Source organism: Dreissena polymorpha, chromosome 7 (genome assembly GCF_020536995.1).
Source record: "Dreissena polymorpha isolate Duluth1 chromosome 7, UMN_Dpol_1.0, whole genome shotgun sequence".
NCBI classification, from domain to species: domain Eukaryota; kingdom Metazoa; phylum Mollusca; class Bivalvia; order Myida; family Dreissenidae; genus Dreissena; species Dreissena polymorpha.
The window spans coordinates 991,183-1,097,028 of NC_068361.1; the positions used below are offsets into that span (position 1 = coordinate 991,183).

The 105,846-nt window shown below is 35.9% G+C and overlaps 4 protein-coding genes across 12 annotated transcripts in view; 1 reads left to right on the top strand and 3 right to left on the bottom strand.

The window, feature by feature from the left end:
• Positions 1 to 9,550: 9,550 nt before the first annotated feature.
• LOC127840164 (uncharacterized) lies at positions 9,551 to 46,643 on the bottom strand. 3 transcript variants are annotated; one of them, XM_052368661.1, is made up of 8 exons: positions 46,507 to 46,643; positions 37,136 to 37,759; positions 36,754 to 36,854; positions 35,983 to 36,157; positions 35,006 to 35,088; positions 32,867 to 34,712; positions 15,355 to 18,349; positions 9,551 to 12,366 (listed from the first exon to the last, which is right to left on the bottom strand). In XM_052368661.1, exons 1-6 carry the CDS (start codon positions 46,551 to 46,553, stop codon positions 34,342 to 34,344), a joined length of 1,401 nt encoding a protein of 466 aa, XP_052224621.1. In that variant the 5' UTR covers positions 46,554 to 46,643; the 3' UTR covers positions 9,551 to 12,366; positions 15,355 to 18,349; positions 32,867 to 34,341. The 3 variants fall into 3 exon arrangements, with proteins under 3 accessions (XP_052224621.1, XP_052224619.1, XP_052224620.1); XM_052368659.1 differs by having other exon boundaries at positions 9,551 to 18,349; XM_052368660.1 differs by lacking the exon at positions 46,507 to 46,643 and adding an exon at positions 44,780 to 44,914 and having other exon boundaries at positions 9,551 to 18,349.
• A 5,318-nt stretch (positions 46,644 to 51,961) lies between these two features.
• LOC127840161 (FAD-dependent oxidoreductase domain-containing protein 1-like) lies at positions 51,962 to 70,383 on the top strand. Of its 2 annotated transcripts, none has more exons than XM_052368651.1 (11): positions 51,962 to 52,011; positions 54,927 to 55,052; positions 56,233 to 56,425; positions 57,111 to 57,240; positions 59,789 to 59,888; positions 61,841 to 61,935; positions 63,030 to 63,205; positions 65,825 to 65,961; positions 67,024 to 67,159; positions 67,348 to 67,452; positions 68,622 to 70,383. In XM_052368651.1, exons 2-11 carry the CDS (start codon positions 54,928 to 54,930, stop codon positions 68,874 to 68,876), a joined length of 1,452 nt encoding a protein of 483 aa, XP_052224611.1. In that variant the 5' UTR covers positions 51,962 to 52,011; position 54,927; the 3' UTR covers positions 68,877 to 70,383. The 2 variants fall into 2 exon arrangements, with proteins under 2 accessions (XP_052224611.1, XP_052224610.1); XM_052368650.1 differs by having other exon boundaries at positions 51,968 to 52,002.
• Positions 70,384 to 86,436: 16,053 nt separating this feature from the next.
• Positions 86,437 to 94,044, bottom strand: LOC127840166 (uncharacterized). The gene is made up of 3 exons (XM_052368663.1): positions 93,763 to 94,044; positions 91,460 to 92,466; positions 86,437 to 90,133 (listed from the first exon to the last, which is right to left on the bottom strand). The coding sequence occupies exons 2-3, from the start codon at positions 92,088 to 92,090 to the stop codon at positions 89,715 to 89,717; spliced, it is 1,050 nt and encodes a 349-aa protein (XP_052224623.1). The 5' UTR covers positions 92,091 to 92,466; positions 93,763 to 94,044; the 3' UTR covers positions 86,437 to 89,714.
• A 10,227-nt stretch (positions 94,045 to 104,271) lies between these two features.
• Positions 104,272 to 105,846, bottom strand: part of LOC127840162 (interferon-induced protein 44-like) — a 9,116-nt gene continuing 7,541 nt past the window's right edge. For all 6 annotated transcript variants that reach the window (XM_052368652.1, XM_052368653.1, XM_052368656.1 and 3 more), the window contains one exon: positions 104,272 to 105,846. This exon is cut by the window's right edge and continues 836 nt beyond it. The gene's annotated coding sequence lies outside the window, so the exon portion shown is untranslated.

Here is a 105,846-nt window from a genome sequence, read left to right on the forward strand (position 1 = left end):
GATATATCGCCTTTTGGCTACCTACACAAGGGCGATATATCGTGTTAAATATATCGTGCGTCGCCTCGACTGTCAAGAAAAAGATCAAATATCGCCGCGACTGTCAAGAAAAATTTCGTGCGTCGCCGCGACTGATGAAAGAGATCAAGTATCGCTTCGTGTGTATATGGTCGCCCTTGCTGAAAAAAGTGAGAGATTAAAGATGGCACTATCCGGATTCCGTAACTTCTTGCGGTTGAACCCATCAATTAATCGTATCGGTATCGGCTGCAGGCTAACAGTAGTTTGTTCGTTATGAATTTTCGTTAAAGGGATCAAGAATTGATTTGTGAAGTCATTAGCAAAAATTTAATATTATCTCCATTACTGGGCTCCCCCTTCTAAGTGTTGGAAGTGATTTAATCAACCAGACCGAATAATTCGGATACAAATATGATGATTAAATGCATTTATAAATGGCTAAACAAGGAAAAGGTAAATATTATTAGTATCAAAGATTATGATATATTATAAGAAGTTTCAATTGAGTATTTTCAAGAGTTATGCGCGTATTTTACGCTTAGCAGTTGCTAAATTGTACAGATTCTAACCGGGAATATACATTGCATGAGTATGTTAACAGAAAAAATTGGGTATTATACAAAGCATTTCTATGTAAACTAAATTGACGATGAATTTACATCATTTACGTAAGTGACAAATTCATGTCTGTATTGTAGCGTGATATGTACGAATTGACACACGGTTGCTATGGATTCCGCGTAACTCGCTTTAAGTTCGATTTTCTAGAAACAAATACAATTGAATATTATTACAAAATTGGCAGATTCAAAGCAATGATATACCATATGCATTCTTGAGCGATTTATTGAGTTCAATTCCACGTCGCTCTCGCATTAAATTACAAATGTAGATAAAAGGTACTATAGGGCACCTTACACACTTGCGAGTTATAACATAAAGATCTATAATTATGTGTCAAAGATAGTTTTTACATAGGGTATCATAAATCAAGTGACGGATTCGAGTCAAATTACCGTGATACCTTTACTTTTATGAATCAACGCGTTTTCCAGTGAATTCCACGTCGCTTTCGCATACAGCTATTCTACTGTGGAAACTAATAAAATGGTATTCTATCACACCTGACCGATTCAAGTCATAGTTATGACGATCATAACATAAGTAATAAGCTCTATGAAAATGCTTTTATTTCCTGTTATTGGCTAAAACTATCCCCAGTGTAAGTTTATTTGGTAAACTGTAAATATGTACACTGTATAGAAATTAATTCCATCACGATTAATTAAATACAAACCGTTGAAGGCACTGCAGTTGCTCGCTATTGTATAATCAGAGAGCACCGTTGATTCGCACTTTGTTGGAAACCCAATCTCGGTATTCAAAACCAAAGTTTGACGCTCGTGAACACATGGGAGCAAATTTGTATGGCAATATCGAGGCGTTGATAATTCGAATCATCATAGAGCTACTATTATTGTTATTTATTGTGATATGTGATTAATGTGTTCAGATGTGATGTGTATGTTAAAATGTACACGCTAATGTGGTGATAATTTCTAATACGATTGCTTTGTTGAATGTCATTGCTTAAGTATGTTTAAATGTGATTGGTATGCTCAAATATTAATACCTATGTTCAAATGTGATTGGTACGCTCAAATCTGAATACTTATGTTTAGGGATGGGAACGAATATCCGAATATTCAAATATTCGAAAATCGGCCGAATATTCGAATCCAAAATTCATATTCGATTATTCAATTTCTATGCAATGATACTTCCAAAAAATTTATAAGTACATGTACAAAGTCGCAGTTTTGGTTTCGATTATAAGTCATTGCTTTGATTACAGCTTCCATAAATAAACGAGATGATAATTGGAACACGGGATGGCATAAGGAGAGGGACCAGTCGTCGATTTACTACCAATTCATAGTAATGCAATATGTTCAAACTATTATCTGAAAATCAGTCGAAAATGAAAGTAAATTTATGTAAAACAATAACGTATATTGATATTAGAATGAGAACCTAGGTTCTCGCTTGAAGATTGCACATGGCTTCAAAGACCCAAGTTTTCAAATAAAAACCTAGGTTTTCATGAGAACCTAGGTTCTCATTTGAAAACCAAGGATCTCATGAGAACCTAGGTTCTCGCTTGAAGATTGCACATGGCTATAAGAACCCAATTTTTCAAATGAGAACCTATGTTCTCATGAGGAACCTTGTGCCTTGCGGTTTGACGCATAATCCCAAGAAACTAGGTTTCTCATGAGAATATAGGTTCACAGAATGAGAACCTAGGTTCTCATGAGAACCTAGGTATTCAAATGAGAACTTAGGTTCTCGTGAAAACCTAGGTTCTCATTTGAAAACTTGGGTTCTTGAAGCCATGTGCAATCTTCAAGCGAGGACCTAGGTTCTCATTTTAAGAACATAGGTTCTCATGAGAAACCTAGCTTCTTGCGGTTCGACGCATAATCCCAAGAAACAAGGTTTCTTATTAGAACCTAGGTTCTCAGAATGAGAACCTAGGTTCTCATGAGAACCTAGGTTTTCAAATGAGAACTTAGGTTCTCATGAAAACCTAGGTTATCATTTGAAAACTTGGGTTCTTGAAGCCATTTGCAATCTTCAAGCGAGAACCTAGGTTCTCATTTTGAGAACCTAGGTTCTCATGAGAAACCTAGTTTCTTGCTGTTCGACGCATAATCCCAAGAAAAAAGGTTTCTCATTAGAACCTAGGTTTTCAGAATGAGAACCTAGGTTCTCGCTTGAAGATTGCACATGGCTTCAAGAACCCAAATTTTCAAATAAAAACCTAGGTTTTCATGAGAACCTAGGTTCTGTTTTGAAAATCCTGGTTCTCGCTTGAAGATTGCACATGGCTTCAAGAACCCAAGTTTTCAAATGAGAACCTAGGTTTTCATGAGAACCTAGGTTCTCATTTGAAAACCTAGGTTAACATTAGAAACCTTGTTTCTTGCCGTTCGATGCATAATCCCAAGAAACTATGTTTCTCATGAGAACCTAGGTTCTCGCTTGAAGATTGCACATGGCTTCAAGAACCCAAGTTTTCAAATGAGGACCTAGGTTTTCATGAGAACCTAGTTCTCATTTGAAAACCAAGGTTCTCATGAGAAACCTAGTTTCTCATGAGAAACCTAGTTTCTTTGGATTATGCGTCGAACCGCAAGAAACTAGGTTCATCATGAGAACCTAGGTTCTCATTCTGAGAAACTAGGTCCTTATGAGAACCTAGGTTTTCAAATTAGAACCTAGGTTCTCATGAAAACTTGGGTTCTTGAAGATTCTCATTCTGAGAATCTAGGTTCTCATGTGAAACCTAGTTTCTTGGGATTATGTGTCGAACCGCTTGGCATAGCTGTCTACTCCTAACATACCGGTAATGTTGCACTCGAGAAGTAAAAGTTGGTGGTCAATAGGGGGCAATTAAGGGATAAGCGATGGGAACTTTTATCCAGACAGAGCTTGAATGGCGAATCTTATTGTGAATTTATAGCACGTATTAACGAATATCCGGACAAATTGTCTCATATCGGGACGCCGTAACATTCACCAAACTGGCGGGACTGTCCCGTCGAGATCAGGCATGTATGCTTTTATTCCGTTATCCATACATGTATATCAAATCAATGATTGTCTAATCAGAATTTAGTTTCTCAAATCTAAACCAATTAAATCGTTCTTAAATGGTTCTTTATTCCAGAAAAAATAGCGAAACCAAAATATTATCGATGGAAAGTAATCTAGATCAATTATAAGTATTGAAATAAATTAGAATTACGGTAATGTGTTTTCCTGAAATATCTTACATCTTATGAAACTATTCAGTATTTATTTAAAAAAGAGCATAAATATCAATGATCTTAAACAAATATATTATTCTATCATGTTTTTCGAAACCGCACATAAGATACGATTTATAGTGGCATTTGTGGCAATCAGGAATAGTAATTTGCTCCGGACGGTCATAAATTCGGACATTTAAATATAAGGTTTAAAAGTCGAATATTCGAATATATTCAAATAATAAACGGATATTCGAATATCGTTTCCAGTATTCGTTCCCATCCCTACTTATGTTCAAATGTGATTGATTTGTTCCAATATGAATACTTATATTCAAATGTGATTGATATGCTCAAATACGGATACTTATGATTAAATGTGATTGTTTTGTTGAAATATGAATGGTATCTTCATGTTAACCTCGCTCTGGGAAAACGGGGTTTAAAGCAAAAGCCTAAAGTGTTACCCCAGAGAAGCAAGTGCAGCCTGTTACTCTTTCCGCCTCAAACGGATATTTGCTAAGAAGAGACATTCTTTAAACACACAATACCATACAGGCGAAATTGTTCATCCCTGCTTAGCATGTGCGGACTGCAAAAACTAATCTGGGATGGCACTTACTGCATATTCATTTAACCCCGTTTTCCCAGTGCGTGACTAATACGTGATTTTGTGTTCCAGATTCGCCGTCGTCGGGGCTTGATACTGCGCTGGTTGGGGATTCTTGTCGGACTGGTGTTCGTCGGACATATGCTGTCTGGATACATTTTCCATTGTACGTTTAATGTCAATTTATAACTTATATTTATTTATCTTAACTGGTGTTCTTACTACGATCTAACGGCGACTCAGGATTGCGGGGTCGTCGTTAGAACACGCATGCAGATGGCGTCACAACGCCAAGAAAGTTAAAGGTTGCAAGCGAATGTCGACATTTTTAAACACGGTAAAAGTAAATTCCGAGTCTGTCGTTATCACGTCATATTGCCTAGTGCCATATTTAGCCACGGGGTCGTCGTTAAAACACGCATTCAGATGGCGTCAGAACGCCAAGAAAGTTAAAGGTTGCAACCGAATGTCGAAAATTTTGAACATGGTCAAAGTAGATGCCGGGTTTTTTCGTTCTCTAGAACGCCAATAGGATCGCCCTGAAGCCGCCACAAACACATCAACAATGAGAAGAATGTCAGAGGGACCTACGTCTCTCAGATCCTTTGGAATAAGAAACTGGGAACGCAATATAGAGGCGCAAGAGTATTTCAGGGTTTCTATGAATTAACTGTCTGTTTTTTTCTCAGAGACTATTGTTCTGCAGAAGCAGTCTTCAGTAATAAAAACCTACTAGAGTTATCACGGGAAAGCATAGAATTGGTTCAAAGAAACCTCTTAACCCTGGGGTTTTCATATTGCGTTTTCAGTATCGTATTCCCAATGATCGAATCATGTTTCTGTCGCGTTTCGGTCGCTGTACAGTTGTAGTGCAAATCACAAGGTCGCATGAGTGTTGTGTAAGACACGCCTTACACGTAGTGTAGACGCTATGGCGTCGCCGTTGATCGCCGCGTTAACGCGAAGAGATCGAAGTTTACACGAAGTTAAAACATTATGGCCGCGGTTATATTGCCGAGTTCATGCAAAAAAAACAACAACAAAAAGCATGACCATGACACGATGGTTAACGGTCGGAGATAGCCGATGTATCACGATTGAGGCGGAGACACATCCGCGTTCTTTTACAACTATCGGAATTTTCCGAGGACAAACACCGTAATGATGTGGTCGTGCTAAGTGCGATAGGGTTTCATAGTATAAGTTTATTGTAGGATGTTCTATGTTACAAATTTCGACAGATATCTTCACTTATAAATCTGTATTAACAATGAGTTAATACGTCTTTTTAGGAGTGTTGAAATCGAACTGCAGACGTTAACACGGTATAATCGTGCAACAAAACAAAGTGCAGGCTATGTGGATTTATCGACACATTTGACTCTATGAACTGTTTGAGGAACAGTTAGCTTTTTTATGACGTTTTGTTTTTTAGATATTTTGTTAAAATTAAGTGCTCGTCTTAAAATGTCGTAGACATTCACACGCGTCCTACATCTTAAAACGTCAACGTCGTCAATCGGACAGATATTGGCATAATTTATTTGATGCCAATAATGTAGTTTTTTCTCGTTCTTATTCCAGTCACTTTACCTAGCGACATAAACGATGACGATTTCCTCAGTTTTCAACCGAAAGTGACGGAGGATTTCCCCACAGTTGCCGGATAGCGCCCGCGTATCCCCCACATCCTCCACCAGACGTACCGCACCGAGTACGTTCCGGCGAAGTATGCGAGCAACATCCGGTCGTTCATGGACCACAATCCGACCTGGGAGTACTTCCAGTGGACTGATGAGAAGCTCATTAAAGAGCGCCACCCTAACCTGCTGAAGACGTGGGACAGTTACCGTGACAATATCAACCGTGCGGACGCCCTGCGCTACATCGTACTCTACGAGTTCGGCGGCGTTTACGCTGATCTCGACGTTAACTTCTTCCGGTCGTTAGACAGAGCCATGGTCAAATACGCGTGTATACTACCCACAGAGCCGTTTGAACAGAGCGCATTTAAAAACAAGATGCCGTATTTCATGAACAACGCCATCATGATGTGCCGCCCGAAGCATCCGTTCATGAAACAGACGCTAGCCAACCTGCATTTATCACGCGCCATGTATACCAACGTCGACGTGGCCGGCCCTATGTTCGTGACGTCAGAGTTTTTAAAGTACGCGAACATCACTGCTGGTCATCTGTACAAAACTCTTAAAGTGACCGGAAGTTTATCCCCTTATTTTTTCAAGGGAAACATCAAAGAAGAAGAAGACGACGGAATATATATTCCGAATACTGTATATTTTCTAAATACATTGAACAATCATTTTGAAGCTAGTCATATCGCGTATGTTTCTATTTGTAAACGGTTTAAGCAAATGTCGAATATAGAACAACGCGCATGCGTAGATCTCAAACGTAGAGGCTTTTACCGGAAACGTAGCCCTTTTACATTCACGGAACATTTGTGGGATCAGTCGTATGGGCCCCTTCAAAAGTTGTGGAATCCCTTTTGTGTGTCCCTAAAGCATATTGAGCGTGTTGTACCTCCATACAAACAGTATTAGCGTTTAAGCATATTGAGCAAACTATGTTCTTATTGTGTTATTTAATGGACACTAAAGCAGTTTTAAAATACTGCGATTTTTTTCGAAATCTATTTTGATATTGATATAATGTTTTTATTTGATATCTTTTAAATGCTCGATTTTAACAAATAAAACCATGACTTACATGCATTGTTATTTTATAGTGTGTGTGTGTGGGGGGGGGGGGGGGGGGTGCATGCGTGTGTGCGTGCATGTTTACGAGGTCCTTAAGCGGTGTGTGTCCACGCAATCCTACCTTTTTTATTATATCGTCTCACGAAAGTACGGCCAATTGTTCATTATCTCAGGTATAACGGCTATTCTAACTAGTTTTTACAAAAAAATATATTCCATTTGTCTATCGGTTTGTGCTGTATGTGTGTGGGTGGGGGGGGGGGGGGGGGGGGCGGATTACCCGGAGGAAACCATATCTTTCCGGTATGGTTACCAACAGTCAAACTCATATTCGCCGGAATCGGATATTGAAACCGCGGTGAGAAGCGCGTGTACCATTCTCTGCATTAACCGGATAAACTGGCATTACTACTAAGTGTGAGATTCAACGCTTTAAGTCATTATGAGAAAAAAAAATCAGAATTCATCTGGCGTGTTAATGATTCGTTAATGCTTTATAAAGTTGTTATACCTCTACATAGGTATATGGACGCGGGCTTGCTGTATTATAAGCCAACTTTTCCGTCAGTATGTTCGTCTGTATGCCTGTCTCAATACTCGTCCGAACCGTACCTTCCCCGTTAATTAAATGATTTAAAATAAAAGTTGTCAAACACGTTTGCCTATAAGAGACGGTGTGTCGCGCGTAAGAATCGCGTTGCAAACATCAAGGTTGATGTTAAACTTTCATTTTGAAGTCCAGCATGAAGTACTTTTTTATACAAATAGGGCTTGTCCGGTCAATAACTTTAACCTTCGTCGACATCCACGTTTACACAAATACGCCATGTTTCTTGGTTTATCGTGCGGTGCGAGTAGTAGGTTAGACAGACTTGATTTTCATTATGATTAATGCAACTGAAAATAAAACCTGGTTTAAATATCTTAATTATCACACAAACCTTCTAAACAATGAATCTTGCATAATTTCCGGAAAGCTATTCCACCAAATACCCATGAAGTCTGGCAGGCAGAGGTAAAAGCAATGAACCTCGCACAAGGTAGCCGGGGCTTAATGTATGTGCGTCAAGTATCGGCACATATTACTCCGCATAGGCTAATCAATGCCACTTTCAGTTTTAATAGTTTTTTTCATTCTTATGAAGACTTAATATGCAAGGGCTATTCTGGGACGACACTTCATATGAGCCTTGTTCTGAGAAAACTGGGCTTAATTCATGTGCGTAAAGTGGCGTCCCAGATTATCCTGTGTAGTTCGCACAGGCTAATCAGGGACGACACTTTCCGCCTAAACTTGATTTTCGGTAAGGAGGGACTTCCTTGAAACTAAAAATACCATGAAAGCGGAAAGTGTCGTCCCTGATTAGCCTGTGCGGACTGCACAGCTAATCTGGGACGACACTTTACGCACATGAATTAAGCCCAGTTTTCTCAGAACAAGACACATATGCATGCATTTAGAATATTTTCCCACACTGAGGCTCAGCAATCATTGCAAAAACTGTCATATACATTAAACACTAACAACTTTAGCCCACACAGAATAAGTGTATGTGTATGCCAATTATGCACATCTGAAGAACAAACTATAGACTATTTCTTGTTAAAGTACCACGATTAACAACAACAGAAAATTGCCTTAAAGGACTCTATATGAGCCTGAACCTCTCGCAACTACTCACATACGGGTTCGGCACAAACACCCAGAAAATTGCCGTAAAGGACTCTATATCATCGTGAACCTCTCGCAAAGTACTCACATACGTGTTCGACACAAAACCCCAGAAAATCGCCGTTAAGGACTCCATATGATCCTGATCCATTATACGGGTTCGGCACAAAATGATGCTCGCTTACGTTATCAGGTTTTAATGCGTGTGTGTAAAGTGTCGTCTTAGGTAAACCTATCCAATCCGCATATGCTAATCAGGGACGGCACTTTACGTTGTATTATTTTTCGTATAAAGGAAGTATCTCCTTAGCTAAAAACCAGTTTGGGCATAAAGAGTTGTCCTTGATTAGCGTCTGCGGCATAAAGAGTTGTCCTTGATTAGCGTCTGCGGCATAAAGAGTTGTCCTTGATTAGCGTCTGCGGCTAATGTGAACGGCACTCTACGTCAATGCATTAAGCCCCATTTTCACAAGGAGAGGCGGAACTTTTTGGTACCAATAAAATAGCGATAACAACACAAACTTTAAACCACTTTTAGGTAAAACTTAATTTGTTATAATTTGTATACGAGAAAAGTTGCGTTTATTCCCGCTGCAATAGGGATTTAATATCATCGGATTTAATAGAATTACAAGAGTCCACATATAGCAAACCGATATTGTGTTAATCTTGGAGAAATGCATTTTGAATTACGAAAAGAAGAAATCATTAAAAGCGTTTATATTTTATTATTATTATCTCAATTTCAGAACAAAACTTTAAAATTTTATATCTTTAAATGGCACACAACATAATAAACAAAGATTCTCAAAGACTTCCAATTATTAATTAAATTTTAAGAATTTATTAATCATTTGTTAAATCTTTAAACAAATAAAGGGATGCGATGCCTAAAGCTTAAAATTAACGACACTGTTACAAATGCTGTCGGGTGAATCCATAATTCTCTACCGGAATATTTTCTTTTATCCTGTCACATGCCATTAAATCAGCCCGATAACCAGGTAACCTAATATCCCAAAAGATATTAGGCTAGATGACCACGTGACCTCGAATATCCGTCAGATGCTCTCCACGCATGCGCACGCCTGTACTATTTTCTATTAATAAAATATACCTGTTTTCAATTAAAAAAAACAAACATGTAAAGCACTGTTTGTTTAAACATTATTATTTTAACAGCATAATTTTGTCTTTGTGTATTGAATTAATAACGATTGACTCGATTTCTGTGTTGTTTAACAAGATGGAAGCTAGCCCAAGCGTTTTGCATGACGTGACGTAACAATGTTTTTGTTCGCGCGTGTTTTTCCCCATATTAAATACTTAAACACAAAATACTCGAAAACTAGATACTTTAGAAGCATTTCAACGAATGTGACAGGATAAATAGAATAATAGGTTGGTGACGTGGATGAAGAATGGTTATCTGGCTCGTCGGAGGATCTTATCGGGTGAGCCGAACTTCCTCCGACTTGCCAGATAACCATTCTCCTTCCACGTCACCAACCTATTAATCTCTATATTTACCCGAAAACGCTTATACATTCCTGTGATTGTAATCAACTTAAAAATGACAAATATGGTGTACCGAATATTTTGTCCATGTGGTGCGAAAAGTAGTTAAATAGACGCACATTAAGTTTATTATCGTTAAATTGCTGTACTTTGTACAACGCATACACATAGATTTGACCGTTTGTTAAAGGTTGAACTCGTATAAAAGCCGTCCGAGGTGGTATTTCTCACAACAATTCGGTTATCTCAACTGACCGGAATTTATCAGTAGTCGTCAGATACATTCTTAAGCTTAACTCTTTCATACAGATTTTCGCAAAACAAATGCCAAAAGCATAAAAAATTCTAAACCTAATCATGTTCAATATAACGGAATCCTCAAGACTATTTTTAACCTGTGACGTGTGCACGCTTTGGGTCACGTGAGCGCCAATTTCACGTGATTTCCACCTCCGCGCATTTTAAAACAAAGAAGAACTACTAAATAACACAAGCAATTTACAAAAGAACTATGTCTACGGACAGAACTAGCAAAGTGATTATAAAACATATTTTGTCTTAATGGATAAACGAGGATCATTATGTATTGAATATAATGTTCGTAAAAAGACAGAATGCAAGCTGATTGCATAAAAACGATTTCTCAGATCAGAGCGAATTCAATAAGGCCGATTTGTGGATTGAAAAAAAGGAGTTTTTATCAAGCGTGATGAAAGTTTATTGAAATTTGTCGAGTAATATGCATAGATATTTCCAAAAAAAAAATCACGCTGCAAAATCATGACGCTGCTATGTACTGTCTCTTTGCTTTTCGCTTTGTAAACGGGTAATGCAAATGGCGTTGTAAACATATATGCGATGGTCACGTGGTTTAACATGTGACCCGCGCGTGTTTAAAATTAAGATTATTTCTGTTCATGCACAGAAATTGAAAAGCCCTATCTTTGTACTGACTTTGGGCATTTCTTGACCGCTTTTCACCATTTTTTTGCACATCTGTCATAAATACAAACACATTTGGACTCATAATGACTTTTGTGCGACACATAACAAAAATGGGAAAATATACCAACATCAAATCGGGCGGCTTTGAAATCGAAACATTGATTCACAAAATCATACTTTGACTGTTTTCTTCTTATTTTTTGCTAAATTGTCTGCTTTCAAGTTTTACAGTCATTTTCATCCATTGTTTGAATACCTTATACGAAATATCGTGCATGTACATTTTTACAGTTGTCTGTCTCTGTGCAATGTTGTGTGTTTTTATAATTTAATCACGTTTGTTAACCGTAATTACTCTAAGTTTTCGGATACCCTTTTTTATAGCAATAATATTTTTTTTCGTGACTCTTTATTCCGGACGTACGAGTTTTCTTCCATAATTAATGCCTCTAAATTATCGGGGAGTATATTTTACCGCGCTATTCTTCAGACTTCGACCCTATTTTCGCCTATCTTGTGACTTTGATGATGGATTTTCACATCCGGATTAAGGTCATAAAACCTGGCAGATGCATGCATAAGAGAACTAGACCATTACATAATGTTCTAGAGCGCATATGACGTCATAACGGTGACGTCATCATAGTTTCTTTTGGTCCGCTCCCACCATCAATCCTACCAGGCAACCTACGTTCATAAAGATTGTCACCGCTAGAAATACGACAAACACGAATCTGTCTAGGACAATGGCTACCTCCTTCCAGATCATATCGGCCTCTCCATCAAAGCTATCGGTGACTGGCTGGTTACCGCGACTGGCGGACCGGTTCCCTTGTGTTGGTGAAACCTGGACCGTTGAGGCCGACCCTCTCCGTCGTAGAACGGTATAAATAACGCGACGTTTGGACGAGCAGATGAAGCAAGCGGCGAACTTCAGAAAGCGCAGATCGCAACTTTCGGAGACGGACTGATTGACGTCCCCTTCCGTATTGAAGACCATCAAAAGCATAATGGTCATCAGTATACCCACCGCAGCCAGGACAGTGACCATGCCCAGGTACATACCTGCAAAAAAACGGCTTAGTAGGACACGGACCTGACGACTTCTATAATTTGCACATTCAGAAACAGTAACAGATAAAATAATTTGAGCCTTACTCTTGGAAAACGCGGCTAAATGCATGTGTGTAATGTGTTGTATCAGAATATCCTGTAAAGTCCGGAACGACATGTTCCGCACATGGAATTAGCCCCGTTCTTTTGTATCACTTTTTTAACATTGCCCATTAACATGGCTCCTTACATTTGAACTTTGATTCATACTAATTTATACTGGTTTTGGATTTAAACCGTGATTGAGTCTTAATTGTTGGCATTCTATTTTTGTAATGATATATTTTTCCTGACATTTTTCTACTCTGATTACCTCACCAACACATTATCTGTGGATTTCATCCAGTTACATCGCAAACGGTGTCAGATCCTGTTTTATTTTATGCTTTCCGGTGGTTTATAGAGAAATATCAGTTAAATAAAACTGGTATTCCACTGTTTTAAACAGTGAAAAATGACAGTGAAAAATATCGATATTCGTCACTGTTTTACTGTGAAATGACGTCATTTTTTCAAAGAAATGACGTCATAACTCCAGCAAAAGTATCCAGATTAACTCATTAACAATGTAAATAAACGGTGAATAAACATAAAATAAAAAGAAAATATGTTGAATTCGATGGAATATCGATTTGATTTCACTCGAGATCATAGAAAATATATATTTTCACTCGTGGCTGCGCCACTCGTGAAAATAGTGTTTTCTATGATCACTCGTCAAATAAAATCGATATTCCACCGAATCCAACAAATATCATCTATGTATGTTATTGGACGGCAAAATTATCTCTTTTAACACTTAACATGATTTTCCTTTTGATAAACTAAAACGACGTAATGACGCTTTTATAACTGAAACCAAAAGTCAGTTATATGTACATTATATCTTGAATTCAGATAAAAACATATTACATTACGAAACTCGCAACGATCAAGATGGCGACGTCCATGCCAAAACAGGAAATTTTCGCCGTTTTATACTATTTATTATTGTTTTTAATTGTTTAATGCTGCTCACTCCAGCCATATCAGTAAGTGAGAAGTGTTTAACTCGTATCAATATTCGCGCTATAACTCGAGTTTACTCGCTACGAATTTTCTTAACGGAACCTTAAATTTTGTAATCCCGCTAAAAAATTTCGTTTCGAGTACAGTCGAGATATTAATGATTGAACAAACCATTTAATTGTTCAACTGAAGACTTTATCAACTAAATAAATTGCTTATTGTTCTTGAATAAGTCTGAAAGCGGTCCGTGTGTACTGCCACAAGAGAAAAGATGCGCAGCTGCCTCTTCAACTAATAACACAGTGACTTTTGGACACCAGAATTTTATTCGATGCAGAACAGGTCAAGGATATTATCATATGTTCATGTACCGGTAATACTTTTTAAAGGCATTTTTATGCATTTATTTTTTTTATTAATTTTAGAGGCATCTTATTTTGTGCGTTTCATAAATCAATGTCTCTGATCACCAAAAGTTGTACATGTTATATGAATCAGGCCATACAAATTTGATTCTATGTTTAGCGCCCACATGACTTTTCGAAAAGAAGAATAAAGCAGGAATAAACAAACTACAAGTCTATAAAAAATGGTCTTCTGTAAAAAATGATTTCATGATTGTGGTTAATATTTTAGTTTTTGATTAATCTATCTTACAAAAAACATTGTTCTTATCATATTGCTTTGTTGCTTTCATGAAGTCATAAAATTGTAATACATGAGTAGCAACACACTGCTTTAAAGAAAACCATCACCTACAATAATTTTACATCAGTCTTAATTCAATATTATGTGGATATGGGATTTAAATTTTAAAAACATACATTTTACATCATTGAATATTTAAGATCTACAATTACTGGGGTATATATTTTTAAAGTTCTAAAAGGGCAATAAAAACAAGATAAAAAGGTAGTATTAAAGACAAAACAACCACTTCATAATGTTTAAATCTATGCATTTATTTATAATCAGAGGAAACTCACCATTCTGAAGGAAGAATATTAGAAGCGTTTATATCTTAATCAAAACAAAATACTTCTTCAGCTTTTTAAGTACATACTAACTCCAAAATAAACTAGTTTTGTTAAACCTACGTATCGGTTGGTACAAAGCTAATTTATTTAAAATCAATTCAAAATCACATACCGTATAAACAATTCTTATTAAACGTTTATTCAATCAGTCAGCTTTATTTATGCCTATGGTGTAAATAAATTTTTCCAAAGTGGTGAAGACCAGGATAACACATATTCACCGAACATGAATACAAGTTTTTAATGGAATAGCGCAGGTGTTGTCGTTATATAGGTCACTGTAGGTTGCTTTTCATACACTTGAAAACACAATATTCCACTTGATCAAAGAAAGTTTAGGCACCCCTTAGACGATAAACATAAATTCAAATTGTATGACCTTGTTTATAATGAGGCAATAGTCAATTGATATACTGTAAATCTGCCATAATTTCTTTCTCACTGAGATGCAAAGTTAAAATGCCTATGGTATGTGCAAACAAATGTAATTACATTAAACTTTCTGAGTTTTGACATGCCTGAAAATACATGTCTAAGTGGTAAAGGGTTAAACAACTCTTAAAGAAAAGAGGTTATATTTTATTTTTGTCTGCAAAATTTATCAATAATGTAACACGTAATGTCACCATCATAAATTTAAAGCTTTTAATTCTTATAAATATGTAATACTGTCTAATTTCAGGAAATAACCTGGAGATTGAGGCAAAACAACATTTCACAGTAAAGAGAAATGGCATTTGTTCACCAGTCACATTATATTTAGTTAAGTGTCAAAAACAGTAAACAATTTTAATCCACACTGTAAAATGTTCCAGAGTTCAAATGTGAAGAAGTGAATGCATGAACATTCTTCAGAAAAAGTTAAGTCGTTGCATTTTTACACTGATCTGCTTACCAATACTCAGGACATTAAACAATGGCTTTTCAACAATATGGGATTCCAGTTCAAAGTAACATACTGCATGACTTCAGTTGGAAGATATCCAGGAGTCAGTTGTAATCCCAGTAAATTGTTTTTGCTTCTTATGTTTTATTCAGTTCATAAGTACACACACGAAATTCTTCCCCCCCCCCCCCCTCTCCACAATTTCAAAGCTTAAATTCACAAATGTGGTCATATATAAAAATTATGAAATTTAGGCAATTTCATCAATGGTTTAATGGTTGTATGAGTGATAGTATGACATTTGTAAAGTGTGTGTAAATTACATGTATTTAAATACTGGAACATGACTGTCACCAGTTATTATTGATTCTTGCTTATAGTTCCCTTTTTAGAACTACCATCTTTTTAAACTTAAGGATTTATTTTTCACAATTTCACATAAATAAGGTATAGTCAGAAATCGCAAAAAAGAAGCAGTGCGCCCAGTTAATAATTTATTTAAACTGTTATAAATGAGAAATTGCTATATAATTATTGAGTTTATTCTAACCAATTTTTTTTCATCATACCTTGTACTGTATGCAGTCCATTGACACCACTAATGTTATTCTTTTGCATTTTAATGTTGCTTGAAAGTGTATAGTTAAAGTGACTAAAAAGAAGTAAAATGATGTTATGCATTAATGTTTTTTCATGTATGTAGAAAGAGAGTTATTTTCAATACATTTTCATGTTGAATTGGTTGAGTTTAAGGATAAAGTAAAGCAAATACAACCATTGGTCCCAAAATGCATCTCCTCTGGAGCCCCCGCTGGGATTTGAACTCAGACCTCTTTCCTCTGGCATGGAAAGTATTCTATCTTGAAATACAAGGGCATGTTAGAGGAAAATGAGCAATTCTAAGATTATAGTCCTTAAAAATATTTTATCTGTGATTTTATTTAAAAACTTCCTTTAAGATATTTTTTTACAGGAATTTTCTTTCATAACAAACATCTTTGAATCTGCAAAATATGACAGCTTAAGTTTATTTTTTATTATTCTGAATTGTTCATGTTTTTTCAAGTATTGTATTTATCCTTATTTAATGGTTCCGCCTTTACACATGAGTTAAGTAGCTGGTATTAAAATCAACAAGATAGTATGGTTGTGTTTTCCTCTGTTAATATCCTCAGAAATATGCCACCATTTTAAGGGACTTATTCTCATGTGCTGTTTTTTAATAATATCAATTTTGCTTGAAGTCAAAAATTGAAATTTCAAAATACTGAAACAGCAATAAAATTTCAGGAATATATTGTTAAAAAATATTTGTTTGATCTCAGTCTGTGAACAGTTCTGATTAAAAAATACCCATTGGCTAATATCGAACCTGTTTAGTACAAGTACAACCTAATAAAATAATTGAAGAGAGGAATTTCCTGTTCCTGTAGATCAGATGACTATCAATGAAGGAATCACAGGTTTGTTACAATCACAGGTGGCGGTAATGTTTCTACTCATTTCTAATTTCTGAAATGCTCTCCTGAAACTGAAATGTTGAGAAAGACTGTAATCACTAATGCTCATTTGGTGATTGTCAGCTCAGATACTACATATAAGGACCCTTGGAACTCTTAAGTATACTACAAAGTACCTTGGTCCCAGGTTATGGAGAATATGCTAAGAAGTACCCAAGAGTATGGCTGGTTGCCTTTAAGCGTATATTCCCTACCCGGGATATATTGTAGTATACTTAAAGAGTACTCTTAAGTAGTATCTGAGACAACAAAGACCAACTGAGACAACCAAGATTGGTCATTGTCGGCTGGAAAATATACTAAAAAGTACCATAGAGTATGGCCGGTTGCCTTAAGCATATTTTCCTTACCCGAGTACATTTTAGTATACTAAAGAGTACCCAGGGTAGTACCTGAACCAACAACAATCAAAGTAACAAAAGTATACATTTGTAATACAGCTCAGTGTGTAGATCACCGTGCTAGTGTTTCAACTATCATTGGTTCAAGCCCTCTAATGCCAAATGGGTGAACTTTTCCTCCAAGGTACTTCAGGTATATTTATTCCTGTACTTATTTGAGCCAATTTTGCAGTCATGATCTAGAGAAGAATAATTATCAAGTCTACATGCTGAAATATTTTGACTTTAACAGATGCCAAGTGGTCTTTATGAACATTGTTCAAACAATGCTCTTCCCATATACAACTGGCAAAATGAGAATAAGGGCCCCTTATTTGTTTGATTTTGCCAGTTGTATATGGGAAGAGCATTGTTAACCATTTCACAACTTTAATTTCATTGTTAGAATGTGGTCGAACTACGAAATTTTAGTATGGTCTAAATAATATGATTGGTACATTGAAGCTGGTGTCCTTGTCAAGCTTGGACGCATAAGGAGGCTCTAAAGGATGGCCTGGATGGAAGTTACTCAGCACATGTGAAAAACTGAAAAAGATCTGGACTGGGGAAATAATATGTGCCTTTCATTAAAATGTTGTATTGTTTTTTTAATACACAAGCATTTTTAGAATTGTAAAGCCTCATTGCCCAAAATCAAAATATTGGCCATCTCTCTGAGTCAATTTGACTAGCATTGGTTATTTGAAGAATATAACAGTAATAGAAACTGTGATCTTCAGCATGTTCTTCATGATTAATAAGCATTAAAAAAAACTTATTTCATAAGCATACTTAAAATAAGAAAATATGACATTTTTGCTTTTTTATTTCAAAGTCCCACACAGGATACTGTTATTTCATGTTAAGAGTTTTAATTAAATTTAAACTTGTCAACACCTCTTCACACAAACTTTAAAGTATTATTTGCTTAATAGTATTATTATTTCAGTGTAAAAACAATACATTCCTGCATGGGGTTGGAGACCTGTTGTCATGTCTGCATCAGAACGAGTCCTGTTGTGATGACTGCATGGTGATGAAGTTCTGATGAGATGACTGCATGTTGATGGAGTCCAGTCGTGATAACTTCATGGTGATAGAGTTCTATTGTAATGAAAACATAGTGATAGACAAAAATTGTGATAACTACATGGTGATGAATACCTGTTGTGATTGTGCATGGTGATTGAGTCCTTTTGTAATGACTGCATAGTGATGGAGTCCTGTTGTGTTGTGATGACTGTGGTGATGAAGAACTGTTGTGATGACTGCATGGTAATGGAGTCCTTTTGTGACGACTGCATATTGATGGAGTCCTGGTAAGGTGACTGCATGGTGATGATGTCCTGTTGTGGTGACTACATGATTATGAAGTCCAGATGTGATCACTGCATAGTGATGTATTCCAATTGTCATGGCTGCATGGTGATAAAGTCCTGTTGTGTAAACTGCATGGTAATGAAGTCCTTCAATGATAACTTAATGGTGATGGAGTCCTGTAATGATGACTTCAATGTAAGTTGAATGGGAGTCCTGATGTGATGATAGCATGATGGTGGAGTCCTATTGTAATGACTGCATGGTGATGGATTCCATTAGTGATGACTGCATTGTGATGGGGTCCAGTTCAGATGACAGCATGGTAATGAAATCCAGTTGATGATGATGGAGTCCTATTGTGATGACTGCATGGTGATGAAGTCCATTAGTGATGACTGCATTGTGATGGGGTCCAGTTCAGATGATAGCATGGTAATGAAATCCAGTTGTTATGAGTGCATGTTGATGGAGTTCTGTTGTGATGGCTGCATAGTGATGAAGTCATTTTGTCATGACTGCATGGTGATGGAGTTCTGTTGTGATGACTGCATGGTGTTTGAGTCATATTTTGATGACTGCATGGTGATGGAGTCCTGTTTTAATGACTGATTGGTGATAGTGTTCCATTGTGGTAACTGAATGGTGATGAAGCCATTTCGAACTGACTTTATATTGATGGAGTCTTTTTGTCATGATTGCATCTTCATAGTCCTGTTGTGAGGAGTGCATGGTGATGAAGTCCTGCTGTGAAGATAGCAAGGTTATGAGGTTCTTTTAATCTTAAAAGTACAGTGATGAAGACCTAATGTAATGACTGCAATGTGATATAGTCCTGTTGTGATGACTGCATGGCAATGGAGGCCCATTATGATGACTGCATGCTGATGCAGTCCTGTTATGAGCATTGCATGATACTGAAGTACTGTTCAGATGACTGCATGGTGATGGAGTCCAGTTTTGATGACAGAGTTGTTATGGACTTCTGTTGTGATGGCTGCATGGTCATGGAGTTCTGTTGTGATAACTGTATGTTGTTGGAGTCCTTGTTGTGATGACAGAATGGTAATGTTGTCCTGTTGTGATGATTGTATGGTTATGTAGTCCTGTTGATATGACTGCATGGTGATGAAGACATAGTATGATTACTGCATGTTGATAGAGTCCTGTTTTGATGACTGATTGGTGATGGAGCCCATTGTGATAATTGCATGGGGACGAAGCCATGTCCAGATGACTTCATGGTGATGAAGTCCTTTTGTGATTACAGCATGGTAATGGAGTCCTGAAGTGATTGCTGCATGGAATGGAAATCCAATTGTGATGACTGAATGGTGATGGAGTCCTTTTGTTATTACTGCATAGCTATGGAGTTCTTTTGTGACAAATACATGGTGATGAAGTTCTGCAGTGATGAATGCATGGTGATGAATTCCTGTTGTGATGACAGTATGGTAATAGAGTTCTGTTGTGGTGACTTAATGGTCAAAGTGTCCAGTTGAGATGACAACATGGTGAAGGAGTTCTTTTGTGCTTACAGAAGGGCAATGAAGTCTTATTGTGATGACTGCATGGCGATGGGGTCCTGTAATAATGACTGCATAGTGATGGAGTCTTTTTGTGAAGACTGCCTGGTGATGGAGTCTTGTTGTGAGCATTGAATGATAATGAAGACCTGTGAAGATGACTGCATGGTGATTGGAGTCCAGTTGTTATTGATGCATGGTGATGGCATTCTGTTGTGATGACTGCATGGTGATGGAGACGTTTTTTGACCACTGCATGGTGATGGAGTCTTGTTGTGATTACTGCATGGTAATTAAAACCTGTTGTGATGACTGCATGGTGATGAAGTCCTGTTGTGATGACTGCATGATAATGGAGTCCTATTGTGATGAATGCATTGTGATTTAGTCTTATTTTGATGACTACATGGTGATGGAGTCGTGTTGTCATGACAGCATGGTGATGGAGTCCAGTTTAGATGACTGCATGGTGATGGAGTCCTGTTGTAATGACCAAATAATGATGAAGTTCTATTTTGATCGCTGCATAGTGATGGGGTCCTATTGTGATGAATGCAATGTGATGGAGTCCTGTTGTGATGACTGCATGGTGAGTGAGTAATATTGTAATGAACAAATGGTGATGGTGTCCGGTTGTGATGACTGCAATGTGATGGAGTCCTGTTGTGATGACTTCATGGTGATGTAGTCCTATAATGAGGACTGAATGCATATGAAGTCTTGCTCTGATGACTGCATGGTGATATCATCAAGTTCTGTTGACTGCATGGTAATGGAGTCCTATTGTGATTAGTGCATGGCAATGGAGTCCTATTGTGATGACTGCATGGTGATAGTGTCCAGTTCTGTTGATTGCATGGTAATGAAGACCTATTGTAATAACAGCATGATCAAGATCTAGTGTCATGGCTGATGGAGTTATATTGTGATGACTGAAGGGTGATGGAGTTCTTTCGTGATTTCTTGATAGTCATGGGGACCTATTGTGATGCCTGCATGGTGATGGAGTCCTGTTGAAATGAATATATGGTGAGGAAGTCCAGTTGTGCTGACTGCATGGTGATGAAGTCCTGTTGTCATCAAAAAAATGTTGATGGAGTCCTGTTGTGATGACTGCATAGTGATGAAGTCATGTTGTGATGACTGCATGGTGATGGAGTCTTGTTTTCATAACTGCATGGTGATGGAGTCCTATTATGATGACTGCATGGTGATGAAGTCCTGTTGTGATGACTGCATAGAAATGGGTCCTATTGTGATGAATGCATTGTGATGGAGTCCTATTTTGATGACTGCATGCTGATGGAGTCATGTTGTTATGACTGCATGAAGATTGAGTCCTCTTCTGATGACTGGTGATATACTCTTATTGTGATGACTGCATGGTAATAGAGTCCTGTTGTGATGGGAGTCCTTTTTAATGATGATTGCATGGTGATGGAGTCCTGTTGTGATCACTGAATGGTGATGAAGTCCTATTTTAATTACTGCATAGTGATGGATTACTATTGTTATGACTGCACTTTGGTGGAGTCCTGTTGCGATGACTGCATGGTGATGGAGTCCTATTGTGATGACTGCATGAAAATGAAGTCCTGTTCTGATGACTGCCTGGTAATAGCATGAAGTCCTGTTCTGTTGGCTGCATTGTAATGGAGACCTATTGTGATAACTGCATTATGATGAAGTCCTATTATCATGGCAGTATGGTGATGGAGGTCTATTGTGCTGAATGCATGGTGATGGAGACCTATTGTGATGACTGCATTTTGATGGAGTCCTATTGTGATGACTGCATGGTGATGAAGTCCTATTTTGATGACTGCATGATGATGGAGTCCTTTTGTAATGACTGCATGGTAATGGAGTCTTGTTGTGATAACTGCGTGGTGATGGAGTGTAGTTGTGAAAACTGAATGGTGATGGAGTCCTATTGTAATTACTGCATTTTGATGGAGTCCTTGTGTGATGAATGCATGTTGATGGAGTCCTGTTGTGATGACTGCATGGTGATGAAATTCTGTTAGGATGATTGAATGATGATGGGAGTCCTATTGTAATGACTTCATAGTGATTGAGTCCTATTCGGATGACTTCATGGTGATGAAGTCCTATTTTGATGACTGCATGATGATGGAGTCCTGTTGTAATGACTGCATAGTAATAAAGTCTTGTTGTGATGACTGCGTGAAGATAAGAATCCTTTTGTGATAACTGCATGATGATGGAGTTCTATATTGTGTTTACATGTACTCTTTGATGATAAAGTGATGTTTTAATGACTGCATGGTGAGGAAGTCTTGTTGTGATGACTGCATGGTGATGGAGTTCTATTATAAGAATGTATGGTGATGGAGTCCTGTTGTGATGACGGCATCGTGTGATGGAGTCCATTTGAAATGACTGCACAGTGATGGAGTCAAGTTGTTATGACTGCATGGTGATGGAGTTCTGTTATGAGGAATGTGTGGTAATTGAGTACAGTTGTGATGACTGCATGGTGATGGGGTCCTTTTATGATGACTGCATGGTGATGGGAGTCCTGTTGTGATGACTGCATGATAATGGATTCCAGTTCTGTTGACTACATTTCAATGGAAACCTATTGTGATAACGTCATAAAGATGAAGTCCTATTGTCATGGTTGTATGGTGATGGAGTTCTAAAGTGCTTCCAGCATGGTAATGGAGTCCAGTGTTCACTGCATGGTGATGGAGTTCTGATCTGATGACTGCATGGTGATGGAGTCTTATTGTGATGACGACATGGTAATTGAGTCCTATTATGATGACTCCATGGCGATGTAGTCCTATTGCGATGGCTGCATAGTGATGGAGTCCTATTTTGATGACTGCATGGTGATGCAGTCCTGTTGGGATGTCTGCATGGGGATGGAATCATATTGTGATGACTGCATGATGATGATGTCCTGCTCTGATGACTGCATGGTGATAGCGCCCAGTTCCGCTGATTGCATGGAAATGAAGACCTAATGTAGCAACTGCATGATGATAAAGCCGTATTGTCATGGCTGTATGGTGATGGAAAATAGTGCTGACTGCAGGGTGATAGAGTCCTGATTTGATGACTGAATGGTGATGGAGTCTTGTTCAGATGACTGCATGATGATTAAATCCTATTGTAAATACTGAATGGTGATGGAGCCCTATTGTGATGACTGCATGGTGATGGAGTCCTATTGTGATGACTGCATGGTGATGTAATCCTCTTGTGATGACTGCATGAGGATGAAGTCCTGTTCTGAAGACTGCATGGTGATATCGTCTAGTTCTGTTAAATGCATGGTAAAGGAATACAGTGAGGAATGCATGGTTATGGAGTCCTTTTATTATGACTGCATGGTAATGGTGGCCTATTGTGATGAATGCAAGGTGATGGAGTCCTATTGTGATCACTGCATGATGATTGAGCCATATTGTAATGACTACATGGTGATGGAGTCCTTTGTGATGACTGCATGGTGATGGTGTCCTATAATGATTGCTGAACGGTAAGGGAGTCCAATTGTGATAACTGCATGGTGATGGAGTCCTGTAGTGATTGCTGCATGGTACAGGAGTCTATTGTGATAACTGCATGGTGATGGAGTCCTGTAGTGATTGCTGCTTGGTAAGGGAGTCTTATTGTGATAACTGCATGTTGACAGAGATTGTGTTTTATGCGTTGTGCTGAAATTCTATTGCAAGGACTGCATAGTGATGGAGTCTTGTTGGGATTACTGCATGATGATAGAGTACTATTCTGATTACTGCATGGTGATGGAGTTCTGTTGTGAGGAGTTCATAGTGACAAACTTTTCATGGTGATTGAGTCATGTTGTGATGACTTCATGCTGATGGATTCCCATTGTGATGACTGCATGGTGATGTTGTCCTGTTATAATTTACTGCATTGCGACAAAGTCCTATTGAGATGACTGCATGGGGACAAAGTCCTTTTGAGATGACTGCATAGCGATGGAGTCCTATTGTGGGGACTGCATGGTATCTAAGGCTGTAACAAATACACTAGGTAACGAATACGATACGTATCACGAATACAGGATGGCGAATACTAATATTTATTCACGAATGTGCATTTCAATGAACAAAAGTAATACTGACAACTTGACATGACATTATATAGTATGAAACTATGAGTATCTGTCCATTTGATTAATTGAGTATCATTGCATACTGAAAATATGAAATATAACACTTTGAAATAACAAAACACTAGACTAGAACTGATTAAACTTTGAACACAGTTTTCAAACTTTTGAGAAAACATGACTAGTACCAATAAAATCCTTGAGTAGAACAATTTAGAGTCAACAGTTGACACATTAGTTACAGTACCCATTCACATTTTTAATGAGCAATGCCAGATGGGTGATGTAGATGATATTTGCAAAATCATTGTCGTAAAGATAAACAAAAAAGAAATTCCATCTGCTAATCCGTTGTGTGTATGTTTGAGCATCAAACCACTCGTATTTACCGAAATAAACATTAAACAACCAGCGAAAGATTTTTCAATTCAATGTCATAAATATTCAACCGGTGGCCGCCATTTCTGTTGATAATCTCACTGTGTAACAAAGTGGGTGGGGTTTACATGATGAAAAATGCCGGAATAAGGAGAAGAACATTTAAATATAGGGGTTTATTGTATGATCCTTTATTTGTAAGGTAAGATAACATGATTAAACTTTCAAACTCGAAACCACGTTGCTTGTATTCGTCAAATATTCGGTTCGGGAGGTGGCGAATAACGAATACGATTCGTCCACAGCCGTATTCGAGTAATTCGAATATTTGAATGTATCGTTACAGCCCTACTGGTATCAAGCCCTGTTGTGTTGACTGTCTGGTAATGGAGTGGTTTTGTGATTATTGCATAGTGATTATGTCCTTTTGTGTTGACTACAAGGTAATGGAGTCCTATTAGATGACTGCATGGTGAAGAAGTTCTAGATTGCAATGACTGCATGGTGATGAAATAATGTTACGAAATGGTGATGTAGTACGATTGTGTTGACTGCAAGTCGATGGGAACCTATTGGGATGACAGCAAGTTGATAATAGATTGCGTCCTATTGTTATGACTGCATGGTGATGTGACCGTGTTGTGCTGACTGCAAGTTGATGTGAACCTATTGTGATGACAGCAAGGTGATGGGGTCCTATTTTTATGACTGCATGGTAATGGAGTCCTGTAGTGATTGCTGCATGATAAGGGAGTCCTATTGTGATAACTGCATGGTGATTGAGTCCTGTTGTGTTGACTGCCAGGAAATGGAGTGCTTTTGTGATTATTGCAAGGTGATATCACCCAGTTGTGTTGACTGCATGGTTACTGAGTCCTATCAGATGACTGCATGGTGATGGAGTCCTGTAGTGATTGCTGCATGGTAAGGGAGTCCTATTGTGATAACTGCATGGTGATTGAGTCCTGTAGTGATTGCTGCATGGTAAGGGAGTCCTGTTGTGATTACTGCATGGTAAGGGAGTCCTGTTGTGATTACTGCATGGTGACAAAGTCCTGTTGTGTTGACTGCCAGAAAATGAAGTGCTTTTGTGATTATTGCAAGGTGATTGCGCCCAGTTGTGTTGACTGCATGGTAACTGAGTCCTATCGGATGACTGCATGGTGATGGAGTCCTATTGCAATGACTGCATGGTGATAAAGTCCTATTGTGATCACTGCATGGTGATTGAGTCATGTCCTGTTGGGATGTCTGCATGGGGATGGAATCATATTGTGATGACTGCATGATGATGATGTCCTGCTCTGATGACTGCATGGTGATAGCGTCCATTTCCGCTGATTGCATGGAAATGAAGACCTATTGTAGCAACGGCATGATGATAAAGCCATAATGTCATGGCTGTATGGTGATGGAGATCTATTGTGCTGACTACAGGGTGATAGAGTCCTGTTTTGATGACTGAATGGTGATGGAGTCTTGTTGAGATGACTGCATAGTGATTAAGTCCTATTGTGAATACTGAATAGTGATGGAGACCTATTGTGAAGACTGCATGGTGATGGAGTCCTATTGTGATGACTGCATGGTGATGTAATCCTCTTGTGATGACTGCATGAGGATGAAGTCCTGTTCTGAAGACTGCATGGTGATATCGTCCAGTTCTGTTAACTGCATGGTAAAGGAATATTGTGATGAATGCATGGTTATGGAGTCCTTTTCTTATGACTGCATGGTAATGGTGACCTATTGTGATGAATGCATGGTGATGGAGTCCTATTGTGATCAATGCATGGTGATTGAGCCATATTGTAATGACTACATGGTGATGGAGTCCTTTGTGATGACTGCATGGTGATGGTGTCCTATAATGATTGCTGAACGGTAAGGGAGTCCAATTGTGATAACTGCATGGTGATGGATTCCTGTAGTGATTGCTGCATGGTACAGGAGTCTATTGTGATAACTGCATGGTGATGGAGTCCTGTAGTGATTGCTGCATGGTAAGGGAGTCCTATTGTGATAACTGCATGTTGACAGAGATTGTGTTTTATGCGATGTGATGGAATCCTATTGCAAGAACTGCATAGTGATGGAGTCTTGTTGGAATTACTGCATGATGATGGAGTACTATTCTGATTACTGCATGGTGATGGAGTTCTGTTGTGAGAAGTCCATAGTGACACAGTTTTCATGGTGATTGAGTCATGTTGTGATGACTTCATGCTGATGGATTCCGATTGTGATGACTGCATGGTGATGTTGTCCTGTTATAGTTGACTGCATTGCGACAAAGTCCTATTGAGATGACTGCATGGGGACAAAGCCCTTTTGAGATGACTGCATAGTGATGGAGTCCTATTGTGATGACTGCATGGTGATGGAGTCCTGTTGTGATTACTGCATGGTGATGGAGTCTCTTGTGGGGACTGCATTGTATCAAGCCCTGTTGTGCTGACTGCCAGGAAATGGAGTGCTTTTGTGATTATTGCATGGTGATTTAGTCCTTTTGTGTTGACTACAAGGTAATGGAGTCCTATTAGATGACTGCATGGTGAAGGAGTCCTAGATTGCAATGACTGCATGGTGATAAAATAATGTTACAAATGGTGATGTAGTACCATTGTGTCGACTGCAAGTCGATGGGAACCTATTGGGATGACAGCAAGGTGATAATAGATTGAGTCCTATTGTTATGACTGCATGGTGATGTGACCCTATTGTGCTGACTGCAAGCTGATGGGAACCTATTGTGATGACAGCAAGGTGATGGGGTCCTATTTTTATGACTGCATGGTAAAGGAGTCCTGTAGTGATTGCTGCATGGTAAGGGAGTCCTATTGTGATAACTGCATGGTGATTGAGTCCTTTAGTGATTACTGCATGGTAAGGGAGTCCTGTTGTGATTACTGCATGGTGACAAAGTCCTGTTGTGTTGACTGCCAGAAAATGGAGTGCTTTTGTGATTATTGCAAGGTGATTGCACCCAGTTGTGTTGACTGCATGGTTACTGAGTCCTATCGGATGACTGCATGGTGATGGAGTCCTATTGCAATGACTGCATGGTGATAAAGTCCTATTGTGATCACTGCATGGTGATTGAGTCATGTCCTGTTGGGATGTCTGCATGGGGATGGAATCATATTGTGATGACTGCATGATGATTAAGTCCTATTGTGATCACTGTATGGTGATTGAGTCATGTCCTGATGGGATGTCAGCATGGGGATGGAATCATATTGTGATGACTGCATGATGATGATGTCCTGCTCTGATGACTGCATGGTGATAGCGTCCATTTCCGCTGATTGCATGGAAATGAAGACCTATTGTAGCAACTGCATGATGATAAAGCCATATTGTCATGGCTTAATGGTGATGGAGATCTATTGTACAACTGGTGTCCAGTTGTAATGACTGCATGGTAATGGAGTCCTGTTGTGGGGACTGCGTGGTGATGGAGTCCCATTGTGCTGACTGCAGTGTGATAGAGTCCTGTTTTGATGACTGAATGGTGATGGAGTCTTGTTGAGATGACTGCATGGTGATTAAGTCCTATTGTGAATACTGAATAGTGATGAAGACCTATTGTGATGACTGCATGGTGATGGAGTCCTATTGTGATGACTGCATGGTGATGTAATCCTCTTGTGATGACTGCATGAGGATGAAGTCCTGTTCTGAAGACTGCATGTTGATATCGTCCAGTTCTGTTGACTGCATGGTAAAGGAATATTGTGATGAATGCATGGTTATGGAGTCATTTTCTTATGACTGCATGGTGATTGAGCCATATTGTAATGGTTACATGGTGATGGAGTCCTTTTGTGATGACTGCATGGTGATGGAGTCCTATAGTGATAGCTGAACAGTAAGGGAGTCCTGTTGTGATAACTGCATGGTGATGAATGTCCTGTAGTGATTGCTGCATGGTACAGGAGTCTATTGTGATTACTGCATGGTGATGGAGTCCTGTAGTGTTTGCTGCATGGTAAGGGAGTCCTATTGTGATAACTGCATGTTGACAGAGATTGTGTTTTATGCGTTGTGATGGAATCCTATTGCAAGTACTGCATAGTGATGGAGTCTTGTTGGGATTACTGCATGGTGATGGAGTACTATTCTGATTACTGCATAGTGATGGAGTTCTGTTGTGAGGAGTTCATAGTGACAAAGTGTTCATGGTGATTGAGTCATGTAGTGATGACTTCATGCTGATGTATTCCCATTGTGATGACTGCATGGTGATGTTGTCCTGTTATAAATGACTGCATTGCGAAAAAGTCCTATTGAGATGACTGCATGGGGACTAAGTCCTTTTGAGATGACTGCATAGTGATGGAGTCCTATTGTGATGACTTCATGGTGATGGAGTCCTGTTGTGATTACTGCATGGTGATGGAGTCTCTTGTGGGGACTGCATGTTATCAAGCCATGTTGTGTTTACTGCCAGGAAATGGAGTGCTTTTGTGATTATTGCATGGTGATTTAGTCCTTTTGTGTTGACTACAAGGTAATGGTGATGAAATAATGTTACGAAAAGGTGATGTAGTACCATTGTGTCGACTGCAAGTCGATGGAAACCTATTGGGATGACAGCAAGGTGATAATAGATTGAGTCCTATTGTTATGACTGCATGGTGTTGACTGTAAGTTGATGGGAACATATTGTGATGACAGCAAGGTGATTGGGTCCTATTTTCATGACTACATAGTGATGGAGTCCTGTAATGATTGCTGCATGGTAAGGGAGTCCTATTGTGATAACTGCATGGTGATTGAGTCCTGTAGTGATTGCTGCATGGTAAAGGAGTCCTGTTGTGATTACTGCATGGTGACAAAGTCCTGTTGTGTTGACTGCCAGGAAATGGAGTGCTTTTGTGATTATTGCAAGGTGATTGCGCCCAGTTGTGTTGACTGCATGATTACTGAGTCCTATCGGATGACTGCATGGTGATAAAGTCCTATTGTGATCACTGCATGGTGATTGAGTCATGTTGTGATGACTGCATGGTAATGGAGTCCTACTAGATGACTGAAGGATGATGGAGTCCTGTTATGATGACTGCATGGTGATGGAGTACTATTGTAATGACTTCATGGTGAATGAGTCCTGTTGTCATGACTGCATGGTTATGGTGTCCAGTTGTAATGACTGCATGGTAATGGAGTCCTGTTGTGAGGACTGCGTGGTGATGGAGTCCCATTGTGATGACTGAATGGTGATGGAGTCCTGTTGTGATGACTGCATGGCAACAAAGTCCTATTGAGATGACTGCATGGCGACAAAGTCTTATTGAGAAAACTGCATGGTGATGGAGTCCTATAGAGATGACTGAATGTTGATGGAGTCCTGTTGTGATTACTGCATGGTGATTGAGTTCTTTTGTGGGGACTCCATGACTACATAGTCCTGTTGTGTAGACAGCCAAGAAATGGAGTGCTTTTGTGATTATTGCATGGTGATTGAGTCCTGTTGTGTTGACTAGAAGGTAATGGAGTCTTATTCAAAGAATGCATGGTGAAGGAGTCCTATTGTATTGACTGCATGGTAATGAAGTTATGTTGAGATGATTGGATGGTGATGTAGTACCATTGTGTTGACGTCAAAGTGATGGGAACCTATTGGGATGACAGGTGATGGAGTCCTTTTTTGATGACAGAAAGGTGATGGAGTCATATTGTTATTACTGCATGGTGTTGGACTCCTTTTATGAATACTGCATGGTAATGGAGTCCTGGTTTCATAACAGCATTGGGTAAACGTCCTGTGATGGAGGGCAGTTGTGATGACTGCATGGTAATAAAGTCCTGTTATGGTGACTGCATGGTGATGGAGTCCTATTGTGGGACTGTGTGGTGATGAAGTCCTTTAATGATGACTGCATGATGTAGGAATTCTGTTGTGATGACTGCATGGTGATGGACCTCTGTTGTGATGACTGCATGGTAATGAAGTTGGACTGTCCTAATGTAATGACTGTAGAGTGATGAAGTCCTATTTTGCTGACTGTATGGTAATGGAGTCCTGTTGTGATGACTGCATTGTTATGGAGTCCCATCATGATGACTGTATGGTAATGGATGCCCATTTTGATGACTGCATGGTAAAGGAGTCCTATTGTGATGACTGCATTGTCATGGCTTCCTGTTGTGATGAATGCATGGTAATGGAGTCCTATTGTGATGACTGTTTTCTGATGGAGTCCTTCTGTGATGACTGCATGGTGATGGAGTACTGTTGTGATGACTGCACAGTGATCAAGTTTTTTGTTTTGACTGCATGGCGATGAAATCATGTTGTGATAACTGCATGGTGATGAAGTCCTGGTGTGATGACTGCATGCTGATGAGTTCCTATTCTAATGACTGCATTGTGATGGAGTCATATTGTGATGACTTCCTTGTGATGGAGTCCTTTTGTGATAAATGCATGGTGATGGAGTCAAACTGTGATAACTGCATGGTAATTGAGACCTTTTGTGATAATTATTTTTGTTAACAATGACAATATTAACCAAGTGACCCACAGGCACGGCAAGTTTTAATAGCAAGGGCACAATCTGAAAACACTTTGTACATTTCCATTACAGGATCCAATAAAACAAGGGCGGTTTGTAAAACATGCATGCCTTCCATATGGGCTGTCAGTTGTAGTGGCAGCCATTGTGTGAATGCGTTTTTTGTCACTGTGACCTTGTTCTTTGACTAGGTGACCTGAAAATCAATAGGGGTTATCTGCCAGTCATGATCGATGTACCTATTAAGTTTCATGATCCTAGGCCTAATTATTCTTGAGTTATCATCAGGAAACCATCTTACTGTTTCATGTCACTGTGAACTTGACCTTTGACCTACATGTAGTGACCTGAAAATTAATAGGGGTTATCTGCCAGTCATGATCAATGTACTTATGAAGTTTCATGATCCTAGCCATAAGCATTCATGAGTTATCATCCGGAAACCATTTTACTGTTTCGAGTCACTGTGACCTTGACCTTTGACCTAGTGACCTGATAATCAAAAGGGGTCATCTGCCAGTCATGATCAATGTTCCTATGAAGTTTCATGATGCTAGGCGTAATCATTCTTGAGTTATCATCCGGAAACCATTTTTCCGTTTCGAGTCACTGTGACCTTGACCTTTGACCTAGTGACCTGAAAATCGATAGGGGTCATCTTCCGGTCATGATCAATGTACCTATAAAGTTTCATGATCCTAGGCGTAAGCATTCTTAAGTTATCATCCGGAAACCATTTTACTATTTCCAGTCACTGTGACCTTGACCTTTGACCTAGTGACCTGTAAATCAATAGGGGTCATCTGCCAGTCATGATCAATCATCGTCGGATACCCACGTTCGACCCATTCCGTTACTCTCCATTTATCTACCGTGGGACATTATGAGCTCTTTTCACCGTTTAAGGGTGTGTCAAATCCAGTAATTTCATTGGATCCCTCACGGTTTCATGAGGATATTTTTTACCAATGATACAACTCGTACTATAGAGACTTCGGGTTTGTTGTCGAATGGCGTCGTCCATAGAAATGGAATTTTGTCGTGCATGTGTATACTTTAAAATTGAGAATTTAAACAACTTTCAGAGTAAAAGTACCTCTAGTCTCTCACATGTCTTTTTAAGCACTTGGACAGGTGGATGGAATGGCTTGGTGTATCAAATCGCAATTATCCAGGCGAAGCATGGACACCTCCAAAGCGAAATTCTTTTTGTAAACTGCGATTTCGTTGGTCTACTGAAAGGTTACAGTTAAGGTCAAAAAGGCGTGTATTGCTTATATTGTCCCATGGCTAATGCTGGAGAGTAACGGAATGAATTAGTCGTGGGTATCCGACGATGATGATCAATGTACCTATGAAGATTCATGATCCTAGGCCTAAGCGTTCTTGAGTTATCATCCGGAAACCATCTAGTGGACGGACGGACCGACCGACCCACATGTGCAAAACAATATACCCCCTCTTCTTCGAAGGGGGGCATAATAAATATAAATTATTTAAATATGAATTAGTTGACCCAAACGTTTGAAAAAACTTTGTATATGGAACCCATTTTGAAGAAGTGTAATATAACATACAATGTTGTTTGAATGAAAAGTTTAAGCACACTTCAAGATGGACAAAAACATCACCACAAAACTCAGCCTGATGATGGTATGAACATACGATTTTTAACCAAGTTAGCGATGTGTTGGAATTTCTAACTGGCAAAACATGTTAATCACAAGCTTAGGGGAAAAATCTTCACATCTACAAACATGCAACATACTTAACATAGTTCCATTGTGGATGTCATCTAAAAGCATATGTCCTCCCCCTCTGCTTTTCCAAGGGCTTGGGACCTTCAAGCTTGTCTTGCTACTCACTGCTACTGGAGCTGGTGTCCTTGTCAAGCTTGGAAGCATTAGGAGGCTTTACTGGATGGCCTGGATGGAAATTTCTCAGCGCATATAAAAACTGAAATAGATCTCGGCTTGGGAAGAAAATGTCTTCTTTTCATTTTTTATGTTGTAATTTTTTAAATAAAACATCTTATAGAATTGTAAAGCCTCATTGCCAAATATCAAAATAGTGGCCATCACTCTGACTTACATTCGTTATTGTAAAAATATTACAGAAATAGAAACTGTGATCTCCAGAATGATCTCAATGAATAATGGCAAACAAAAACACATTGCATCAGCATACATAAAATAAGAACATGTGAATTGATTGCCTTTTTACATCTAAATCCCAAAGAGGATACTGTTATTTCAAATTTATAATTTTAGGTGAGTATTATATTTCAAAAACACTTCAAACAAACTTAAGTTATTTAGCGGGAAACAGTTGTTTTTATTTTAATAAACAGTGACCTTGACCTTAATCCAAATTGTCCCAAATGCAATCCTTAGCCAGGTCTACATGTAACAGACTAACAAACAACATACAAAATATCGGAACAATATTTCCATAAAAATCAAGCTATTGAGCAGAAACAGAATTTATTTTCAGACCTTGAGCTATACCTTATAGGTCACAGGTGAAATAGGAAGCTAGGTATACATGTAAACTGCCTGCACCAAAATTTGAGCACAATTACTATCAAATTTAAGTCATTGAGCAGAAACAATACTTTTTTGAGTAACAATGGTTCATTTTTACCCCAAGCTAATGCTTCAAAAAACTTCATTAATAACCAAAGTACAATATAACAAACATATTATCAAACCTCTAAACCTTGTAGTTAAAGGGGAGATTTGTTTCCTTGAAAATCTATTGTAGCTCTTGTGACCATTATATGAAGTTTATTGAAACCCTTTTAACAATTGTCACTGGAGCAACTTCCTTCTAAATTTATATCAAATTTGGTAGTTTATGATAAAAAGACAGAAAACAAAAGACAGCCACATTGATGCAACAACAAACAGAAATCACGGTATCCCAATAGCTAACCATGAACATTTTGTGCATAGTTAAACAAAGAAGGAACATAAAAAAAACAGTAAACAAATCTCTAATACAGATTTAATAGGATAACTACACTACAAAACCTAGGCTACATCTTGTGTTAATAGTATAACTACACTACAAAACCTACGTTACATCTTTTTTTGGTATTTTTGTGTTGTTGTTTTTTTTTGTACTTTTTTTGGCGAAGCCTTGCTTCATTTTTATTTTTTTACTTTTTTTGGTGAAGCATATGCTTCATTTTTCTTTTTTTGTAAATAATAAAAACCATACTTATCCTCCACCCGTGCTTATTTACTGGAACAAGTGTCTGAACCTTGGGTGGTTCTTGTTAATGTGAATCTTGGCTGAGGGAGCAGCCTCATTCTCATACTCCTCCAGTGGCCGTTTCCTAGCAACTGAACAACTCACAGAGGATTGTGAGTAAGAGCTGGGACCCCATCTAGCAGCCGGTGCAGGGCCAGGTATGATCCTCTGGACAGGGGTAGCCCAGACAACCACAGCTGACTGCAGTACAGGCTGAGTTGGCATGACAACTGGCCTAGCAACCACACTAGACTGGAGGCAGTGTTTGGGAGCACACCAATTGACTTGCTGCTTAGCAGCCACACTGGACTGCAGCAATGGATTAGATGCAGACCCAGGTTTTCGAAAAGGACTCTGACCTAAAACATGCAATTTTCATTTTAATACAGATCCATATTTTAGTTAAGGTTGATAAAAAAGTAAAATATATGCCTGGCAAAAATTAAATATTTAATAAAGATAAATAGTTTTTTTAGTATTTTAAAGAATAAGTTGTGGACATCTCCCTTTAAAAATATTTTGCTTGCACACTTGTGTGTTTTTTTGCTTCAGAAACTTTGGTCATTGTTTAATTCACACAGATTTCACAATAAAAGTTATTTTTGATTGTTGTACCAACCATGTAATGGAATGATTTACTATGAATTCTTACTAATGCTGGATGGAGTCTTGATGTTCAGGCTACTAGCCTCTCTCTCCCACTGGTCCATCTGCCTCTGCATTGCAGCACTCACACTGAAGGGGGAGGCAATGATTGGATACACATCATATATATATGGAAGATAATAATTAAAATATTGAAAAGGGAGGGAATAATTTGATTTATAGCACATTTACAAGGAAGAAATTATGAACGTATAGGACCCCAAAAACGAAAAGAAGGCAATACTTGGATTTTAATCATATATGTAAGGGAGATAATCATCAAATATTAAAGAGCAGATACACATAGAGGGAAGAAATATTATTTGATTTATTTGATATATAGAAGGGAGATAATCATGAATAATACAGCAGCAGACACAATGAAAGGGGGGGGGGGTCATTTGATTCATATCACATATACCTGGGGGTTAATTCTGTAAATTATATAAGAACTCACACTGAAAGGGTAGGTTATCATTTGATCTACAACCATAAACCCGTGATTATATTGCAGATGCATTTTACAGGGCCCTCAATCTATCAAATCTGCAGCCGAATTTTGGCCGCAGTCCTCCACCTTAAAAGTATACTTTTTTCCCCTTTTTGGGGAAAAATTCCCTCTGAAATCTTTCTATAAAAAAATATATTTTTTTTTTATAGATAGATGTGTCTCATGATTATTAAATCTCAATTCTATTTCAATTTAATCTTGTCAAACATACTAAATTATGAAAAAAGAAATGAATATAGTGCAAACATGTACAAATGTAATAATGAGAGAGTAAGTAAAAAATCCCCCAAAAAGGGAAACGCCACAAAAATTCCCCAGCAACCCGCTTCCCCTTATATGGATTGAGGGCCCTGATTTTAACCTGTATCCTGGAATTTATCACAGTAAAACAAGAAGCATATCTAATTGGAGTAAATTATATGATTCTGATAATGGTAGCCTTCATAAAATAAGTAACCGTAAAGACCACTTACTAGCATCCCCAAAGCTCTGGCAGTTCAGCTGGGACATGGTTCTCCAACTGTGCAAGTTTCACTTGACCACTGAAACTTGGTTTGGGAGTGACCACTGGAGTGGACAGTATGTCAGCTGTAACCATGGAAACAGGCTGGGGCTTCTTGATTAGGCTCAGGGTGACCTGTCCAAGACCTGGAAAAGAATAACAAAATATGAGGCTTAACCTGAAAAGTTGTATATCTCTGGAGAAAAAGTTAAACTTAAGTAAAGTTATTTTTTAATGTACATAAAAACATTCTGAAATAAAGTCCCTGAATAATCAGTGTTACATATGAGTTCACAACATTAGAAATATTGAGATGGCCTGGCATGAAAGGCAGTTATGGAGTGTATCTTGTTTCAAATAAATACTCAAGTTCAAGCCTGTAAATGTCTTGTATGGATGACTAAATGTAAGTATTCAGTGTGAAGTTAACTCTTTCAGTGTTGGAACCGAATTTTGAAGGCCTTTGCTATTCTAATAGTATTCTTTTATAAAAATTGCAGAAATTGCAAATTTTAGAAAATTTTAGCCAAATTTTCCAGCATGCAAAGGGTTAACAATGGGATTACCAAAGACAGTTTAGCGCAGTCAAGGTAGTTCTAATAATTGAAATGAATCGATGTATGCTAACGTGGAACTTGAAAGATAAACACTGCCTGGATGACTTTTGTATTTTTACGAAAAGGACTTAACACCATTACAAGCCAATTACATCATGAACAACTTATATCACAGTGACAGCTACCTTTGTCACTGTTTCCCCTGAGTTTTGGGGTCACAGGAACAAAGTCTTCAGGTTTCTCTGAAGCCCAGGACTCAAGCTGTCTTTCCATATCATCACTCAGACTAAGAAGGGAAGACAGGGGATACAGAGAGTGAATAAAAGAATGTTAAATGAATAGAAATGTTAGTCGCAGATAATGAAATGTTAAGTGAAAAGACATGGTACATCTGACAATGGTAGTGAACATAGCTATCAAAACAACCAGACATCATAACAGAGTTTGAAGCCCAAATAATGTATTCTGCAAGTGCTAAATGTTTCTTAAAAACAGGCAAAAATTGTATAGAGTGAATATGTACTTTGAATGACTGAAAGAGTTCTCAATATAAAAACAGAAACTTACTAAGTTCCCCACAGCTCTGGTGTCTCTTTGGGCTCATGGCCCCCTGCCTCCAAAACTGGTTCAGCCACAGTGCAATCACTTTCATCATCTAGGGATGATTCACTGCCAGTGCTGTACAGGACAGTGCTACTGCTTGAGGAAATCTCACTCGGTGATGTGTTACTCCCAGAGCCACAGCTGCTTGCTAGAGAAGATCCACTGCCAGAGCTGGTTGCCAGGGAGGTATCACTTTCACTGCTGTACTCATCCAGCACAATGAAGTCTCCCCTGAATCTCTTGGGAGGAGGAGATCGGTCCTTAGACCTTGAGGCCTTTGATGTCTCTCTGTATCTAAGAGACTCACTTAACCTCTCAGGTATGTCAGCCTGCTGAAGGCATGCTGGGGCTGCAGACCTGGATGTCTCCATATTACTGGCTCTATCTGCAGGCCTACCACTATAAGTGGCAGAATAACTAGGCCCTGGTTTTGGCTCAGACCTGACAGGCTGAAGGTCAGCCTTGTACTGGTCAGAGCGGGACCTCAGACTAGGGTTGACCCACTTATAGGGGTTAGGTCTGTAGCTAGAGGGAGCAGTCCAGTTTGAGACAGGTCTCCAGACAGGCTGGCTTGGCCGGTGCGGGTAACTGAAACAATTTAATACCAATTGAAATAGGTCAACAAAAGCAAAAAACCTATGTATTTTTATAAATACTTATAATAAACATATAAACATGTACAACATCTGCAGACACATGTTTCTTTATCAAATTAAATGCATTTTTTTACTAGCAAAAATATTGTATAACCCATTTGTTTATTTAGTTATTGGTCTCTTAACGTTACAACAAAATAATAATAATAATTATAATTATTATTGTAATAATTATTATAAATTCTATTTTAATAAGGCTCAGATGGAGACATATCCTTTATCATTACAAACTATCTCATAAAATATATTTAAAACATACATTTCTAATTAATAATATGGTCTCCAAATTTAAAAAAAAAGACAAACAAAGAAAGAAACAAACAAACAACATTTTTATAAAATTCTGCTTTTGGAACTACACCAGTATACAGCTTTATGTGTATGTACATTAGTGTACAAAAAATAAATATCTTTTTGAAAAAAGTGTTGGCACAAACAGCCTCAAAATGAGTCCTACTTTATAAGATAAATACAAAAAGTCAATTGACTAAAATAAAAGTAAGCCTTCAAGTTAAGTAAGCATTCCTTTATTTTCAATAGAAGAAGATTGCAAACTAGAAATATCCTTAATACAGTAAAGTAAAAAAAAGCAATAAAAAACTTTCAGTCTTATTAACACTACATGTTCAATAATGACACTAATTAAGTTTTACTCTTTCTATTTCCTATACTCTTTGCAGTATTCTAACTGCTCAGCTATGATTGTGGTATTCATGTATGCCCTTTTGCTTTTGTTTATAAACAAATCAGCTATTGGTACATGCGCTGCTCAGTGCTCACCTCGGCGACCCGAGTTCAATACACATTCGTGGCAGCATATGAGTTTGGATGGTGGTCAACATTGGGACAGGAGGGGTTTCCTCCAGGTACTCCGGATACCCTCCATAGCACAAGACCACACCAACATTGCAACATTTAAAAAACTAATAGCTACACTGCAACTCCCAATATATCGCGGTTGAAGGGATCCAAAGATCGCGACCATGATATATCCGGCGCGCGATATAAATTGTCAAGTTATTCATGCATGTATATGGATGCATTAGCATAATTTGGCAATCTCAAAACACACTATTTACTTACCATATTGAATTATGTGTTAAATCCATATGTCATTCATTGGTTTAACACAAAACATTATTCCATGACCATTGCCAAGCATTATTGTTCAAGAAAGCATGCACAAATTAGACCCATGTACAAAATGACGTCATTCACCTTATGGAAAGCATGGGCTTTAATAGTAGTGCAGTTTGACATACTGAGGGACATGATTAACCTCTCAATTAAAAGCAAGAAATTTACACTGTATCTAACGCGCAAAGATTGTTGAGATAGGTCAGTATTGACTTCTGACATTTACAGTTATAATTGTATACGCCTTCATGTGTTTACTGATGCGTTTTGGCAGTTCAAAGCAAATTCAATAGAGAATGGTAACACCCAAAATGACCTGTGATGTTTGACAAGTTGGTTTATTGTTTATCGCAGTAGACAGGTGCTATAGTGGTGTACAATACGAGCAAACAATCTGGTTAAAACTTGATTATGAATGTGGGATTCAAAAGAAAATAAATTGGGTGAAAAAAGGGTAAAATACAACTTTGAAACAGATATTATCTCAGCAAATTCTCCGATTTTAAAACATTGTTATTTAGGGATTATGCTCGTCAGATTTTTGGGAGCCATAGCCGATTCGCGATATATTGGACAACGCGATATAACAGACCGTGATATATTGGAGTTGCAGTGTATCCATTGCTGCTATAATTCAAAATTGGTCCCCTCACATACTTATAAACTTGGGATGAAAGAGGTAACAAAAAACATTCACGGGTTAACCTTTTGCCATAACCTGTTATTAAGTGGTGAACAGACAAATCTTTAGTAATACAAATGTTTAAGAATGCATTCAATGTGTCATACTGCTCGTACATGTACTCTAAAAGACTATACAAACGGACATAATTTGAGATTGCTTGCGTTGATAACATATCAGTTTGTGATTAAAATGTATTATAACATTTATTTTTATAATTTTGTTGATGTATGCTATATTTTGTATTTATTTTTCCTGCGTAAAAGGATATAAGTCTATTTAGTTATAAGAACTATACAAAGTTTTATTTTCACATGTAATTAATTTATTTTTGGTCAGGCTGCAGTATCGCTCACAATAATGTTGTTTAATTGTTCATTCTGTTTTATTTTTTCAACTAAAATTAACTTAATATAAAAATGTTTTTTAATAATTGTAAAATGATTGAAACACTATCTCATTGTTCAAAAAATCAGCAAACATACATGTATATTCAGATCATGCACACAAAACCAGTGTTTGTTTGTTCAAGACAATGCCTCTGTCCACTAGCATGTGGCTGATTGGATTGTGAGCCTTGGTGACAAGGCAACCTGTTTTCGAGAAAATTTGCTCTGATTGCATGGATATATACTATAAAAAAAAATTTTAATAAGTTTTTACTTGATATTAATTTATTAAATGAGTTCAATAAATTGCATCTTAAATAAAACTTCCCTCAGACGGAAGTGGTGGCATCGTTGGTGACGTAAATTACAAATAATAATATTAATTCCTAATAAAACTAAAACGACATTAACTATTACCAATTTACCACTTAGCTTATAGACCCACCCCCCGCAGTTTGCCGATTAAATGTTCAAGAGTAAAACAAAACAATAGCGCCAATTATCAAAACGTATCCCCTGTTTGAAACCACAAAAGTACTGATTTATTGCTTTATTACTTGGTTTGTTGACATTTATTACTGTGATGGTGCAACATGTTGTTCTAACTATATATATAAATTGCCAGCGCAGTTGGTAGTATGTCATCCGCAAAACGTAAAATCTCTTTAATTATTCCATGAAAAAAGCATAGTAAAAAAATCAGGTAAATCTTTCCCAAAAATGTAACTGGTTGACTGTTTGTTTTAATCCCTATTATAAACAACTCTGTTTAATCTGCAAGAAAACATCTCTCTCTCTGCCACTATTATTCTCTGTAATTAAATGTTTAAAAAAATTGCTGGGAAGACTCATTTCAAGCCCAAATCTACTAAAAATCAACAGTGTTCTGCCGTGGATGCGCCCTTGCATCATTGGCGCAAAAAAAAAAGATTTGTCCCCACCCGTTTTCCGTATATTGGTCCGCTGGCGCACAGAAATGAGGAATAAAAATTAATCGATTAAATTTGAAAGTTGTTAAAGAAAGAGTTAATGCGTAATTAGAAGAATTATTTCATTGGACGTGACGTCATTTCGCTGCCAATCCTTAATTTACTTTAATAACACTTTATTTCATTGGTAAGTTGAGACTATAACAACCAATCAGTTATCAAGGAAATTGCAACACCTATCAAAATGGCACCTATCAAAATGGCGGAAAGTGACCGGCCGAAGAAAACAAAATCCATTTTGAGTTTTTTCCTCCGGCAAGTAAAATAAGAAAAAATATATCGATAGTAATAACACCCCAACAGAGTCTTCCCAAGTACTAACATCGTTTAGCAATGAAGAAAAAAGTCTGCCCCTAAACGTACATTCCAAGCAAATTGGCTTTGAGAATTTTCTTGGTTACTGTTTGACACAACAAAATAACATGGAGTTTGTGCATAAAGCCCAAACAAAAAAGCCTTCACTATCGGTAATTCTAATTTGAAAAGGCTTTAGATCACTGGAGAAGTGTAAAGCAAATGTGAATCTTTGCCTGTAATTCCATTGAAGCAGATGTAGACAGACGTAGATGTAGACATTAAATACATGTAACTGTTCAAAGTTTTGTTAATATATTGACAATTGTTTGACAGTTTTAAAAATTTAAAAAAATGTTCAAGTTTGAATTAGAATGTTACATCCTGTGGACTGGCTGTAGGAATAAATCTAGCCAGTTTAAGAGTGCAAGTAAAAGGTAATTAGTTTCTGAAAATTTAATTCTGCTTCAAATGTATTTCTCTGTCCCCAAATTTTTCCCTTTTGTCCCCACTTGTTTAACCCTAAAGGGTCCCTGTCTCCAACAGTACATATTCACGGCAGAACACTGAATCAATAAATGAAATTTCTTATTTTAATTCTTCACTTTTTTCGGGTTTCATAGTATGTCCATGTGTTTTTTTTAGACAAAGGGAAAGACGCTGGACGCTGGGTGAAAGGGGAAATTAGAGGGCGAAAGAGACATATTTGGGGAAAAAATAAAACTGTTTTAATCAATGTCTATAACTCATCTACTCTGATTTCAGGGTTTTTTCACCACTGTCTGCGTCTCCGGAAAATGGAGGCATGTCCAAAGCAAAAAAAACGGCCCCATTCCCAATCAAATCTAGAAGAAATTTTTCCAAATTACAATAAAGAAGTTTTCTGTCAAAATCATTAAAAAAACGTTAACAAACACAAATGACATTTAGAGTGACTTCCCTTTATCCATTACGTTATATAGCATGCCCTTACCGACTCAGATGTAAGCACGTTTAGTTTGAGGATTCTTCTACCAACATTGACAGTGATGAAAAGCGAAATGTTCCGCATGACTTTGCAAAAATTAACAGGAACTGCAAACTAAACATTCTAATCCGAGTCCGTAGACGCTGATTTCTATTTTAAAGTGTTTTAGCGACCACCGCAAACGAGCTAGTTAATTGCGATGGATAATTAAGCAATCAAAATTATCAATAATCGGTTTAAAACTGAAATAAATGCTAAACAACGATATGTTTTGGTGACAAATGATATTATTGGAGGAGAAATTGTATTTTGTGGGGAAAAAATTCTGGTAGGGGAAGACGCCGACTATCGGCGTCACTTTCTTAGTAAAAAAAAAACACCCTGATGTCTGCTTTCTGTTGCTTGGGTCAGACATTATTAATATTGTTAAAATTCTTGGAGTTGCACACCACATATTCTGTTTGATTATTTCGCAGTCAAACTCCTAAATATTAAAAGTTTAAGTGTTAAATTGATTCTTTAAGGACAAAACTTGATGCTTGAAAATAACTGTGAAATTGTCTCAAATAACCTTTTTTTACAATGATACAAACTTTATTGATTTTTGCTTTTGATGGTATGTCAGATAATTCTTTATCCATGTTTGATTCAATATATATTACTTATAATCCTTTAGTGATTTACCGCATAAATACCTATGTGATGATAAATATGAATGAAAGCTCAGTAGTTACTGTGTGCCAGGGCTCAACATTAATGGTTGTCCGATTGCCCCTGGCAAGTAAAAGTTGGGTCCGGGCAAGTTATTTTATTATCTAATTGTCCGCCCGGGCAAGTGCAAAAAAACACAAAGTAAAATGTGTGTTTCTGTGATTAAATAGTACACATAATCACAAACAATTTTCCTAATGCACAAATTTACCTCAGCAATTGTTGTTTGCGGAAGTCAGAACTAAATACGCATGGTGCGCATGCATTTCCAAACTTATTTTAAGAAAGCCGTAAATGGCTTGGGATTCCAAACATCGCCTTTTAAGTGCTATTGTGTTTATTTTTTTAATTACTATTCAGCTACAAAAACATCGTTGTCACGAAGAAAACTACTATAGAGTATAACTATATAAAAACAACAACAAAAAGCTTCGGTATATATATATATATATATATATATATATATATATATATATATATATATATATATATATATATATATATATATATATATATATATATATTTCATTTTTTGCAACATACATTTTCAACATAATTTTGCTTTACGTCAATTGACATTTTTGTTATGGTTCTCGGTTGTTTACAGTACTGTTAGCAGACGAGAAATGTCTAGTTTATTTAGCTTCGGCGTACAAGTAACTGTAAGTCTCTGCACAATCTATTGAAAAATGCACAGAAAAATCATCTGAAAGTGCAAAGTATTAATTGACAAGAAAACGCACCTTTTTACAAAAAAGGAAAAGTGAGACAAAGACGTGGAGGAGAATGACTAATTATTTCATTAATAATCAAACATTGGCACAAATCCACATTTAGACTATAATTAGACTTAATTGCTGTAATCATTTTGTTAAATGTGCAAAATAAAACAGGTTTTGTGGTGTATCATTTTAATCTTTATTAAAAAATATGAGGTTTACAGTAAATGTGATATTTCATGTTTCAGGGCAAGCGGCTTTACGTTCAGGGCAAGTAGATTTTCTAAGCACATGCCCGGTAGGGCAAGTTGGTTTTTAGGTTAATGTTGAGCCCTGTGTGCGCTTCTGGGTCTTCACATAATAAGACACCAGGCCCGGTAGAACCTCATAAACTTTCTAATACACACAGTACACAAGCATTGTTTTGGTTTTCACTAGAGTTAAAAAATTGTTGGCATTTAGATGCTGATGATTATTCCTTTAGTACCGCAAAAAAACATGATTTAGAATACTTTTATCTTCTTCAGATACAGACTTTACTCTACAGAGTAATTTAAAATAGAAGATTTTTTGTCGGTGCCTATTTGTTAAGAAGTGTAAACTGTTCAAAGGGGTCTCAGTTGGATATTAATTAAGTTTTAACTTATTGAGGGGGACAACAACAGACACAGGAGAAAGGGTTTTGAAAAAACATTCCTACTGTGGCTTCCTCATGTTCATTGCCACTATGGGAGGTAGTAAATTCAAGTGAATGACTGTTCCCGGATAAAATGAAAATGTATGTGTCTTTTGAGGTTTGGATGTTTACATTGTTTATCAGACGTTTTATTTTTTGCGTTTATATGTAAACAAAATATATTTTAACTTTTTAAGCGCTGGTGTTGTAGAGTTTGTTGTCTTTCCTTTTGTACAGACTTTCGGGTCGTTATAGGCTTTGCATCATGTGATTTAATTTTTGGAAAATTACCCCACCCACTTATTGAAACAAAAAAGCACTAAAATTTCTTTAAAATTCGACGAAATTATTCCTAAAAATCAAAAAGTATTGAAAAGGGTTTACTCACGAAGCTTTGAACGCATTTCCGTAACTAAACACTTGTCCGTAACCCATTATTTTCGTTAAATCTTAACAGCCGTAAAATGTGCGCTTTCAGAATACTTGCAGCTCGTTGCTACTGAAGCGGTTGCTAGGTCACGTGATCATTATTATGATGCGAACGAATCATATTGAATGTTACTTTAGGCGACCAATCAGGATGCACCTCACGAAAACATTTTGGCAACGCAACAATGCGGCTTTTAATGGGCAACAACTAGTTTCCGGCGCGCGAATAGGTTTAATTTTCAAAAAAAGAACATACGTAACATTAGGGTAGTTATCTATACAGAGGACGACTATGTTTAAGTGAAGTTATGTGTATCTTACTGACAATGTGTGTCATTTTCGTTGTTGTTGTTGGTTTTTGGTTAAAAGGACGAATATTTTCACCGGTTGAGCCATTTTATATTATTTTTTCTTTTAATAAACATGCAGTTGACTCTATGGAATTATTGCTTGATAGACCAATTAACATATTTGAATGAAACTCGATACACATATAGCATAGCCACATGTTCGGAAAAGGGCAATAGGTGTCAGATGTGGTTGCTATTCGAAAGGTCGGGTAATAAAATGTGATAGAAAATCGGGTAGCACAATGTGGGATAAAACATAATGTTTTCGTCAATTAATTATTCTTTTAGAAATTTAATAGTCTTTGGAAAATTAAGTATCGGGATTTTTTCCATATTCTACTCATGCACAAATCCTATGCATTATGGGACACTGACAAAATGATAATTGAACATCTAATTTTTCGAAAGTCACGTGAGTAAAGAAAATCGTTGTGGAAGGTTTTGCCGTCAATAACTTTTTTACTCCGATTTGTACGATCATGAAACATACAGTACGAGAAAAATACCACCATCATCGAGTCAAATGAGTTTATTTATTCAAGATAAATATAAACAGACAGTGAAAAGTAAAAACGCCTTCAATTCAGTCAGTTGCAAATAAACTAATAAATACATCAGCCTCCGCATAAGCATGACCCTAACACTATTGTAGTAGTGATCTTAAAATTTCTTACGTTAAATTTCTTATTTCTGTTATTACTAAAACGATTACTGCCATAACTATCTTTCCTGGACTGAACAAGGAAATAAATAAAATAAACTTGATGCAAAATATGTAATCAACTTGATCTGTAGATTTTGACTTATTGTAACTAAGTTTCTTTTGCACATTTTAAAATCTTTGCCGACGTGTTTATAGCATAAATTAAATACATGTGTATGTATCAACCCGTTTACATTTGTCTGTTGACCGTAAATCAACTGATATTAGCATGCATTAACAGTCTAAACAAAATAATAATAATAATTATAATAATAATATTCATGATAATAATAATAATTATAATAATAATAATAATAATAATAATAATAATAATAATAATAATCTAATAAAAGCATGATCGAGAAAGATATTTTATGGTGTATTTGTTTATTTATTTAAGAAAATGTATATATCACCAGATAAATGGTGATTATAGCCTTTATTATAACCATGCGTTATATGCGGGAAATCAACTGCAATTAACAAACAAAAAAGCAATTGGATATTTATAATAAATTGATCGTTTTTTCATCACCCCACCCGCTTATATTTATGAATAATAAATCATTTTATTTAATATCTGATACAAAATAGATAACGATGTCGAAAATATTAAATTGATAGTGTACTTACGAAACTATTTTAACATCAGTTTTGACAAATGTCTTTCCGTAATTCATTTTTGTGAGGAAAATAATGCTTCGTTAAAATTGCGTTGCATACAGTTTTGCAGCTTGTTGCTACTGAACACGTTGCTATGTCACATGACCGTTTATCCCACATCTGCCAATCAAACTAACTGTTACTTTCTCACGACCAATCAGCGTTCTTCTTTCAAACTATGATTGGAAAGAATGTGTAAGTTGCGGCATACGTAATGTGAATTACCACGGCGCGAATATTTGAAAGTCATCCAGATTTTGGTTTAATTATGTTTTTGTTTAAAATTACGAGGTGATGGTTCTTTTATAAATGGTATAGTTGTACATTATACTGTGAATGTATTCAAATGAATTCCCCGTCAACCAATTGTATGCAAATACAAGCTTCATTGAAACCATCATCATCAATTATCTACAGTACAGGGTTAAAATTTGAGCAGCAGTTTAAATCCAGGTCAAATAAACTTACATACACTTTCATCGAGTGCTCTATTTCGACGCCTCTAGCAGACTGTCTTACATATACTAGTATACAAAGATCATTAGTAATTTATTAATATTCTCATTGCAGTTTTCATTCTGCACACACTTATTCACATTTTTCCCTAAATGTTGAAGCTTTGTTTCACAATAAAATACTGTGCAAGAAACCACAATATTTAAGTTAAGCTTAAATTTATGCTATTTATGCATTTGCTTGATCGTTAAGAAATAAAGTAATAAACTGGATTACCACTTGAAGATCCAAAACGATTCAAGTTTTACCATAAACCCGTCCATATGTCAAGATAATTAATTTTATTTTCAAATGTGTACAGCCGGCTAGCTTAGTCGGTGGTTCGATCCCCGGTCCTTGCAGTTTGCAAATAAACTTACACAGGAAGAGTTAGTTTGTTACGGCGACCCCCCCCCAAAAAAAAAAATATTTTTTTTATGAAAATACAAACAATTCGAGCAGTGTTACTCAGCATTAGTGTAGTCATTGCGGAAATAAAGACACTTAACAGACAGTTTGCACAACAGCTGGACACTCAAACAACTCCACTCAGCTCTGAAGACATTGTAAATCCAACAGCAAATAATCTGTCAAAGGTACAAATCAGACTTACTTTCCCCCTTCTTGATTCAGAAGCACAAAATGAAATCCTGAAAAGAAGTCATACCTTAGCCACGATAAACGAGGATTTCCCATCAAATCTGTGGACACATGTATACACAGACGGATCAGCTTCTAGAGCCGTTGAAGACGGAGGAGCTGGGATCCGCATGAGATATCCATCAGGCAGAAATGAAACGCACTTCATGGCCACAGGAAAGAGGTGCAGCACTTACAAAGCTGAGACAGAAGCACTCATGAAGGCAGCCTGAACTCACCTGAAGATACCACCTCAGTAGTATTCCTCACAGATGCAAGATCATTCCTTGAAACTCTGACATACAACACCTCCCCCAAACTAGCTAAACTTATGACAAGACTCAGCAATAACCTCAACATAGCACTCCGGTGGATACCTGACCACTGTGGAGTGTCAGGAAACGAGGAGGCTGACTAACTAGCTAAACAGGGAACAAAAACAGAGCAACCAAATACCCAGGTTACATACAGAGAGAAAGTCACCATCATAAAGGCAATCACCAGGCCCCAGCAAGAGCAAGATGCTTATCACCTGCTTAACAGAGCAGAACACGTAGTGATGGTTCGACTACGCTCAGGACACAACAGACTGAATGCCCACTTGTACAGAAAATACAAGCTGGTACCCTCACCACTCTGTATATGTGGAGAAGAGGAACAAACAGCTGAACATGTTCTTCAAAGATGCAAAAGACACGATCAGGAGCGAGCTGCGAAGTGGTCCGAAGACACAACCCTCAACAGAAAACTGTATGGAGGTCTGGAAGATCTATGACGGACTACAACATTCATTGCAGAAACTGGCATGATTGTGTAGCGCGAACGCCAAGAAGAAGAAGAAGACTCAGCATTAGTTTCAAGTTTAAGGTTTACCACTAATAATATTATATACTTATAATACACGCATTGCTAACCGTGACGCCCCTTGTCAAAGATTTGTGTGTAACATACTGCATATTCTTCCTCATACTTCATACACAAATGTATGAGTGGAAATTGAAGTTATATTATGAGATGTTCAGTTATATGATATTGTGACTTATCATTTTGATGAATCTTAGCACCTGATAATCTTCTTGGTGAGTTTTCTTGACACCTTGAATGTGATGTTACTTGAAAGCGATACCGCATACTGCATGGCAATATAACAATCTGCTTTACAAGGACTTGCAATCAACGAAATACAACACATGTTCTGAAATACAATTTTAGGAGGTAGACATGGGGTTGATTTAACAAGTATAAACTAAAATGCAATGGCTAACTTTATAAAATAACATTTCATTTTAAACATTTATATTCGTCAGCATAAAATTTCGTGTTTAATGACTTTTTCGTGGACACATACATTTATAGTTTACTAATTAAAAAAAAGAAGAGGAATTTGCATCGGTCATTGTCCAATGTGTTTGTTTTTAATTTGTGTATTGGTCAATTTACGAAATCAACGAAAATTAACGACCCACAAATACCGGTACTACTGATTTTACAGTACTTAGCGTTTGTGCAGGAGCAACTAAATGGTACTTAGCATTTTTATTTGAGTCGCGTTCTGAGAAAACTGGTCATAATGCATGTGCGTAAAGTGTCATCCCAGATAAGTCTGTGCAGTCCGCACAGGCTTATAAGGGACGACACTTTCCGCCTTAACTTGATTTTCGTGTAAAAGAGACTTCCTTTAAAAGAAACATACCATAAAAGCGGAAAAAGCCGTCCCTGATTAGCCTGTGCGGACTGCACATGCTAATCTGGGACAACACTTTACGCACATGCATTATGCCCAGTTTTCTCAGGACGCGACTCATTTAATCGCCATGTTTTAAATAATAAAAAAGCAGAACAACTTAATAATTTAAACTTATTTATAAGTTGACGAGATTCTGTTTAAAAAACAAATTTTAACAAACCATTCTCAATAAATACGTATTAGGCATCAACAATTTAAAAAAGTTATTACCTCAGATTTTGCTATAACAAACATAAAAGTTGACATAAACTACTATTACAACACTGAATGACATGCACTCTTCCTACGTCACAACATTTTAAATTGACAATGAAATGGCCCATACTGTAACAAATTTTCTGGAGATAATATAAACATAACTACGAAATTTGTAAATAGTTTGTATTAATTGCTATAATTATTATATTAACAAAGATTTGTTAAGATGGAAGATGGTGTTTCCTTCGGATACTCCGGCTTCCGCGACATGTCAAAATTGAATATTTTTCGAAATTCGTACCAACTTTCGTGAGACTTCGACTTCATTATGTATGAGTGTTAATTGTGACACACTGAAGGTTCTAACATTATGCAGCCACAGGCGCGGACGAACCCCATACACTTTAAGGCACGCATGCTGAATGTATTCAGTACTATATTTTTCCAGAGTTAACATCTCTATAGAATATGGATTTATATTGTTGATAAAACACTATGGAATATTAATGGTATTATACTGAATATATCCCCTACTAGCGGCGTATAGGATTTTTCAATAAGATTCATACCCATACATCGCTCGGGTCTATAGCAGTTAATACTATACAAGTTTCATGACTCTGTGCGAAGACCTGAAGTCTCTTCACTGTTCCGCACCTTGTTCGATTCCGAACTTCAACCATGTATCGATATGCAGTATTTATAGTTAGGCAGTGGCTAGTCGTACGGCTTATAAAGTATAGAATTGTCTGTCAGTGCTTTTAATCAGTAATAAGTTTGTTTAGGCTCATAAAAGTTAAAAAATTCTTCATCTGTTAACGCTTCCTTTAATGTAATACGGTTGCTTATTGATTCTGTAATTGATTCTTTAATTAGTCGACGTTCCTAAATAAATTTCAAATGGGGTGCAAAGCTGAAATCAAGATCCGTGCTTAAGCCGGCGGACAATGCCTGGAAGTGAGGTCAATCAATTGATTGTTGTAATTGTTTTTTGGCGAAATAAATTTACATGTTCATATCTCACTTGTTTACTCCCTTTATATACTATGCACGACTCGGATTTCCACCACGACGAAACAAAAACCAGACTGCAAATACACGATAATGATTAATTAATCCTGTCAACAAACGTTTGTAGCCGAGGTAGTATCGCTTGATTTTCATTATACAATTAAAAAATGTGGGTAAAATAAAGGACACGAATGAAAATTAACTGAGTATTATGATCTCAACTACTGATAGTTACGTATGTTTGTTAATGTACCATAGCGCGCACATTTTTAACAATTACACAAATACTAAATTTAACGGGTTTAATTTTTTTTTAAATATTTTTAAGTGATGTTAAATTATATAATTAGTTGATTAATTGCTTTCTGAAATAAAACTAGGTAATGGTGGAATCGAGTTCAATAAACGTGTCAATTACGTCTTCGCTAATAGCTCTCACTCACCGCAGTTCGCTAGTTAAATTTTAGCGCGTCAAAAAAAAAAACAACAACAATAGTGTCAATTTTCAAAACGTACCCCTATTTGTTATCACAAAGGTATTGACTAATTGCTTTATTACTTTGATTGTTGACACGTTATTTATTACCGTCTATGTTGCGGCATGTTGTTCTAACTAGTTGCCAGCGCAAGTTGACAGTATGTCAGGCAAAAAAAGTAAAATCGTACGAATTATTCCATGAAAAAAACATAATTAAACATTTTTCCAAGTTAACCTTTCCCGACAATGCAATGTAACATATACATCTCTAAGTCTCCTATTAATTGCTAAATTCGAACGTATCCGCCATTGTGTTTGTTTAGGTTTGAATTAACGTTCCAAATCTCAATAGGAAAGGCTATGCGAACAGAGCCATACGGGTAGACTCGTGTCTACCCGTACGGGGCCGTACGACTAGCCACTGTCTTATAGTTATTTATTTGAGACGCGTCCTGAGAAAACTGGGTTTAATGCATGTGCGTATAGTGTCGTCCGAGATTAGCCTGTGCAATCCGCACAGGCTAATCAGGGACGACACTTTCCGCTTTTATGGTATTTTTCGTTTAAAGGAAGTCTCTTCTACACGAGAAGTAAAGGCGGAAAGTGTCGTACGCACATGCACTAAACCCAGTTTCCTCAGAACACGACTCATTTAATGTTCGAACACGTATATCCCCCGTTATTGTCGCTATGAACATGTTTTTGAAGGTACGTTTTATTATTCCAGAGAAAATTTGTTGGTTCTGGACATGGAAATTAAATATATGGACCATAAATACAATCAGGGCTTGCTTGATGCGATCTTTTATATCCAGAAAAGCAAGTGACGACTATTTAATAGTGCATTGTAGCCTGCGCGAAAAGTCACATTGCAGAAGGCTGGGTACCAACACCAAACGTAAACAAAGTTTGTATTCTTTAATAGAATAATAAATAGAAGATAACAAAGTTAATTTACAGTTTTTAAAACAAATCTAAGACACAATTTAGAAGAGGTTTTAAGTGTTATGTTTTCCTTGATACAAAAGTAAGCAAAGTCACTCACAGTGTAGATTTGTGATCAGACCTGTTCACTCCGTGTCAACATAGCGTCCATTTGAAGTCGTACCAAAATGACTAACACACTTTTGTAACCACTTTAGTCTTTGAATTACTTTCATAAACACTCAGTCTTCATCTCATCGTGTATATAACTTAGATCAGATTGTCTTTTGGCAGGGGAATGCATTTCTTAATAAGACAAGCACTATCAGACAATGCTCTGATCTTGTCAATGTCAGACTCCTATTTAAAGGGACCTTTTCACGTTTTGGTAAATTGAAATAAATAAAAAACTATGTTTCAGATTTGCAAGTGTTCGTTATACTTATGGTATTTATGAGGAAACAGTAATATTGAACATTTACCATGCCCTTAAATATCCATTATTTGCAGCTTTTGACGATTTAAAAGCTTGAAAATTATAAAGCGTTGCAATGTGAAAAGATTGAATAGTTTGGAGAGTTCTATTGTTGTTGTTATATTTTGTGACTCTAAGGAGATTGTTTATATAAAGTTTAAAATACATCATCCATTGTATTAGTCAATATAAACCTACTCCCTTTGCTATTTTTTGCTATGGCGGCTCTGGGAGACAGTGATATTTTTACAAATGTTCTCATCTGAGTCATGGGACTCAATAAATTGCAAATCTATGAGTCCCTGAATTAAAAGAATGAGTCCAAATATTAAAAAATATTATTTTTTGAGAAATTTTAATGCATTTTTGGGACTCACATAATTGAAACTTTGCATCCCCAGAGGTTTCTGTGAGTCCAGGACGCAGGACTCGCAGTTAAAAAAATCACTAGGGAGTACATATGCAGCAATAATGATATGCACCCCTTGATAAACACAATCGCAGTTTTGCACACAGATTTGGTGCTTATTATTAAACAAACGTCGTTCGTTACCAATTAAGGAAAGCTATGAATAAGCTTCAAAAACACATTTAAATAACCTGAATGGCAGCCTACAGACTTTATCCTTGCATGCAACCTAAAAAACACGATGATGTTTCAACAAACTTCTTTTGCTGACATGTTCATTTCGAAATTTGGAAAAGTGTAAATATTCGACACCTGTTCGACACCGTTATCAACTTAGATTACATCAAATGACACGATGTGCAACAGATTGGTGTACTGCAACCAAACAGATAGCAACACTTTTTGTCGACAACATTACAACAGTTTCCCAATATGGTGGATAGAGCGTATGAAAGAATAACAAAGTACAGTAATTATTTCGGACACTCAAAATTATTTTTTTTCATGTCCGAAAATTTTGGTACGAAAAATATTCAAAAAGTAAGTGTCTAAAATTTTTAGAGTCATAGCTCTATATAATGTTTATAATAAACATATATGTATTAATAAATTAATAAATGCGCAATAATTTAATTGTGTTTAAATAAAATCACTTATTCACAATCTCTTACCTGAAATGGTATATAAAAACGTTATAAAAAACAACCATACTGCTTCCTGAATACAATATCATTTCAAATGCTGTTGGGTGAAACCTTTGTTTGTTACCGGTATACATGGTTATCTACCCAATAAGGCAGTTGTAATGGTCCATTGCCCTCGGGGCATTATATGACAAGTTTTATGACCTTAATCTGGTAGTAAAACTCCATGATCCAAGGGTTGCAGATAAGCGATAACAGGGCAGAAATCTAGCAAAATAGCACCTTTAAAGGTACTGTCAGAAAAAATTGTAGTAATTAATTATTGACGAAAATCCGTATGTCTGAAAATATAGTCACGAAAAATAATTATTTGGGCTAAAAAATGGGTGTCCGAAAACTTATAGTTTCCAAAAACTTAGAGTAATTACCGTAAATAAAAAACAATTATTTCTTGCTTTAATGGTACCATTTGCATGAGTTTGTGCTTTAGACAGGTGAACGTTGATAAGTTTTTGCAGTATCAGCATTCCTTAGCATTTACAGTGGTGATCAAATTGTGCATGTTTGGACTGAAGACGGCCTATTGCAACTCTCTGCAACCCTTTGGGTTATAAAGCTGAGAGTTGAATTATTGCAACTACCATTGTATGAGCACGGATGGCTGAATGGTCTAAGCGTTAGACTTTTACTCTAGGAATCAGTGGTTTGAGCCTAATTGAGGGTTACTTTTTTTTCTTTCTTTAATTTTATTCTTGATTTTTACTGGAGCTCTTTATCCAATGTTTACATTTATAATCAATATAAAGCATTTGACGACAAACTTCAATACATGCCAAAATCTGTGAAAAGGTCCCTTTAAAATATGGCGCAGAAATCTATTATATATATTAAATAAGAAAAAGTTAACTATATTAAACTCTGATAAAATGACAACAAATCTTTATTTCTTAATCAAACAAAATATTTTCGGCTTTGATTATTGTTGTCTCTTACACATTGATTATTTTGAAAATTGCAGATTTGCTGATTAATTTCAAAACTTTGTACAATAATTGATTGGTTGTAACAATCAAAGACTCTCCTAGTGTTCTGGGGTAGGGGGCTAGAAAACAAAGTTTTTGCACATCCTTATTATTTCAATATTACCCAGCCAGAAAAATCCTCAACCACCATGGGGAATGAACCTGAGACCGCTCGGTTCTAGATCAGGCAGACACTACCGTGTTGCTATAAAAGCTAGCTCATATAGCAAGGCAGTATAAGTTCTCCTTATACCAAACCCTGCTACATCAATATTTTTCATCAGGGAAACATAAGTTTACCTAACAAATTGAGTTTCAATTCCTGATTACTGGTATGCTTGTATTCAGCATGCTTCAAGCCTTTGCTAGGAGAGCTCCCTCCATATCTGTCAGAGCAAGATGTCTGTGCACCAAGCCACCAACCTCCCCTGGACCTCCCGAGCGCGAGTATGTCCAACCCTCAACGGAAGAGAAGTATGAATTCATTTATTTAAGCGTGTACTGGTATGTGCAGTAATAAGTTATATAATAAGCTAATAAAGAGACAATAAGCAACTAACATGAAAAAGATGAATAAAACACTTGCAATGATGGTAGAAATCAAGGAGTACAAGTGTCAAATTTATGCCATTGGTTTTGTACTTAAAACCCTTACAAATATATAAACACTTAGGACATATCGGTAGGTACGCTTAATATCAGATTGCTTTAACATTAGTTTTTTAAATTATTGTTATTATTATAATATAATATCCTATTCATTACCCTGTTATTTTTTAATTAATGCTCAAAAGGACAAAGTAACAATTACTCTAAAATAAACTATGTTTTGTTTATTCAGTTTCTTTACTGAAATGAGTCCACATTTGTCATGGACATTACAATTATACTCTACCGATATTACAAATCTTTATTTTACTCTAAGAACAAGGTGACTGTTTATTGCATTTACAACCTTTCTGTTTCTTCAAGGTTGATTGTCCAAGGGTTACAAACATTCTGTTTTGAATGTTTAGCTCACAGTTTACTGAATTGAATTTGCCTCTTAAATATGAGTCATGTGCTGAAAAAACTGGGCATAATGCATGTCCGTAAAGTGTCGTCCCGGATTAGCCTGTGCAGTCTGCACAGGCTAATCAGGGACGACACCTTCCGCCTAAATTGGATTTTTGCTAAGAAGAGACTTCATTTAAACGAAAAATGTAACAAAAGCGGAAAGTGTCGTCCCTGATTAGCCTGTGCGGACTGCACAGGCTTATCTGGGACGACACTTTATGCACATGCATTACGCCCAGTTTTCTCAGAACAAGACTAATATATGTATCCAGTGCCTGTATTCATCGACCATTTCTAAGACTTAAGTGTAAAGAACAGACATGATTCAATTAAATCTTACTTTAGAGTTTGAATAGTTGCAGACTATCATTTGGGGCTTGTGACATAAACAGACGTTTCTAAATGAAGGATGATGTACTATGAGGTGTCAAATGTCAAGTTTGACTCAACAATAATTAAAGAAAATTTAGAACACAAAAATTTAAAGAGCGTTCTTTATTCTTAGAATAAAGTTAAAGAATTTTTCAGTGAATACGGACCCATTATTTGTCAACCTTGCTCTTGATTGTGAATCTTATTCTTTTATGACTATTTAAAGGTCAGCTCTAAAGATATTGAAGGACGAGTTCCGGCCGCTATTCACGGGTGAAGCAGTCGGCGTTGAAAAGGCCGTCCCTCGACGTACTGATGTTCTCATCATTGGTGGAGGTCTAGTTGGCACTGCAGCGGCATATTTTCTCAAAGCCCATGGGGAAATGTTTGACGTGACGATTGTGGAACGTGACTATGGGGTCTGTGAACACTTGATTGAAATAGCTTAATATTTTTATTTCAATTTTTCAGGTCTAGAAATAAACAATTCTGGTCATCTTTGTCCTTTCAATACTTCAAAGGCCTGTGAACATTCATATCATGTGTTTTCTCAGAAAATCCAGAGGCACACCATACATTTCGGGGCCATAAGCTATGGGCTTATTCCCAATTCTACTTGTTTCATATAATGATCTACTGATATAATGATATACCAGTACATGTATTATATCAATATACATATGTGATTATAATAATAACAATGGAATTGGACTGTAAAAGTAGTAGCTTTACATTTAGATTACTTTATTGCTATAAGGATGTAAATGTATTATATTAATCTATGTGATTAGAATAATAATAATGGAATTTGATAATGTTTTAGTAGTTTTATATTTCGATTATTTAATGGATATTGTATCTGTCAGTCTAGGAATGGATAAATATATAATTGATCATAATAATGTTGAAAATGTAAATTGTTATTTTTTTACATTTTGCGTTAAAAAAAAATATGTTAAAGTGATTTCTGAGCAATTTTAATCTCATGATCGGAATTTCAAAAAAATTGTGAAAAGAAAAATGCATTTGATTGCATTGGGATATTAGTTAGATGACCCATATGGCTACACGAAAAGCATGCAGTATTGTTATTTATGAATGCAGTACACCAGGGCCTCTACCATGCTGTCATGTGGTGGGGTCAGACATCAGTTCACCATCCCAGAGAATGTGCAGATGTCCATGTTCACGACAGAGTTCCTGAAACACTACAAAGAGCACCTTACTGTTTTAGGTGAGGGCAAATTGGCCCAATATGAGCCTTGTTATGGGAAAACGGGGTTTAATGCGTGAAGTGTTGTCCCAGATAAGCCATTGGGATGCTCATGGGCTTATCAGCGATGATACTTTTTGCTTATTGTAATTTTGGTAGAAGGGAAGTCTGTAAAAATACAGTTAAGGCAGAAAGTATTTCCCTGATTAGCCTGTGCAGACAGCACAGGCTTATCTGGGACCACACTTTGCACACATGCATTTAACAGTTTACTGTACTAGGTTAGGGAAAATTCGCCCCCATGGGGCAGAATAAAACTCACTACAGAAAATCTATTATTTCAGACAATACCTTAAAAAATGCAAGCTCTTCACAATGTCAATAACTTTTAGGACGTGGTCAAATCATCCAACTATTACGCAGAGGACTCAGATCTGAGTCGCCATTGTGTAATGGATATGGTTTCTATTTTCAACAGAGGGAAAACGTCTGCACCCCATTGTATAAACGCTGGTTAAAGTTACCGCTCGGTAACATTCAAACCTTGGTAAGTTTGCGGTTATTCAGGTATAGTAACCTTCAAGGTAACTTGATTGTATAAACACGATATACCGCAAAGTAACCTAACCGCGCATAGTGGAATTTAACCACCGGTAACTTTAACCAAAACATTCCTACAATGCTTTTTCTAATTATGTGATTTTTGCGCGAAGTGTCACGCTTATAAACAGCGACACGTATTTTTTTTTATCAAATTCATTTACAAATGAATTTACAATAAAATAAAGTGTAAATTTTAAGTATGGGTATATCAAAATGACCAGGGACAAATTGATAATGATGTCGGGATTTGCATCATTTAGCGGAATCCCTGGTGCTTCCAAACTGCAAGAGAGTGCTTACAAAGACGTCTATTCTTCTAGTTGTTTTAGATGTAACATAAAAATTATACATGGTCGTTGTAACATGCTAGACTATTCTTCTAATTTGGCTTATGTTTACAATAAACTTACTTACTTTCTTGTACAATAAGGGAATTTACCATAGACAAATAAATTTCTTGTACAATAAGGGAATTTACCATAGACAAATAAAACATTGTTCAAGTTTAAATATATCTTTGTATGCAGAAATCTGCAAATGCAACCAAGTTCACCAACGGCTATTATTTGTGTCGTGTTCTGAGAAAACTGGGCATAATGCATGTGCTTAAAATGTCGTCCCAGATTAGCTTGTTCAGTTCGCACAAGCTAATCAGGGACGACACTTTCCGCCAAGCTAATCAGGGACGACACTTTCCGCCAAAAATTGATTTTTGCTCAGAAGGGACTTCATTTTAACAAAAAATTAATTAAAGCGAACTGCACAGGCTAATATGGGACGACACTTTAAGCACATGCATTATGCCCCATTTTTCTCAGAACACGACACATAAAATAAACTGCTCCAGTTCATTTTAACAGCAGTAATGTACATAGAGTACATGATGTAGCGTGTGACGAAGAAGAAAGTTTATTGAGTTCTCATTTGAATATAATGATATGATGGCATAAGGGTCTTTATTTAACTATGCTAAAATTATTATCAAAGACCCTAGATGCAAACTCGTCAATTATTGAATTAAATGGATTATTTATGGATTTTAAAGGATTATTAAAGGTAAGATACTAGTTCGAACGTGTTTTGTTTTTTGTTTGCACTTTTGTTGTTCCCTGTTCTCGGAGAAATGATTTTAACATGGGCGCCATTGATGCATCGGAGCACACACGGCATACCCATAACAGAATATAAGAAACATGTTCTGTGCGTCCTTAAATTCGTCGTCCGAAGTCGGAAATCGTATTGCCCTGTAAATTAAGTCAAATAAAGTGTCAGTCGCTGCAATTTGTTGTTAACTCGTCAAAATTGTGAAGGTTGTCGATGGTTAGCTTTGATAATGTCGGACGTCGCGGCCATTTTGTGTAAGTAACCTCTCGGTAACTTGTACTTACCCACCTACGGAAGCAGGGTATGTTTTAACTGGGTTTTAACTGATCGGTATAACTAACCAAATTTTATACAAACGCTTACCGACCAGTAACCAACATGTTACCTACTTTTAACCGCCGGTATGTGGTTAACCGCCGGTTTAACTGTTATACAATCGGGTGTTGGTGAATTCTTAAAAAAAGGTTTTTTGAACTGATCTTAATCTTTTGTTGACAAATGGACCTTATATTTAACGAAGAAATCTTTCACCTGTACAGAGAATGAGAAATATGAGAGAAAAGGAAATATTCAAGAAATTCAAAATATGAAATTGATAGGGTATTTCTCTGATAGAATGCCAATGTATTTCTTGCAAAGCTGCTATCATTAGGTTGCTGTGGTGTAGTGGATATGATGTCTGCCTAGCGACCGGTAGGTCATGGTTTTGATCCCGACTCGGACTGTGTGATTTTTCTTAAGATCTCCCCCAAAGACACCCAAGTACTGGTTCTACCCAAGAAATGGGGTTGAGAGTTTTTCAATTAGCCTGTGACTTTGGATGCTTAAATTGTGATAAATATTTAGCTACCTTGTTTTCCAGGACAAGACCCCCCTCACGTGGACTTCCATCACCAGGGTTACCTGTTCCTGGCACCTGAGAATCGAGCCCAGCTCCTGCTGGACTGTGTCAAGATGCAAAGGTGTGGTGGTTTAAAGTTTTAATCCTTCCCCGCTCAGATGAAAAGTGAAAATGGCAATATGCAACCAGCCACTGCGAGTTACTCGCAATACGTTCTGGTTTTATGCTGTTTGCTGCCAATCAGAACCTAAGGGTTTGAAATGAAGCCTTTTAAAGTCGAATCTAGTAAGAAAGGTCTTAAATAAGACTTGATTTTCCAAGAGATAACACATGTGTCAAAGTGCGTATCTTAGGTTTAAAGAGTTAAACCCTTCTATGTTAGCTTGATTTCATTGAAAACCTTAGGTTTGTTAAAATTGTCTCTAATCTTTTTCTTAAATACAATCAGTTGTTGGTGCCTTTTGAGAATAATTTGCAAGCATTAATAAGGCATTCATGTTTGTTTATTATTAAAAAAGGAACACACAATGCTTATTAATGATTGCAACAAACTGGCATGTAAACCAAGAAAAATTAACTATTGATGATTCTGCAATAATTATTAAGGCGAGCTAACACCTTCCTTGCACATGCTACCAACAAACAGTTGAGTGGATACGTTTACCCTCATTGGGATAATCACATTTTTATCTAAGGAAGAGGGATATAGAATTGGCGTTGTCCGTCTGTCATTCTGTCTGTCTGTCCGTCATTCTAACCGTCTGTTCACACAATTTTAAATTGGCAGGGAATATCAATTCAATGAATTTGCTTGTCATCCATGAAAGTCACATGTCGCAATACCTTAAATAAGAGGTATAATTTACCTAGATTAAATGGGCTCCAAAATTTATATCAGAATCAATATAAAAAATCACTATATGAATCCAAACTATGACCACTCATTTACAACACTTGGTTTGTTTTGAATCATTTCATGATGTACAATGTTGTTGGGTAGTTTGTTTTGTTGTTACCGTTGCCTTAGTGAAGTCATTAGCTGTTTTCTTTCAAAAAATGATAATTGTTGTTGTTACTGTTATAGCTCACAACAAATGGATTTCTCATTCAATTCATGCATCCATTTTTCTGCAATTCAATGACCGATCTTCAACAGCTAGAATTTGTATGTGACTCGATAATGAAAATTGGGGGGAAAACTATTTTGTGGAACAGCTGTTGCTGAGAATTTTGCGCTGAGTTTTTAAAGAAAGCATTTAATAGACAAATGAGTATGAATACTTAGAGTCAAAATAATTATACTTGTTTGTCAAAGTTTGTTGTCTATTATTCCACGCCTGTAAGTTGAGAGCGCTTCTTGCTTATGATTTATTTATACCCCTAAGCGTCTCAACTTAAGGCAATTGGTAATTCGATAAAATGAGCTTCGTTCTGGGACAAATGGGCATTATGCATGTTAGTAAAGCGTTTTCCCAGATTACCATATGCAGTCTGAACACAGGTTTTTTTTTGGTCCGATTTTATAACAGAAATTCGGCTATGTTCCCAAAAAGTATACTTTTTTCCCAAAATGTGTCAAAAATTCCCAATTTCCAAAAAAAAAAATGGTTTTTTTTTTTTTTTAGGAAAGAAGTGTCTTATGCGTATTTTATCTCAATTTTAATTCAATTACATCTAACAAAGTATTATATGATTTTGTTCTTTTAATTTGAATGATTATAAAGAGTTATAGCAAATTTAGTATTTCCTTAATCAGTGGACTTTTCGTTTGGAATAAAAAGGCTAATGAATTTATTTTCCCAATCTCATGAAAATGCCGATATAAAATTCCCAATTCCAAAGCCATGGGCTATCTTCCCAAAAAGTGGAGAAAAAAAACTGGAACAGGCTTATCAGGGACAACACTTTCTGCTTTAATGGATATTTTTGTATAAAGAAAGTATCTTCAGAGGGAATATCCATTCTAGGCGAAAAGTGTTGTCCATGATAATCTGGGACATCGCTTTCCGCACATGCATTTAACCCAGTTTTTCCACAATGAGACCCACATTTAAAGGTATAAGTTTATCATAGGGCACAAGGAGCGAAGACAGTGATACTGTCCAAGGCACAGCTGGCAGAGAAATACCCTTGGATGAATCTGGATGGCATAGAATGTGCATCATACGGTACGTGTACATATGTAGGAAACAGATTTGTATTATGTTGCATGACAGGAAATTTCAAAGTGTTAATCTCCGCTGCTTTTTAGAAAGCTTAATTGTTTAGGTAGTAACATCTATTTCGTAAAAGTTTGGAATTAATATTTTAAATGTTACATGCATAAGTATGGAGAAAGAGATTGATTTTGAAGATTGTTCTAATTTTTGTCCATAAATGGCATTGTTTACTTTGTAATGATTTACTTATGACAGTTCTTAAAGCAGCAACAAATATTTACTATGCATGGAGTTGGTATATAGGAGTCACTCTGCAGTCTGTTTTTTGGTGGTTTACATAACTTCCACATTTCAGAATTAATAACATGCAAACTTACTTTTTCATTACCCTGAAGTTAGAAGTGCTAGACACTTCATCCCCATATATGCAGTGATCTACTTATTGATGAGTTATTTTGCCCTAAACATGTCTCATGAAGCAGCGTGAGTGTATGTCGAGTCATGTTTTTGACAAACCTATAGTTAATTTCTTTGGATGTTTCTGTCCAACTATCTATCTTGGCCAAGGCTATGATGTCGTATCCATCTATAAAGCTTGTTCAGTGGACATACACATTTCTTTGTTGTACATACACATTTCTTTGGTGGACATACGTATTTCTTTATTTGCCATACACATTTTCTTGTTGAGCGTACAAATTTATTTGTTTTCCATACACATTTATTTTAAAAAAATACACATTTCTTTGGTGGATGTAACCATTTCTTTGTTGGACATACCAATTGCTTTATTGAACATCCATTTCTTTGCTGGACATACAAGTTTCTTTTTTTTCATTATTTGAGCCGCGTTCTGAGAAAACTGGGTTTAATGCATGTGCGTTAAGTGTCGTTTCAGATTAGCCTGTGCAGTCCGGGATGACACTTTCCGCTTTAATGGCATTTTTCGTTTAAAGGAAGTCTCTTCTACACAATAATCCGGTAAAGGCGGAAAGTTTTGTCCCTGATTAGCCTGTGCCGTGCGCACAGGCTAATCTGGGACAATACTTTACACACATGCATTAAGCCCAGTTTTCTCAGAACAAGGCTCATTTGCTCCACAGGCACAGAGGGTGAGGGGTGGTTTGATCCCTGGCAGCTGGTACATGCGCTCAAGGGCAAGAATATACAGCTGGGCGTTAGGTACTGCCAGGGTGAGGTGGTGAAATTCAGATACGATTCTGTACCACTGTACACATCTGGTGGCATTGCCGAGAAGAAGAGAATCCTCGGAGTGGATGTAAGTGGAGTGTAACCTGAGTTTTTTGGTGGATGTGAGTGAAGTGTTTCCTGAGTTTTGGAGTAAAATGGGAGTGGTTTGTATCCGGAGCTTTGGAGCTAGTGTGCATGTTACCTAAGTTTTATGGTTGATGTAAGAAGAACGTAGCCTGAGTTTTGGCGTGTAATGTGACTGCATTCTATACTACCTGCGACATCTCTCCGTTTCTATCATCTGTATATGAGTGGATTAGCAAATTTCCAGAATGTGCATACACTTGGATATACTCTTTGGAATATTTGAATTATTTGTAAACAGCTTTTACTTTCTTGAATTAAAAAATGTCATGTTGAACATAATAAAATTATAATTGTTTGAATATCCAACACTCGAAAAAGTTGAGTATATGAACATAGCTACTGTCACGTCTAGCCAATAAACTTTATGAAGATTTTTGTGTATGTTTAGTGGAAGCATATGATGCACATGTTTCTGCCAAATGAAAATAGTTCTTTAAATATCCCATCTTAGGATATGCATAAGCACACAGGTTAGTTGATGAGCAACATCTGTGGACAGGATAATATGGATGGTGGGGTGGGGGTTGGGGGGGGGGGGGAATCATGAGTTTTGAATTTGATGATAGTGGGGTTTAATTTGAGTTTTGGAGTGGATGAGATTTGAGTGTTACCTGAGTTTTGGAGTGAATTTAGTGGGGTATTTTTAGTGTTGAAGTTGAGGGTGGTAATTAAGTTTTTATGGTTTATGTGAGTAGAGTATTACCAAAGTTTTAATTATAAAAAAATTTGGGGGGAGCATATAATCGCCGCTTCGTCTGTCCGTGCGTGTGTCTGTCCGTGCACAATTTTTGTCCGGGCTATTTCTAAGCAACTAGTGACCGGAATTCAATGAAACTTTATGGGAAGCTTCACTACCAAGAAAAGATGTGCATATTATCAGCCAGTTCTGGTCTGATGATTTTTCACAGAGTTATGGCCCTTTGAAATTTTCCATTAACTGTACATATAGTGCAATTCTTGTCCGGGCTATTTCTCAGCAACTAATGACCGGAATGCAATGAAACTTTATGGGAAGCTTTACTACCAAGAGGAGATGTGCATATTATCAGCCAGTTCTGGTCGGATAATTTTATCACAGAGTTATGGCCCTTTCAAATTTTTCATTAACTGTACATATAGTGCAATTCTTGTCCGGGCTATTTCTCAGCAACTAATGACAGGAATTCAATGAAACTTTATGGGAAGCTTCACTACCAAGAGGAGATGTGCATATTATCAGCCGGTTTTCGTCGGATGATTTTTCACAGAATTATGGCCCTTTGAAATTTTCCATTGTTCATATAGTGCAATTCTTGTCCGAGCTATTTCTCAGCAATATTTTACGGGAATTTAATGAAACTTTATGGGAAGCTTCATTACCAACAGAAGATGTGCATATTATCAGCCGGTTAAGGTCGGATGATTTTTCACAGAGTTATGGCCCTTTGAAATTTTCTATAAACTGTGCATATAGTGCAATTCTTGTCAGGGCTATTTCTCACCAACTACTGACTGGAATACAATGAAACTTTATGGGAAGCTTTACTACCTTGAGGATATGCGCACGTTATTAGTGGGTTCTGGTTAGATGATTTATTTAGAGAATTATGGCCCTTTGAAATTTTTAAGTTGCTAAACCATCCATCGTATTATTTTGTCCAAAGTTATGCCCCTCATGACGTTTCCTTTTATCTGAATATATAGTGCAATATTGTGACAAAGAAACCTTTGGGGAGCATCACCCGTCTCCGACTGTTTCTTGTTATTGATCGGTTATCAGTAATATTGCCTGTAGGTTATGCTTTCGCAAATAAATTCATTCTATATTCTATATATATATATTCTATATAAAATGAGCTAGATATCAGTTTTATCTATGATAAAATCTATAATCCAATATGTCACTAGGTGTATACATTATAAGAAAGATAAGGCCATAAACTTTAGAAAGATCACCATTAAAGAAAATTGTATTTGTTGTTACTCAAAATATTTACCTTCAAAATAATACACAACTGTTCTTGCCAACATGTTGTTGTTGAGCACAATTACATAATGTAAAACGTGTGAGGCTATAGGCGCCACTACAAGTAAAGTAGTGACAATATGGACTTCTTATTGCCAACATATATATTTACCTTTAATGTGATACCAAAACCAACAGTTGATCAGAAGAACCATACTTGACTTGTGTTTTACCTGTATACTTGTATTTGTTCAAAGGTGTGTATGCTGCTTAAAAATGATTTTAATAACAAAATTATATGTATGTTTTATTCATTCACATTTAATAATTTAACAAAAGCTTGCAAAAGATGTTTCGCCACATCTATGGAGTGATTTTAGAACATGCAGTTCACAATGCATCAAAATATGAAAGACGAGATAAAAGAAAGATGCGATATTAACAACAATGCCGATATCTCCCTTGAACATTACTTGTATCGATTTTAACCCCATCATGCATATAGTTTGTACGAAACTGCATATTTTACAAGCAGGGTATTCAATATTTATACAGAGAAAACCTTTTCCCAGCACATGGACAAACTTTGATTACAGGTCACTGTAACTATTGTAGGTTGACCATCCGGATGGAAAGCGATACGGGTGCGATGCAGCGGTAATCATTAACAGTGCGGGCCCATGGGCTGGGGAGGTAGCCCGAATGGCAGGAATAGGAGTGGACGTGTTCCCAGAATTACCCGTGGAGCCGAGGTACTGTATTTCTCATACTGCTCTTTTGAATCCATCATCAGTATAATACAAATTGCTTAATTTTCGCATGCACGACATAATTGTGTAGCATATTGTGTTTGTTTTTTTTTGGAATGCAGTAGTCAAAGAGTCTTGTAACGATTCAATGAAATCAAAAGATTTCAAAAGCGGAGGGATATTGTTTTGGCGTTGACCGTCCGTCTTTCCGACTTTCCATCCGTCCGTCCGTCCAGAGCCATATCTTGGAAGTGCTTTGGCCGATTTCATTGAAACTTGGTATGAGTATGTATATGGATAAGAGGATGATGCACGCTAAATGGCATTGTACACCATCTGTTAATAACAGAGTTTTGGCCCTTTGTATCTTGAAAAATGCTTTTTTGTGTGTGTAAAATATAATACTTTTGTGTCCAGAAGCACATTGGCGGGGGATATCAATTCAAAGAATTTGCTTGTTTATATTTTATTTTTTATTTTTGTTATAGCATAATTTGCAAAAAAGGTACTGGTATTAATTGATTAGGTAGATAGATCTCATGGTAGGGAAGTGCAGTGCGTAATGACCATAATTCTTACCATATTGTAAGGTCATTGCCCTTTATTTAATTCTTAATACAGATGTGAGGCATATAGATATTTGCCTGTCCGTTCATTCGTTTTTCAGTTTTTCGATACCAGGTTAACACAAAATGACAAATCAGGTTTTTTTATAACAAAGCTTTGATTCTTGCATTTGATGTCTGTGAACACTATCAACCCTCCAACATCATTTTGCCTCTCTTTGACATTGACATTGATTGTCATTTTGACTAAGACTAAATCAGAGGGTTCAAATTATCAACAGCAGCATATCACCGTCTGGTATTCACATGGGTATACAATGACCAAACTATTGTTTGGAAAGATGTGAAAGAAAGCTGAGTCGAACTTCAATAATATGTACAGATTATTTCAACTACAGTGTATATTTGTTTTATGTCACTGAAAAAACAATACAACACTAAGATAAAATCAACAAAATATGTACATAAAAATTCTTTAAAATGTTTTAAATCCTGACAGAAAGCGGTACGTGTACACGATACACTGCCCAGATGGTCCCACTCTGGATTGCCCGTTTCTGATTGACACGTCCGGGGCGTACATACGTAGAGAGGGCCTGGGTGGGAACTACATCTGTGGGGCATCTCCATCAGAGGTAAGTGTGGATTTTATCAGCTTACCATCTATTATATAACCAGTTTTAATTAACAATTTAAAACATTATTCATAATTTTAGCATTGCCCCCAAACTTTAACCTTGGTAAATTTAACAAATTTATGGTAAATTGATTCAACCACAGGGTCCATATGGCCAGATGGTCTACTTTCATTTTTTTCTAACAGGAGGCAGAGCCTAGCATTGCCAATCTTGATGTAGATTACGAATTCTACCAGGAGGTCGTGTGGCCCAGCATTGCTCACAGGGTACCAGCCTTCAACAACTCTAAGGTATCAGCCAACAGGCAGTGCAAAACTAAAATACCTGATAGTGATACAGATATTCAGATATTGAATACTGAAGGTGTTGTCCCACTTGATAAAATGATTTGAGCAGAAGTCTGATATTGTTTGGCCATGATTGACTCTAGAGGCAGGGTTTTACGGGAGGCGATATTTTGCGTCAAATACGCATAAAATGCCAGTCAGGACCAGTCATTTTTGTTAATTTGTGTCCCATGGGACGCACAATCATTTTTACGTATTGGTTCTCGTAATATCAACAAGAAACTCTGAAAGACAACTGCAGTACGTTATTTTCTAGAAGGATGTACGAGTTGTCTCGCTTGTTGATTTATCGACCGATCGTGTTATCGTGCACCTGCTGTTGCTAGGTGCAAATTCCGTATTGAGATTAAATTGTGTAAATGATTGTGAGCTATTTAGGTCGCTATGAAAGAAAAGCTAACTGAGGTTACGAAAGCTTATTATATGGCAAGCAAGATTAAACTATAAAAATACATACAATCTTTAATTTTATAGGTGTGCGTTAAGTCTCAGCTATTGTTTACGTAAATAATCGTTTACTATACATACTAATAACTAATTGACTTTGGCACAGCCAGCATATTATGCATACATTTGCTGCTTGTAACTCAAATGGCATGCATTTAAATATTCCCTTTTTTGTCTTCAAAAATGTCAAAACAAGGTGACCTACGAGCATTTTAGGGCCATGGACGTGTGAATGACAGGAGTGCTATACTACTTTCATATCACTAAGTTATATTGGGACCCCCATTTTTATTGACAGGACCCCTGAAAATTATTAACTAGAGTCCTAGGGACCCCTAAAATTTGACATGAATGTAAAACCCTGTAGAGGCATATAAATCACCAACAGGGAAGAAGGTAAGGGTCAATATTAGGTCAAAGGTAAAAAATAAGAAAATGTATTCTACGTACTTTGTCATACATCAAGTCCCTGGATGAAAGATCATGGTCACAATGCAAAAGTCAGAATTCAGATTTTTGCAATATTTCTCAAACAAATACATTATTAACAATTAAGAAATTATCGTTGCAGAAAATCCATATAATGAACTGGTACATATGTGAAATAAGCTCATCATCATGTATAATCATTCTTTGTTTTTATGCCAAATTTGCATTTTATTTAGCTCAAATGTGCCTGGGCTGGTTACTACGACTACAACACAGTCGATCAGAATCTCATAATTGGCTCGCACCCGGAGTACCGTAACTTCCTGTTTGCCAACGGCATGAGCGGACATGGCGTACAGCAGGGGCTAGCTATTGGACGCGCATTGTTTGAGTATATCTACTACTCCAAGTATAAGACCATAGACCTCTCCATGTTTGACTTTGCGAGGTTTGCAGAGAGAAGACCTATTCTAGAACAGGCAATTGTTTAGCAGTATTTTGGTGGGTTGTGACTTTCTATTTTACTCAAGGATGATTTTAAGTTGAATTTTTGACTGAAGTATCGTATGAAATCTCACATTTTCCACAGATGAATGCTCATGCTTGTTTTTTAATTATCACCAAAAGTGATACAAATTTAGTGGTCCTCATGTAAATTATCTCGATTTTTTTTTTATATGGATGGTATCTGTTACAGGTTTAAACATTTATTGAATCGCTCTTGAATATTTTTTATGAATTAATGATGCAAATATGAGAAACAATTTTAAAATGAATCGTTTACCAATTGTCACCAAGAAGTGTTGAGTTGTTCCTACATGTAACTTGTACCATACAAACATGAAAAATGTAGATTTTAAAAGTATGTACTATTGTATTATGTGTTTGTTAAAGGGTTGTAAACAGTTCTCTTCACAGAAACATCAATATTATTCAACGCCATGTAATTTTTTTATACTTGCCTTTTTAGCTCATCTATTTTTTGAAAAAAAATTATGAGCTATTGTCATCACCTTGGCGTCGGCGTCCGGTAAAGTTTTGCGTTTAGGTCCACTTTTCTCAGAAAGTATCAATGCTATTGCATTCAAACTTGGTACACTTACTTACTATCATGAGGGGACTGGGCAGGCAAAGTTAGATAACTCTGGCGTGCATTTTGACTGAATTATGTGCCCTTTTTATACTTAGAAAATTGAAAATTTTGGTTAAGTTTTGCGTTTAGGTCCACTTTTTTCAGAAAGTATCAATGCTATTGCATTCAAACTTGGTACACTTACTAACTATCACGAGGGGACTGGGCAGGCAAAGTAAGATAACTCTGGCGTGCATTTTGACAGAATTATGTGCCCTTTTTATACTTAGAAAGTTGAAAATTTTGGTTAAGTTTTGTGTTTAGGTCGATTTTATTCCTTAAGTATCAAAGCTATTGCTTTCATACTTGCAACACTTACTAACTATCATAAGGGGACTGTGCAGGCAAAGTAATGTAACTCTGACTGGCATTTTGACAGAATTATGTGCCCTTTTTATACTTAGAATATTGAAAGTTTGGTTAAGTTTTGTGTTTTGGTCCACTTTACCCCTAAAGTATCATAGATATTGCTTTCATACTTGGAACACTCGCAAACTATCATAAGGGTACAGTAAAAGGACAAGTTGCATAACTCTGGATGTCATTTTTACGGAATTATGGCCCTTTTTTGACTTAGTAACTTTGAATATATGGTTACATTTTGTGTTTCGATCCACTTTACTTCTTAAGTATTAAGGCTATTGCTTTCAAACTTCAAATACTTTCATGCTATCATGAGGTTACTGTACCTGGCAAGTTGAATTTTACCTTGACCTTTGAATGACCTTGACTCTCAAGGTCAAATTATTAAATTTTGCTAAAATTGCCATAACATCTTTATTTATGATTAGATTTGATTGATACTTTGACAAAACTACTCTTACCTGACATACCACAATAGACTCAACCAAACCATCGCCCGTGCCCCCCCCTCCCCCCCCCCGAATCCCCCCCCCCCCCCGAATCCCCCCCCCCCTTTTTTTTTTTTTTTTTTTTTAAGATCATCTCACAAATGACCACCACACCCTCACACCCTCACACTATACCCCCCACCCCCACCCCACCCCCCTCCCCAATTTTTTTTTTTTCAACGGTTAAAAAACAAAACTATTTATTTTTATTATTTTATGTTTGAAATACCGTCCAACCATCACACCCAAGAATCACCCCCCACCCCCCCCCCCCTCCCCCCACCCGAATCACCCCCCCCCTAATTTTTTTTTTTTTGTTTTTAAGATCATCTCACAAATTACCACCACACCCTCACACTATACCCCCCCCACCTCACCCCCCCCCCAATTTTTTTTTTAAACGGTTAAAAAACACAAATATTTATTTTTATTATTTTATGTTTGAAATACCGTTTAAATCACATGTATGTATTTTTTTTAGAATGTCTCTCAAAATTGCGTAATATCGATTAGTGCAGTATTCCAGGATTAATGAGTCAATGACCATTTGACATTTTGTAATTTGCACAGCAACATTTTAATATAATACAAAACAAATTTAATACAACAAATATAAAACATTGATCTTGATGAGAAACTTAACTTATTAATTGTCCATGCGTTTGTATCCGTTTCTATACAATATGTATTAAAAGATCTTTGGCATGTGCGCTAAGATGCTTCAATATATAGAATAAAAAAAAAACAAGGACAACTAAATCTCGGAAATGTGAAGAGTCTTTTTATAAGATCATTTTTTTTAATTTTTTTTTTCTGAGGGATTTTTATTAGCTCGGCTGTTTTCGGAGAAAAGCCGAGGTATTGTCATAGCCAGCTCGTCGTCCGCCGTCAGCCGTCCGCCGTAGGCTTCGTGCTAAAACCTTAACATTGGCTCTAAAATCAAAGTGCTTCCACCTACAACTTTGAAACTTCATATGTAGATGCACCTTGATGAGTTCTACACGCCACACCCATTTTTGGGTCACTAGGTCAAAGGTCAAGGTCACTGTGACCTCTAATATAAAACTTTAACATAGGCTCTAAAGTCAAAGTGCTTCCACCTACAACTTTGAAACTTCATATGTAGATGCACCTTGATGAGTTCTACACGCCACACCCATTTTTGGGTCACTAGGTCAAAGGTCAAGGTCACTGTGACCTCTAATATAAAACTTTAACATAGGCTCTAAAATCAAAGTGCTTCCACCTACAACTTTGAAACTTTATATGTAGATGCACCTTGATGAGTTCTACATGCCACACCCATTTTTGGGTCACTAGGTCAAAGGTCAAAAAAAAATCTGACAAGCTTTCACAGCTGAGCGTGGCCTCCGTTATGCGGTGCTCTTGTTATTTTCTGAATTGACTGCTATCATTTGAAATAGTATATGTACGAAGTAAGGTGATCAAACCCTATAATAATGACATCATAGATTTATCCGTAGGCAGTTACAATTGCTCCCTGGTGAAACGAATCAAATAGACTGCAAACACATGGGAAAAAGTTATTGAACCTATCCAAAATACATTTCCTTTGCAGCAAATAGATTACTGATATCAATCTGCTGCCTAATACATAGTGGGGGACATATTGTTTTTGCCCTATCTGTTGGTTTGTTGCTTTGTTTGCTCCAACTTTAACATTTTGCCATAACTTTTGTAATATTGAAGATAGCAGCTTCATATTTGGCATGCATGTGTATCTCATTGAGCTGCACATTTTGAGTGGTGAAAGGTCAAGGTCATCCTTCAAGGTCAAAGGTCAAATATATGGATCAAAATCTCTCATTTTATGTACACTTTTGCAATATTGAAGATAACAACTTGATATTTGGCATGCGTGTGTTTCTCATGGAGCTGCACATTTTCAGTGGTGAAAGGTCAAGGTCATCCTTCAAGGTCAAAGGTCAAATATATGGGGACATAGTGTTTCACAAACACATCTTGTTTTAAAATTGGAAATAGTGTTTAATGCTTTTGTTGTTTTGTTTTTAAGATAAATATTTGCTCAAAGTATTCTTCAAAATCATTCACTGACCGACAGCAATTGGTTTACATGAACATCTGTCGTATTATGGTATGTCATAGAACTTTTTTGTGTTAAATTTATGTTTTTAAGTGAGGTATTTTGGACAGTTTTTATACGCCCGTCTATGACGGGACGTATTATGGTATACCCCCCGTCCGTCTGTCCGTCCGTCTGTCCGTCCGTCTGTCCGTCCGTCCGTCCGTCCGTCTGTTAATGTCGTACGCTACGTCAAATATCCTTTGACAGATTTTCTTCAAATTTTAACACAATCTTAATATTGATAAACCCTGATCCCCTTTCGTTTTTGACGGAATTCTGAATTGTCGTTCCAGAGTTATGGGACTTTGTTCGTCAAAATTTCGTGATTTCATTGAATGTCCTACTGTAGCTCAAATATCCTTCGATGGATTTTTTTCAAATTTCAACACAATCTTAATATTGATAAACCCTGATCCCCTTTCGTTTTTGACGGAATTCTGAATTGTCGTTCCAGAGTTATGGGACTTTGTTCGTCAAAATTTCGTGATTTCATTGAATGTCCTACTGTAGCTATATAAAAATGTTAAAGTTGTTATAACTTTGGTATGCTTGGACCTAGAGTCTTGAAACTTGACATGAAGGTTGGCCAGAACTAGTAAGTAACCACTGGACATTTCAAGGTCATTCATTTGAAGGTCAAGGTCACTGTGACCTTGAATGTAAAAATGTTAAAGTTGTTATAACTTTGGTATGCTTGGACCTAGAGTCTTGAAACTTGACATGAAGGTTGGCCAGAACTAGTAAGTAACCCCTGGACATTTCAAGGTCATTCATTTGAAGGTCAAGGTCACTGTGACCTTGAATGTAAAAATGTTAAAGTTCTTATTTCATGTTATAACTTTGGTATGCTTGTACCTAGAGTCTTCAAACTTGAAATAAAGATTGGCCAGTACTAGAAGATGACCACTGGTCATTTCAATGTCATTCATTTGAAGGTCAAGGTCACTGTGACCTTAAATGTTAAAATGTTAAAATTGTTATAACTTTGGTATGCTTGGACATAGAGTCTTCAAACTTGACATGAAGGTTTGCAAGCACACTTAGATGACCACTGGTCATTTCAAGGTCATTCATTCTAAGGTCAAGGTCACTGTGACCTTAAATGTTATTGTTGTTCATGTATCCTACCGTAGCTCAAATATCCCCCGATGGATTTTTTATACGCCCGTCTATGACGGGACGTATTATGGTATACCCCGCGTCCGTCTGTCCGTCCGTCCGTCCGTCTGTTAATGTCGTACGCTACGTCAAATATCCTTTGACAGATTTTCTTCAAATTTTAACACAATCTTAATATTGATAAACCCTGATCCCCTTTCGTTTTTGACGGAATTCTGAATTGTCGTTCCAGAGTTATGGGACTTTGTTCGTCAAAATTTCGTGATTTCATTGAATGTCCTACTGTAGCTCAAATATCCTTCGATGGATTTTTTTCAAATTTCAACACAATCTTAATATTGATAAACCCTGATCCCCTTTCGTTTTTGACGGAATTCTGAATTGTCGTTCCAGAGTTATGGGACTTTGTTCGTCAAAATTTCGTTATTTCCATGCTCATGTACTTATAAAATAAACCATGTATTCAAATACAAATAAACTGAAGTAAAAAAATGATTCAAAGGGTTATTTATTACCTTACTACTTCATTGGCGAACGACGGGCGTATCATGCGCTCATGGCGCAGCTTTTATTGTATTTTGATATGAACATTTGTATATAGTGTTAACAGTATTTTAATAATGTATTATTTTGTTGTTTTATATTTGTTTTGAATAAATATAACGAGATTTAGAAACCTTGTATTTTCTAGTTTTTCTGATGTATAACATAATATAAATACCTTAATTACTTTTTTTCGTGTCCAAAAGTTTCGATACACACATTAAAAAAAAGGGGGTCCGAACATTTATAAATAAAAAATTCAGGTGCCCGAAAATGTAGAGAGCCAAATAATATTGCATTCACACGCGGGTACGGGTATGCATTATTTTTAGTGTCATTGTTTTAACAAATAATAGCACGTGCTTGTAAAATACCACTGCATATAGTGTACATGTCTTTTATATATTTTTCTTTTTAAGCTGTCGGGTGAAACTACCGTCTATTAACGGATTCATCGTTATTGACACAATAACACAAATGTAATGGTAAATTGCCTGCAGGTATTCAGCTGCGAGGTTTCATGACCTTAATTCGGTTATGCAAACGCATGATCGAAGTGTCACCAGATAAGCGCAGCAAAGAAAAATTCCGATAAAAAAAGCTCTGTAAGATGAACTATCCGAAATTGTATTGCAAATAATTATAGACGAAAGCATGAATGTCCGAAAATTAAGAGCCAAGAACAAATATTATTTTGTCCGGAAACTTGAGTAATTACAGTACTTCTTTATGACTTTTGGGCGAGAACAAACTATTAACGACCAGCCTGCTAGCATTCTATAACGAACACATGTATATCTTGTAAATGTACGTATCACAGGTGTATTTGACTGCCTTTGCACCTGATGTGTAAATTTATTGTTGAACATGGAAAGTTTCGAGACCTTCCGCGGAGGCCCTCTGGACCACAAATCAGGGCTTGCCTTCGACCCACTGAGCTCGACCCACTAAGCTCGGTGAAAATCTCCAGGTTTTAAGTTTTCTCATGTTTATATCTGTGTCAGTAAAATTGTTGTTAGTGGTGCTTAACAATAATGTCCAGTTTACAAACTAAAACTGGGGATCAGATTTCCAAAAATATGACGTACCAAAAATCTTAAAACACACCAATCAAACTTCACTTTCCTTGCGTATTTAATTCACGTGTACACGAAATCATTCACGCGGTCTACTTGTAAGCTTTTGCGTAATGCGCGTAACAAAGTGCTATCGACTAAGTTCATATATTCGATCTTGAAATGTAACATTGAACGTGTACATAGTGACCAGGTCTTGCACGCCACACTCAGTGTCTACATACTGTCTCGTCACTTCTGTCGTGTTATTTGTACATTCACCCATGTTGGCTGGACAAAGTGAGCTCTGGACAAGTGCTTCGAGTAAGGTTCTTACATTGGTCTTTTACGTTGAATTTGAATCTTATTCTTTGACCTAGGGGCATTGGTCTTGTGCGTTACACTCTGGTCCGTTATGTTTATAACTTATGTGAAGTTATTTGAAATTCAATCCATACTTGACAAAGCTACATTATGATACGAACAAAGCTTTCGCTATTAATTTTTAGTTTTTACATGGGACCCCGAGATCAATTCGTGATCTTGAACCAAGAAAATTGATTATTGTGCACGACCGTCGCCCTCGCAAGCTTTGTCTGCTATAAATGTGTTTGGTGTCATTTTGTGAGGTCACCGACCAAGTTCCTTACCTATGACGTTCAATTTAGCCGAATTTTGCCCCTATTAGTACTTGAAAAATTAGTTAAGGTAAATGTTCAATATCTCCGCATCACTGATTCTACTACAGGTATTCAGTTGAAACTATACCCATGTTCTCAGGGTAACTTACCAAGTTAAAACTTCTGACCTGTTCTTGTGTAGAGTTGTGTCCCTTGTTGTGCCAATAAACTTGGTTATGGTAAACGAATAACATCCACATATCACTTTTTCTACTACACATATTCATTTGAAACCTCAAACGTGTTCATGGGTCATTGTGCGTGGTCACTGATAAAGTTCCATAACTCTGACCTGCAATTTTGCGTTGAACTATCACATAGCTCTATATTTACTACATATAAAGAAGTTACATATATGTTCGAGTTCCTTATGAACATTAACTGACCATAATCGTAAACTGTTAACTACTCTTTAGCAGGATTATGCCCAATTTTGTACTTATTAGTCAGATGAGTTTTTTCGTGCACATTGAAATTTAGGTTGACGTTTCCATGATACATGTACATATCCCTGTAACTCCTAAATATTGTGTATGGAAACTTCACACATGTCTGTGGGACCATCATACAAGGTCAGTCAAGAATATCCATCACCCTTTCCTTCAATTTAACCGAAGTTTGCATTTTTTTGTATTTACACAATTCATGTTAATTTTCGCAAACATAAAATTAGCTTTATGTCTTCTATAGAAATTGCAATAAAACATAAAAAAGGCGTGTTCAGGGTCTTTTAAAAGCGTTACTGAGTAAGAAATATAGCCTTGACTAGCATTTTATAGCGTGGTTATGCCCTCTGTTTTACTAAGACTAAAGGCAAGTTAGAGGATAGATACTTCTTTGAACCTTAACACACATATTCGGGGTCATCATTTGAGGCCATCGATCAAGGTCCATACCTTTGAGATGCAAATTGCTAAATTATACCTGTAATTGTATTGTTTGTACTTCGGAAATTCAGATAAGCGTTTAAGCTTAACAACTCCTATCTATAGCTGACATGCAAACAACTTGTACAGATATTCAACTTCAAATATGTCTTTGTGGTCAAGTAAGTGACAGGAAATATACGTTTAACTATCAACGTGGAAAAAATAGTCGTCGTCTTAAGACAACCCTTACGGAAATTATATAGTTTGCCGCGAACACCTGCTGCGATCATACCGCAAACATCAGGCGAACATGCCGTGGATGCTTGATGAAATATATAACAGTATTCGATGGATATTCGTTTGGTGATTACTTTTCATATGCAAATTAGTTTTTCCGCGAACAGTTCCCGCGAACCTCTTGCGAACATACAGCGATCCTTCTGCGAACATATTGCTGCGAACATCCAGCGTACCTACCACAAACATGTTTCCGCGAACATCCAGCGAACATGTTGCCGCAAACATCCCGCGAAAAAGTTTCAGCGAACATCCCGCGAATAATGAATATCTAGCAAACCCCTGCCCTAAAGGACTTTCTGCATGCCTGTTCATTGAATAACAAAGCCTGTATTTGATGTACATGCATTCACTTGGATGGATTCTAATTTACATCCAGTGGATCCAAGAGGTGACAAAACTATATCATGAATCTGTTCACATTATCACTTTCTTTATCAAGCACATTAATCATAACACATAAAAAGTTCTACAATTATGACATAAGAAGCATACTTTTAAAGGAATATTTAGAAATAATGAAAAGCACAAACCTTAATTCAGTTGTTGTTCTATTTCTAGACCGACTGCTGAAATTCTGTATGCATCACTCTTTAACAGCACTTCATGTCACTTTTCAAATTATAGCAATATACATTATTGTTTTAAGAAAGTGTTGATAAGGCCAAAAAAATAATATGTCTGGTTCCGGTGACCCGACCGACCCAATTTTGTACCACCGACCCTAATCTTTTTTTCCCGCTTCGAGTACGAAAAAAATGTAGAACGAAAAGTTAAAAGATTGATCTTTCTTTTGATGCCAAAATTATTGTTCGTTAAGCAGAAATAGGTGTCCGCATCTAAAATTGAAATAGCACGATTTGCCAGCTTGACCCCGAACTTGACACGAAGGCTGAGCCGACATTTTCTTCCGCCATTTTGTATTGAAATGAAATTCAGCGTAGCGAAAAAAATTCCAATAACGAGATAAAGTCAAATTTAAATCAAATAAAACCCAACTGATTCACGAGGTGAATATATTTTAACAATATACATTTTAAACATTATTATAAATTATTGTAATTTCGGTATTTTTTTTATTACTTAATTATTTTAAAAACCGAACGTACCCTCGATTCAAAGTTTGACAGCTTCGCTAGCAACTAACAGCTTTGCGTTCGTTTTTAAGTGAACGTTTCCGTGTTTTATTAAATGATAAATGCTTATCTCAATAAGGTCTTTTATCTGCATTTTTTTGTGTGCACAACTTTCCTTTAAAATATTAAAAACATGTTGGTACAAAATGAGAACGAACATCTTATTATTCCAAACATTTTCGAATCAAAGAAAAAATGTCATAGCATTGAGATATTGCTTTTCTTTTCTAAAAACAATGCTATTTCACTCGTTAAAGACTAGATGGAATTCCCAGATCCCCACTGCCAGCTTGCTGAGCAATTAATCAACATATGGTATGGGAAATCAGAACACATTAAAAATGGAATTGTTCTATAACTTGTGCAGCATACAAAGAAGAGCAATCAGCCATTCAGTGTTTTTGAACATTTTGAGTTCCTTTGATGAAAAATTTGCTTATGTGGTTGTTGAGTACCAAGATTGACGGTATCCGGGATGTGAACAAAAAATCGATACCGACCGAAAATCATTGAAGTGTATTACTTTCTGTCGGCGAAAATGGGGTTCATATGGCAACTGAGGGAGGGCATTCAAGATGTAAATCCTGACTTTCGGCTAGATGTGGCCTGTGGAAATTGTCCTAGACTGTGTCAACATTGGTAGACAGTGGTCAATAAAAGACATTGAAAGATATGACAAACTATTTGATTGTAATATATCGGTGTACTTTCATTGACGGGTACCAGTATAGCGAAAAATTGGTACAAGTGAACTTCTAACTGAAAAAGAAAATCAAAGACGACACTCTACCACTAGACTTTTGGGAAGATATGTGAAATTTTTCGATCTCTCGTCGGAGCAACCAAACCGAAAATTAAATCAATTTTTGCAGACTCGGTATTATTGAGTCAGTTCATGAGAGATAATGGAAGATGCAACATCTCTCACGCTCCCGAGCATCGCCTTAAGCAGTATTTACTTCTCAGCACGAAAGTGCTGGAGTCATTGATCCCGAGGGACCAGAAATAACACTTGATTAATGTTCGAAATAAAATCATTTGATTAATGACAACACTATTATTTGAGCCACAGGGAAAGGACAATCTCATCAGTATCCAATTAAACTATTTGTTATTGTCAGAAAACCGCTTTAAACAAACAACTTTCAAGCGACTGCAGGCTGATCTAGATCCAAACTGGCCACAATCACCTTAATGTCCCGTTTACTGTGACACAGTTCATTTGACTTTAAAATGATATCAAATACTAAAATAGAAAGAAGAAATAATACAAACCAGTAATTTGAACAAAGTAAAGACTTTGTAATCAATGTTTTCAGGACAGCTTGGTGTCGAAGTTGGTGATATGCAAATCCCATGTGATATGTTGATATCGGATATCATAGTCATTCAATAAGTCGCAAAATGCTCGAATACAATTTCCAAGCAAAATGTGACTTAAATTGATAACTATCAAATATATCGAATATATCCTTCGAATTCAATCCATTGTTGACATTAGCGGAGATTTAGTTAATAAATAACTCATATATCCTAAATGACGGTTTCTAAATAGCCAAAAAAGCCGATGTACGCTGTATGAAAGTTTTGAAACGAAATTGAACATTCTCTCATGGACGCGGCCATTGTTGTCGACACAAACGACAACTCTACTGGAGAATGTGCGTTGCACTATAACGCGGACCAATCTGAGGACGATATAGATTATAAATCATAATCTAAATCTTCCGCAGACTGGTTCGCGTTTTAGTATCTGCCGGAGAATGTTATCAATGCTAATAAGCGAGGTATGCCGATTAGAAAACCTGCTCCATCTCAATCGGACTGGCTCGGTCTTTTACATAGCTTGCCATTGTGAAGAATTTTTTCATGGTATGTTAACTTTGACTCGCTGCTGAAAGAAGCATCGTCAAAAATGTTTTGTGAAGATAAAACATTGATTTTTTAAATTATTGATTTAGTTTTATGCTATATTTAGATATTAACATGATGTTTGGTTTTAAGGAAATAATTGTTTTTGTTTTTACTATAAATACAGCATAAAAGTAATGATCACTCATCACTTGAATAAAAAAAATAAAAAAATACAATAAAATAAAAATCCGACCTACCTACCCTATTTTTTGGGGCATTTCACCGGAACCAGACATATTTTTTATTTGACCTAATGGAAAATGGACTCTACTTTTTGTGAAATTATAACTTCATTTTTATTAACAACAAGTTTAAACTGCATATTTTCTACCATGTCTGTACTCCAGTTTTGCAATCTAAGAGGTAAACGTTCTGCATTTGAATTCAGCCAATCAATTAAGGCTGTTATATGTTATAGCCAAAAGATTAGCAGCAGGCAATCCAACATTTGGCGCAAAACACAAGGCTTATCAGATGATTTGTTAATTGAAAACCTGGACTGAAGTTTGATATTGAGAGAAATCAGAGTGTACCTCTGGCGAATATGCCGCGAACAGGAAGAAAAATGTTCAAAGTCTTTCAAGTGAATATGCCGCGAACAGTTTGCAAGTAGAACTTTTGTCTAAGATCTTCTGAAGAATAAGCCGCGATTATTGGTCCTCCTGCGAACATCCTTTGAACGAACATCAATTCAATCACAGGATGTTTACCGCTAGCCGCGAACATCTCGCGAATAGTTTCTGCGAATAGCTGTGTTCGCTACATGTTCGCTAGATATTTGCGGAATGTTTACATTTTTTCTTTTTTTTTTCGTAAGGGACCTATTGGTTATGTTTGTTTTTGTTCGATTTTTCTGTAAAAAAAAATGATGCTCTTCACTAAGTGTTGAAACTGACACACACACTTACAGACCTGCGGAAATCCCTTTTTTTCAGAATGTTTATTTATAAGTGCAATAGATATAACTGACTTTGATACAACACAAACTTTAATGCAAGATATTTTTACTCGTAATAACACTTACTGATCCACGAAAAAAGACATGTTTGTATATCTAAGAAATGAATTAGTGTAAAATATAAGTATAACAAAATATTCAAACAATTAGATTGTTTTTTAAGAGTGTGTGAGATAAGATCTGTTTATTTGGTACATTTAAAAATTCATTTTAGAGCTTAAACATATTATGCATTAAAAAACTAACAGATATTAAACGAAATACAAGAGTTGCGGTAATATCAAATCAGTATAATATGTAGTAACTACATTGATCACATTATGTCATATGAGATGATTAAATATTGTCTACATAATGATTAATAAATCAGTAGAATCATGCAGCACATAAGTTGACAGACATATGTGTAATTATAAGCTATTTTAATGAAATGGTATTTTTACTGTGTACAGTTTAATCCCATAGTATTTATATATTTTAGACGGCAACGGTTTTTTAGGTTAAAAACAACTCAATGATTAATACTTAAAAGGAGATTATATAGTACAAATTGATTAGTGTGAAGCATACCGAATAATACTTTAACGGAGATTATATAGTATAAATTGAATAGTGTGTAACATACCGGTTGAGATATGCACACAAAATTATTTCCACAGTTTATATTACAGTAACTCTTGTTGTCACCACACTACATACTGCCTCCCGTCTTGAGCTTCCTGTTGCGGTTTCGGATTTCACTTATTGTGTTGTCTACATTGTCAAAAATGTCAAACTTTATCCGTTCATCGGAGGTGGTTTGCCCGAAAACCGATCCGTTAAAGAACCATGCGTTCTTTATATCAGGGTGTAGAAGCAGCCTACTGATCAGTCCTTGATTGCGTTTCGTGACATCATCTACTAGCCTTTCGTTTTCATAGGTATTCGTTTTTTCTTTATGGACGATTTTGCATTGTTGTTTCGCAGCTTAATTAAGACGGGTCAAATTGCACCCTTTTTGGTAGGAATGCGGTGTATTGTGATGATATCTTCTGGCTTTAGTTCGACGTCTGCTGTTGTCCTTAAGATGTTTGATACACTTTCCGTTAGACTGGTTTCTGTTTCATTGGATGATTCTGTGATGTTCAGTATTTTAACGTTGTTTTTTCTTGAATACTGCTCGTTGTAATTTGCCAGCTTAAGTGCTTCTCTATTTGTATCATACAATTTTCAGACTTGTGTTTCCAGCTCAGTTATTGATTTTGTGGTACTGCAAAACAATCGTTTGTTTAAGCTGCCCATTTTCGATTTCAAGACCCGCTATTTGTTCTTTAAATGTATTTGTTCTATTCTTTACTTCATTTTCAATCTGTTTGAGCATTGATTCTTCAATCTTTTTCATTATTGTAGAAACGGTGTTCTTTATCAATTTTTCTATTTCTTCCCTTTTTAACATGCTTTTGAGACCCTCCCTCAATTCACTTATTCCATTTGTCATAGCTTCTAGCTGTGTATGAATGTTTGTCAGCTCTTCCATGCTTGTGTTACTGCTGTTATTTGAATCAGCACGCTGCTTCTTGGTGGCTGGTTTTGTTTGAGGCTTTTGTCCTTTGAAATTTAGATGAGCTTGGTCCGATTTACCGTTAACACTCATATTGAAGTATTGTGATATTTAATCCAATCAGTATTTAAATAAGGGCACACAATTGCACAGGTAGTGTTTATAATCTGTACAGTTATTTATAAGTCCATAATGTCTTCTCAATGTGCTTATAAAATCCAGTTTTTCAACACATATGAATACTAATTTTCACTAAATATCACTATTAATGTCTTCTTTTTTAAATAACTATTTCATCCCATGTGTTACAGACATGATAACTTAATGTTTAGAACCAAACTGAACTATTTTCTGTCACTATATCATAATTTAAAGTGCAATTTAAACAGGAGCTCTAATCAACCTTACATCACTGATCAAAGGGACCTTGACCCTCCTTGACCCTCCGTCTTTTTTCGTGGATCAGTAAGTGTTATTACGAGTAAATGTACCTTTAATTCATAGACCAGTGATCTTTATCTAAAGGTCACTCTTTATAAAAACACATATGATTTTCTAAAGCTTCTCATGGTCTCCGTGAATAACTGTACTCTGCAGTTTAACAGAGAGTGGACATGCCATACTTGAGTAATTTTTCAGCATAGACCGATGGTAGATAATAGACTGATCCCAGAAAAACACGAGTTTAGAAAACCCCACTAACCATCCCGGTACAAACAACGCTGGTCAGTTATATCAACCAATGATAGCTTTGTTAAAATCATAACGGTTTATACGGTGTGTGATTTTGAAAGGATTATAAATGGGCGAGCTTTATTTGTACCAGCAGATTAGTGGGTTTCTCCAAAATCAGTTTTTCCGGGATACATATATTAATTGATCAGTATTTTATTGCATAGTTAAATTCAGAATAGCATTTTTGATTGTCATGAAATGTGTGCCAGGTATAATATGTATCTTTCATTCAGAATCATAAAATACATGCTCAACTCATGCATATAAACTATTTTTACGAGCTAAAACTAAGTGTACATATTTATCTGTATCATTTCGGATGATAAAACACACTCAACTCGTTGTTTTTTGTTTGTTTCTGCAAGTCAAAATCAATGGTACATATTTTTTCTGTCTCAAAACATTGCTGCTCTTGTTTTACACGGCTCATTTGTACTTGTTGTTAGTTTTAAATTGATAAAAGGAGTGCTACTTTATAGTCTCAGCTATTAAAGCAATGGTAGAAAGTGTTTTTTTATGTGTTTGTTAATTTTTATACCAATATTTGGATTCTGTTGTTATTCAATGGCATCTGAAAGTAAAATTGTTTTAAAAGCCTTATGAATAAAACTTTCTATAGACAGACAAGTGGAAATGATTACTACTACACTTGCTTATGTTTATAATTATATATTTCTTACATATTGAATTGCTTAGCAACCACACCGTATTGTCTTATATGAAGGGCAATTTATCGTACTATTTGACCTGCTGTTATGTTCTTGTTAAAATGTATGTTTAAATGTACTTGTTTACATTGTATGTTTGTGTTAAATTTTCAATGCCTGTTTGTTTGGATGAATATCAAATGAATTGTGTATTGACTGCAGTAAATGAGAATACTATTATATATATATATATATATATATATATATATATATATATATATATATATATATAGTGTTGCAACGAAAATATAATCGTTTATAATACGAATGGATAATATAAAGATTGAATCATGTAAATTATGTAAAATAACGCTCGTAAAATAGAGATCTCGATCATCATTTTCATCAGTTACCCGGTATCTTTATCTTACACTTTTCCAAACATTTTGTTTTTGTGCAATATTAAACATGACAAATGACGAAACCATGTTTCATTCACGGTAAGCAGTAGTTCTTGCACGAGCATTCCGTTTTTTTTTGTACTGTATGATTTTAGGGTATTAATCTCAAATGTCATTAAGGAAAGAAATTGTGGTTTTATGTACAGATATACTGTTAACCTTCGAAACTTTTCTGTGGTCCCTGAGAATAAATGTACACGGGGTAGTAATATCAAAGTAATGTCATTTTAAAAGGCGGTTTACTGAACCAACTCTAATGGTTAAAAGCATTATAATGTTTAAATAAATAATTATTTCTAAAATAATTGCACATATAAGTATATATATGTGTGTATAGGAATGTATATACGTATTAGTAAATATAACTAATACAATAAATAATGAATTGCTAAAAATTATCCTGCCAATTAGTTATACGTATGCATCTGAGAAATCATTGTATATAATTGAACATTAGATGCATATAATTTATGTCTTATACTTAGGGAAATTTACCTTGCATTAGCACATTTGCTTGTTTTTGTATATTCACATGTTGTGTTTTATTCTCTTTTTTAGTATGTCTCAACTAGGGACAAGTTTTTTTATTGTGTTTTCTTCTCACTTTTGTGATTATTTCTTTTCACTTCTTCATGTCTATGGAATATTCATATTTTTGTATCTCTAATTTTTGTTTTCTATTTTTGTATGTATGTATGGACATCTTATGTCCTATAAGAAAAACCTACTGGACATGTTTTAAAATAGACACTTACTGGACAAACCCACACAATTATATTTACACACCCTCCCTCTCTTTAAATGATTAAATTATGCACTCATAATGTAAACGGGCTAAACAAAAAAGACAAACACATTAAAATCTTCAAATGGTTAGACGAAAAAAATAATAGTATATGCCTACTACAGAAAGTCACTTGACACATACTTTAGCACAAACCTTAAAAGATAAATGGGACGGAGACATCTATCTTAGTGGACAACATACTAATAAACAAGGCATTGCCTTTCTGATAAAAAATAATATAGGGATCACAGTCGAAAACTTTCACGAAATAATAATTGGCAGACAAGCAAGTATAGATATCAAAATACACGAAACACAATTAACATTAATCAACGTTTACGGCCCTAACATTGATGATTCCACTTTTTACGAAACATTACAATCCTTTAAAATTAATAACCAAGATAAAACATTATAGTCGGTGGAGATTTCAACGCTGTCCTTAACCCATTAATAGATAAAAAGAAGGGAAACCTTTATACTCATTCTAAAAATAGAAACATTTTAAACAACATAATTGAAAACTACAATGTGATAGACATCTGGCGTACAGTATATCCAAACGAAAGCAAATTCACCTGGCACTCAAACACAAAACCAACAATATTTTGTAGATTAGCCTTTTTTTAAATATCTGAGTCACTTTGCAACATTATTGACACATGTAACATAAAACCAGGATTTATGACTGACCACTCTCTAGTTGAAATTAAACTGCACAATATACAACCTGAAAGATGCCCAGGATACTTTAAAATTAGCAACAGCATCTTATTTGATACACAATATCAAACACAAATAAAACAGGAAAAATTAAATACAGTTCAAAATTATAAAGATGCAAACCCGAATACCTTATGGGAAGTAATTAAAGGAAATAAACGTAAGACAACAATTAGATACACATCATTTAAACAAAAAGAAACACACAAACTTGAAACTGAAACCATCAAAACCATTGAAACACTTGAATAACAATTGCATCAAACAAACACAAATGATACCACCGACATTGAAAATGAAATAACATTAAAAAAACAAATATTAGATGGAATCTATCATACACATCTCAATGGAATAATACTAAGAGCGCGTGCACAGCATGTTGAACACAATGAAAAAATACAAAATACCTCACAAACACTGAAAAACGTAGAAGCGAACAAAAAACTGTACACACATTAGTAGTCAATGGCAAAGAAATAACAAACGAACTCAAATACTAGAAAAACAACGTTTATTTTTCGAAACCCTCTATAAACGAAAAAATGTTGAAAATAACACCCTTTTTAAAAATACAACCAGCTTTAAACCAAGAGGAAAACCAACTGTGCGACGGATTGCTCAATGAATATGAATGTGGATTAGCCCTAAGAGAAATGCAAAAAAACAAAAGCCCAGGATCTGATGGCATCACAATCGAATTTTATAAAATATTCTGGAATGATATAAAAACACATCTAATTAATTCACTTAACTATTCATTTTACAACGAAAACTTAACTACGCTACAAAAACAAGGTATTATATCATTTATTCCAAAACCTGGAAAAACTTAGAATCCTTATCAAACTGGCGCCAATATAGTTTACTAAACAATGATTATAAAATTGAAAATAAAAGTATAGCAACCAGAATAAAAAAATTATTACCATCAATCCTTTCAAAATCTCAATCTGGTTTCATAAAAGGACGTTACATTGGTGAAAACGTTCGTCTTATCCAAAATTGCATAAACTATTTGAACAATTCAAACAATCCTGGTCTAATATTCTTTGCTGACTTTGAAAAGGCATTTGATTCGCTTGATCATTCATTTATGTTCTAATGCTTAGAAAATATGCACTTTGGTGAAAGTCTCATTCAATGGGTCAAACTATTCTATACCAATATTAACAGTACAATCATTAACAATGGCTTCTTTTCAAACAGTTTTAAGATCGAACGAGGGGTTCAACAAGGATGTCCACTCTCATCATCGCTATTTATTATTTGCATTGAGTATCTATCACATCACATCCAATCAAATAAACACATAAAAGGCATATCACCAGATCCTGATGAAGATATCAAACAGTCCCTATTTGCTGACGATGCAACTTATTTATTAAACGACAATTACGATTCTTTCCATAACTTAATAGAGTCACTAACCCTTTACGAAATGGCATCGGGTCTTAAACTAAACAAAAGTAAATGTACTGTGCTACGAGTAGGTAAATTAAAACAAAGTAATGTCCTATATAAAAAAGAAATTTAATTTAATTGGACATCCGATGAAGCCACAACGTTAGGAATTACTTTCACAAATCATGAAAAGGATACAATTCTTAAAAACATACTACCTAAATTACAGAATTTTAAAAACTGCTTAAAATCATGGCATCACCGTAAACTTACACTAATCGGAAAAAAAACACAGTATTGAAAACGTTTGCACTTCCTAAATTAATTTATGTATTAACAGTTCTCCCAAATCCACCAAATGATATTATTAACGATATAAAATCAGCAATATTTAATTTCATATGGGACGGTAAGCCTGATAAAATAAAACGAACTCAGTTAATTCAATCTGTAGAAAATGGAGTTATCCAATTAACGAACATTGACTCATTCTTGAATGCAATTAAATGCAGCTGGGTTAAAAGATACCTAGATAATACCAATACGAGTAAATGGAAATTATTCTACCAGAAAATCCTAAAAAATATGGTGACTCCTTACTCTTTGAATGTAACATCAGCAATTCTATCTTACATGAAATTGCAAACGAAAACATATTTCTGTCTGATGTTCTATCAGCATGGAGTGATGTCACTCATAACCTAGAAACCAAAACCAACAGTAAAACAATTTTATGGAACAATAAAGACATAACTTCAAACAATAAGGCGTTTTTTTTATAAAGATTGGTTTGAACGAAGCATTAAATATGTCGACCAATTATATGACTACAGAATTAAGGATTTCTACTCTTTTGATGATATATGCTACAGATACGGAATACCTTCAAATAATTTTCTGAAGTACTACACACTAATCAAAAGCAAACCCATACACATTAAATCTGAAATAAATACAAATAATACACCATGTACTCAAACAACATTCATAGAAAACATACTTGGAAGAAAAAAACAAACAAACAAAATATTCTACACACTACAAATTAAAAACCCTACAGAAAACTCAAAAATCCAAAATAAATGGCAAGTCCTTTTCGGAGAACATGAACTTAATTGGAAACACATATTTACCATGCCATATAAAGCAACTATTGAAAGCACACTGAGAAATTTTCAATATAAATATATCCATAGAATTATAGCTTCAAATAAATATCACTTTAAATGCAAATTATCTATCTCAAATATGTGTGACTTCTGCGGTGAAAACATTGAAACTATAGAGCATCTTTTTTGGGAGTGCAAACACATCCAGCCTATTTGGAATCAATTAGTATCTTTTCTTAAACAACAGCAACTAAACGTTAAACTATCTTTCTTAAATGTAAGTTTCGGAATTAACTCATTGAAATCAATCGACTGTAATAATATTGTGAATTTTATTATTATATTGATGAATATTTTATCTTTAACATGAAGTACAAAAAAAGTACCAAATTTTAATTGTTTTGTCCATAGTCTTAAACTAAAAATCCAGATTGAGAAAGAAATAGCCCTCAGTAATGACACATTACAAATCTTTGAACAAAAATGGAATCGGATTAAATTCTCATAATGTTTTGTCCTCTTATATACATTTCACTCGAATGTTAGTTTATCTTCTAAACTATTTTTGTTTATTTTTTATTTTTATTTTGCAATCGTACAAGATCATTGTGAATATACAACAAAACACACAAGTCCAGTATGCTTTCTTCCGACTTTATACAAGTCATCATTTTTCATAACTATTCTTCTGTTATTCTTTTCTTTTCTCTCTAAAAAATTATATATATTAGCATATCTTGTATAACATGTCTGAACTTTATTGCTTTGTTCAATCACTATGTTGTATGATCATATACATGTATCCATTGTATGTATTATATTGAATAAAAAAAGATGTTTTCTTTATTTAAATAAAGCATTTAAGGTATATTACTTCCCTTTCAATGACGCAAACATGTATTTATACAATAACAACACAATTTGGGGCTACACAATATTCAAAATGGAATAAGACGAGAGATTATTAGAGAGAGGAACAAACATAATAATGGTGATTTGGAAAACACAATGTGCGCAAAAAGCAGTGTTAGAAAGAGAAAACATGGGGAGACTTTATTTCTGGGTGACACAAAACAAGAAAGGATCTGCTTAATTTGGACAAACACGTTTAAAAGCGAAGATTGAAAAAAACTTGTAATACCACAAGGCGTCTATTAATAAGCAGATTAAGTTCTTCAATTAAAACAAGCTAGTAAACTGAACACACACTTATTAGTATGAATAGCGACTACATGTCACAATAATCGCAAATAATATCTGTTTTAACAAGTCAATGCACTGTAATTCTCTGATACAAATTTGTTCGTTATAATAGGTATACGTTGAAAAGTCAAGAAGCCTTTTTTTGAACTCATAGATGTTTTGTTTTTTTCAAATGCAACAATCATCTTGCCTGTGCCTTCATTGAAGTAGACAGATGAAGGGTTGGGCATATCAAGTTGTATGGTATTGAGGACTTTCTTGCCGTCCGTGTCAACTTGACTTACTGATTGTTTACCTAAAACAAACACCTGTCCTGTGGCTGCCACTTGCAAATTAGGTATATTGTCAAAGGGCGGTTTAAAAGCAGGATCCTTGAGCGTGGCCGTGACTGCTCCATCCCTGGTAAGTGTGAGTAGCTTGCCAGTATTGTCAGTCACATAGATACTCTTTCCATCAGGTCTCACACCAATACCTACAACTAATCACGTACTCCTTATAATGACATATGTAAACAAAAAGCTTAGTTTTAATTACCATTTTGAAATTATTAAACCACTAGATCAAACCCGATATGCTTAATTTAACTTCCTTGCCGTTTTCATTGGGGATAAAGACTTTGTTTACTTTAACATATAACGTGCTTAATACATCTTCGATACTAAACATGCCACACTAGCTGGCAATAATCATACAACAATGACTATAATTAAATTAGAAAAATAATTTAATTTACATTATAAATAGAAACAACATTAAAACATACGGTAACTTAAGCGAGATGGAGTGATTTGAAACGACTTTAGCATACGCAGATGTTTGAGACACTTTATAGCCAATATCTGCTTGTACTCAATTTTGAAACAAAATTATACAATGAATAATGTCCTTTTTTCTTATTGAGGTCATGCCAATCTTTACTTCGGTTGTGAAAATAAACAAGAACTCTACTAGCACAGTGTATACCCCCAGTGTCTGCCTGATCTCCGGACCCATTTGAATAATTTAGTTTAAAAGTGGGTTAGTTTCTAGGTCAAAATAAAGACAGGTTAAATGGGTGTATTAAGTGTTTATAATTAATCAATACAATTATAAAAGCTTGGGAGGAAGCGGTATGCGTCATGCATGGTTAATTAAGGGTGTTGATCTTCTGATTAAGCCTAATTCCAAACTATAAATAAATTCGTTAAATTGATATCCACCGCAAATATGCTTCTGGACACAAAAGTATTATATTTGACACGCAAAAAAGCATTTTTTTTTCAAGAACAAAGGGCCATTACTCCGTTATTAACAGATGGTTTACGATGCCATTTGGCGTGCATCATCCTGTTATCCATATATATAATCATACTAAGTTTCAATGAAATCCGCCAAAGAACTTCCAAGATATGGCTCCGGACGGACAGACGGAAGGACGGACGGACGGACAACGCCAAAACAATATCCCGATGGCGGGGGATAACAAGGTCAATGTCAAAACAAGTTCATGTGATGTGGTTTTGTTGACAGTGCTCAAAGACATCACCCATGATAAAGTATCAAACCTTTCTAGAAAGAATTAAAGATGTTTTACAAATTTTGTCATTTTGGGTTCATCTTGTACCAATCGACAGACGTAAGAACCGACATACCAACTCCCAAAATACAACAATCACTTGTTCTACCCAGGAAACGGACTCGAGGGTGTTTCAGTCACCTAGAGGCTTTTATTGCAATCGAGCTTAAATAAAAAGGTTAAAACTAGTTGAATGTACTTATTGACAATAATTGTAATTGGAAAACAATTTTTAAAAAAGCAGCTTACTAGCGCTATCTAGCGACATATCCTCGTAAAATGTCTTCACTAGCCTCCCATCCGTGGTGAATTGATACACTGCAGTTTCAGACGATACAAACAGGTCTCCTTGGTGATATGCAATACCGTAACATAAATCGTTCATATGCAGAGTTTTAAAATTTACAATCCTCCCTTTGATGACTCGTAAGAAATGAATCTTATTAACAGTGTAACCGTTACTAATTGTCAACGCCACCTCGTTAGTGGATATATTACACATTGATTTCGGAAAAGTACGAAGTTGCATTTGTTCTAATAAATTGTACGCATTATCTAGGAGTTTCACACACTTATTGTCGTTGTCAGCAATGACTAATTCTCCATTTGACGATTCGCATATTCCCGTTATGCTACTGACCATCTCATCAGTCGCCTTGCGCACATTGTACTTTGAACTGTCTTGAATGCTTACAACCTTGTTGGGGTCAACGACCTGATGTGACACAACTTCGCGACTAACGATACCGCCTAATTCTGTACAAGAAGCAAGAAACTGCGTCAAGTCCGTGTTGTGGTGGAAATTAATGGACACATTTGCATATACCTTGCGAAGAAAAACATCTGCAGAAGCGTTTTGGTCTAAACATTTTCTGTACATAATAAACTATCGATCAGGTGACATTTTGTGTATGTCTTTAATATTATATCCCTTTATCTTTGAAATAAACTCAACGCATTGTTTTTGAATATTTTTTGAAGAATTCTTTAATATAGAGTGCAGCTCTTTCAATTTCATTTCTGTATTGTGTTGAAGTCGGTCTAGATTGTCGTTTATCAGTTGACGCACATCAACTATTTCTTCCAACACTTTTTCGTATGACTTTTGGAGAGACGTTATATTTTCTTCACCGACTTTTACCATATCTTCTAGACGTTTCATTGACGATTCAATGCTGGTCTTCATTTGAGCCACGTCCATGGGTCGTGTGAAAGATTTTACCTTGTCCGTCAATAGAACTACGTGACTGCATTCCCTGAAACATATATACATGTTTATATACCAACAATTGATAATTCTTTCAAATAAAGTATATTTTATTATTTGCATAGTGAACCCCATTATGTATGTTATCGTCATTATTATTATTCCTTGTATTATGTTTATTTCTAACAATAATATATTTTATAATAATTTCAAAAAGTTTGTTTCGTTATTATTTATATGTTGTTTGGGGGATATGCATACTGTTCAAGTTTATTTTTGAACATTTAATGGAAACTTAATTTCGATTCCTGCCAACAAAAGTACTTTTGCTTATTTGTTTTCATATATTTTAACTTTTGTAATTGCTTTTATACATTAATTCATATAAAAGTTTAATATCTAGATTTATAATTTGAACTCCGGATTTAAGATTTTGAAGTCAACTTCGTAATATCGGTAGTGCCAATAATGGATTATGGCACCTGAGGGTATGATATAAATCTTAAGTGCAGGAACTCAAACGTGCGTATTACAATGAAACGTCATTCGACGAAAACGGTTTATTTTGTTATGCAATCAGAAGCTATTTTTTACGAGCAGAATTCTATTTAAACATAAATTATGCTTTGTTCAGGCAAATCAATCAATCACACAATTGTGATAGTTATGCGATGTCTTTTGTCACGCATTCAACGGGAAGAAAAACTACATGTAAGCAGGGCACTTAAGCGTTAGATTAAAAAGTATTTGTTGCGATCTGTTAATTGAATAAAAAAAACATGTAATCAAACTTAAACATATTTAATTCCCTTTTAGCAAGTTTTCCTGTTGTCTTTTGAACGTTTGGGAACAAACCAACCTGTATTTGTTCAGTTCACTAGACTAAGTTGTTTTCCCTGCTGTAATTCTGAGGATGCATATTTCTTCACTGTACACAACTTATAAATTTATGTTGAAATGGAAAAATATACATTTACCCCGGGTTTAGAAATTAAAGTTGTCTTGAAACAGTAACTACTATTTTATATAACTTTTGAGACACCCTTGCCAAAATATTGAGGTCTGTCAATCGACCGAACAGGTAAGGCAATACACAAACAATCTCGTATGCTGTCGGTAGTATGGAAAAAGAGGGAAGGTGTTGAGCAATATCAATACATGCAATAATGGACTATGAATCAGCTTTTATGTAAATATTTTTTATTACACCGATTTTATTTAATTTATTATGATCTTGACGAGTGAAACAGGCGACTCGAGCATATGCATAGCGATCTAGGAAACAAACAAAAAGTGTTGGCCTATTTGTCTATAATTTCAAATAATATTTTTACTTATTACTTACTTGTGATTACGAGTTGTGTGCTCTTCACATAACTCCAGTGTATCATCCACTGTTTTAGATACGGGCCAAATGTTAACTCCCCCTTTCTCACTTACTGAATGATTTTTGTGAAACTTATTGTGCGTTAATACGCAACTGTCACAGAAATAATTTGAACATTTCTGACAATAAAACAGCTCTTCCTTATGTATACCATCATCCTCGCAGATTGAACAACACACGTCGTAAACAACGTCCGAACCTTTGTGCTGGGATGTTTCCAACTTGGCCGCCATTGTTTGTACGAATCTACTTTCGATTTCCCTATATGCATAATGAATACTGCAGTAGTTAATACAATCGATAGGCCTGACATATTAAATCACCAGTTTTCTTCAAAATCAATATTTATTCTGAACAAAAAAAAACATAAATAAACTATGATAGAGCACCCCTTGTAAACCAAACGACAAAATAATTATATACTTATATTAAAAATTCGATGTTATCATTTTATTTCTTACACATTTATACGATAACAGACATACGTGTATCTCATGATTTATCCCATCATCAGACGTGCATTGTCGAAATAAACCACTGTGGAATATATTTTCCTTTATTTCGGCAATGCTGAAATATAGATGTCACGCGCGGCGGAGGATGGTCATATTACTCGGAATCAACTATAAATTAATAATTTTTAGTAAAATCGAATCGGATTCAACAAAACAATCAATTTAATACCAAGATGTTATATATTTTAAACACAAAATGCAACACAAAAAGCAAATAAGCATTATTTACAAATATTAAGTGCGCGTACTCATGACGTCATCATAAACACGTCACACGAGTCATTGTCTTTCCCGCTGCAGCTGCAGTTTTTTGTATTTTTTCAATATTTCGTTGAAATTGGGGACGTAGACGTATGGTAAACAGAGAAACAGGTTAGTTCCTGATATTTTTGTAATATATTAGGCTCGACACGAATAAAATAATAAAACAATGTTTGCTTAAAATAACGTTGGGATTTTCCGTGTAGTTCTATTTTCCTTTTCTATTTTTAAAGAAATATTTACGACTAAGAAAATTGATGGGATTAATTGAATACTAGGTCGGTGCCGTATAAAGCGAAGTTTATTTTTGCTCGGCCCGAACATCTGAACCACTCGCCAAGGTTCGTGGTTCAGATTTCCCGAACATCTGAGCCACTCGCCAAGGTTCGTGGTTCAGATTTTCTAAGCTTCGCAAAATAAACTTCACTTTATTCGGCACCGACCTAGTATTCTCTATTTATCTTGCTCATTCACATGCTATTAAAAAGATCGTTACACGCATCAGAACTTCCGTGCAAATATTAAATGCATCTTGATAGTTCTGTAATACGAAATAATAGGTTTTGATCGGTATCAACGTATTTTATATGAAAGCGATTCGCGTACACAAAGCATACAAATACAGGTATATTTGTTACATAGGGGCCGTCCATAAAGTATGTCACGCTCCAGATGGGGGAGGGGGTGCAAGAAAGTGTGACAGTTTGTGGCATGGGGTCAGGCCATGTGTGATGTCACACATTTATTTAAAAAAAATCTTATTTATTTATTATTTCTTTAGTAGAACTTAAAAATAATTAAAAAAAAGTGAAACATTTGAATAAGTTTTATGTCAAAATAAGACGAGTTGCGTATCTCCTGAATGTATAGTTCGAATTTTTAATAGGCACCTTGGCATAACCTCCACGCATATATCATTAGTAAATGACGATATAATTTATAGGACTGTTCCATTTTTTAGTTAATAAAAGGTTGAAAGAAAATCTAAATTATAATTTCAAACGAAAACGAAACGAAATGCGAGTAAATGCCAGACCACATGGTGTTGATAAACTGTGGTTAATTGCCTCCATTAATTAGTTTAAATGGTTAAATGTTTACATTCCCATTCTCTCTTTATGTTTAAAAGTGAATTGTGTTTTAAATTAAATTTGAAATAGGTATTACACTATTAATTAAAAAAAATATGTTCGAAAGTGTGAGTTTTGGACGTACTTTAGGGGGCGGGGTCCAAGATTGTGTGACATTTACATCATGATTTATCTTGCACAAATTATAGCTCATTCATGTGCGATTAAAAAAGATCGTTACACGCATCAGAACTTACGAAATAATAGGTTTTGACCGGTATCAACGTATTGTATATGAAAGCGATTCGCGTACACAACGAATAAAACCACAGGTTTATTTGTACCATGTTGGAAAACACTAAAAAGGATATATTGAAAACAAATAGTTTCATCCTTTACCCTGTGTTAAAACGGAGTTGATTGTAAACGCGCCTTTTACAAAGACGTTTTCTTATTGAAGAAAATACATAAATCAATATCTATTAAGGTCAATATGCATGTTTCGGGTCGGTTCATTGGTTATATCGAATGTCCTGAATCGAGCAGACTGTGTGTGACTAAGTTAAATCATCACAAAAGGAACATACATCACTTTAATTTCACCTACTTATAAAACTAACACTTTTGTCTACGGTAATATAACGCAGCAAACGATTCAGTAGACCGATAATTGTAACATTCGACAGAGTAATGAATGATGAAGAGGCACTTCTGAAAACGTTTTATATTATTAGAATTAACTTATAAAAATGAAATAAATACGTCTGAATAGTAAGTAAACGTGAAAGGTGAGAAAAAATAATTTGCATATTTTTTACAACATTTATTTTCGCAGTAAACTCATGCAAACTAGATGATAATTAGTTTTTTAAATTTATGCTATATTTTTAACATTTAAGTACAAAGGTGATCAATTATAGTATAGTTATTTCTTTACTAGAAACGTACGTATGATCATGATATCGCAAGTCGGGTTTTATTAATGTGCAACCAATTCAATTAAAGAGGAGAAAATTAGCTATTTCGAAGTAACGAGTTAGTAAGCCAATCAACTCTATAACTGTCCGATTATCCGAGAACTCCCTTTCAGCATAATGATCGGACGACTAGGTGTATGGTACGTACAGTTATTGACAGATCTCGTGTTTTTTACAGTACATCACACATTTGACGATATGAAAGTCCTTCCTGAAAATACCTTACGATCAGCTCGTTTCTTTCGACGATATGACCATGGGTAAAAGTTAAGTCGAACCCTCAGGATAGCTAAAATTATCGCATCTTTTGTTTAATGCATCCCTCCTTTATTTACTGCACCGCTCTGTTTTTCATCGCATTTATCTTTTATACAGTTTTCACTCCTCTTTTTCTATCTAGTTCCCTCGACTTGGTAAGTCGTTAACACGACATAGCTTACTCGTTTCCACGATATAGTTAGTCGTTCCCTCGAGTAAGTATATCGTGGGAACGAGACAGATAAAATAGGAGTGCATGTCACCTTTATGTAGCAAACTGACTAATTGACCATTTTTTACAACTGTAGTCACAATTTTCATAATACCTTATGACAAATATCTTATTAACTAAGTTTAAGTCGATCTTTGTTTTATTACTTTCAAAAGCAATAACTGTTTATTTGGAAATTAGAGCGTCCAAAAATTCCGAGCGTCTCTAAGGTGTCGGGATATTAAATTAGCTTGCCATAAGTATATCCCACTTGAATTATTGCATTTATTCCTTATAAAAGGTAATAACAAGCGTTTACATTAAACTGCGTACCACTTTTTCTTTAAAAACCAAGCACAATTTATTTTATTTTGGGGTATAATTCGTTATGTTGCTATCATCTTTCAACCTGCACAGTGCGCTGCGCAGTGTATTGTTTGTTGTAACACAGTTTTCTCTCTGTTAAAAGTTCAAGAAAGATCTGGTTTAAAAAGTATTCTATATTTAATATTTCCGAGTTACACATTTTTATAACTATTTTACAAATTAACTTAAGATCAAATCATAAATGTTGGCTATTACACTGCTTCTCCGGACTGTAACTTGATCATTCGTCAGGCACTTTTATAATTATTTACCACACATGTTCACCGTTTGAGACTGTGTGACATGTGTAAAAACCGCCTTTTACATCAAACGTTAAGGTCATACATAAAGGTAAAAGGCTAAATTTGGATATAAAGCAACGTGTCTCATTTATCGTGTATTTTAAATGATTTACCAACACAGTTTTAATATTTGAAGAAGGGTTATTGCACCTAAGTGAAAGATCAATATAATACTAACAGCAAAGTGTCAAACATTCAGCTTGTTAAATAATATTGAGCATTATTGACACTGGGCTCAAAATGTTGCCGACCTAAAGAATATAATGCTTTTAAAGAGTAGTTAATCTCTTTACATGTGAAACCACCTCATAGTTTAAAGCGGACCTGATTTTGACACGGTAAACTTGTGTGGGTGTAGAAAGCAGTGTACCGATTAGACTAACTGAAAACTCAATAAGTAGAGCGCTGAACTCCAAATTATTTATAATGCTATTTGTCTCATACTTCTGATTCCAATTAGACAGTTGTCAGCTACTTGCCTCCGTATTTGCATTTTTGTTTCGTAAACCAGCTTGCCCAGGAAATGTTTGAGAAGGTTAACTGATCGCATATATATGACTGAAATACCTTTGAATAATCCAGACAAAAACGAACAAACAAAACGCGTCGGACGAATTCTTTAAACCTTGTGTCCATCAGGCAGCGATTTAAACCCGAACTATATTAGAAAACACGTTTCAGACTCACGTGATGAATAATTCAATCATTTTTGCCATAATCAGTCCGTCATTCTTCTTTATTTCTTGGACCATAGGCATACTGTGGTTTAAATTTACTCTATTCCACTCTCTTGTAACTCAAATTACTGAATCAATCCCGGAGCACTTTCATAAAGAAAAATACACGAAGATGCATAAAGCAATTTTAATATCGATATTTACAAATAGATTACATCAGATACAATTCTACTACATAATATTGGGCGCTTATCATAATATGCGAGGCTTTAATAATAATGTGAATAGTATGATATATGTGAATATAAATGAACGGACATGTGACATAAAAAAAATCAGAAGCAATATTTATAAATCGAACATGTGTTTCTATACGAAGATTTCTATTTACATGTATATAAACACATTTAAATATTGACTAGTTCGTCAACGCATTCAGTGAAAACACAAGATGTTATTGTTTTAAGAAACGAGTAACTCAAATAAACATCCCACAAATGAGATTCATACAATTGTGTTTACGATTATCTCCCGTTTACTTATAATTTAACTGATTTGCCTGCGGTGATGAGTCATCATCCAATTATTTGTCGTATCTAAGACACGCCTTGAATAGAATCAGGTAAAACACGATAATTAAGCATGTCCTATGACGAGATTGTCCACGTGGATTGGCCCATCCACGCACGTTTGTGAGTACACGTCAAACCAGTCACGGCCGTCGGTGGAGCAGATGCGCATGTGCATGATTCCGTTAGTGTCACACTAGATGTAATTGTGAGGGTCGCCATGTACCCGGAAGCAATACCGACCAGCGTTGGTGTTCTCCGTGGTGCACGGCTCTCTGCAGCTTGGTGTCTTTGGCCATCAATGGCATCCCACCAAGGCTACCGGTGCCTTGTGACCCGCGAGCATTGGTGCTGCGCCAGTTTTGAATGTCCGTGTTCAGCTGGTTCGAGCTTGGGTTTGGAAGAGATTCGCTGAAAAAGGACCCGCTTTGCGTGAATTCCGCAAAGTTCCCTTGGCGCGCCCCTTGTTTATGCACTGCCCTCTGTCCCGATCCGAAGGACCATACACCTCGCCATGTTTTACTTTGCGATGTTAGCTGAGAAAAGACCTGTTCTGGAACAGGCGATTGTTTAGCGGTTTTTGAATGGGTTGTACCCTTTTTTTACTCAATGATGAGTTGATGTTGAATTTGCGACTGAAGTTCGGTATGAAATCTCAAATTTTGCACTGATGAAAGCTCATGCTTGTTTTTAAATTATAGCAAACAAGAGATATGCATTTAGTTAGCCTCATGTTTATTACTTGGAAATGATTTCTTATACGGATGGTAATTATTACAGTTTAAACATTTATTGAATCGCACTTTGAATATTTTTAATGAATTAATGATGCACATTATAAAAAAATAATTATAAAATGATACGTTTGCAAATTGTCACTAAAGGTGAAGAAGTGTTCTATTACATGTAACTAGTAACATACAAACTTGAACAATGTCAATTTAAAAAAGATTGAATTTTATGTGTGTCAAAGGAACATACATTATGAAAAATCACAGGTTAAAAACAATATATTTATATTTATATATATATATATATGTATATATATATATATATATATATATATATATGTGTGTGTGTGTGTGTGTGTTTGCGATCGTTTAAGCAGTTAATTAATAACGTGTTCAAATACTGTAAACTAATATTTTAGAAAATTTAAAATTATATTATAACAATAAGTATGAGTTATGTAATTATTTGTTCAAACGTTTAATTTTTTTGCATGTTTTTCGAAGTTCATCATTTCTAAATTAAAAAGCATCAATTGAACAAGTATGTTTTGGAAATACAGTTATCCAACCCTAATGAATCCAAATAGCTATCAGTAGTTAGTAATTTGTAGTCAATAGATCTCTGATAAAATTAATGTTAAAGACTTAGGCACACACAGCGTTATGATATTAATCTTCTACCTAATATATTAATAGTTAATTTGTTATATTTATGACATAGATTTTCTCAACTTTTTATGCAAAATCTAAATCATTCACTGGTTGACAGCACATTGTCGTACATGTACGTACATCTGACATGTTATGGCATGTAATGCTTGCTTTTTGTTCAATTTATGTCTGTTGATCAAATGAAATTGTTTTGCATTGTTTTTGAAATATAATAACACATTGTTAACTATTGTTTGCATTATTTTAATCATGAGTTTCTTTGATGTTTTTTCTATTCGTTTTCAATAAACATAACGCGATTTTGAAGATCGTGTATTTTTCTCTTTTTATCTCGCGTATACAATCATATAAATACTACTTTAGACTGCTTTTGAGGTAAAACATACTATTGACGACTAGTTAGCAAACTTAAACGAACGGATGTTTATCTTCTTGAAAATATGCGCATAGGACGTGTATTTGACTGCTTTTGCACGGTGTGTGTCAATGTATCGTATGATTTTGCCAAGTTTCAGGAGCTTGTGGGGAAAGTGTCAAGAACAATACACAGGCCCCAACTTCCAAGCACAAGGTTCAAATTCAAGTCAAAGGAATGACGTAAGAAATTACCACTATGCACTTTGTCAACATCATACCTTGTCCAGCCAACATGGATGCATTCATATATAACACACGAGAAGTGATGAGACAGCTTGTTGGTACGTAGAATGGAGCGAAGGACCCGGTTCCTAGCATAGAAGCCGGACACGTGTGGTATTTCGTGACAGCGAAAATGACGTATTAAATTGACCACGAATCCAATGAGAAGACACGAAAGAATGAGAACAAGGCATATACAAAATGTTAATTGTGTATAGTTTTGTGGAACACACTTTTACTGAGTATATGTCCAAGGTTGCTAGACGAAGTGAAAATAGGATTACAGGGGAAAGTGCAAGATACGGTGTAAAGTCCTTGTATCTTGCATCTTGGTTAATCGTCTCATGGAAAAACGAAAAGCGGATAAGGTTAAATAAAACACCACCCAGCATTTAATGGATTGTCAAGTCAGTTCGTTACTGCAGCACCATAGATCTTCATTAAATGCATCTGTTGCATGGTGTATGGGTTATCTGTAAAATATAGACGCAGGGGAGTCACTTTTTAAAATTAAACCAGTCATCCGATGAGACCCGACTTATCATACATGCAGATGAGCGTTGTTGAAAGACTTTTAATTTGGTCTTTAAAGTCATTTAAAGAAGTAAAAATGCAGAAATTTTGCATCGCGCTTTAAATTTGATGTGTGCTTTGTACTTTTCTTTCAGTAAAGGAGAGTGAATGAAATGAAACATATTCGGCTTTCTTTTTGTTTAAATCTTGACTGTTCCCCGAAAAGTCCAAGATTTATTTTTCACCAAAATGTTTGCGACTGTGTCGGTTAAAGTAATGTGCAACACCTATATCTAACTGTGTCTACTGTAAATGTGTTGGGTTTCATTGTGTGAGGTCACTATCCAAGTTCCATAACAAATATCTTCAAAGTAGCAGAATTATGCCCATTTTTGTACTTCTGTTAACATAAACATGCAACATATCTATATGCCTCTTTCTACTATTGGTATTCATTTGACACCTTATGCGTGTTCTCATTGTGTTCGACCACTGACCAAGTTTCTTGACTCTGATCTGAAATTTAGCGGAGTTATGTCCCTTGATGTGCTCAGAAATGTGGCTATGGTAAACGTACATCAACACTGGTTCTACTACATATATTTAATTGAAACTTCAAACGAGTTCATGGGTCATTGTACAAGGTAACTAACAAAGTTCCATTACACTTACATGCAATGTCGCTTGCAACTACCCTATATCTCTAAATTTACCACGGATGTTGAAATAAAACGTTACGAAAACGTTACAAAAGAGTTCATGGTCTTTATAAACATTCTCCGAGCAAAATCTTTAACTGTCACCAGCTCTCTATAAGCATGGCCTCTTTTTTACTTATACAAGTCAGATTAAGGTTTTAATGCACATGGACATTTAAGTTGAAGTTAACATGCAGCAATCACATATCTGTATAACTTCACTTAAGTAGAGTTATGCTCCTTGTGCAATTACAAATTTCATGTTAACTTTTTCATTCAACAAATCCACGTCTCTGTCTTCTACAGATATTGAAATTAACCTAAAAATATGTGTTGAGGATCTTTATCCACAGCCAATGAACAATACATATCGTTTTGACAAGCCTTGAAGTATAATTACGCCCCCTTTTTTTCACTTAGAAATCAGGTTTGCAGGGCATTTTGAAATTAAATGTTGCATGCAGCAAGCATATATGTCTCTAACTAAAACATATATTATAGTTTAGTGTAGTGTGGGGTTGCATATGGAGTTCATGTGGGTCAAGGGCTTTATTACTATGTAGGAAAATGGTTTCTGCTTAATAACATTACATTTGGAATGATGCATTATGGTTTAACTTTGTGTGTTTAATGCTTAACTTATTTTCAAAGCAATATTACATTCAAGTAAATTAAGTGTCCATTCTTACACGGCACTTGCCAAATTTCACATAAACAAAGAAAAACATCGTCTATGGTTAATTTTTTTCAATAATTAGCTTATACACTGAAAGCACGCGCTGTAACTAAACAAAACATGCCGATACATTTTCCACCAGCGTAATAATCCGGTATTTTATAAATGAAAGTTATATAGGCTGGAAATCTGATCGACATAACAGCCGAAAGTTATTATTTATGGGCGGAACTTTACATAAAATAGTACACAAGAAAAATAAGATACATTGTATAAATCTTTAGTAAAAAAGTGTTAGAAACAAAATAATTCGTGTACGTTATAGTTTGTTGTCGAATAACCCAGGGCCGGAAGTTAAGATGCGTGGTTTCAAATCACTCGTGCTACGCATCTTAACGTCCGGCCGTGGGTTATTCGACAACAAACTATAACGTATACGAATTATTTCTTAAATAGTTGGCAATTTATTTTCTCTGCATTGTGTAATAGTGTTTATAAAGTCTGTATAATTACATGCAACGGTAAACGTTATATCGCTGGATTTTAAGACATGGTCTAAGTACGTGGAGGTGTTTTCTGTAGTGGAGCTGTCCGCAGACACGATTGGCAAACCGGGATATCCAAGAGGAAGACTGTCTTCAAAAAGCTTGTGTGTATGTGGCAATATGTAGATTTCACATGTTGCTTCACATGTTGCATCTAACGACAAGTTTTGAGCTTTATCTGATGTATTTGCTGTAGCTATTTATGTTGTTGAATATCATCTATGCCGTTATTGCAAAGAGACGTTTTAGATGCATACATTTACATAAAATGTGTATGTAGGGCTAAAATCCCCCTAATTTCACTTATGTATAAACGGTTAAATACGTTCAAAAAGTCAACATTGACTTGCGGGTAGACCTGCCAACCAAAAAGCAGGTTAGTGTCTGAGGGCCCGTAATTTTGAGAAAAAATAAACCGACTGGAACGAAACTTGATTTATAAGTCATGTAGAATAGACTCACACGCCAACTCATCTTGTAAATACCTGCAAGCGTTTAGCACAAAAGTCCGGAAACGGTTATTGAAGACAAAATGCCCAACAGTTCAAAGCCCATAACATAGTAAAAAATTAATGGACCGGAATGAAACTTCAATCTGATCTGTAACTCATGCAGATAGACTCACATTCCAAATATATAAAATCGTTAAGGGAAAATCTCCTGAAACGGAATGCCGGACGGACGAACAAACGGTCAGACAAACGGACTGATGTATGAACGGTCGCAAAAATAGACTGCCGGGAGCATCTAAATAATACATTTCTTAACGATATACAGAATTAAAGCCTTGTTAACATATACATTTTATGTTGCCAATTAACGTGATATTCTATGAATTATCCACAAATGTAAACATTTAAAATGCATGGCAAATTAAAAAAGGGAGGTAATTGTATCGTAATCACTACATATAATACTAGTACGGGTCGTTTCTCTGGAAATTTCAGCCGCGCTTTATAGTACACTTTAAAAACAAATAAGTGTTCAATTCATTAATTATGACAATGCTAACATGTTTGGTGAATAGGAGATAGACTCATTACTCAAAACGTTAAATAGACATGGCATATGAGTGCTTCTTAATAAACAGTATGTTAATCTAAGGCTTATAGCAATCATAAAGGTACATGTATAAGAAATTATATAAACACAATCATAATGAACCAAAAGTAAACGAATCTATCGATTTGATATGTACGATGGTAGTAACTATGTACATTCGATCATTTAGAATCTCAAATGTTTTATTTCATAATGAAAATGTTACAAACTATTGACATATCTACCGGTTTTATGTCAACAGCGAATGCAATATTGCGGTCGGTATAATGGGAACTCATAGGCTGATTTTTGTCCTGGAATGTTTTTAGATGGGCATTTGTTACCCACGGTTTCAGTGTAGGTCTTCTTATGCCATGACATGTTCATCAATTGTTCATAATCTTCATACTAAACGCGATCTGCATGTTCATTGTTCCGAAAGTGCACATACACCACGCCATGTCGACTTATTTGTTGTCTGTCAAGTGCAACACTAACACATCGGCATTAAGCCTTGTCAGATCATAATTTGGAAACAAAACAAGATGGAACCTTTCAAGTTCTTGGCCTGACATATTACTTTTTGACGTCGTACAATTTTAACGATTACGTTTTTATTTTCATTATTTTTTAAATTCCCCAAACGATAATAAATGTCTAAATTTGTTTGTTGGAGGCTCATTTGCAACTTCTTGTTCCTTATTATCACGACTTAAGACGTCCCAGACTAGAATGTTTTCCAGTATTGCTCTCCGGAATCGTCAGTTAGCAGGATGCTTTTGCGTCGATGGTTCTGCTTCTAGTTGTTGGCGATTTTGTCACAGCTCTCAGACTGTCTTTGCTTTTCCGAAGCAAGTTTACGGTAATCCGCTATAAAAAAATCCTTTTAGAAGAAACTTCCTTATAGGATTTCATGTCTGCTCAAGACGGACCTTACTTTTTGTCCATAAGAAGCTAAAACGGCTCATTTATCATGTCTTGTGTATATTAGTCTGTTGTATGGACTTTTGCCAGTTTCTGGTTTATTTCGTCTAGTCTTTTTTCTATATGTTTCAGATGGACAATTTGTTTTGTTGTCATTGATTTTTACACAGTGTAATAACGTTGTATTGTTCGAAAAAGGTTTGGTATTTTTTCAATTGAACAGCTTTTCGATGATCAATGACAAATTTTGAGGTATCAAGTCAACTAGTATTAGTTCTCCTTGATTCACTGGTCGTCGAGGCATGCGAAGGATTTTCACTTATTTTAACGGCTTATCAAGTTTCAAACAAAGCTGATTTGATTGGTGTTGTCCTAATATAGAATGTTTATTGTGTAG

Coding starts and splice junctions, on each gene's coding strand:
- LOC127840161 (XM_052368651.1), top strand. CDS start 54,928: ATGCTTCAAGCCTTTGCTAGGAGAGCTCCCTCCATATCTGTCAGAGCA. Junction 61,936..63,029: donor CATAGAATGTGCATCATACG/GTACGTGTACAT, acceptor TTTGCTCCACAG/GCACAGAGGGTGAGGGGTGG. Junction 65,962..67,023: donor GAATTACCCGTGGAGCCGAG/GTACTGTATTTC, acceptor AAATCCTGACAG/AAAGCGGTACGTGTACACGA.
- LOC127840166 (XM_052368663.1), bottom strand. CDS start 92,090: ATGTACAGAAAATGTTTAGACCAAAACGCTTCTGCAGATGTTTTTCTT. Junction 90,134..91,459: donor TATGTCGCTAGATAGCGCTA/GTAAGCTGCTTT, acceptor GTACGTGATTAG/TTGTAGGTATTGGTGTGAGA.
- LOC127840164 (XM_052368661.1), bottom strand. CDS start 46,553: ATGAATTACGGAAAGACATTTGTCAAAACTGATGTTAAAATAGTTTC. Junction 36,855..37,135: donor CCAGAGCTGTGGGGAACTTA/GTAAGTTTCTGT, acceptor TTCCCTTCTTAG/TCTGAGTGATGATATGGAAA. Junction 36,158..36,753: donor CAGGGGAAACAGTGACAAAG/GTAGCTGTCACT, acceptor ATTCTTTTCCAG/GTCTTGGACAGGTCACCCTG.